This window comes from Heterocephalus glaber, unplaced genomic scaffold (assembly GCF_053883595.1).
Source record: "Heterocephalus glaber isolate CG9 unplaced genomic scaffold, H.glaber_assembly_v1.0 deba00000594, whole genome shotgun sequence".
NCBI lineage: Eukaryota > Metazoa > Chordata > Mammalia > Rodentia > Bathyergidae > Heterocephalus > Heterocephalus glaber.
The window spans coordinates 6,300,180-6,444,358 of NW_028258151.1; the positions used below are offsets into that span (position 1 = coordinate 6,300,180).

Here is a 144,179-nt window from a genome sequence, read left to right on the forward strand (position 1 = left end):
CTGTGCCTGCCTCGCAAGCACAAGGTCCTGAGTTCTGTCCCAGGTACCAAAAAAAAAAAAAAAAGATATGACCCTCAAAGCCACTCCCCCAGTGACTTGTTCCGTCCAATTAGGCCCACTCCATAGAAGCCCTTTCAGCCAATCAGCTCCTCAATGGATTAATCCACCTGAGGAAGTTTCGGCTCCCATCATCCAGCAGCTTTCCAAATGTCCCACCTCTGAGCGCATGGGACTTCTGGAAGACAGTTTAGATCAAAGCATAAGAAAGGTGACCATCGTAGGAGGTTGCCTTCTAGAGATGACTAGCTCATGAGGATGGATTATTCATAAATTTATTAATGCTTGGTATGGTTTAGATTTAAAATGTCTCCCAAAATTCTTATGTGCTTGGAAGATGATTGGATCATGGAAATGCTATATTCATCAGTGGATTCCTCAAGTGACTAGGTCAGTAGCTAATACATCTATTGGCACTAGAAGTAGAAGTGTACCTGACCATATGGTTTAAAAGTCCTTGGAATTGGTTCATTGGTGGAGTTTGGAAAGCTTTGGAGATGTTAGCTAGAGAAGTCCCAGAATGCTGTAGGTAGAGTAAGAAGAGATTTACGGGAGATTATAATCACACAGAAGACCAGAATGGTGATAAGGAAGGAGGTTGTAAAGACAAGACACTGAAGCTTTCAGATGGGACGAGGAATCTATTGCCAGTTGCCTAGAGGCCATGCATGTTACACCAATGGCAGAAATTTGTCTCCATTTTTCCCATGTCCTCAGAAAGTGGAAGACTGAGGTAAAGGGTGATAGAATAATTACTCTGCTGGAAAAATTTCAAAGCAGAACTAATATTCAGGAGGTAGCATGGGTACTGCTGCCTACTTTTGGTCAAATATATCATGGAAATCAAGAGAAAAATGTAGATATAAAAAGTTAGCAATTTTGTCAGAAAGGAAGTACCTGCAAAGTTGATGGTGAGGAAAGCATGACTGCTGAAAAGATCAGGATTAAAAAAAAAAGATTAGGATTAAAAAAGAGTAAAGTATTTTGCATCAGGACAAAAGGAAATATGGGCTGAAGGCATGACAGGATTTAGCTAGACTCCATGAATCACAGACTCAAAGGTACAAAACTGGAAACCTTTCATTTGAGAAGGGATTCCCTGGGACCCTAGCTCAAGAATGTGTTGCTCAAGAAATCAAAATACATTTCACCAGGCTCAGCCATTCAGCCACTCAGAGATTACAACAAACACAGTCCAGGGTGGCAGAGAGATATGGCAGGGGAAAGATGCAACCCATGGCAACCAGGATGAGAGAGGAGGGAGAAGCTGAGGTCCAGAATGCATCCTTCAAGGTCTTGACCCTGTATTTATGTTTATGGGAAATATTTCAATATAACCATTAATTATACTAGCTGACTTCTTTTTGGCAGACATTTCTCTGACAAAGGGTTAAAAAATCAAAATATTTAATGTAGAAGAGTAAAAACTACTGCAAAATTTTTATATGAAACAGTAGAGACCATATGAAAGTGGAATGCCTTTCAAGTATCCCAATAAAATGATTTCAAATTGGAATTCTATAATCAGGGAAAATATCATTCAAGAAAAACCATGAAATAAAGATATTTTCTGAATTAATCAGAAGTGTATATACTTTAGAGGAAATTTTATAATATGGTCATTTAGTAAGGTGAAGATAATTTTATGTTGAAACATTTGAATATTTGCAAAGTAGAAGAAAGAAAGGAGTAAAAAAGAAAAGAAAAAATAATAAAGGAAGAAGAAAAAAGAGAAAGAAGGAAAAAGTGATAAATACAGGTAAAGCTGTTAAATAAAATAATAATAATACAACTTGATAACTAAAACATGTATAAAATTAACATTTACCAAAAATATCATCTCTTAAATTACTAGATAGGTAGATGGTGTTAAATGTATTTTATTATTCTTGCATTCACAGTAACAAGGGTAGTAAGTACCAATTGATGTTAGAATTTATATGTCAAATATTTATGTTTTATGGGATTGCAAGACAACTAGAATAGTTACTATTATAATTTGAAATTATTTTCCATCACTAATATGTTATATTCAAGTCTAAAACACTAATACCTCAGAGTCTCTTCTTATTTGGAAAAAAAATCTTCATATCATTAATACAGTTAGTTAGGTCCAGGTGAAATTTAATCCAAACCACTGGTATATTTGAGGAAGAGAAATTTTAAACACAGATACACATATAAGGATAATCCAATGTGAAAATTAAGAAAGAGATTTGGGTGATGCAACTAACTGTCAGGAAATTACAAAAATTGTTAGTAAATCATCCAAAGAAAACACAGAAACATGGAATAGATTTTTCCTTATAACCCTCAGAATTTAATAATCTTGTGTATATCGTGTACACCTTGACATCAGACTTCTAGCTCCCAGAGCTACAAGGCAACATCTCTTGTAAAGACACTCTCCTTGTGATGCTTTATGATGGCAGGCTTAGAAACCACATACAGGCTTGATAAAGTGGAGAAAGGAGAAAAATAAAAGACAAAAATAATAGGCACAAGAAAAAATAATACAAGGAAAAGAAAACATTGGCAAAGGTAAAAATATAGTTACAGACCTCAGCACTCTTCTCCATTTCCTTGGTGATTTACTAACATATCAGGAGTGTCTGCTGCCTGCAACGTGACAAATTTGGACAGGTTCTGCTTAGGCTCAGAGACACCCAGGATAAAGGCTCAGCAAGCCTTGTCCTCAGAATGCCAGATAGTAAGGATTTTAACTCTGAGGCCAATATGGTGTCTGTCACAGCTATTTCAATTTGCCGGCACAGTACAAAAGCAGTCATAGGAAATACATAAACTGTTGAACATGACGAGATTCAAAATATGTTCATTGATGGCCCAGAATATTTGAATTTCTAGTGTTTGTATAGGTCACAAATGCTTTTCTAATTTTTATTTAATATTTTAAAGATGTCAAAATCACTCTTACCATGCAGGATTACAAGAGGGGTCAGGTGAGCTTTGGGCCATGTCCTGACCTGGGCCTGCCTATACCCGAAAGAGAGTGAGAAGGGGATTCCCCACAGCCAGTGGAGAATGCCTTTACACTCCTTTCTTCAGCACCCCAGGGACCAGCCAGGGTTTTCTGCTTTATACTGAGAAAATTATTCCACATTTTGTAATTACAAAAATAAGAAAACCTGAATGTTAACATTTTTCACACAGGAAGCATGTGGGTCATTTGTTTCAGTGTTCAGTTCCATTCTGGGGTCTTTACTCTTATGGTGGGTTGGGGGATGAATGACAATTCAGCTTTACTTTGACTCCCTTTCCTAGTTAAACCACATCAGATTGGTTAAAAATTTGAAAAGAAATTTCTAACTCAATATTCAAAAGAAAAGTTTCTCATCTGTTATGGAAATGAGTTTTAAATACAAAGGAGAGAACAAAAGCAGGAAAAAGTAGCTAAAATACACTAAAAATCAACACTCAAATAATGGAAGACCCAAGAGGTACCAAAGAGATCTTGAAAATCAGATTTGGGATGTGGAAATGAGAACTTTGGAACCAGAAATAACTTCTGCAATAGCACAGACTCTTGACCTCTCAATTTTATCAATTTAGTACTGAAGGGATTGTATTGCTGACAACACAAATATGTTCTGGAAAACCCAGAGAGCATAAAAAATAAAATAAAATATGTGTTTGTTTAGAAACATATATACACATACTCACTGAAGAAAAGACCATATTTCAGTAAGGACAGAAGTGATTGGAGAATTCCAGTGGGTATATCAAAGATGAAAAAGATTGTCCTTAAAATAAAACATTTCCAGGTTCTAGCTTGCCATCAGAAAGACAGGTCTCCTTTAAATTATTAGTTTTGGGTAAGAGTATGTTAACACCAATGTGAGCAATCTAAGGACAGTTACTATTAACTTCCACTTCTTGACAGTAGGGCTACTTAGAACTGGAAATGCAAAAATTGCCAGGGATTTTCCACTACGTCTCTCACATCCCAATGTTTTCTTACATCTTCAGCTCCAGCATTTAACACTGTAGCAATTACTGCCCCTTGTATTTTCTTGCTCTCAGCACCGTTCCCTAGACCATCTTTGTCCCATGCAGACTGGAGAAATGCACAGCACTGGCACAGCCATCTCTATTTGCATGGGAAGACACTGAGATTTAGGACTAAGTGTTGTAATCAAACACAGCTCCTAATTGACTGAGCTTGCTGGGCTCCAGAGTCCATGCTCTTTCCATTATAAAACACTACTTTCTCCCTTTAATTTATGATCCCTTGTATGAATGTTTAATAGTGAACCAGAGATTATAGACTACTTTACTGTTTAATAAAACTTTCCTATACATTACTGGGGGTAACCATAACCTTTGAGATGGTAGGGTGACTATAATATTTCAATTTATACAAAATGGATTCTAGAAAATTTGATTTAATTTTTCTGGCAAGCATGGGCAAAGTTAAAAAATATATAAACTTACAATACAGTAAGTTTCTGTTCTGAGAGAGAGAGGCCTGTACACTGTGATGAGACATCAGAAAGAGTCCCCAAAGCACAGGTTATTCAAGAGAAATCCTCCAGAGTTGAAAGATATTTGGACTGAATTTAAAAATGAATACTAATTATATAACATAAAAAGAAATTTATACTGTGGCAAGAGAAAAATGGAACGATGCATTAAGACAGTAAAATAGTATTTCCAGACTTACATTAACAATGATGTTGGAGAATAATGGGAAACGGCAGAACATTCAGCTGTAGTCAACTGCTTATCACTTATTTAAAAAATAGCAAAAAAGTGTATGCAATAATCTAAAGATTATGAAATATAAATGAAATTTGTGCCAAGCCATAGAAACTATAGAAAGGTTTTATGTATGTTATACATGTGAAGTTTACAGGTTAAGAAAAAATGTTCAGAGTAGAAGTTAGATTAGAAAAGATTGAAGGCAATGGAACAAGAACTAGAGGGAGAAACCAAGACCAGAAATTATGCATCTTCAGATGGTGGCAATTAGGTAATTAGGTACCATGAAGAGGAGGAAATATTCTTGAGGAAAAATAAAAGAGATATAGAAACATTAGCTTGAAATTTCCAGTTATATCTATAGAGATAAAGTATATCAATATATAAATATTCAGCATATCAGAAAAATTCTGGATAGCCCTTTACTTTGCAACATACAGAAAAATAGACAATTGGAAAAATGAAATTAGAGAATGAACCCAAATGCTACACTTTACATGGGAAGAGCCTGAGGCTGAGGAAAGAGCCAGGGATATTTTCACAAATAAAGGTAATCATCAGAGACATCTACAAACAATTTTGGGAAAAGATGGCCAGGAGTGATGATCACAGAATCCTGTGTAATGGTGTTGGCAAATACCTTATGGTCATATAAAATAAAAAGAGAAGCACACCAGCTTTGAAAACTTGAAAGTTATCAGTCCACACATCTAAAATCGTGCAGTTTTGTGGGCTTGGGGGAGTTAACATCTCACATTCTCTAGTTTAAAAATAAGAAATCACTGCTATATTATAGGTTTTATTAAATTAATAAAATCTACAAATTGTCTCAGTCTCAATTTTAGAGATGACACTTAAGAAAATAGTACGACATTCTCTACATCCAAAATATGGCACTGAGATAAAGAGATGAAATGATAAACCACTGTTTACGTGAGCAGATAATAACAATCTTAAGACTCGAACACAGCTCTTAAAATTTTCTTCAGGTTTTACATCAACTCAACCATCTTGAACATTCTTATGTGTTTTGAAAAATTACTATGGCTTTAAAAATATAAAGAGAATATGAAAATAATGGCACAATCAATGAAAAACGCAGTTGGGACAGAAATACCTAAAGTGGTGGGAGGCATTATAGACATTGTCATCATTTCCAATGCCCAATCAAGTACCTTCAAGTTAAAGCTTTTAATTATGCTTCTTAATCTCATCTTAATTGTTCTTTTCAAGATTATGAAGACATTTATACCTTTTCTGTGTCCCCAACTCTCATTCCTAATTGTTTCAGATTTTAAAATTGTGAAGATACTGTTTCTTTATCCTTTCAGGATGAAGAATAAGGGGAAAAAATGCTACTGCCTTTGACAAAACTGGATATGTGCAATACCAAACCACAACCTGAGTAAGTAGAGAGCAGATGGAGGGCTGTAAAGTGAATTATCAGAACTGATAGGTCAGAATTAAGGGCCTATAGAGGCAGATGCCAATGAGAAGTAATTGAATTTCCCTGGAAATAGATTTGAAAGGTGTTCAAAAATATTTGCATTCCATGGGCCACCTGGGTTGGCTTAGTCTAAAGCATGTTCTACTCCCACTGGTTAAAAAATACAAGACACACACAAATCAACCCTATGTCATTGGCCTATCCATAGCAAATAAAAAGAAATGAATCAGGAACTAGCTGGTGTGGCATAGCTAGAACTCTCTCTCTTAAGCCATGTCTACGATGTCCATAACCAGCTCACCAGATAATGCCTATATGAAGGAGTTGAGAGGGTTTAGAAAGAGGCCCCTAGATTTGGACAGAAGAAATTAACAAAAAAAATTCAGATTTTTTTCAAAATAGATATATTTAAAAATACACATGAGGATACAATGTTTCATGAATTTATTCTAATATAGAGTAGTTTAGGAAAGACAATATTTCTTTTATTTAAAAGTATAACCTAAGTTGTTGAAAATTCTTATGATAACAATAAGATATCTTCTCCATTTGTATAAACATTGTGAAATTTTGCTTATAAAAATATGTTTTTGGGCTGGGGATTTAGCTCAGTGGTTCTGGTGCCTGCCTTGCAAGTGCAAGGTCTTGAGTTTGATCCCCGGTACCAAAAAACAAAAAACAAAAAGCAAAGCAGAAATACGTTTTTATGCTTGTACTTGGATTTCTATGACAAAGTAATAATATATTATAATATCCAATAACTAGGAGAAATCTAGAGATCAGAATAATGATATTTATTGCTATAGAAGTCTGAATTTGATGACATATAGTAAGACAAAAATATCAATGGTTGGTCAATATTTTATAGTTTAGTCCACTGTATCATTTAAGTCAATATTTTAAATACAGTGGACCCTCAAGTTACGATTGGCCTGACATACAAACAACTTGGGTTATTGTTAATGGAAGATTCATCTGCCTCTTATCTATAGCATGTATCCAGTAAACATCCAGATTCCAGCTGTACTGACTTAGAACCAACTTGAGTTACAACCTGCCCTCGGGAACTGATTGAATTTGTAAGTCAAGTGTCTGCTGCATTTCACATCATGAGAGTTTTTCCAGAACTGCTTAGAGATTATATAATTATATTTATCCAATAACTGGGTTCGCAGTTTCCAAGATCATTTGAACATGGGGTGGAAGATATTTCAACACAACAGAGGCTGATAAAGAGTAATAAGAAGCATTCTACAGGAGGCAAAGACATCAAAATATTAAAAAGTAAAGGTAACTAATTAATAGTGTTGGAATAAGAAGGGGAACTTAGTCAAGTACTAGATTTGCCAGTTTATTTTTAGAGGTAGAGTAACTGTAAGCAAACATCGATGCATTTCAACAAATGTTTTTAAGACCCATTTAATCTCCAGACTCTCCCTTTAGAAAATAAATAGCCTAAGAGAAAACTCTACTAATCAATTTGGCATACCCAGCAATGGCAATTTTGTCAGTGTTTTACTTGGTGAAACCTCCTGTTCAATGTCAAGTTTGAAAGCCTTAAAGGAAATAACAGTGTGTCCTGGGTGGCAAAGCTGATGGTATGACCATGACAGCCCTTCCTTTGTCTTCTTTTCATCCAATTCCCTCCGAATCAGTCACCTCTATGTTCACATAGGAGCTTTGATAAAAGAGTTATGTTAAGGCTTGATCTAGATAAAGTGGAAGCAATACTGAACTGTCAGTGGAAACACTGATAGAATGTGTGCTGAAATAAAAAGTCCTGCTCCTTACAAAACATGCTACTTTTCTTTTATTCTGAACATGCAAGATAATTTTAAATTTCTCACCCCATTTGTTTATGTATAATGACTTATATTCTTAGGAAATCTAGCACACCTGTGCTCTCTCCTCTGCATTTCAAGATGTATCATAGGAGTTTATTTTGACATATAAACCCATTTGTCAATTATCTTGTGGCACCTTCATTTTTTCCTGATTAAAATGATATAAAAAACTAATATTGTAATTTTTCATAGTGTGACCAGTTTAATTACTTATGAACTATTAAGTTTGGTTGGGTGATTTGTCTCATTTAAATATGAAAAGAAATAACCTTGAAAATTGCTGTTTTACTGATCAGTAGAATTATATATCATGACTAAAAATCTGAGACCATGCTGTCCAACTTTTGAAAAATTTCAATTGGGTAAAATAATCTGCTCTAGTTATTAAGCATTGGGAATGCTTAATGGAGTAATTAAATAGTACTTACTCAAGGGGTTACTCAAAGATGATCTTAAGATTAAAAGCCCTCCTACTTCTCTCCTCCTTTGCCTGTAAAACTATTATAGTTAGAAAAACAAAGTTTATTCATTATCTAATAGCAGAGGTAAGAGTGTGATCTTTAAAATATTAAACACATCTTTATAAAATTGCTCTTTATCTATTATTGTAGTCATCCAGGAAAGTAATTTCTTCACAGATGACTTGGTTTTAGCAATAATAAACCAATCATTTTATTGTAGAAAATAAAAATATTGACACATTTTCTTACCCTTTTTTCTATTTTTCACCATATCATTCTTTCTTCTTCTTTCACTCCTGTTTTTCTTCCATCTGCTTTTCTTCTGCTCATTTCTATCTTTAAAAAACATTTTAAAGATAGAACCATTTATGCATCATTTTAAAGCATTTGTTCTTATATTCATCTTTGCTTGCATGTTTCTGCTTCCTTTTTAAAACTAAAAATATGTGCTTTAGTATTCTTCACAAATAAATTATCTAGTTATTAGTCATATAATCATATAAGGAAAATATTAATTTATATATATATATTCATAGGGTTTGGCACTGTGAGGTTTCAAAGAAATATGTTGTTTTAGCCCTGTTTCCCCTGTGTTCATACTATTGCAGAGAAGTTAAGACATGTAAATAAAGAGGTGCACCCTTTGATGCTGAGTGTCACAAAATGCAGTTTGTGTTGATAGAGATTTCTTTAAGCAATCATTCTGAAGATCTAGTGCAAGTACTTTGGTCTGTAATGATAATAATATGCTTTGTAGTGATATAAGGGTCACTTTTGGACTGAAAAGAAGGCAATGATGTTCCTATCTATTTAAAAGTCAGAGACTACAACAAGTCCTATCACTGACACTCTGAAGAATTTTTATAGGAATTCACTATGCTTAAAAATCCACAGATATGTATCTCAACTGCTTATTGAATTGTATACAAAATCCCACAGAAGATCACCTCATCATAGTGAGCACAGGGGTACAGACATTTGGTATTAAAGATCAAAATGATGCCATTTATAAAAAACCAAAGGAGCAGTGAGCTTAGCTTCGATCAAGAAAATACATTTTCTTTAAAATACAGAAAAGAATCCGTCTTCCAGGAGCCAGTGTGGATACAGCTAAAAATAGGTAGTTAAAATAACAAACAATCCCATATGTTATTTGAGGAGAGGCATTGTTTTTGTTCTTTATTGCTGCATAACAATAGCAGCACACACTCTGTGCTTTGAAACAACATCACATACTGTCTCAGAGTTTGTGTGTGTAAGAAGCCAAGAACAGTTTCTGTGTGAGTCTTACCTGGATTGAAATATTGACTGGGACTGTGAGAACATTTGAGGTAAGAGCTTCCTCAGGCTGTTGGCAGCTTTCAATTCCTTACATGCTGCCAAGCTGAGGGACTGAATTCTTGCCCGGTTGTTGGCTGAAGGTCACCCTAGGCTCCTTTCTGTATGACTGTCTCCATCTGGTGGTTCACAACATGGCACCTTGCTTCTTCAAAGGAGGCAGAGAAGAAAGTCATTTAAGAAGGTGAATGTTTACACTCCTATATCATGCAATAATACACTCATACTAGCATATATCTTGTTATCTTTGCCATATTCCATTTGTTAGAAGCAGTAAGAGTTCCGGCCCACACTTGAGGTGAATCAGGAAGCAAAGAGGTTAGAGACCACCTTAGAGTTTGACTACCACAGACTTTAAGTTAATTAGTTACAAGGAAATTAAAAGCCAAAGAATAATTTTATATGAGTCTTAATTCAACATCTCAGAATTATCAGAAGCTACACTAAATATTAGTTCTGTTAATTGACTGATTTTTTTCTACCAGAAGGGCTTTAGAATTATTTAAGAATGATCCTCATATGTACTTCTAACATAAGAGCAACAAAAAGGTAGTAAAAACACTCCACCTAGAGAATATATAGAGCTGATAGCTTTTCAGTTCAATTCATAAGGATATGTGACTAATTAGTACAGCAGGTGTTCTTAAAATAATTCTTAAAATTGTTCTATTTCTACATTTATACAATTTTCAAATACTAGTTTTTTCAGTGAAGTAGTGCTATCAATTACTTATTTCCATTTTCTCCTACTAGTTCCAATTTCTAACATAATGTTCTAAGTGAAAGATAAACATAGGAAAAAGATGAAAAGAAGGATGGGAATCATAGTTAGAAGATGATGATAAGAGACTTTCAAAATAACATGGATATTTTCTACTTTGTTTTGTTTTGAGGCAAAATGAAATCAGTTAGCAAATGATATTATAATTTATATTATATTTTTTGAAAGATGTACAAACTTTTTAAATAAATATCAAGTTCTTTGAGAAAGGATAGAATATTTTATAACTGAATGAGTTAAAGAAAATTAATAGTAAGATGACTTAAATCGTTTACTTTTTTAAGAAATCCTGAAGAAATGATCAACCAGCATTATGTCCAACAGTTTTTTGATGTGTGACGTGGAGCTTATGAGTTGTTCTTGGAAGATTGCATAGTTGAGAGAACAGCAAACATTCCTTTAAATCTCATTTTCATATATATCGTTTACAAGTTACTTATTCTTCGGTCATTTAACACTACTTCTACATTCATTACATTTCCCTAAATTCTGTCTAGGTTTATATAGTCACATGTAAACTTATAAGCAAGCACTAGAAACTATATTCATTGGACATGATGTTAGACTAGCTCCCACTATCACTTTATTTCTTATAAATCTAGCCTAAAAATAGATATACTTTGGGGCTGTCAAGTTATAATCAATTTCATATTTGTTTTCAATAAAAACGTCCTTTTATTTTCCACAAAACTGTTATGATTCTACTTATTTTCCATTCTATATAATCAGTCATTTAATACTTCCAAGATAAATTTATTATTTACTTTTAATAAACATCAGGTTTTTGCTTCAATAACTTGCCTTAGATTTTTCAACTCTGCTGTTATTTAGTACCAGAAATCCTCCGAAATAATAACAAACTCTGTCTTGCCTTCTAAGTCAGATATATTTCAGAGAATTTCCAATTATCTTCTATTGAAAAAATAACAATTATTTGACACTGAAGATGCATTTCTGGTTGGTGATATATGAGAAGTTTGGCAAAGACAGCTGCTTCCCCATCACAGTTATGCTACTGAACCTTCAAGTGTGAGGTAACTTCCTGTTTCCGAAAGGTGTCGTGTTTCTTTCGATTTCTGTCACTTGGCAAAGAGTTTTCAGGGTTTCTCCCAGCTAGAAGGATCCTTACGTTACATCAGTAGCGTGCACCGAGTGCAGTAACATCTATAGGTCATCTCAGGCTGTGGTGAGGAAAGCAGCGCCTTTATTTCAGGTGACTGTGAGAAGCTCCAGCTCCCCAGGTACGGGCCGCTTCCAGCCCGTAGGGCCTGAGCCCGACACCTGCGCTAGAGCTCGGCAGGCCTCTCCTGGATGGACAGAGGCGGGTCCTCTGTGGGCGTCCGGACCCCAGCTCACCCACGCCTGCCTTCCGCTCATCGCCGCCCACTCCCGGGCGTTTCTCCGGGAGGCCTGGGGTCCCGGGCCTCGGCGGCCTGCGGGTGAGCTGCCCTTCCTCTGGGATCCCGGCGCAGGTAGGGCCGCCACCAGTACCTCCAACTTCTTCTTTGGAAGCTCTCTTCTCGCCTCCTGGGCTTAATTCTCGCTTCGGCTCCTTCCTGGGTTCCGGGGACCCCTTCCTTCCTTCTGCTTACGTTGCCTTACTCCAGGGCCTGGAACCCTAACTGGAGAGGCACTCCGGCTGCGCCCCACTCCGCCATCTTCCCGGAAGTCTTGTGAAGAGGCCTGCACAGCGTGCCACTGAGGTAGTATCAGTTTCTGTTCCCGCGTGACGATTGCCATGTGTTTGTGGCTTACAACAACACAAGCACACCCTAGTTCCTGTGATTCAGAAGCCTTGTCTTGAGTTACTGGCTTCTCTGCTCAGGCTCCCCCCCAGCCCGTGGTGTCCTCTGGGGATCCAGGGGATCTTCAGAGCTCACTCCAGAGGGCAGAATTTCAGGTTATCACAGTTGTAGGTCCGAGGTCCACATCATCGTGCTAATCGCTCCTCAGGAGGTAGCTCAGCTCTGAGAGGCTAGCCTTCCGACTTAGCATCAGGCCTCCTCCATGGTGTCTCCATAAGCTGCCTCCTCCTCAATAGATAGTTTATGGCATCAAGAAGAATAATCCTTCTTTTTAAGATCAATAACTATTTTAAATGTAAATAGGTTAAACTCTCCAATCAGAAGTCATATAATAACTGAATTAATTTTTCAAAAATATCCAACTACTGTATATTCTCTTTGCAGAAGTCTCAACTTAGAATCAAGGACATGTGCAGAATAAGTGAAGGGATAGAAAAATGTCATTTCATGCAAACAGTATGCAAGGGAGAGCATGGTAGCTGCACTTATATTTGACAAAATGGACTTTAAGTCAGAAACTACCATGTGAGACAAAGAAGTTTATGGTATACTCATAGCTCATGGTAAAGGTACAACAGCTTTAGAACATTTAAATGCAGAAAGCAAACTTTGTCAGATGAAGGGAGAAATAGCCAATAATAGTACTGAGAAAAACTCACTAATAAGAGATGTAAATATCCCACTTTTCAATGACACTATAGATTAAGTGAACCTAACTGACACTTATGAAACATACTCTGGGATAGATCACATGTAGGTCACAAAGAAGTCTCAACAAATTTAAGAATGAAAAGAGGCCAAATATGCTTATCATCAACATGTAATAAAACTAAAATCATCAGCAAAAGGAAAATTCACAAATATATTGAAATCAAACAATATACTTCTAAAGAACTAGTAGGTCGAAAAAGAAAATTAGAAAATATTTTGGAAAATAATGAGTGAAACAAAAATTAGAAAATATCTCAAGCAAAAATGGAGACACAACATACTAAAATGTATGGGTAATGGCAAAAGCAGTACTAAATATTTGGAAGTTCAGATGCCTATATTATAAAAGAAAAAATATAGTAGATAATCTAACTTTCAGAGAAAAGGACAGACTAAGGTCAAAACAACAACAACAAAAACAAACTAAAGCCAAAGTAAGTAGAAGGCAGAGAATAGCAAAGATTTGGATAGTATTAAAAATTTCCCCATGAAATCAGAGAAGGCAAGGATGGCCAACCTTACCACTTCCATTCAACATGGTACTGGAACTTTTAGCCATAGCAATTAGCCATAAAAAATAAATAAGGCAGCAAAATCAGGAAGAAGTGAATTTATCTTTGTTTTGATGTGATGTGATGTTATACATTGAAAATTCTGAAGACAAAATAATATTTAAACCAACAAATGAATAAATAAGAAATATTGTAGGACACAAAGTTAATACATAAAAATCAGTTATTTCTATATATTAAGAAAAACTTTTAAATGAAATGAAGAAAATCCCATTTACATTAGCAGAAAAAAAATAAAATAATGATAAGCTAAACAAACTATGGAGTTTAAAGACTTGTAAACTAAAAAATAAAAATACTTGATTAAATAAATCACAAATAAATGAAAAGACAACTCATGTCTATGGGTTAGAACAGTGAAATGATTAATATTCTTCTAGTATGGTAAAGAATGGGCTTTTTTATTGACGTTTTCAGCATAAACTATTTCCTTCTTTGGCAATTTTTGTATAAAGTAAGATTACTAATACTTGCCAGCACAGAGGCAGAGCTTAAAAGTTCATTTTCTTTAATGGTGAATTTGCTGAATATCCCAGTTTGGGTGGTTTGAAAAATAGAGATTGGTTTTCTCATAATCAGAGAGGAGGTGAGTCCAGATCTAGATGTCAGCAAGTGTGTCTTCTTTGATGCCTGCCTCCTAGGCTCACAGATCTTCATGTTCCAGCTGCCTCTTTAAATGGTGAGCACTCTGTCATGTGGCCCTGGTCTGTATTTGCATAAATTTATTTTTATATATAAAGGCAGTAGTTGGATTGGATTAGGCCACTCGTAAGATTTCACGCTAATTACTTTTTAAAGGCCCTATTTTCAAGTGTAATCATATATTGAGATATTGGGTTTTTGAACATTAACATTGGATTAAGGAAAGGCTGTGGTTCTTTCCACAACATTAAGGTGTGAAAAGTATGTAACAAGTATACGCAGTTCTTACCTAGTGTAACTTAGACTTGATAAAATTATGTAAGGAAAGAAAGCAAATGCAATTTCAATTCTTAGCAACGCACTTTATTTTTGTCTAGACTCCTGGAGAGATCTATGACAATAGCAGGCCCATGAGGTAAGGGCTAACCAAGAACAAAAGCACTATTGTGTTTTGTGACCTACTGCAAGTACTAAAAATATCATTATGTGTTTTATTGGTTAATTAATATGCATTAAAACTGATACATCCCAAAATGATCCTTCTTCAAAATTTTTCTTTCTTTTTTTTTTGGTCCCAGGGGGATCAAACTCAGGCCCTTGTGCTTTCGAGGCAGCCGGTGGCACCACTGAGCTAAATCCCTGGCCCAAAATTTTTCTTTTTTTAATAAATGAAGTAATTAAAAAATATCTGTATATCTCACAAGTTATCTTTTTAGTGAAGGATTAGAATCAAAAGAAGACTATAATATACATATAAAATAACAGCAAAGTAAATGGTTCATATCATAACCAATAATGTAAACATTTTTCAGTTAACTTTAGGAATCTTTTCCAGAAAAAATTAGATGTTATATAATAGATGAATAACTATGTGCCAATGTGTTAAATATAAAAATATATTTTGGTTTACAACAACTAATCTAAAATGTAACTAAAACATAATGAAATGTGTATAAATGTAACAAAAGAGCATGTTAAAATAAAATATTCTTAAAACATTACTGTCTAATCAACGAGTTATTGTCATTTCTGCTGGACCAAGAGCTCACTCTGATGCTCTTAGTTACCAGAAGAAATGCTGGTAAAGATACCTCCACAGCCAAATCTCTTCAGAAAGCACCTTGTCAGAGGATCTTACGTTTCTTCCCTGAGGCAGCAAAAATCTAATCATGGATCTCCCCACTTCCTTCCTTTGGATGACTCTCAAAAGAATTTTAATTTTAGAGCTCTCCACATGGTGCGTTGATGACTGTACCAGAGCTGAAATTGTCCCTCTTACCAGTCCTCTTTCCTTTCCTTCCCTCCTTTCAACAGTAGATGACCCTAAGAGCATTCTCTAATACTTTCCCAATGTATTCTTCTCTGCTGCAGAATTTTCCAGACAGTTACAAAGTCATTGGCTTTTGTTCATCCTTGAAGTATTATTTAAAAAATCATGTGATGCTGCTATCATGCTGACTTTTCCCAGACACCGTTTTTGAGTATCACCAAGTAACTAAGCCATAAACATATTCTCCCTCAATAACCATTTCCCAAGAACATATTGAGAAATACTACCTTCTATGTTTTTGAGGATCATCAGGCAGTGCTTTTACTAAGGATTGTTTTGTTTCACCTTGTCATTTTGTAGTGCTTCACCTCTGTCAAAGCTGTCCTTAGACAAAGAGCTTATAGCACTGAATAATTGATATATTATATAAGAAAGAATGAAAATAAACAGTATTTAATGAACAAATAAAAAAAAGACCAGGAAAATATTCAGTGAAGCCAAAGCATAGCTTTGGTAATTATGAACAGAAATATTATAAACTATAACGTAACAAGATTGAGGAACAAAATATTTAGTATTGATTCATACCCTACTTGCTTTTTTCTCATTTTCCCTTTTGTAGCATTCAGGAATTTTATTATTTCTAAATGTAAGAGAATTAACGTTAATGGGACCATTATTATTGTTTTTGTTTTTATATTTTCTATGTGAATAATTGGCTCTCATAGTAAGATAATTTTGCTCTTGCCTTGAAAAAATATTTTTTCTTATTAATAATTCAAACATTGCTTTTAGATTTTTCTTTCAAAGAAATTTCCAAACATACTTTTCTTTCAAAGAATAACTTTTGTTGCATTCTTAACACCCCCATTTGCATGTGTATCTACTTAAGAATATCCCTCAAAAAAGGAAGCTTATATAATCAATAGTTTTCATTCCATTGATATTTTAGATATATCAAATTAGAAAGTATTATAAAAATTTGAACTTGAATTTAAAATTATGTTATAAACACAAATACATATGAAAAATAAATTGAAATCAAATTATTCTTAATATCAAAGAGTAACCAAAATGGAAATACTTCTTAAGCCAATTAATATGTGAATTAAATTATGTATTCTTTATGTGCTCCTATTATGTTGACTATAAATTGCTAATTTGAGAAATCAGAGATGCTTTCTTGCAGAGCATAATTCCCATTAGGTAAATTCAGAAAACTGGGTGAAAAAATGTAAGCAATGCTGAATATCTCTTGATCAAGCTATGTATTATTGCATGCTGAGGGTGCAAACCTTCAGGGAATTAGAATTCATTTAATTCTTAAATTTTAATTTCTAGCAGCTTGAATATATTGCTATGATATATTGATTATGAAATCTCCCTTTAAGCGTCATTCAATCCTGGAATTGTTACTTACATTAATTAAACATTTGTTTCCTTCACATTTTTCTCCTTTTAGACAGTCTTTGAGTCCCTTATTAAAATATATCAGTGCTTTAATCATTCTGTCACTTAATATTTTTCAGCCACAAGTGTCTAGAGGTATAGGCATCCATTAAGCCACTTTACTGGACTGATTTATTAAGTTTCAATTTTAATTCCACTAGACAGTTTACAGATAATACATATAATTTCCACACAGTAGTGACACAAATAAAGAAATAATATATTTATAAGAGATATTTTTAAAAATGCAAAATCACATATCCCCTTTCCATTTTTATTTCAGTTATAATGTCTATAATGTCTATAATGTCTTTTGGATTGCAAGTAGCAATTTAATATATATGGGAATTTAATATATATGGGAAATTCCCAAAGGTGTTACCTTTCCAGTGATTATAAAAAAGGTTATTCAAACTTGCTTAGGCAAAGAATAGTCTACGTGTACCTGTGAGTCTCAAAACATGAGTAAAATAATGGCGAAAGAAATTTGTTCTTTCATGATCATGAACAGACATTGGGTTAAGTACTTTCATGTTTAGACTACTACAAAGCATATAAGGGTTGATCTTAAGTAAATGCATAATTAACAAGGTGGCTGAAAGAGAAAAATGTAAGAATGATAAGAGGAGTTTGCTTTATAGATCTGAATTAAGTCTGTAAGCAAGGATCCATTCTGGTAAATGCTTTGGGATCAAGTACCAAGCTATTAGACAATATTAGACATTCATAGTTGGATACTTGTTTAAATCATGAACAACTAGTTTATGGGTCTCTCTACTCAAACATTTTTACCCACAGATATGTAACTATATTTTTCAAAATTTCCAAGTTGAAGAAATAAATATTGCTCTTTGAGCTTATTTAATGCACAGTATAAGCACGTTCTAATGCAGTAGCTTTCACTCCTGTTTATTTTGCCTGCAACATTTTGTAGCAAAGATTACAAACTGGCCTTCTTTGGCCAGAACCTAGAACTGAGTTGTAATATATATGACCTAGATATTTAGCTAATGAGTAAAGTTGTGCCTGAACTTAGGAAAAGACTGAAAACTGCTCTTCTCTTTAAAAAGAAAAACTTGAATCTCTGACTTCATATTCCTAGCAGACATACAGGGCCAAATGACTTACTTTAGATATGACTCAGGGTTTTCAGTTTAGTACATATTAAAAGCCTTTTGGCTGAGCCTGTTTGACTCATTTTTATTAACTGGATGATAAGGACATTTTAATTTGTGAGCCCCAATTTAAGCCAGCACTGAAGAACTCACTGTTGTACAATAGTAGAAAAGGATGGGGAATTTTTTCACTTAATCATTCATGATTGTGAATTGCTATTCTGATCCTTTACTGACTGCTAGTTATAGGCAAATTCTGTGCCAGGCATTGGCAATGAGTCTAAAGATAAATGAGGCACAGTCTCTGGCCTGAAGGAGTTTGTAGTGTAGTAATAGAGATGGCTATATTAAAAGGAAATACCATGGTAGATGAATCCACAGGAAGCCACAGGAACACAAAGGCGAAATCTCCGGTGATGTTAGCAGGGGAGAGATTTTGGGAGAAGCTGTTTTGGAGGGTAACATACCCATAACTGGAGAAAATGAAATGAAGGAATCTTTAAATTGATCTCAGCTTGTTTTTCATCATTTTATTTTCTTTAAATCCCTGCTGCTATAGCGTTTGTATGAATATTGCAACCATGTGTTTTAAATTGCATAAATTAATATTTTTATCATTTAAATAGTAACCTTGAGCCAGATGTGGTGGCCCATGCCTGTAGTATCAGGACTGTGGACCGTGAGGCAGGAAAATTATGAGGCAGAGGCCAGGCAAGGTACAAACTGAGATCTGTGGTCTCAAGAAACAAGAGAACATAGGTCACAAGGAAAAAATATAAGCAGAAATTTTTATTAGTTTCTTTAGTATGTGGAATATTATTGGATCATGATGGATTCACATTCCTATGCAAAATCCTACATGGATGTAGTATATTGCAGATATACCAGAAGAATTTCCTTTTCTCTCTTTACATTAGAATTTCTTACACATGCCCAGTGAGCTATTATATATTAAATATGTTTGTTTTACGATTTCAAATAAATGCAACAGGACACTTTATTATACTAAATATCCTACAGTAAGTACTGTGGTGTTGTATGTCTAAAAAATCATTCATTTTTACTGCCATAGAATATTTCATTGTATGGAAATATAACAATATGCCACTCATTCTTCTACTAATGTATCTTTGAACTTTTTTGTTCTGTTATTAAAATGTTACTGTGAACATTTCTGGGAAAATCCTTTTGTAAACCCATGTTTTCTCCATGTGGATAAATAGGTATAAATAGAATTTCTGGTTAAGTATACGTTTAATTTTATAAGGTATCACATGATTTTCAAAAATGGTGGCTGACAAAAGACTCATTACTTTCTTTCATGTGAAAATGTCTTTATTTGGTTCATTCATAAAGGATAATTTGGCCAAATTCAAAACCCAGCATTGACATGTTTTGTTTTTAAAGTGTTTTGACACCTAGAATAATCTGCTAGCTTCTAGCCTTCACAGTTTTGGAAGAGAAGTCAGGAAAAGTGCCATACAGCTTGGCAACATTCAGAAATATTCAGCACATCACAGGGTTTGCTCCTACAGCAAGTCAGAGCTCCCTCCTGTGCCCTGGTAACCTTTGTAATGAGGGACAATTATGCCATGACAGGAATATGCAGTCATTCCAAGATCATTCCCTTTACTCATCACCCAGTTTTCCCCAGTGGTTAAATTCAAGCATAATATAACAAAATCAGGCAATTGAATGGAAACAGTGTGCATTTATAGATCTGTCCCATTTATCATGGGTAGATTCCCATAACCTCTCCCCAGAGGCAAGTAGAACCTGTTCCATCATTGCAGAGATCTATGGAAGCATTTCACGATTTTGAATGATGTGTAGAAACCTTCCATGTCTGGAAGTCACTCTGATACTTGTCTTACATATCATGCATACATTGAGAGTGTCATTAGATAATCTTTTAGGTTTTAGGTTCAAACATAATTAAAGAGAAAGAAAGTATATTTACCTATACTTTTTGTTCCTTCTACCCTATTGTCTTCCTTGTTGTTTCAAGATATTTTCTTTTATCACTTCTTTTCTGTTTCAAGAACTTTTTAAAGATACAATTTTAGAGGAGATCTTTTTTTTTTTTTTTTTTTGGTACCGGAGATTGAACTCAGAACCTTGTACTTATGAGGCAGGCGCAGTGCCACTGAGCTAAATCCCTGGCCCTAGAGGAGATCTTATGATTACAAATTCTCTTAGTTTTTCTTTCCCTCCAACTATCATTTTCTTTTATTCTTGAAAGATGGATGCTTTGTTTGATTATGTCCTCCTACAGTTCATGTGTTTGAAACTTAATCCACAAATTATTTGTTAATGATGTTTCAAAATGGGGATCCAGAAAGGTTACTATAATTATAGAAGGTCTTGTGAGTGGGGCTACAAGGGTAATCTTAGTGGTTCTGTAAAAAGATGCGGAGGGACCCAAGCTCTCACTTGCGTTGTCTCTCACCAGGTGCTGCCCTCCACGGTGTTACGGTGCATCAAGAAGTTCCTGACCAGATGTTGAGCAGATGCCTCTAGGGGCCCTCAAGCTTCTCAGCCTCCAGAATTGTGAGCCAAAAATATTTATATTCTTTATAAATTACCCGGTTTCAGGTATTTTCTCAGGTATTTTACCTGGTCTCAAGTACCCCTAATCATAGGATTTAGGGTTGACAGTTACTATGTGTCAGCACTTGAATATGAGCCACTTCATTCTGGCCTCTGATAGGAAACCTACTGGTACTATTTTAATTACGTCAATTACGTTTTACTGATGTTTTGACGAGTACTTAAATAATATAAAACTCAAAACCTATGGCTTGTTTTGGCAAACATGATGCACTAAAATAATTTTTTTTATCCCTGCTTCTCTTCCAACTCTCACATGCCACCCAATTCACCGTGCATTCTATTTTACTTATCTTGAAATATCTATTTCTGGATTTTACCAACCTCTTTCCTAGTCTTTCCACTTTCATATTTCAAGCACCTGTGATCACTCACCTGTACTAACTTAGTAACTTCCTGTTTTTCTTTTTACACAGAAGGCAGAATTTTCCAAAACACAAACCTGTTCACTGATACTCTACTCCATCCCTACCTTGAACACAAATGTTTTCCCATGGCCTTAATATTAAGTAGCTAACTTGACCATGTCTCCTCTGAGCATAGTCTGACTTCTCCACCTAACCTCAGGTAGCTACTGACTCTTCCTTTCTCCACTGGGCTGAGTACTTAGAGCCTTTGCCACTCAGCTCCTGACTGGATAGTCTTCCTGACCCATGATTGGACTGGGCTTAATTGATGTGCTGTAATGTATCACAAGTGAAGGTTTATTTCATCTTTGAAATACACTGCAGTTAATTCCTCTAGTATAACTTCTAATGGAAATATATATCTATTCTTTATTTTAACCACATGTTTTTACTCATGTGTTTAGGTGACTATTGGTTAATTTTTATCTTCTTACTTGGACTTACTTCTGTAAGCACCGCAATTAGAAAACTTCTACATACACCACAGTATTCCAAATGTCTACACTATTTGTGGCATGTGCATATGACATGAATCTTTTTTGATGAATTAACAAAGAAATAAATTATAATTTGTAATTTTTATCTTGTAACAGATTTTTTTCACACTTGATAATGTGTTTTATAAATTTAATCTTCATCATTTATGTTAAAATTTATTCAGCAATTTGCTTTTAATTATGTTTATCATGTTTTCTTTAAAATTAAAAATGGCTCAGCCAGGCATGGTGGTACATGCCTCTAATCCCAGCAATCAGGAGGCTGAGGCAGGTGGATAGCCCGAAGTTCAAGGCCAGCCTGAGCTACATAGTGAGAGCCTGTTTCAATAAAATAACAAAACAAAAAATAGCCCATCTCCTGAGCTCTGGCTCACATATTATAATTATACAATGTTGACATATTGAATCTCTGATGTATCTGCTGAGTAGACTTGGGGCTAGTTTCTCAAATTAGCTCAAATAATGCTATCACAAATAATTAGAAATAAGTGATTTCAATATAGACTAAAATTTTCACTATATTGAACATTAAGTACAAAGATGACATTTACAATGCTCAATTTTAACTGGACAAAGATTTTCAACTCTGATCTGCACCATGATAGTGAGCTAATTCAATTATAAACAGTAGCTACAACTTACTTATTCTTGCTTGAACATTTCTGATTTTAAATAAAGTTTTTTCATACTTAGTTTATATTGCCTAATAACAATATGTATCTAATTTACATGTATCTCCTTATGGCTTATTTATTTTATTCATAAATCATGTATCAGTCAAGTTTTTCTAGTATAACAGGCACAAAATCTTCAATGTATAACAGATTTCACTTAGTGATCAAGACTACTATGTAGACAGGGTATTTTAATTTGTCTTTATTTTCTAATTCTGATAAAAATGCATGAGTGTTTTAGGATATACTACATATTGTATCTATTACATATATGTATTTCTGCCAAGAAAGTCAATACTTTTATTAAATTTAGTTGTGAAAGAAACTTTCACTGCAGAATGTGTATTATGGAATTTTAAAAACAAGTTTGTTAAGCCTGTGTTATTAGTCCACAACTTCTAACTAGGTAATGCCAATTTTAGGGTAACGGAGTAAAATAAGAAAATCTCCATGTACAAAACTGTTTCCTGGAAAACATCCTAGAGAGCTTTGTAAAAGCAAATAAAATCACAGTTAATAGCTAGTGCTAAACTTCCAGATCAAACATATCAAACAAAATCACAAATAACAGCTAGTACCAAAATGCCAAATTAAACAGATGACTGATTCTAGACCTAAGCAAAAAAAATTGTCATTTTATTGTTAAATAAGATTCTATTTAATAGTCTTAGAATTGTTTTACAGAAAATTTTCATACTAAACAATGTGTATATGTATATATTATATATAATATAAATATGTAATATATAAATATAATGCAATATAAATACATATGATATATATATATATATCTACTGAACAAACTACTGAATAAATCTATATTCACACTAGTGTGTTTAGAATAATACAGCATTTAAACCACTGGGATTTTACGCAATTTGCAAACAATTTAGACAAAGAGTATCAAGTATGAGGGAAAATAGGAAAAAAATTTAATTCATTGATATTCATACTTCTAATACAATTTTATAAAATTGATTTGTCTTTTCAAAAGGTAACATTTTGGGTAAAGACATCATAAATGTTTGATTAAATGTTCTAAAAATGCAAAATTATGCTAGGTGATTTAATTTACTGTTCTAGCCTTTAGAAATACTAAAAAAAAACTCATGTGTTTCACTTATAGCTAAAATGTTATTTTCTCTATCATTTCCCAAGAAATCAAATCCATTGTCCCAAATAAAAGATAAGGAAATATGTGTTAAATATGTAATGCAGTGAGATAAATTTAGGCTTCATCTAAATTACTGAGGTTTGACATCACTCAGCTTCCAACTTCTGTAGCCAAGGCAGAGTTTAAACCCAAATCATCTCTGTTTTGAAAAACATCTGTACTGGTTTCCAGACGCACAAATCCATCACCCATATGATCACAGACTTTCTCAACTTTTCATTTTTTCCAAATTTGCATGTTAGTCATGTTGCTCCAGATCTGGTCCATTATTTATTTTTACATACACTGTTCCTGAATATTCTGATCTGTATTCTCTGGCCTATATTCTAAACTGCCATTATTAAAATAGATCTCAATTTTAATATTAAATTGATTTTTTTCTTCAATTTTAAATTGATCTGCTTTCTTTATAATTTTTATTTACTTATCTAGGATCAAGCATATTTATTGTCTCATTCCTAAAAAAAATTAATTTCTCTACATACGCACATATACAGACAACTATGTGAAGCGGCTATGTTAATTAGCTGTGCTATTTCATTGTATATATGTGTATCAAAACATCATGCTGTAAAATTCCAGGGTATGTAATTTTTATAAAATTTTGTTAAGTGGGGCATGGTGGCACACCCCTGTAATCCCAGCGCTTGGGAGGCTTAGACAGGAGGATTGCCACAAATTCCAATCCAACCTTGAATTCATAGGGAACTCAAGTCCAAGTTTTGAGAGAGAAATTTATTTCTAAACATGTGAGGACACAGTCGCATATATATTCTTCTGCATATTCCTCACCTCTGATAACTTAGCCTAGGGACCCATCTGGCTGGGAAATACATATTCTTTGGGAGATCGTATATTTGCAAAATGAAGATGAGGGGATAGCTGGCATTTTGTCATACACTTCATTAAAAGTCTGAACATACCTTCAATGCCAGCCAAAAAACTTATTTTATATATTCACAAGTCATATCATTCAACCTTATTGTTGAATACAAAGCTTTCCCTCTTCTGGCTGAAAAATATAGCTATAATATTTTTTTGCCGGTAACATAGTTTTATAGTTTTTATTATTTCTTTATCAGAATTTGTCTTGTGATTTATTATAGTAAAGTGTGCAGATTTTTTTGGCTTTTCTGTATTTAATTTTTTTCTGTATTTTCATTTATCAATCTCAGAAGTCAGGTTGGTTTATACTGTATGTATATGAATATTTATACATGAATTTTACATGGTTAACATTACACTTGTGGTATTATTTAAAATATGTGTTCTTTCGATGTATTTTGTGTAGACAATTCTTCCTTAGATCTTTTGGGTTTCTGAAAGTCTGATATATTTTCCTGGATGTTTACTAAACTGTCTTAAGAAATAGGAATAGTGTTCCTTTAGGGTAAAGGGTTCATCTGCTTATGGCTTTAATACTTGGGGCTACTTTTCCCTTGCAGAGCATGGGAGCCAAGGGCAGACAGTGTTACTGGCCAGAAAGGAGGATGTCTTTCTGTGGGGGAGTGGGAGGTAGGCTTAGTGGCCATTATGAAGTTTCAGTTTCGCTTGTTTGGACTTCCTCTATTAGAATACAGGCACTCGTTATTCTGCCTTTATATAAAATTTACATAATTCAGTTTTGAAAATTATACTTTAACATTTAGTCTTCTCTAATTAACTTGACCTTATTTTTCACATGATAATTGAAAGTGTTTGTGAACATATAAAATACTCCATAATGCAACACAGAATATACATGGAAGGACAGACATACTGGAATTCTGAACAGAAAAATATATTCTCCTCATTTTTCTAAGGTCATTATTTCCTTGGAATAGGCAACCTGGTTATTTATATGTGATTCTACAGGGTTCACAGAGTAAGCGATGTAAACTTTATGTATTGATAGAAGTTTTACTTCACTAATAATTTGGAGTTTAAAAATGGGCTGCTTAATTTATAAGTAATTACACAAGACATACCATTAATCATGTTAATATATAGTTAGTACCAACTGTGCATATTTTCAGATGGAAAATGCTAAAACCACTTAGTGTCTTCAATTGATGGCTAGATTGAAAACATTGCAAATGTTTACTATATTGATTATCTGCTCTATTCTGTTGTTTACCAGTTGTATTTTCTTAGTTTTATTGAAAATGTAACAGTTGCTTTTGGTATTAGTTTTCTTTTTTCTAAAAGTGTCCAATGGGAATTTTATATTGATTGTTTTAATTTTTATTATATGTATAATTATTTTTATTATTATTATATTACAGTTTATATTTTTCACACGTATTATATACTTAAGTATTATTTTTAGCAGTTCAAATATTCTTCAGTACCTACTGTGCTATTTGTATACTTCTATAGTCCCAGTGGTATTTTGTAAAACTATTCTAGGTTACTCAGAATGTTTTCCCATAGCAGAGCTTATATAGAATGGTGTTGAGTATATTTTTCACATTTTCTTACACAACTGAGCATACTTATATTTTGATGATTCTACAGTTAAAAATGTTGGTTTGAAGTATAATCCAGGGGACAGTTTCCATGCATCGAACCTCCCCTGTTACACTGATCCCTTTTCTAGTAGCTGCCAAACCCAGGTCCATCAACATCCCCAGCTCTGGGATCTCCAGGGTGAGGGATCACGATTCATAGCTGTAACCCCGAAGAGCCTCAGAATGGCAGTGCCCTGCTTGCTGAGTGCTGAGTTGAGAGAACTCTTGGCCCCCAGCAAGGGCTGTCTGGAAACGATGTCCCGGGCTCTTGGAAATAGTAGTACTTTTTCATCAGTTGCCAAGCTGAACTACACCAGTAGCAAAGAAAACTTGGCTTAGTAACTGGCAGCTTCCTGCTCTAAACTATTCAGAGGCTTGGGAATGTGTCCACTAGTAGCATTTCCATACTGGAAAAACTGATGGTATCAGAATCTTGTGCTCCTTAAAAATCATCATCCATATGCCCTACACTACAATTGTCTGTATTTTTTTAGTCTGTATTTTTTTAGTCTGTATTTCAACAGCACCATTTTCCTCTTTGTGTTGCTGTGGTCATCAGCCCGGTAGCTTTCTGTTAACTTGTACTTTGAGACTGCTCACAAAAAATACTTAGATGTAATGGGAAATTTAACTTGCTTATGGGGACCCATGTTTATTTCTGGCTAAAAACCAGAAGTTTGTGTAAGCTAGTATGCATGGACATTAGAGACTATGATGGCAATTTTATTATTATAACCGATACATCCCAAGCTTTACTTCATTACTTTCAACATGTCAGCAAATAGAGCACATTCCTGGGCAGAAGTGTTCTTGCTAATGAAGACAGAAAGCTTGCTTCCATAGAGAAAAGTAAGAGAATACTTCATAAGGTAAACCAAACCTTTAGTTGAAAAAGTAAAGACATTTACTAAGAGTGTATTGTTTCTCAAAATCTGGTGTAAATAGCAGAGCTTGTAAAGAAAGATTGATATCTCAATGTCTCACTAGATGGTCCCAGTTCACAGACGTGAGGCAAGTCTGGAGTGGCCTTTATCCTTCCACCAGTTACTCCTTGTGCTCACTTACATTACATGTCCATGGGAGACTTATGCAGAGTGGGACTCCCTGCAGAGTCGCTCCTGATGTAGCCATAAGTACTAAGAAGGTATAAAAAGTTTATTAGTTACATAATGGAATTTTCTAAGAAAAAGCAAAGAAAGGAGATTGGCAGGGTGTGTGTTGTCCTGAGAGTATTGGGCCAGAATGTAGAATCCGATGTATGGAAAAGGGCTGTGTTGTTTGATGTTCACAGCCAAAGTAAGGAAAACCTAGAATTTCTCATTAGCAGTGGAATACGTTGGAGGCCAGGAGAGCAGAGAGGAGTGTAGCTGAAAATATCGGCAGTGAATTTTCCGAAACTTGAGTCAGAATCTTTATGACAAAACTATCTCTTTATAATATTACACAATGCAAAATGGAAATAATAAACACGTTTTGAAAATATCTTTGTGACAATGAAATGGAACTGCATATTTAATGTTCCTATCATCAGCTCAACTCTAATGCTCATCATTCTGCTGTGCAACAGAAACAAAATTCTATAAAACTAAAAACTTGTGGGCAGAATCAAGGAGGGGCAGTATTTAGTCGCATTAATGGGTGGCCTTAAGTAACTCATTTGAAATAGCCACGTTAGCACATGTTTGCATAGAGACTACTTAGATAAATCATCTAGCCTGAACAACTCTAATGCTGTTGGTTTTGCCTCTGGTTTGCACATACATTGCATCATTCTATTTCAGATGAGTAAAGGAGAAGCCTTTGAAATAAGCTGCAAACAAAATGTGTAAATCATGAACTTTGTGAAACATTCTCCATTATTTTAAAATCAAGATTAATGTATTGCAAAAAATACTATGGCCTTTCTGTCCCTTAAGTTTTGCTACAATTTAGACAAATGACCTTACACAGTTGTTCAAAGTATAGAGCTTTTCTGCTACTAGCAGCACAGGAGGATGGATTCCCTGAGATTTTAACAGATTGACATGTTATCTTGCTGGTGCACACTGCTTCATGAAGATACAGAAGGCAATTTACCCTCCTCTGAGACTATTTATTTGCTTTTTAATTGACTTGGACTAGTTTTGTACCAGGAACCATCAAATCATAGTTGAATACAAAGGAGGTATGTGATGGGCCAGAGCATCTGTGTTGGTAATTTCCAAGTAAATAAATTACACCTATTCAAACAGTACACAGATCATTTACAGGAACAATTAAGTTCTTGGTCAGAGCTGTTTTCTGAAGATGTGCAAGGTTTGTGTGATTCTGATTTACAAAGCATCATTCCTTTTACTAAGACAGCCTTTGCATTTAACTATTCATGTAGTTATCACAATGTTTTAATGCAGATTGATATGGTCAAGAGAAGTAATGTATATATCATTCATTACACCTGTAGATATTTAAGTGCAAACATAAGTGCAAATTTCACTTTATCTTTGTTTCAATTGCATAGATCAAATGAATATATATATATATATATATATATATATATATATATATATGCACACTTTTTTTTTTTTGGTACCAGGGATCGAACTTGGGACCTGGTGCTTGTGAGGCAAGTGGCGGAACCACTGAGCTAAATCCCCGGGCCAAATGTATATTTTTATAATTTGTGAATTATAAAAGTAAACCTAGTATGAGTAATTATACAGTTCTTTACAAATTTCTGAAACCACTGATCCAAATCACATTCTTTCTTTAATAAGTCATGAACTTTCAATGTATCAAATCCATCCATTTGGAAATAATGATTTGTAAATTGTCTAAATGTGATAGAGGACAAACACTAGTTCAATTATAAATGTTTATCTCCATACATAGATCAACTAAGTGGTCCACTTTGCTTCCAATGTTAAATTTCATGTTATAAACATGTTTCTGATAAAGTGAAGGTTCACACAGTTTCAGAATTTAGGGATATCCTTAACCAAATATGAGAAATTTTCTTCTCCTTGCAAGATTAAAATGAGTGTGTGTGTGTGTGTGTGTGTGTGTGTGTGTGTGTGTTACAAGCTGGCTAGAGAAAGGTCAAGAAGCCAAAAGATATTCATCAATTGTAAGTTTTTACAAGCCATAACATCATAACATTAAGCAATGAACATATATCACCCTACTCTGATTTGTCAGACCCCCAGTCTTGTATTGTTACCCCAACTCCTATTATTTTGTAGGATTCTTCAGTTAATCTGTATCTCAGCCTGTCTTAGAATATCAAGTACTGTGAAAAGGACTTTTCAGCTCCTTGCTTTCTGGATGTAAAAGGAAATTTTGTTACGTATCTATATGCCTAATTTAATACAATTAATTGCATTTAACTGCACCTTTCTCATTTTGGCATTGTAAAATTTTACTTTCTCTATTTTCTAACAGGACATGTTAAATTTAGCAAAACCCAAATTTAAGAAAACAAAGCACAACATAATTATTTAACAGAATAAAATTACAGAAAAATGCTTTCATTCTTTTTGTAATTTAATTTGAAAAATCTCTTTAGGAAAAATACCTCAATATTTCTATACAGTTGCAAATTTAGAAAGAGAAATCTTTCTTATATTTGTATATTCATTTCAGTGGAAAAAAAGATGTTTTTGTGGCAATCGGCCAAGGTGTGATTTTAAATTTCAAAGCACAACTTAGGTTTGATTTATCCAGCTATTTTACTGAACTGAAATACACATAGTATTGTAGTAAGTACTCTTAAAATAATAATTTCTGTCTGTGTGTCATATTTTAGGAATCTCAGTTAATTAATTATAGTCTCTTTCTTTTCCTAGTCAGCCATGATGCCTGTAATATGGTACACATGCTAATTTTGTTGGGATGGGTGAATTTCTGTGTCAGGTACTGAACTCAATACTTTATTGTATTATTGCTCACTTAAGGCCAGGTCAGTGTTATTATTCACAATTTATTACTCCTAGAACTTATGCTTAAAGACTTTAGATGATTTGTTTAAGGTTAAAGAATAAAATAGGGAAAATAATTTTAATTTGTGAAAACCTGACTCAAAAATAATTTTATTGTTTTCTTTATTGCAGTCTAATAAACTATATGCATTCACTCTAAATTTTATATCTTCGTATTACAGAATAAAAAATGATTCACCAGTATGGGCAAACTACATAAAAAATTATTTCCTACTACTTTGTTAAGCAACACTGGGCCCAAAAACATTTTTGTTTCCGGGTGATAAAAAGTAACGATGTCATGTAAAAACAAAGTAGTTACGTGTGTCAGTGAGCTACATCTACACATTAACTAATAATATAGGTCATTTATCAAATGCGATTCATCAGATTTTCTCATACACATTATGTTAAATCTGTCACTTTATGTCTGCCAGTCCTAAGCTAGTGAGTCCTACGTGTTAGCCATGGTTGCTCAGTCCTTGTCTTGTAGACCTGTCTGTAAGTGCAGATGTAATAATTAGGCTAAGGAAAAGGTATGTGGTGAATCCTGCTCATTTACTTTGTGAAAGCTAAGTTACCACTATGCACTGAATTTGAACACAATTTTTCCATTAGATGCATCCTTTTTCACTTTATACCATGTTATTTACTATTTTACTCATTAAATAACTCTCTCCCTGTATTCTAATACTTTAATATCTGTATCAGTTGAACTTTGAAAAGGAGATATCTTAAAAACCTCCATTTAGGGCCGGGGATTTAGCTCAGTGGTTTCACCCCATGCTGCACAAGCGCAAGGACCCGAGTTTGGTCCCCAGTACAAAAAAAAAAAGAAAACACCATTTAACTTCATATGAAAGCCTACAAATTATTTAAAACTGAGCTAAAGATGGCTATTTTTCTTCTAAGGATATTTGCAGTGGATTACATCATTTTAAGTGTATTGCAAAAGGAATGGTTTAAGAATTCTCTTTTTAAATTGGGCTTTTTGTTATTATTGCTATTTCTGAGGTTGCAAACAAAAATACATTAGCTGCATAGAATAACCAGAAAGACTAATAACTAGAAATCAGAAAAGGTGAAAGTGAATAGAAAGTGAAAAATAAAAATAAATTGCATTCTGCTTTTAATCTTTAGCTAGGGGTTTTGAGACAATTAACAGTCTAAATCACTATAACACTGCAGATCGTGACAGAAATTTATAACTCATTTAGACAGGCAGAGATGTAGAATATAGTGGTCAGAAAACACCTTAGAACCACACAAGTTGGATAGGTTATGTTCTAATGACCTACAGAGCTGGCCATGTAAGTACACAGACACTCATCCTCATCTCCTAAAAGTGTACAAGATTATTTTCTAAACTTCTACCTTAAAATTATATCTTGCTAGCATTGAAATACTTTTTCCTAAAATGTCTAATAAGACACTCATTAAATATGAGAAATGGTAAAAACACACAGCTCATGAAAATTTAGTAATAAGGTAACAAACATCAGAATGAGATTTTAAGGAACAAGTCTGGAAATTTAAATAATAAATTTCTTAATTCCATTTCAGTAAAAAGAGCCCCAAATATCCCATTGTTTTCTCTGCTGCCCCTTATTTAAGAAGCAAGTTGCATCCCTGCCTCCTGACAGAGCCCATTGTTCTTTCACTGGGTGCTGTGAGCACTTGGGGTTCATTAGAATCAATGCACGCAGACGTCTTGGCACTGACAGGAATCACACAGAACAAAGCAGTGGTTCCAGGGCTAGCAGCCCATGGGATACCAGATGGTATAGCATTTACCTTGCCTCAGCTCTTCACTAACAGTGAGGGGAAAGAGAAACAGCCCTTCTGAGAACTCAGGAGAGTCAAAGTGCTCTGTTTCTTAATGAATCCACAGAATTAGGGCAGTGAACATAGAGGAAAATCAAGAGAACTGTAAGGGGTACAGGGTGATGTAGAAGATGGGAAAAATAAACAGTAAATATTTTTTTAAAGAGATATCAAAATTTTAAAAATTTAGTCTTTTTCTTCCAGACCAGATGCAAATATTGAAGTGAAGGAGAGGAGAGATCATACACTTTAGATGTTAGTATCACTGAGACTGATAAAGAAGATGCCAAGGAAAGTCTGTGGTCCAGAATATAAATTCGAGCAAAAGCACTGGACAGTGAGCAGGCGAGCCTGAGGAAGAGGGATAAACAGTATTGATGTGTGCTTCTCAGGTGGGTCCTGAGCCCTGGGCTTTGCGTGTGGCTTGTGCAGCCTGTCCCAGACCTGCTGGCTGGAAACCTGCAATGCATTTCCACACATGATCCCAGTCCCGGTCCCAATTACATTTGAGGTACGAGGGCACAGAGACAGTGTGTTCCTCAGAGAGCCTTTTCTCCTTTCAAAGGAGAGAGGGGTGGTGTCTGGAGGCGTTAAAAATGAGTCACGCGGGCATGGCTCAGCCTCTGGGCCCTGACACCCATGATGTGCAGGGAAGGGTTTCGAGGACCTTAGAAAGCTTCAGAGGAAGCTTGTTCTCTGAAGAAAATTAGTTCTTTTTTTCTTTTTCTTTCTAGTTTTTTTGTACACCAATTTGTACAGTAACTTCATTTACAAAAATAAAGCCCCAAATGGGGCTGCATGGTAAAATATCTCCAAACTGGAAGCAACCATATATTTTTAAATAGTAAATGTACAAACAAAGTAATACACAAAATTATACGGATGAATCTGATAATAATTATGTAATATGAAAGAAAATAGCCCAAAAGTCCTTATTGTATGATTGCATTGGCAAGAAAGGAAACATCTCACAAACATTCCTATTGACAGAGCGGGTATCAGTGATTTCCTGGGAATATACCTGTAAAGTTGTGTTTTTCTGGAAACAGCTATTCATCTGAGGAAGTTTTAAAAAAGCTATGTTTCATTCCCAAAGTTTCTGATTTCAAGTGGCCTGAGTACAGGGCAGAGTTAGATTGCTGTTTGTTTTTATTGTCTAAAAGCGTTTATAATGTGAATATAGAGTTGAGAACAACTGATTTGTGCCAAAGAGGAAAATACCCAAGGTTAGAATTTTCAGAAATTGAGATGAGTGTAATCTTGGCAGAGTGAAGGAGAGCACAAGGGAGCATGCTAGTTTTGAAGAATGAAAGATGCACTGGGGCAGAGCTAGGGGACAATGGGGTGAATGTCTGCATAAAACATGACCTTCATGGCTTGGACTTCGGGAAAGGCTGCAAGTGTAATTCCATTCAGCTGCAGTGTGATTGATTCTGCTGTCTTCTGAAAACAGGGCAGGTTCCGGTGCTGTTCTTGTCCCTCTCTGTGTTAACGTTTCAGATCGGAAGCTCCTTGTGTTTCCATACATGACAATGACTTTTACTAGCAGTAACTCACAAGAGTTTAGCACAGATACTAATATTTTCAAGCATGGTACACTTCCCTGATCTCTTCATGGTAATATAGAGGTCACTGGTGGTAGAGCAGCAAGTCTTAGAAAAGGAATTTATTAACTAAACAGTTTACATTTAAAATGTATATATATATAGATATATATTTCATATGTATTCATATATATCTATATATATGCTGGCTTTTCTACAAATAGTTATTTTAAGAATACAAAATTAGGGCTGGGGATTTAGCTCAGTGGTTTCGCTGCCTGCTGTGCAAGCACAGGGACCCGAGTTCAATCCCCGGTACCAAAAAAAAAAAAATACAAATTAACTAATGATATTTTATCTAATATATTTGATATGTTTTCTTCCCTTCATCCTCATTTTTCCTTGTTTTACTGTGAAACTTTTTTTTTTTGGTACCGGAGATAGAACTCGGGACCTTGTGCTTGCGAGGCAGGCGGTGGAACCACTGAGCTAAATCCCTGGCCCCATGAAACTTTATTTTTAACAATACATTTTTATTCGACAGTTTTACATTTTCATTTGACTTAAATACTTCATATCTTAGCATATTCATCTGTTAACTTTATCTCCATGACAATTTGGTAGGGCATAAACTTATCAGTTCTTTCCTTATTCTTTAAAGTACCTATGAACCTTAAATTGTTTCTAATCTGTGCAGCTAGGTTCCAACTGGTCATTTTATTACAAGTTTTGCTTTCTATTAATCCAATTATTCAGAGCATCCAGAGTAGTCCTATTAAAATATGCATTATTCCTATAAAAATGTAGATTATCCCATAAAAATATAGATTATCCCTAGCTCAAAGCTCCAATGGTTTTACAAATGTCAACATAAAATAAAACTACCAGATTTAGCCCAACTGATTTATATATAACTGGTGATTGAACATTGAACATGCAGATGACGCAAGTCATAGACATCATAAGTGTAGAGACAGAACTAAAAGGATGAAGATCTAGGGAGCCCTCAGAGGGGCAAAACTGCAGTCATGATACTGAAGGGCCTCAAACTCTTCCTCCAAGTTGACATGCTACTTAATAAACCATTGTGTGCATGCCTGTGTGTGTTAACATGAAAAAAATGTTCTGTACCTGGGCAACAAGACATATAAATATTCTGAATTACAAAATACATATTTACCTTCCCAAAATACACTTAAATATTTTACATGCATTTGGATCAATAGACAGTGGTAGTGTGTATGTTTTCTGGCTGAATCTTCATGAAAGAATACTCTTGCTGTTTGGATGACCGCTGTCGTGGGTCACAGAGGCCCCAGTGCCTGTCTCCAAGGTGTTTTACATGGTTTCTTCATGTGTGTGCAGGGGATGTTCCTATACAGCTAATCCAGCCCCCCATCTCCCCACGGAGGGTGACACTTCAGCACCCCAATGCTTCACATGGCCTGAGTCTTAGTTCTGAGTCTTTCCTAACCTAGACAGTCTACAGCACCAACCAGGGTTTCGTCCTGTGCTTCTTATTGTCACTTTTACTTCTTCCTTGTAGTTATCAGTGTTTGCAATCATCTGGTTTGTGTTTTCTTTTCTTTTTGATGTCATTATTTTACCTCCTTCTAACTCCATAGGTGAAATAATCTACTTCATTTCTCCCCTAAGAAACACCTTTTTTCCCCATAGAAGTAAAAAGGTCTAGTTTTGGTTATTCAGTGCCTGGAACGTTAATGACATAATATCTCTGTTAGACTCTGCCTTGGAAATCCTCTCAATTGTTGCTTCATTTTTTGCTTTGCTTTTCCTATCTTTTAATTAAACTCTCAATATAGATTCTTTTCTTAGAAACATGAAAGAAGATAATATAATGCTCTTATTGAACTCTCTCACATATTAATTGGATGTTACTTTGCTGCTCAAATAACCTGACCAGATTCCTCTTAGTGCTTTTTATTTCCTCCTGTTATTCATATGTGCAGGGATTCATCTGTGGAAATTCCTGTGCAGTTGCCTGGGCAGAGGGGCAGGTATTTTGGGAAATCTAAAGCAGTCTGGAACTTGTTCTCTTCACAGAACTGCAGAGTGAAAAGCCATGGCACTCAGCATTTGCTGATCCCATTACCCTTCAATGCCTCTGCCCTGAATATTGACCTCTCTAAATGGCACCATCTCCATACTTTCTCCCTGTACCTGTTCTAATTAATGGAGTTCCAGAGTAGCTTCAGAGAGCAGATTCGATAATTTGGAATGGGGTTGGAAAGAGCCTCAGAGGTAAAGAAGGCAAGTTTTTTGAAAACACTTTGGGATGTGGATCAGCTGTGTTTTGCTGAGTATGGCACAGAAACACTTCCCGACATCAGGAAAGTGTAGCAGCCTCAGAGCTGAAGACAGGAAGGCCCCAAAGTCTCAATATACTGTTGAATGTTTCTGCCTGAAAGTGATTTGTGTCCTTATATTTGTGAAGGACTGGCCACAGCATGTCTAAATGGCTGCAGGTAACTTCAAGGGAACAGGAAAATGACATATTTTTCTTTTACTGGAGAGAAGAGGAAAACTGGATTTTGGTGAAAGCTTGAAATGTCCACAGAAGCTCCAAAATCACTGAGTGAAAGAGGATACAGACAGGGAGACAGGAAATAGTCTCCCATGTATTTCAGAATCACACTTGTAAAGGTATAGATTATATTTTTGTGTAACGACTTGAGTCGTAGCCCCCATTCTGCTTAAATCAGACATAAAATATACTCTCTCAACCATCTCTGATTTCCTTTCATAAAATTTTCATTTAAAGCTAAAGGTATTCACATTCTTGGTCATTTTCCTGTCTTCTTCCCTTCCTCCTCAAGGACTTTGGTCAAGAATACTCTTGGTGGAGAAAAGCAGCAGGGCCAGTTCCTCCTCAGCCCCAGTGGGCCAGCGTTGTGCTCCTCCTCCGGCGTGCCTACCGGAGACAGCCCTCACCCTTGGGGAATCCCCTCATTGAACTCCGATTGCCTTCTCTCAAGAGGTATTGAAGGACTGAAATCATTCTCCTTTCCTAAGCCATGCGTGCATGCTCATTGCAGGATGCTGTCCTCATGGGAGACTTGGTGTGTAGAAAGCAAGACTGTTGTCCTTCTGAGTTCACTGTAACTGGGCAGAAGATGATGGCCTTTAGGGTTAGTGATAGAATCAAACTGACTTTATTAATATTCAACACATTGTAGAATATCAGTCTCAGTATCTACTTTGTTTTATAGAATATATTAATTTTTTGTATTCTTATGCATTTTAATTTGAGTTTGGTGTGAGAATAAATTATCCTAAGTATATTTTCACATGATTATTCTTTAATATTCTCTATTTACTTTTCTACCTGTGAGGCCAGTATGCAAAGATTTAAAGGAAAAATGGTGCATGGATAGACAGACAGACAGACATAGTTATTCTGTTGAGAGACCGTGCAACTCAGTGATATCCAGTAATCTTGGAAGTCACAAACACATAGGTTCCAGTCCTAAATCCAGCACATTACTACATTGATGCCCTCCAAGGGACCTAAGTTTATACATTTCAATTTTGCCTTTTAAGGAAACATCATGGGAAAATATGTCTTTTTATCAAAGACCACATCAAATATGGCTTTCAGTGAATAACAGTTGTGTTACTATCATTGTCTTTTGTGAGATTAAAGGTACAACATACGTAAAGTGCTGACCATGGTGCGTGAGCATTCTGGTGTGCCACTGCACAGTAGAGTGACTACAGATAATAATAAAGTACTCTATACCACAAAAAGCTATAAAGAATAATTTAGAATATTTCATCAAAGATATAGATATTTGATGAGGTAGATATGCATAACCTAATTTAAATATTGCACAGTTTATATATGCATTGAAATATCATGATACCCCCTTAATATGGAAATATTTATGTTACAGTTACATTTAATAATTAAACCATACAAATATACAAGGTGCTTAACAAATTATATCTAATTAGTATGTATAAACTGTGCAGTATTTAATTAGGTTACACATATTTAACTCATTGAAGACCTATTTTTTTGATGAAACATTCTAAATCATTTTTGCTTTTTATTTGATGGAAATTCATTTCATAATTTAAAGAATGAGAATTATATAGTTATATTTCTTGGTATTTTAGTCTGATTGTATTAAGTGTATGAACTTATGGAAGATTTTAGGCAAAGGTGCTAAAAGTTAGGCACACAAATAAAGTGTTTCATGTAGTAGATAATGAAGGTTCAAGTTGCAGTGGTAGACCAGTAGGCTAAAATATAGGAAGAAGTGAGAGTCATTTATCATGTGAAATGGCTCTACCCATTGACTAAACTGGAGAAGATAGGAGGTAAGATTAAAAATGAACTCCAGAGGTACTGGAGAAAGGTTGACAGGGCCATGAGAATGATTAGAGGAATAACCAAAACTAGGGGGAAAGATGTTGAATCATAGGAGTGAGATAGAAAGAGGAGAATATTGATAAAATCTAAAGTATAGAAGAGCAGTCAGGGCTGGAGATCTGGTTTCAGGAGGCATCAACTTATAGTTGGTTGTTAACCTATTATTTAAATTAAAATCAGTGGTATTAAATCAGTTGGATAAGTGCATACAGAATGGAAAATAGTGTGTCCAAACTGGAAGTGGACAGCAGTTTTTAAATGAGAGCAACAAAGAAGATAGAGGACAAATCTAAGATAATCTTTTCTTTATTAATATTAATGTCTATGGAAAAATATAATATACGAACCCTACATTTGGTGAAGCTTACTATATGACAGGTCATTCCAGAGGCTTTTTCATAAACTCCTCTCAGCCATCCTGAAAATATCACTTGAGAGATGGTAAATAGATTATATATTCCATAGAATATATAATATATATAATATATATATATATATATATAGAAAGAGTAACCAAATGTATTAACTAAATTTCAAGGGCAAGATGCTTGAATTTCAGTTCAAGTCTTCCTGGAATTCAAGACCATGCTTCTTTCTGTCTGGTACTGATATTTAAGAAGAAAATAAAGGAATATTTGTGATTATAACAATGCCTCAAAAAAAAGAAAACCCAAGAAATAGATATAGCTTGTTTTGGTTTCATAAATGTCATGTATATTTAGCCATTCTTTATTTTTTATTTATGTTTGGGTTTTATACAAAAACTTTTTTAGGTAAATGGGGAAAACAAAATATGCTGAAATGTTTATCTTGATAGCAGTAAATGCATTGTTTGTTAAATGTTTCCAGTTTTCTTATGTCTTCCATATATTATAGTTGCACAATTGTGATCCTCATATTTCTTTCCCAATCCCCATTTTGTGGCTGGAGTTGCTACAAATGAAGATGCTTCTGTATGGTGGAGCAAGGGTTTTCACAGATTCTTTAGTCTCCTCCTTTCTACTGAAGAGTAAGAGTAGCTTGCTCAGCTCCCTTTGACAGTATCTGCTCAGTTACTGTCTGAATGAGTGTGACTTCAGAAGAGATTAACTAAGTATGTTTTCTCTGTTAGAAATCATACAGCATAGATGCTGCTTCCTTCAACTGCCTCCAGGAATAAACTTGTCACAGGAGAATATGAAAAAAAAAAAAACAAGCAAAAAAACCCAGTGCATTGTTTTGTCTCCCCACGGTTCTCAGCAGGGCAAAGAGCTCAAAGATGGCTTATTTGTTTCATGCAGCAATACAAAGGCTTGAGGAAGAGTTAAAATAGTATATGGTATAGGAAAAAAGTTAAAGACTCATTCTATGCCAAAAATGTCTTGTCCAAATATAAAATTCTGCTGCCAAGGCATTAGGAAAGATGCTACTATTCAGAATTCCATGGCTTCTATTTTTGTGCAGTTTTAATGACCTGGTTCCTGTGTGGTTCCAAATGTTCTTTAATAGGACAGCTAGAACATGCTACAGGGGAAACTAGTACATAGACACTATGGAAAAATGAGTTTAGGTTTTGTCTCTGAAAAGCTCTAAAAATGACAAACGATGAAGGTGAACCCCACTTTTGATCAAAAGCATTACTATGTGACTTCATTCTGTTAGTATTTTCCCAGTAGCAAATGTGTGCAATTTTCTTTTCTTTTCTTTTTCTTTTTTTAGAAAGAACTCTAAGAACTCAGTACACTTTATAAAATTGAAAGAGAAACATAGCATTGCACACCAAATAGTTAGCTTGCCACTTTACTATTCACAAGGAGAATCATGTCCTTTTCATCAGTTTTAATTACTGTGAAGCAATAGATTTAGATTTTTAACTGAGATTAGTATTTTGTTCTTTGATTCCAGAAATACTGTTTAGCCAAGGAGTTTTACCATTCTGGTCCCTAGAGAGAAGACTGGTTTTCAGAAGAGATAAAACACTTAGTACATCATATTTCTTCTTATGTGCACAAGTAAGAGGAAATTTGCATCAAAAACATGAAATTTTCACATTTCCTAATGTGAAAAATGCACTATGTGAGCAGTTTTCCCACCATTTCATATAAATGTTACATGTTATCACAATTCATTTCATCAATTTAGAAGGTATAGAAACATGATGAACACTTCAATAAAGGGATATGATGATTATTTTTGCATACCATATGAACAAACGCTAAATTTGTATAGCAAACACTAAAAATATACAGCTAAAAACCAGTACTTTATGAAGGACAAGTTTAAAGTAATCCTAATAATACTTAATGTTAAATACTTGCTCTCTTACATAGGGGAATATCCCACTTACAATAAAAAGAAAAATGGAGAATTTGAATGTTGTGTTTTCATTTGGTAAAGTATCAACTCCTTTAAATATGCATTGACATTTAATATGGATTTGATCCATGGTCACAAATTGAAATATGCAGGACAAAAATTTTAAGTAGTGGACATTTTATAGGCATGATATGTGAAAAATTAGTAAGGTAGGTTAGAATTACCGTAAATCAGGTGATGTTTCTCCTTCCTAGGTAACACTGAAAATACATCACAAAGAGACTCTCAAAGATTATATTTGACTTATGTTATTTAAAGCAATAAATATGGCAACATATTTCATATAAATTGTCATTTTATATACTCAGGGAGCTTCCTGGTTATTATTACCTAACAATTAAGAAAAATAAAAACTATCACACACAATCAAGTCTTTGATTTTAACAAAAACGAGATACACTGGAGAGCAAGTTAATGTGATCATCAGAAAACCTGTTGTTCTGGGCTTGCCTGTGACAGTTGCTAAAATGATGAATCCCAGGAATTTCCTAAATGAAGTAGCAGTTAAATGTCCTCACATTGATACTGTAATGAACAAGCTTAAATTTAAAGTGATTAATGCTTTCCAGCTTAAGCAAACCTAGTGGCTGTTGGACCACAGAGTGGTTTCAGGAATCAGAGTGAATGAGGAAACAATTTTATCTGTCAGTCCAAAAGGGAGTTGTGAAACATGTCCAGATTATGTAGAACTTTTATGGATAATAATTGGTGAATCAAAAAAATAACAAGACATAATAAATATATATTTTCTATTCCATTCAGTTTTTCTCAATTATTTTTAGGGAGCAAAAGCCTTATCTAACAAATTAAGAAACACCTGAAAAATTGAGGCAAGATTGAAAGATAGAATGTGAGATTAATACAATTTGAAGAAGCAAGTTATTGTTCCTTATTTAGTCCCAGTTGATATAAAAAGTAATAATAATGTACAGCTCATAAAACAAACTCAACAATGACCAAGCAAACCCATCATTTCTCCATTCTATGAATTTCTCTCTTTTCTTGATCTAAAGTAAATAATAAAATTTGAGATGTTATTTGGCTGATATCTAGCTACTCCTAACTAGCCCAATGAATTTCCCGTCCCTTCTGAAATTTCAGAATCACTGAGGGGATCCAGGTGCCTATCATTCTTCGAGAGCAATCGATGGTGTTTGTTAACAGTTTTCCCTGCTCAGATTCATTCTTCACCTTGTGACCAGAATTCTGTTTACCCTTTCCTAATGTATGTGTTTTACCATGGCATTATTCAGTGAGTTTTGCAATGATTCTTCACACTGTGCAGTCTATGGTGGGGGATGAGAGGTGGTTATTTAGCTTCACAAGTCTTGACACAACTTTACAACCCTGCATGTATCATACGAGGAACATGGGAATATATCCATTTTACAAGAAGGATAAATAATTTTAAATCTGAATGTTAAAATATTGACTACTTGCCTTTTTAACTTAAAAAAAGAATAAAGCCTCATTTAAATGCCATTGCCCTGTATAAAACTTTGCCTCAGACCCCACCTCAAAGCAGAGGTGATAATTCTCTCTGCTTCTCTAACCTTATTGATATTTGTGTGATAGTAGTTTTGAAATGGTTGCAGAACTTATTTTCTTATGTATCTTTTCCCAAATCAAATTTAAACATTATTAAGGGATTACCTCTTAGCTCATCCTTTTTTTCTGGAATTTTGCAATTACTTGAACACAGTTAGCAATTATTAAATGATGCTGAACAAGACAACAGTGCTCATGGAAGGAAAAGAGAACAGAACTTTTCAGTTGCCAAGAGAAGGCAGAGACAGAATAAAATATAGTTTTCAAGGAGAATTTTTCAGGTGAGATCTTCTTCAAAAAAGAGAAGAAAGATTTTGGAAAGTTTTGTGTAATGTAGATGCTGGGAATTTTAAAATACATTAGATTAAATACCAGCGACATAGTTTTAATTAGTTTCTACCCTGCAGATAAGAAGAAAGCCTGAGTTTATTTGGGAAGATGTCAATGTGTTGCTCCATATTTGCGAACAAGCACTGAATAACAGAAGCCCATTGGGCCGGGGATTTAGCTCAGTGGTTTCGCCCCTGCTGCTCAAGCGCAAGGACTCGAGTTCAATCCCCGGTACCAAAAAAACAGAAGCCCATCATAAAACATGTGCATCATATAAACACCCACCCACCTGAAAGGTCCTGGAGGCTGGGTAGAAGTAGGCAGCCTCTACTGCACAGTCTCTCTTTTTGGAGAAGAATAGATAGAGCTGTGAATGAGACGCTCACTGTCTGTAGGTTTTGGATTCCATCTCAGTACAACACACTCAATGCACATGGTCACGACAGGGCACATAGGAGAACCCACAGTGTTTTTGACAAAAAGGATAAGAAAAGTGAACCCAGGTAACTAGCATAGGTGAAAAGAATGGGGAGATTAAAGGGGAAAAAGCTGAAGAGGGGATCTCAAAACTCCATCTATATCAACATAGCTTAATAACCACATACATGCAGGCGATGATTAAAGTCATTCAAGTAATAAATAAGATGATGTAGGAGATACCACCCAGGGAAAAAAAAAAGGTTTGCAGCTGAATTCCCCCCCAAAAAATAAAATTTTACTATAATAAAAGAAACAATGCCAGCAAGATGCCCCACACTTGTAATCCCAGATAGAGTACTGAGGAGGGTGAGGCAGGAAGATTGCAAATTCAAGTTAGCTAGATTCCATTTCAAAATAAAATAAAAAAGGCTTGGGATATAGCTCAGTGGTAGAGTACCCTTGAGTGTCTTCACCAGTACTGAAATAAAAGCAAAGAAAACAATATTTAAAGAAAAATACAAAATTTAGAATCTCTGCTATCTGACATTGATAATGACCACAATGTAATCCAAAATTATCTGACATACAAACAAGTAACATACACTCAAGAAAAAAAAAATCAACAGAATTTTCGTCCTGAAATAAATCACTTGAAACAATGTGTTAAAAATTACTATTAAAACTATACTCAAAGAAAAAATATATGCACTCACATTCTTTTACATGTTTTACAAAAATACAGAAAATATTGTTTTAGTACATACAATTCTCATTGGAGCAATAGGAGTTCTCAGTAGCAAAAGGAGAATGGATATAAATCATAGAACTAAAAATACAATTTCTGGAATTAAAAGAAATACTGCATGGACTTAACAGAGGAACAGACATAACAGAGTAAAGAGAAACAATGAACTTTAAAGTATAATAGTACATACTACCCAGGGTGTTGAAAAGGGAATATGTATTGAAAGAAATTAAGAAAGAATGAAACAAGCACAATCCACTGTTCTGTTACCCAGTATTCAACAAATATGTAATTTTAACTACAGAAAGGAGTATAAATGTAGGGCAGGAAAAGAAAATAAATAAATAAATAATGATTTTGTCACCTTTGAGTGAACATTTGTGCATTTTGTTTTTTAGCTAGGATAGAAAAATCACTCTTCCCTTGTACATAGCAGAGATTTAAATTTATCCATCTCTCCAGAGCTCCCCTTGTTCCTGCTCTGTGGCTGTCACTTCCCTGCCAGCAGTGGGCTTGCATGTCTTTCTGCAGATCACCAAGGGCCCGTGACTCCCCTGAGGTCACAGATCCCAAAGCACGGAGCTAGGCTCAGACTTCACTCTCAGGGTGGGGAGGCGCCAGGCCCCTGGCTTTGGCCTGGATACAGTGTTCCAGAGTTGCTTCATACAGAAGCTGACATCAAGTTTCAAAACAAGAATTTATAGGAACTGGCATCCTACACACACAATAATATGAAATGTAGTGTAATTTTTTTTTATTTGTGGGGACTGACCCTGGGCCTCCCCACTGAGCTACATTCCCAGCACTTTGTGATGTTTTTATGAGACTGAGTCTCACTAAGTTGCTAAATTGCTCAGGGTGAGGATGGCCTTGGAGTGTGTTGGGATTATAGGCATGTGCCACCAAGCCCAGCTATATATTCTTACCTTGTGTTCTTATAGTGTATAGACTCCTAAATTTCCTATAAAACATATGACCAAAGAAATGTTTAAAAAAGAAAAAATTTGAAAATCAAAATACTTTTTAAAAAGAAAGGATAAAGTAATCAGTATTGTATACTAACAGACTATTTTATATAATTGGAAATTTCACTTAACATAATCATTACTTAAAAATGCTTTCTGAAGTTTAAATAACTGAAATATTGCATCATAAAAAGGAGATGAATAGACGGTGTGAGCAAATTATTCTAAAGCAGAAAGAGTCAATACTCTTTATTTGAATGTGGCATAATGATTTAGTGCTTCCTGGGAATACTGGATTACTTTAAAGTTGTCTTATAGTGTGTCCTTCAGTCTTTAGAATCTACAATATTTCTTCTTTACTATATTCATTTCACGTCATATCATACAAATTGCATGCTTTATAGAAATATAATTCATAAATTAAATAATGCTTAAATTATATTCTAATAAAACTTTAATGTATCTCACTAGTAATGTTCTAAAATAAAATATATTTAATAATCTAGCAGAAGATTTTAGTTATTACAATCTTATTAAAAGTGATGCCTTATGATAAAATCTGTCAGTTTGCAGGGAATTGCCATTTTTAAATTCAGATACTAACTCAATTTTTCATTCATCTGTATGAAATTAATTAAGCTGAAAGTAAAATTTATTCCTGTTAAACTTTCTCTAACAGTCTGGTTTGAAAGTTTCAAAATTACTTTATTATCATATTTTATATACAAATTAGGACCTTGCAGTGAATTTAAAGGAAATGAAATATGCATATAAATATTTGTAGTTTTTATGACTACATTGAAAGTAGAAAAAGCAGTGTTATTCTCAAACTTCTTTGGTTTGTAGAAAATGGAAAGGAATACTCTTTTGACTATTGTTTTCTCAATATATTTAATGTGCTAATAGATTTTGGAATATGTATTGTCACGTAGAAAATCAGCATTGACTAAATATGATCATAATCCATAAAATGCATTGAGAAAGAACAATATGCTTTGATACAAATTAATTAGTCATTTTTCTTTAAAATTGTTCAAGTGCAAGCTACATGTATTTTCTATCATTTAAAATATAGCTAAGAAACTGAATATCTTAAAAACCTACCAGTGCTATTAACATATTTCTAATTATAATACAATGATTTAAAGATTTTTTTTTCTGTCCATCATGTCATTTACTTTTTTTGTAAACACAATAAAATATAATTGATTTTCTTTTCCCTTTGGAAAGAAAACATTTTATTTCAATGAGAAAGAAGTGTGTATTAAAATACCATTTTGTCATATAATTTTACATGACACAATTACTTCTCTAGTAAAGTGCTTCAAGTTCATTAGAGTTTCACAGTGTAGTATGTCTGGGAGACCTGAATGATTTATGCTGGACCACAGTTTTAAAAAGAGAACACTGAGGCTAATGACTAACACAGTGCATGGTCTGGGGACTATGTCAGCACCAGGCTGTCAATGGATTATTAACCATATATGCCAAATGGATAAGCAAGATTGCAATATATCAACAAATAAAGTCATTACCCAACTCAACAAGTACCCAAACAGCAAGGTCAACATGAATTGTGACTTCAGGCTAGAAAGCTGCAGAGGTTTTCAGATGTTAGTCATCAACTTACCAACAAAGAAATTTTTCTTCAGTAAGTACTTCAAGGTCAAATAGAACACTATGAAAAATCACTACTTATTATTTGTAGTGATTTATTGCTTTAGATTTAGCTGTCCCAAACTTCCTTTACATTGTATACTAAATTCTCAGGTTATAAGTGAAGTAATGAAAATGAAAGCAGATGATAAATAAATTGCATGGCCTTTTTGAAAACTTGAGTAACTTTAGGAGGACTAAATCCTTAATCCTTGTTCCTTAATCTTTTCTGTAAAAGTTACTTTTTTCTGCCGTCAATTTGCTTCACATTCACTTCGTAGGTAAAAATGATATTATCAGCCACACGATGATCATAGCTCCACAACTCTTTGAAAAGAAGTAAAAATGTTTTTAACATATGTGGCCTCCTTGTCAGCTTTCATACGAAGACTTATTTTAAAAGTTCCCAAAGTCGTGGAAGAACTTGGCTATTAAGGCAACCAGATAAATGTATACTTGACATTTTCCCAAAAGTGATTCCTTTGAGTATGTGGTTTTAGTTATACATTTCAAAAATTATTTTATTGTTATTTGTCAAATGTGTACACACATACTCATAAACATATATATACATATATATAAATTTTCAATCAGTATAGCTGGCATTTTCATTTGTTTATAGTTTTTTTAAATTTTGGATTGAAATATAATAATTATCCATATTTTTCAATACCCATATAAAATGTTTAGTGACCAAATCAAGCTAATTAGCATTTCTTCCTTCTCATCAATACTTGATCTTTGGATATTTTCAATGTCTCACTTCAAGTTATTCATAAATATATAATAATTTATTGTGAAATATATTCATCCCATTATAGAGGAAAACACTGGAATTTGTTACTTCTAAGAATTTAAAAAATGAGATTTTTGCAATGTACCTAATCACCCCAGTGATTTTTGAATCCTAATTTTGAGCACTCTGATTATTGTTCAGCACTCTTAAGAATGATCATTTCCAGTGAGGATTAATTCAGTACTTTCCAAAGGTATCTTGTGTTGTCTTTGAATAGTCACTTTGAAAATCTACTCATGTTTGGAATAAATATCGGTCCCCTCCTAATTTCATCTTTTTATTCTACTTCTCTTATTGCATTCTTTGATTGATTAAAAGCAAAATAAATCAATACTTCTTGTGTCAGTCTTCAAATATTTTAAACTTTCTGTGATTTTATAGAATAGACAAAGTGAGAAATTAACTTCCAACTCTTTCCTGAACAACCATGGTACTCTCAGGAAGTCATTTGGCAAAGTTTCCTTATTATCTTAAAGAAAAAAATAAGACAAAAATATTTTCAAGTATTGTACTATACCACACTTCTTTCAAGTTTTGAGATAAATGTAATTTTGTTTCTCTTTTGTCTCCTTCAGTTTTTGAAAGCCTCCTTCTATTTAATACCTAATTTAAGAAAACTTTGAAATCATATTGTTTGGTGCAACCCACTTAATGGAACTTTTCCTATACTTCATGTTCATTCAACATATTTAAAATACTTCAAGACATATAATCTCATGTTTTATTTGAGTATTTTTCATTGTCCTGTAACTTCCCTCTTAGCTATGTCAGCTAAATATTTTTTAAACTAAAATTTTTATTTGATGGTGAAATATTTCAGTCTCTTAACCCATGACTATACCACTCAGGTATTTTATATTTCCTATTAGTAATGTTTATCATCTCAGCATGTTTAGCATACTAGCACATTCTTATTAATTATACTTTTCTCCATACTGTATTTGAAATAGACATACAAGTGCTTCTTAGGTATTATACAGCATGATTTCCTAGTTCATGCTATTTATCTAAGTATTCAATGAATGGTAATATATTTCTTTTCCTTTTTCCTTTTGGTCCTCTGAATTGAATCCAGGGTCTTAAAAATGCAAGATATGCCCTCTACCACTGAGCTATATCTGAACTTGGTGACAATTTCTTTCTCATCCAGAAATGCAAATGGCAAGCAACCCCTTACTATTATAATACCTTTCAAGAGAATTACATTTTCTATATTATGAAGATAGTGCCTTACTGGGGACCCCTACAGAGGACACTGATCTCCTGCTTGTTACTACAATACAAAGCAAGAAGAAAGACTCAGAGACAGAATCAAAGTGAAACGGGGAACTGGGATGGTCAGAGCTGAGCAAGCAAAGACCCTGAACAGCCAGAACCACAGATATTTATTGATGACACAATCATTGTTAGGTTGGGGTGAGGGGGCTACATGTGGTTGCTAGACATAAGCTGCTGACACAACTAAGGCCTGTAAGAGAAGAGACAAAGCATTCTTGTATTAGGAACAGAATAAACCAGATATAGGTTGTATCTAATGATTAACCTGTCTTTTCAGTTAAGAAGTTTTCATTTCTGGAAACAGAATTTCAGTCACACTGACCTGACCTCGGCTATTGTATTATCCCATTTAGAGCCCCACAGCTTCATGGGCTGTTTCTCTAGCCTCTGCTATGGGTGTTGGTGGAGGGATAGTTTTTTAATCCACACACCACTGCAGTGCCCCTATGAGTCATAGGCTTCCATCAGACTCATTTTTTAAAACATGCCAATTGTGGGGTTAACTATTTATAGCTTGTACTGCTTTCAGCCTGCTTTGGGTATAAGTAAACCGTCTCCCACAGTGCCTGACTTAGAATATTTCATCTTAATGATTATTTGACTTTATGGTGGTGTAAAAGTGATAAGCATCCAGTAGAAACCACACTTTCTATTTTGATTTTTTGATATTTTTTGAGGATACATATACATGTTTCAACACTCTCTCTTTATATATGGCAATGTTTAGCAAGCCACAGCCCCTAATTAGATTAACTAACCCTGCAGTGTAGTGTTGTTAATCAGTGATGCCCAGTTTAATAGGTTTAAGTGCACTTTTTACTTTTTAAATGTACCATAGACTTAATTGTGAGTCAAGTAGAATGTATTTGTCAGCATTTGGTCAGTTCAAAGCATTTGTTGCATATTCATATTATACTGTATCACACAAACTTTATTCCCATAGAGTTTTATAAGTGTTCTTGAATTCAGTAAATGCAAATTTTGTCTCACATCTAATTATAAGTATATGTATTTTTAACTGGTATTTCATTTAATTTCTTATTTTTGATTTATTATTGAGTCTGCACTGTATCAACTTGATTTTACTGCAAATATCAAGAAATAATTATGACCTCTCCTATTAACTTTTTATGACTACCTTGATAATATTTTAAACTTTATTATGATTTAATTACAAATTTCAATTTTAAGTCAGGCATGATGACACACACCTGTAATCCCAGCACTTGGGAGGCTGAGGCAGCAGGATCCCCATGAATTTGAGGCCAGTGTAGACTTCAGAGCAAGCTCAAGGCCAATCTAAACTACATAGCAAGACCCTGTCTCAAAAAACCAAAAAAAAAAAAAATCAGTTTTATCTTCTTTTTGTTTATAGAATGTGTTTTTGGTTCTTCCTCCATTTAAAAAGCAGTAAGGAAAAGTGGTATAAGAGTAAATGATATTGCATAATTTTTTACCTGAAAGAATGAAATAAGTTATGAACAAATCGAAAGAAATCTTTCTATATATTGTTGCTTATAAATATCATTTAATGGATATTCTATGATAGTCTACTACATAATACAAAGACATTTTGAATCATAAAAAAGTGCATGATTTCTTGGGCATGACATTTATTTTACAGGTTTACAAAGCTAGAATTCAGCTTCCATTTATAGAGTTCTTTCTATTCTAAATGATAAGCCAATTTTCTCCTGGTACATATTGTCATTTATCCTCCAAAACCAGAACTCATTCTGGCAGTGAGATCTTTACTAGGCAGAAAGGTAGTTTAGTTTCAGCTTGACTAGTTCAAAGCTTACTCAACTACTAAATCTACATTTGTAAGTCATTCTTTCATGTATTAAGGGAGGCAGAATCCCAGCTGGCTTCATCTCAAAGTGCAAAAATTTCTTCTAAAACCCCAGGGCTATAGCAGTGACATCTCTAAAGTTACAAATCACTGTGTGATAACCCTTTTACTCAGAAGAAATGCATTTACTGACTGCAATATATTCCTTTTATTTCTCTAAACAGAGGCAATTCTATCCAGTTATATATCCCTGACTGCTACACTGGAAGAGAAAGTATTCTCATATTGTTCTTTTTTTTTAGAACCAGTTTTCATCTTCTTTTATTTGCATCTTACAAAAGAGTACTGTGTCACAGAGCCAATACACAAGACATATTGAAATTTGGCACAACATAAGCTGGGAATTGTGAAGAACCAATTTAAAAGTAGAGCTCTAGAAACAAAAGGAAAAAAAAATATTTGCTTGTGTTACCCTCACACAGACATATATATTATATATAGTGAAGCTTAATTGTCAACATGATTGGCTTGGTAGATCTCCAGGGGATTAGTAAAGATACTGAGTGTGTTTGGGGGGATCATGGAGGGCTCTATATCTGATCCCTCACCACTTCATCACTGTGATTGTTTCCCCTACTCTGCTTGTGGACCAGCATAAACTGAGCAGTTTTGCTCTGCGCTGCCTTTCTGCCATAAGATTTTTTCACTTGAACTAGCTGATCATGAACTGAATCCCTTGAAATCTTGAGCCAAATTAAACCTCTCCTCCTTTAAGTTGTGACTGTTGTGTATTTTGACTGATCAGTGGGACAGCTGGCCAATAGAGAAGTGGAGTTAATGTTGTAGCTATACTTGACTGTGTGGTTCAGAAGCCTTTAGAACTGATTTGAAGGAGATTTGGACATGTTTGTGTTAGGTATTTCAGAGCCCCCACAGAACAAGCCCCCTCCTCTCCTTTCCCTTTGCCCCACTCCAGCCACAAGGAACAGGGAACTTCCACATAGCTAAAGCATGACCTCCCTTTGTTAGTGACTTTCTGCCTAGTTAAGGTCTTTCTTCCCCACCGGGTTTCTTAGTCAGATATTCCAGTGAGATAGGGGCTTCCCAAGAAAGCAGTTACTCCATCCCCCCACAAAGAAACCTATTGTTACATACCCCAGCCCTAATTACCCACCCCCCACCAGTGGACTAGTGCTCTCTCTCCTGCAAAACCCCATCCCAGTTCAGCCCATACCGTGGCTGATCTCCCTCCTGTGAGTCAGTCCCGGCAGGCTGCAGACTGCTGCCCCAATAAAGCTTGCTTGAACATCCATGTGTGCCCCCCTTCTTCGGCGACCTTTCATTCTGGTGCTGAAAACCCAGGAGGCGGCATTATTGGGACCTGCGGGCTTGCCCCACCGGGGTCCAGAACTGCACTCCTGATCGCCCCTTCCCTGACCTGCAGTTGCCAAACCAAGGCACACACCTCTGGGGGTTTCAGTCCTTTGCTATTGCTGACGCCACATCCAACACCGGCCTGATTCTCTCAACAGGTGAGTCAAGGGTCTCCCTGTCAGGTCTCCTGTCTGTTGGACTCCAGGAGCTCCAAGGAAAATCCTAGCACTAGTTTGGGAGCACCCTCTGGCCTTCCAGGAAGGCCAAACCCTCGGCACCTCAGAGACGTCTGACTGGTGAATGGTTCACCCCTGGGCTGGGCTAGCCCTCAGTAGTAGAAAGGGATTAAGGAACGAGGATGCTCCTTCCCTGCCCCCTTTCTTGGGAATCCTTATCCTCACCCTTTTAATTTGTAGACACCTAAATGGGCACCACTCAGTCTCACCCACCTCGGGACACCCCTCTGAGATGTCTCTTAAAACACATTAAAACTCTCGGCCTTGGGGACTCAGGCCAAAGCAGCTAATTTTTTACTGTAATACTGCCTGACCTCAATACCGTTTAGACAATGGGTCCCAATGGCCTGAGAATGGCACTTTCAATCTCAATATGATCCGCAATCTGGACAATTTCTGACAGTGCAGTGGCAAATGGTCTGAAATCTCTTATCTTCAAGCCTTCTTCGCTCTTCGCTCTCATCCCTCCCTGTGCTCCTCCTGTCCCGTCTCTCAGATTCTCTTAGTCCATTCCAAAACCCTTCCCTGTCCAGATCCCGAACCCCTTTTTGATCCTGCCGATAATTCCTTCCCACCAACAACTCCTCCTAATCCACCTCCTTATGCTCCTTCACCCCAACCAGCCCCTGAACCCCCCACTCCACCCTCTCCTACTTCTCCCTCCAGCTTCCTATTCGAGTAGGATACTGGCCCCCATACCCCCATACCCCAAGCTTCCCTCCTCTCCACACACGCAGTCCCGGGGCAGCTGTCTCCCTCCCCCCAGCCCCCATCCTGCCTTTCTGTGAAGTGGCGGGAGCTGAGGGCATTGTTAGGGTCCATGTCCCTTTCTCCTTCACAGACCTGTCACAACTTGAAAAACATTTAGGCTCTTTCTCTACAGACCCTGATACTTACCTTAAGGAGTTCAGGTATCTGACCCAATCCTATGATCTCATCTGGCATGACCTTTATGTTATTCTCTCCTCCACTCTCCTCCCAGAAGAAGAAGAGAGGATCTGGCTGGGGGCCCAGGAACACACAGATGAGGTTCACTGGGCAGATAATACCAAGCCCGTAGGCGCTACTGCCATCCCCTGGGAGGACCCCAATTGGAATTATCAGGCGGGCCACGCTGACTGAAGCCTCTGCAGTGCAATGGTTATTCACCTCCTGGAGGGTCTCCAATGGGCTGCCCTGAAGGCAGTCAACTACAATAAGCTCAGGGAAATTTCTCAAAGGGAAGATGAAAATCCAGGCCAATTTCTAGCCCGCTTAACTGAGGCTCTCCAAAAATTCACCAAAGTTGATCCTGTGTCAGCCGAGGGAGCTTTGATTCTTAATACCCATTTTATATCTCAGTCAGCTCCTGATATCTGGAAAAAAACTTGAAAAAACAGAGGAGGGTCCCCAGACCCCCAAGAGAGATCTCCTGAGTATGGCCCTTAAAATTTTCCATGGTCGTGAGGATCAGGCAAGAGCAGAAAGGGCTCAACGTGATCAGGCTAAATACCAGCTACTGGCCTCTGCCCTAGAAGGCTCCCAGACCAGTCAACGGGGACCAACTGGGGCCGCTTCTGGTCTCTGCTTTAACTGTGGCAAAGCTGGCCACTGGGATAAAGACTGTCAGTCCCCAAAACCACCATCAGGACCCTGCCCTCTGTGCAAACAAAAGGGACATTGGAAGGTAGACTGTCCTCTCTCCTCCCAGCGAGGGAGGCCAGTCCCTTCCTCCCTTCCTGCGAGGGAACCTGGTCCATCTCTGCCTGACCTATTGGGCCTAGCTGTGGAAGACTGATGGTGCCTTGGGACACTGGCCCCTTCACCCATCACATCAAAAGAGCCCAGGAAAAAGATCCACGTGTCAGGTAAGCCGACTTCATTCATTATCGATACAGGGGCCACTTATTCTGCTCTGCCTGAATATCCCAGACCTACACATCCCTCAGGGGTCTCAATTGTGGGAGTTGACAGACTCATTTACCCCCCCCACCAAACCCCTACTATGCCATATACAGGGCCTCCCTTTCTCCCACTCGTTTCTCCTCTTACCCCATTGCCCCACCCCCATCTTAGGACAAGACCTGCTCTCCAAATTCAAAGCAGCCATTTCTTTCCATTTACCCATGGCCGAGTCTGCCTTCATCCTCATGCTCACCCAGCCAGACTCCGCTAGTCATGATTTCCCACTGCCGCCCGATGTAGTAAACCTGATAGTCTGGGATACCTCCTCCCCTTCAGTTGCCACTCACCACACCCCCGTCCGTGTAACCCTCTGAGACCCTCTCAATTCCCAAACCAACCCCAATATCCTATATTACAAGCCCATCAAAAGGGTCTAAAGCCTATTATCACCCACCTCTTAGCATGTGGGCTCCTCAGGCCCATGCACTCCCCCTAAAATACCCCCATCTTACCCGTAAAAAAGACAGATGGTTCCTACAGATTAGTCCTAGACCTCCGCATTATCAATGCAGCAGTCTTGCCCATTCACCTGGTAGTCCCTAATCCCTACACTCTGCTGTCCCAGATCCCCCCAGGAACCACCCATTTCACTGTCTTAGATTTAAAAGATGCCTTCTTTACCATCCCCTTACACCCTGAGAGCCAAAACCTCTTTGCCTTAACCTGGACCGACCCGGACACCAGTCACTCCCAACAGCTAACCTGGACTGTTTTACCTCAGGGGTTCCGAGATAGTCCCCATTTTTTTGGACAGGCCCTCACGTCTGATCTAACGTCCCTCTCCCTGACCCCCAGTTCTGTCTTGCAGTATGTTGATGATCTCCTCCTCTGTAGCCCTTCCCTCCAAACCTCTCATCAACATACAGCAGCTCTTCTCAACTTCCTGGCCAGACAGGGATATTGGGTCTCCCCTGCCAAGGCTCAGCTCTCCACCCCTAGAGTCATTTACCTGGGAATTTCCCTCACCCACACTGAGCGAAAAATAACCACGGACCGACACAGCCTTATTTATTCTCTTACCCCCCTACCTCCAAGCCCGATATTCTCTCCTTTCTGGGATTGGTGGGCTGTTTACATGTTTGGATCCCCAACTTTGATGTTCTAGCCAAACCCCTTTATGAGGCTGCCAAGGGGGACCTCCAGGAACCCCTAGACCCCTCTATTAACATCACCCCCGCCTTCAGAGCCCTACAGTCAGCTCTCTTGTCAGCCCCTGCCCTTGCCCTTCCTGATCTTACCCAGCCTTTCCTCCTATAGGTAACCGAGAAAAGGGCATAGGGGTCAGTGTCCTGGGACAACAAAAGGAACCCACATTCGTGCCAGTTGCTTACCTCTCCAAACAGACCACACAGTCAGAGGATGGCCAACCTGCCTTCTGGCACTGGCCATGGCAGCTCTCCTGGCCCAGGAGAGTGGCAAGCTCACCTTCAGTCAACCCACAACCATCCTATCCCCCCACCACCTTAGAGACCTCCTCTCACACAGGGCCACCCAACATCTCTCGCCCTCCAGACTCCAACTCTCCCACTTCACATTCATTGAATCCCCCTAGTTCTCAATAGATAGCTGCCCCTCCCTCAACCCTGCCACCCTCACACCCATTCCCAACACACCACTCTCCCACTCCTGTACAGAGGCCCTGGATATCTTAGCCCCCCACTTCCTACACATTCTACCAGAGCCCCTTCCTGGGGTACAGGAGACCTAGTTCATAGATGGCAGTTCCTCTCTCACCCCCGAGGGAAACCTAGTCACAGGCTATGCCATGGTCTCCCCGAGCTCGGTCGTAGAATCCAGGCCTCTCCCCCAGACACCTCCTCCCAAAAGACAGAACTTATTGCCCTTACCCGTGCCCTCACTTTGGCGCAGGGAAAAACCATCAATATTTACACTGATTCCAAGTATGCATACCACATCCTTCACTCTCATGAAACCATCTGGAAAGAGCGAGGCTTTCTGTCCACTAAGGGGTCCCCCATAGCCAATGGCCCCCTTATCCTCCACCTACTTGAGGCAGCCCAGCTGCCTGCTAAAGCCGCTGTCATCCACTACAAGGGACATCAGGCCAGCGGAGATCCCATTTCATGGGGTAACAACAAAGCTGATCTGGAAGCCAAGCGGGCTGCCCACAGACCACCTCCAGCCCCCCCCAGCTTTTAGCTATTCCCCACTTCCTCCCAAAGTATTCCTCAGAGGAAAGACAGGCCCTTCTCCAAGCTGGTCCCATCCCTCAGGGCAATTGGCTCCTCGCTCAGGGCAAGTACATTCTCCCACAAGACCAGGCCCATGACATACTTTCCACAATACATCAAGCCCTACACATAGGGACTAAGCCATTACATTGCCTACTTAGGCCCCTCCTGACCTGTCCAAACCTTCTCTCTCTCTTACACAAGATCACCAGATTATGCCCTATTTGCTCCATTGTCTCTCCTCAGGGGGGACTCCATCCCCCTACCATCCCAACTCACCAGGTCAGGGGACATGTCCCAGGAGAAGATTGGCAAATTGACTTCACCCACATGCCACCTCATAAACAGACCACGTATCTTCTCACCCTAGTAGACACCTTTTCAGGTTGGGTGGAAGCCTTCCCCACCACCTCTGAAACCACTGCAGAGGTAGCTAAGGCCCTTCTCTCAGACATCATTCCTCACTTTGGGCTTCCCAGGTCCCTACAGTGAGATAATGGCCCAGTCTTTATTTCAAAAATCACTCAACAGGTGGCTAAGGGCCTCAGAATCTCCTGGAAGCTCCATCTCCCCTACCAGCCCCAATCGTCAGGAAAAGTAGAAAAGGCTAACAGCATCATCAAAGCTCATCTCACTAAATTAACCCTAGAGCTCCAACAGCCCTGAACTGCCTTTCTCCCTATTGCTCTTGCCCACATTCATATTAGCCCCCATAGTCCCACTTTTCTCAGCCCATTTGAACTTATGTATGGCAGGCTGTTTCTCCTGGGCAGTCTTCCCATCACAGCTTCCCCTCTGGGTGACTAAGTACCTGCTCTAAACCTGGTTTGCAGTCTCCTTAGGAAAGATGCAGACTCCTACCTTCCAAAACCCCTACCCATTCCTTCCTCCTCAGTCCCCATTACCCTTGGTGACTGGGTCCTCCTAAAAACTTTATGCCCCACTGACCTCTCCCCCCACTGGACAGGTCCTTTCCAAGTCCTTTTGACCACTCCCACAGCAGTTAAACTCTGGGAAAAAGTCCCCTGGTTCCACATCTCCAAGCTCAAGAAGACCAACCCCCTACTCCCACCTGATCCACCCCCTACCCCTCCTGCCTTTTCTTGTTCTCCTCTAGGACCTACCTGGCTTAAGCTGACCAGGATTACAGAACACCCTCCTTTCACAGCCGAATCCTCACAATAGACTGTTACACATGAGGCTGAGTACCTGTGCCCCTTTACTAACCTTCCCTGCCTTGATCACTTTGATATTAATTCTGTGTGTCCTTTTGATACTTGGTATTGGTCTAGTAGCTGTTACACCTAGTCATTGGGATAGAACAGATAAATTCTGTCTCTTTGTATGTTACCTGGGGGCACAAGGCATCCTGTTCCTCTTATCCTGCTTGGAATAGGTTTCCTCATGGATACTGGAGTTTTTGCAGGGCACTGGGTCTTTGAGTTGAGTATTTATAAGCCAAAGGATGACAAGTTTGAGGCCCCAAAATGCTTGATTAGAACGGTAAAATGGGAACCTAAAGGGCACCCCCTCTCAATTACCATCGATGCCTGCCCCTGCCAACACTATGGCTGGCCAGGGATCGTAGATTGTGGGGGAGTGTCATGTGAATGGAACTGGTGTTCCCAAAGAAATCTAAATTCTTTGCCTGTTAGTGGGTCAGTCTTTATGTTTGCTCTCCACCCTGTGGCCCAAATGCCTAAGATAAAGAGCAGAGCGAGTCAGTCACCTCTCCCAATTGTCAGTTGTGTCCTCAAGGACAGTGCTATCCTTTAAAATTCACTATTCCAGATCCATGGGCCCCAAAATGGCTACAGGGTCAAACTGTTTCAGTGCAACTATTAAGTTTAAAAAACAATCTTTCTCCTCTGAGGGCCTCCTGACCCCCATTCCAAACAGTCCTCATTGGGTGCTCTACATCCAAAAGACTTGGACCCCCCCCCAAACTGGGTGATAGCCCCTAGATTAAGGAAATTGAACAGATCAGACATAACAAAACCTCCTATATGGGAATTGATATGGTTCAAATTATAAATAACACCCATAGGGTGCTCTTGGAGGTCAACCCCACAGTAGCCTCTAACTTAGATTTGCACTCCCCTCAGCCAACTCTCTTATCAAGCACTAGGACTGACAGTCAATGGGACCCTTAACTCCACCTCTGAACCGGCCCTGCACCTGTGGCCAGAACCCCGAATAGTTATGGGAAATGGCTCTTGTGTTTTAGGCTCCCCCACTTAAAACATTTCTGACTCCTGCTCCTCTATCTCGACCCCAACTTCACACCTCAGTTCCCCCGTAGTCACCTTCTTTGTCTGCACAGATGGGATATATCATGTCTTTTCCACCAGGACCCACACCTTCTGTGCCCTGGGTATCTAGATCCCAGATCTCAATGTCTACCTGCCCCGGAGTCTCACCCGAGACCCCCTCATAATAACAAAAACCAGATTCCACAGGGACCCCATCATCCTTCCGATCTTGACAGGGCTTGCCATCGCAGGCAGCCCAACCCTAGGTGGGGTAGCCCTAGGACTAGGACAACAACAGTACCTGTCCCTGGGCCAGGACATTCAGAGAGGCCTTGACAAGGTGAGGATGTCAATCCTTACCCTTCAGGGCCAAATTGACTTCCTGGCTGATGTCGTCCTACAAAATAGGTGTGCTCTTGACCTTTTAACAACAAAGTATGTGGGGACCTGCCTCTTCCTGGGGGAGGAATGCTGTTATTATGCCAACCCGTCAGGAGTGGTCAGAGAGTTCATGGACAGACTAAAAGATTGCCTCAAGGTGATGGAATCAAAATATGGGACACAGGAACCAGAGCCCTGGTGGAGTTGGACCACCACAGGCTGGAGACCCTGGTTGGGAGCACTTATGGGAGCATTGATAACTCTCTGCCTAATCCTGGCCTTTGACCCATGTTTATTCCATTGTTTTCAAAATTTCCTCCAGAAAAGACTCAGGGCTTTCACTAATCGGACGGTCAATGAGCTTCTTCTAGCCGACTATATAAGAATCCCCACCAGCCCCAACCTGGCCACTCCATCAGCCAGAGGACTGACTCAACGGATTGCTGGCAAGGAACACATGACTCAGGCTCAGTTGCACTTGGGATTTCTTTACTTTGTTTCCCACCTGCAACAAGATCTACACTGGTTTCCTCCTGAGGACTGGTCAGTAGAGAGGATCTTACAGTGGGTAACCGACCATTTCTATCAGGGAACTCTTCAGGACTTCTCCCCAGAGGAGATTTCCCTCCATACTTTCCTCCTTATTTGCTGGATATCTCTACCTGCTTTGCTTTCCCCATGTCTGGGAGACCCCTCTGCCCCCAAACCCTGGGGACCAGATTCTTCTCCCATATCGCCCAACAGTTCCTCTCAGAGGAGGTCTGAGATCACATCTGCCACCTCACATACCCGAAAAAGACCTGCCCCTTCTGTGACCCCTATGAGAGGTCCTCCCCCGACTCCACCTGGCACCTAAGAGGAGACCTAGTCTTCCTCCCTGGACATTGCGACCGCCACCACCAACCCACCAGACCCACTCACTGACACTACGGGGTCCTTAACCACTTCTGGTTCCCCCCTGAGTTCCAAACCGTATTCTTAGATCCACCTTTTCTGCCACCTTCCAACCTTCCCCCAACCCCCTAAGCCAGAGTTGTCTCCCGATTACTATGTTGGAAGGATTTTACAAATAATAATTTTCTTTGATTTCCACAAAGGAATGCCAGTTCTCCCATTTGCCGCTGACACCTTTCAGGTGGAACTTACCGAATTCTTCCCTCAAAAACTCCAACCGCCCCCACGGTGGTCCTGTTGTCCACAGACATCTTATCCTCCTCTCACCACTCCTCTTTCCCTGCTAGATTTGGCTGCCATGGCAATCATTGCTGCTCCTAAAGAACTGGTGCTCTGGGAGTTCCATGTCCACCAAGAATGGTAGCGTCGACAAAGGCGTGGTCGACTGGGGCATCACAGAGGCTCCTGTGCTGTGCCAACTTCCCAGCCAGCCCCCACTCCCCCCCAAAAACTTCATCCCGGATCAGCAGGAAGTAGATATGGAAGAAGAAACCACTGGCCCAATTCCATAACAAAATAAAGGCTGGGATGTTAGGTATTTCAGAGCCCCCACAGAACAAGCCCCTCCTCTCCTTTCCCTTTTCCCCACTCTGGCCACAAGGAACAGGGAACTTCCACATAGCTAAAGCATGACCTCCCTTTGTTAGTGACTTTCTGCCTAGTTAAGGTCTTTCTGCCCCACTGGTTTCTTAGATATTCCAGTGAGATAGGGGCTTCCCTAAAGCAGTTACTCCATCCCCCCCCCCAAAACGAAACCTATATACATACCCCAGCCCCAATTACCCACCCCCCACCAGTGGACTAGTGCTCTCTCTCCTGCAAAACCCCATATAAACCCCCAGTTCAGCCCATACTGTGGCTGATCTCCCTCTTGTGAGTCAGTCCCGGCAGGCTGCAGACTGCTGCCCCAATAAAGCTTGCTTGAACTTCTGTGTGTGCCCCTCTTTGGTGACCTTTCAGTTTGGAGATGCAAGCTAGAGACTCTCTAGAATATTATCAGTAAAGCCAGATAGGCAATTCTGTCAAAGGTCAGAGGACCAGATAAAAATGATAAAAATAAAATGATAAAAATGTAGAGAGTAATTCCAGGATCATAAAGTTTCAGATGGGGATTCTATTGGAAATTGGATTACAAGTTCTGCATGTTACATTTGGCAAAGAACTTGTCTGTATTTGCCCATTTCCTAAGACTTTGCAAAAGGCTGAATTTAAGGCTATGGACTACTAGATCTGGCTAGGAAAATTTCAAGGCAGTTCCACATTGAGGGTGTGCATACTTCCTTCTGGCTACATTTAGTCAGATTTATATTGAGAATATGGAACAAAGATCAGAACACAAAAATTGAAAACTCTTAAACTTTGGCTCAAAGGAAACTTATGTAAGGTCAAAGGGGGTGTGGTTGCTCAAGGGATTAGTGCCATTAAAAAGAAAAAAGTACTTTGTACAAGGATAAGAAAAAAGATGCCTTGAGGGCATCTCAGAAATCAGCAAGACTCCACCCACCACAGCCTTTCAAATCCCAAAGTGCAAACCTTTCATTTCAAAGGATAGATTCTTGGACCTTTCTCAAAAAAGGCCATTACCAAATTGATTCCATAGGATTCATTTCACCATGCTCTCCCAGCCAGCCACTCGGGCTATCGCAGCCATTGTCCATAACAATGATGATACTGTTCATACATGGTGATAGTTTGTTCAGGCACCCAGAAAGGAAGAGTTGTGTGATAATAGAGGCTTCCACCTGGATTTCAGAAGAAAGTATGGAATGTCAAGCAATGTGCTTCTAAGAGGGGCGTTACACAAAACCATGGTAAGGGAGCCAAAGGTGCAGTAGAGACTCCAGGAAAGCAGGGATGTGAGAAACATGGAATGTGTGGGAGGGAAAGCCATAGGCTAAGAGTAGAGCTAGTCCAGGAGAGGTCATGTAGGCTCCAGCAAGCAAGAGCAGGGCTGCCCAAGCCCTGTGGACCTCACAGCTCACCATCATATACTCTGGATCCCATACACAAAGCTATAGAACTGAATGTTTCCTCTGCAAGTTTTAGTCTTTCTTTGGTTCAATTCTCTTCTAAGATGCCTGTCTTTCCCTTTTGGAATGGGGATGTTTACCCTGTGTGATTTTGACCTTCAGATATATAAAGATATATATGCTTTTTGTTTTTATTTTCATAGACATTCACAGCTAAGAGTTTGCCTTGAGTCTCAGAGGAGCTTTTAATTTGGCCTTTTGAGCAATGCTGAAACTGTTTAAACCATGGAGAAGGGATTATTATATTTCAGATTGTACATGGGATAGTTGTATCTTTAGACAAAAATTACTATTATTGAAAATTATTATTATTTGGGGATTTAAAAAGATGTATTTGGGTGTCCAGTTAACCAAGAATGGGATGTGATAGATAAACTTAATTGTCAACTTGAAAGGCTTGTGAGCTGCCAAGGGAATTAATAAAACATATTCTTGGTGTATTGTGGGGGAGCTCCTGGAGGCATGACCTTGGAGTTTATATCTTGTCTCTCATCTGTTCCTCTCTGGTTCTGTTCCCTGATGTATTACTGAGCTACCATGAACTGAGCAGCTTTACACTATAACACCCTTCCACCATGTTTCTGCCTTGGAACAAGGTGACCATAGATGAACCCCTAGACACCAAGAGATTATTTAAACCTCTTCTTTAACATGTGGGTGTCTGGTATCATGTCTCACAAATGGGATGGCTGAGTAATACAGTATATTATAGAAAAATTTTATTTGGAAATTTATGGGTTATTTGGTGTAGATGATGGTTTTCCCTTACTCATTAAAATAAATTTATTTTTAAATCCAGAATTATTTTACAAATTCTTGATAAAATACAATTAAAGTACTTTAAGTTGACAATAGACTTAAAATCTTGGGACTGTAGCAATTATGTATGATAGGTCTCCCACCACCTCAGCAGCTATTATGTATAGTAGCTGCCCTCTTCCTATGGTGTCTTGCCCCCTCGCCTGTGTGACATCATGCCAAGATGGTTGCTCCCACCAAAGAATAAGCCCTTCTTCCCAGCATGCCCCTGTTCCTGCCTAGAAAGTAACCTAATACTGGCTTACCTCTTACCACCTAGTGACATCACCGGCTCTTCCATTCCCTAGTCACTACCTCACTCAACCCCACCTCAGCCCCTACAAACCCCACCCCAGTCTCTACAAAAGACTCTCCCTGCCCTGGCCATATTGCTTTTGTCTCTCCTTTGTTCAGAGACAGCCAGGCAGATCTATTCCCCTAATAAAGGCTTGTTGTGGCCTGGTCTGGTCTTGGTCTTCCGCCCTTTTACCTTACAATGTATATCCTTTTTATGTGTTTATCCTTAGCATTTGGCTAGCTAAGTAAATGTTTGCCTGACTGCAATAAGTAGTGGGTGTTAAATAACCACTTGAGGAATAAATTAATCAATGAATGAATTAACCACTGCTGGATTTTATATGTGGTGAAAAGGAAACATGAACTATATTAGTGAAAATAACTAAAACATACACATTTTAGCTCTTTTAACTTATCTAGCATAACACGGAAATTTGTAATTAATTACTTCCAATGGACATATGTGATAGAGTTTTCAGAGAAAAAATTTTAATACTTGCTTCATAGATAAACTACTACAAAGAGACAATTCTGGAATAATTGAACTTGTTTCTGGTTTCTATTTTTCAAATGCAGTTAAATTCTCAAACTTTTCTGAAAACATCAATTTGACCAAACCTATCTATCATATTTCATTTGTCTATGGTATGGTTCATTTACAGAAATTACCTTGTATTAATACCTATGTTATCAATAGATGCCATAGGTATTTGTGACTGTAGATTTTATACAAACATGGCACATTTATGAGGTTATATTCCCCCAAATTGGCTCTGTAAAATTTATAATGAATAAAATATTCAAAAAAGGGGAGTTATTTTCTAAATTTATTTAAATTAATCATCAAACTTGTGAACATGTAGAAGTAAATAACTTGCAGAGGAAACTTTATTCATCTACTTAAATATGTGTCTGGTCCCTTTGTCTATTTTATCAATTGTTTTCAAAAGAATTTATTAGTGAGGCATTTATCTTTGAGCACATCCTGTGCTTTAATTATGAATTTGCAGTAACCACAATTCCATTACTAATAGTGCTGATTAAACATTCTGAGAACTGTATGTAGAATCTATTGTCATCATCCTATATGCTAGAAATAATTAGCTTTGTCTCTATTTTTTCATATGAAGCAAGCAATACCCATACTTACGCAAATTTCAGAAATCAACAGTCTGGAATTTAACTCACATAATCTTTGAGGCTTTTAGGCATTGAAATATAACCCTTTCAATAAGTTTAAAGTGTGTGACTATTAAATGGTATATTTAATATATGTGCAATACAGTACACTGACAAAGACAGATAGGAAGACAAAGGGGAATAAACTTCCTCTAGGGAATGCTTTCACAGCTACCCTGAAAGTTTATGTATGAGGTGATGCTGGACAGGTGAGTAGGAATTTTCTGCTAAGAAAATGTGAATGGCAGATACAAGGTGTATTGGACAGGGGATGAAGAAATAGCAAAGATATTCAGCAGCAGAGAAAATATCACTCCTGCAAGGTCAGAATAATGGTGTGGAAAATGGTTTGATGAGCTTGGGAAATCATAATCAATGTGCTAAGATGGAAACAGGGTTTAATTAGGCAATTCAAAAGATGGGTTTGACTAAATTTTTCAGTGCCTCATATGACAAAGTCAATAGTTTAAAATTTACCACATGGGCATTGCCTCGTGGCTAGTGGTTAATTTTAACTTTCTTTCTTTTTCTTTGTTTGTTCCTTCCTTCCTTTCTTCCTCTCTTTCTTTTCATTTTGTCCCTTCCTATAGCTATCCTTTTGTAAAAAACTGATCTTAGATCATACTTTTTATAAGTTTTAATTGCACAGTACAATATTGTTAATTACAGGAACAATGTAGTGTCACAAATCTCTACATGTTCTTCATCAAGCACAGTATTATACCTTTTCTGTTTTTTGTATGTTGTTTACTTTTTATTTATTATTATTAATTAAATTTATTTGTACAATTTAGATACACATAATACCACAGCTCTCCCTTCCACTTCTCCCCACTGTCTGGCAACCAACATTCTACTCCGTATTTCTATTTAGTTTTTCCAAAATAAACTATAAAGCAGGGTCACATGGTATTTGTCCTTTACAGTAATGTCCTCAAGGTATGAGTGTTCATGTTGATTTCAAGACTTCTTTCCTTAATGTCGAGTAATAGTCTATTTTATGTAATATCATCTTCACACCATACAATTGCAAGGTAAAGTAGCAACTGCTGAAGGGGAATCTGCCATAAGTTACACAGAAGAGCTAGGTAAGATGATGAGTGTGGTGTCAATAAACAGCTGATTTTTAATATAGAAGAGAAACAGACTTATATTGGAAGAAGATTATATCAAGGACTTCCAGTGAAAAGAATAGTCAATGCCTGGCTTTAATCCTCATAGGACAGGTCAACTGTCTTGTTAGGAGCTGAAGCAGCTGATGAGTTTATGTGGAAGCCAATCCTTACTTACTACTCCAAAAATCCTGAGGCCTTTAAGAATTCTACTACATCTACTGGGCTGGTGCTCAATAATGAAACAACAGAGTCTGGATATGATGTGGTTCAGTGGATATTTAAACAAATAGTTGAGACTTAATGTTTAGATAAATAAAATTTCATTCAAAATATTCATTGACAGTGCACCTAATCACTGAAGCTTCTGATAGAGGCATAGAATGACAGTAATGTTGTTCTATTCCGATCAAGGAATAATTTCAACTTTGATGTATTATTATTTAATAAATACACTGCACAGAGCTGTAGCTGTCACACATAGTGATTCCTGTGTGGATCTGTGGCAAGTCAGTGGGAAACCTTGAAAACTGATTCATCGTTCTAGATGCTGTTAATATTTGTAATGCCTGAGAGGAGATAATATGTCAGTTTGAATCTACTTAACTTGAGTATGAAGAAATAGATTCAAACATTCACAGATGAGTTTGAGTGTTTCAAGCCTTCACTGGTACCACAGGTATAGTAGAAATGATAAAAGAAGTAGAATTAGAGGTACAGCCTGAAGATTTCACTCAATTGTTGCAATCACAAGATGAAACTAACAAGTTGTTTCTTATAGAGCATCAAGGAAAGTGGTTTTTTGAAATGGAACCTACTGGCAAAAATGTCGGGCCATTGTTGAAATGACACCAGACAATTTATATGATTCATAAACTCTGACAAAGCAGAATTTGAGAGAGTTGACTCCAATTTTGTAAAAAACTTCTATGGGTTAAATGCTATCAAACAGTATCACATACCACAGAAAATTATTTCCCTCTTTTCTATTCTTTTTCCTTTCTGATTACAGATAATTTCAAATGATCTTACAGTTCGAACTTTCTTCCTTCTACTTTTTAAATTTTGTTTGTTTTTCAGTCCCTCGAGTGTTTTCATTCTTGAGTCTCAGAATTTCTGTATTCTTTCATAATTTCTATCCCTTTATCAATATTTCTGATTTGTATAGTTACAATTTTCATAATCTCATTGTCTTATTCATATTGTCTTCTAACTCACTGAGCTTATTTGTTTTTTGGTTTTTGGTTTTTTTGGTACTGGGAATTGAACTCACGACCTTGCCCTTGCCAGGCAGGCAGCAGAACCACTGAGCTAAATCTCCAGCCCTGAGCTTATTTAAAATATTTGTTTTTAAAATGTTATCATAAATTATTTCTTATGTAGTTAATCATTCTTTAAGGGTAGGAATTGGAGGTTTGGTTTGTGGTTGTAACTCTGGTATCTCCCTCTGATTTCCCAGGATCCTTGGGGCTCAGCAATGCTGACTGTGCATTTGGGGAAATAGTCTTCTCTCTGTCTTTTGTTCTGGCTTCAACAGTAAAATATTCTTACTAGTCTTTCTAGCTTCAGATTTTGAGGTTTACTTGAACAGCAAGCCCCCATCCCTTTCCATTTTTCTTACCTGGTCCCCAGAATTTAGTCCAATTCTCTCAGAGATCTGAGTGAAGCAAGTAAGAAACTGGTCCTGTGGTCAGCACAGTAAATGGGTGGACATTTCAGGTAGGCTTCACTTCTTTTTCATTCTCCTGGGGGAGAAGTATTAGGTTCTGTGCATTCTGCCAATCTTGTACAGACTTGAAGGGCTATAGCAAAATGCTCGCACTTTATCCTTGGTTCTAATCTTCTCGCACCAAATTATTTCAATTTTGTCAGCATTCTAGGTTAACTGAGACAAACTGGCCCCTTGAGTAAAATACAGAAAGGATGAATGCTCTGGGCTGTATATGAGGGTTAGAGATCAAACATTCCAACAGAGTGACTAGGGAATAGTGGAACTCAGCTATTTATGAGGAATGAGAGTGAGGATCCCCATGAGGGCATCTGAAGAAAGGTGCATACAATCCATAACCAACAAAGTTTTAATACATGTGCCTTGGGAGATGGATTAAAGTCAAGTGTGGATGTGCATGTAAAAAATAATTTAAAGATAATTAATTTAATTTGAGTTCTTGGAACTATGTATGATTAGCTGTAGGCAGAGGAAAGAGAGTCACATTTTCTTAATTATTCATCTGTTGATGAACATCTAGGCTCTTTCCATATCGTAGCTACTGTGAGTAGTGCTGCAAAACACATGGATGTGAAGGTGTCTTTTTGTTACTCCCATTACTCCATAATGGCTGTGCTCATTTACATTTCTATGAACATTTTATAAGGGTTCCTTTTGATGTCATCATAGCCAGGATTTTTTATTGTTGTTGTTTATTCTTTGTTTGGATAATTGTCATTCTAACTGGAGATAATATCTCATTGTAGTTTTGATTTGCATTTCCCTGACAGCTAATTATAATGAGCTGAGTTTCTTTTTCTGTATATTTTTGATCATTTGTATTTTTTTCTGATAAGCATTTACTCAGATTCCTTTTGTTTTGTTTTGTTTTTTTGTTTTTTTGGTACCTAGGATCAAACTTGGAACCTTGCACTTGAGAGGCAGGCTGCAGCACCACTGAGCTAAATCTCTGGGCCTCAGGTCACTTTTTAATTGGATGACATATTGTTGTGAGTTTTCCTGAGTTTCTTACATATTGTAGATAAATACTCTGTCACGCTTTGTCACATGAGTAATTAATTGGTAAATATGTTCTCTCATCTCATAGATTTTCTTTTCATTTTGCTGACTGTTTCTCTTCCTGTGGAAAAGTTTTTCAGTTTGATATATCCCATTTTCAAATTTTTCTTTTGATTTTTGTGATTTTGGAAGTCTTGTCCAGAAAATTTTTGCTTATACCAATGTCTTGAAATATTTTTCTATGTTTTCTTCTAGTAATTTCATGTTTTTAGATCTTTTAGTTAGGCCTTTGATTCATTTTGAGTTGATTTTTGTACAGGGTGAGAGACAAGGATCTAGTTTCAATTGTGTACATTTACTGTTTTTTGTAGCACTATTTACTAATGAGAAGATTTTCCTTTCTCCGAAGTATGTTTTTGGTGGCTTTTTGAAGAATTAGTTCATTTTAGATGGGTGAATTTATTTCTAGGATCTATATTTTGTTTTGTTGGTCTGTGTGTCTGTTTTCACACCAATGCAAAAGTATTTTGGTTACTGTGGTTCTGTAGGATTCTACAATGTTTTTCAATAAAATGATGGTTTCAGCTATGTGTTTGTGTGTGTGTGTGAGACTAAGAATTAAACCCTTTGCAGTGAGCTACACCCACAGCCTGCCATTTTTTTTTTTTGCTTAAATTCTTTTATTGGTGCATTTTAGGTATACAATACGTTTACATTTATCATTGGGTGTTTGTACATGTACATGATGTATCTTGGTTCTTATTTTTTCCCCATTACCTGTGCTCCTTTCACCCCTTCCACCCTTCCCTATTTACAAAGACTTTGTTTCCATTTTTTCCTTTTCTCATAATTTTTCCTTTCCCCTTCCCCTCCCACTTCCCCTACCCCTTTGGAACTTTTCTTCCTATTTCAAATTATCAATTATTCATTTTAATCATTTTCATCCTTATTTACACTTTCAGTTTCTCACACTAGAGAAACTATTTGGTATTTACACAAGTGTCCTATTTCTTTCACTTAAGAGTATGGCCTCAAGATGCATCCATTTAGCTATAAATGTCTCTAGTTTCTCATTCTTTATGGCTGAGTAGTACTCCATTTTATAAAAAAAAACGACATCTTCTTTATCCAGTTTCCAGTTGATGGGCACTTGGGTGTTTCCAAGCTTTAGCTATTGTAAAGTGTGCCGCTATAAACATGGATGCACATATATCATTGTGGTATCATTCTTTTAATTCTTTTGGGAAGATACCCAGCAGGGGAATAGCTGGGTCAAATGGGCTTCTAGTCCTAGTTCTTTGAGGTATCTTCATACTGATTTCCACAGTTGTTGCACCAGTCTGTACTCCCACCAACAATGGAGAAGGGTTCCTTTCTCCCCACACCCCCACCAGCATTTGTTATTGGTTGATTTCTCAAATTCAGAGACCCAATTCAAAAATGGGCATCTGAAATGAACAGACATTTCTCAGACAAAGAAGTAAAAGCAGCAATAAACATATGACAAAATGTTCAACATCACTGGTCATTTGAGAGATACAGATGAAAACAACAGAGATTCCACCTCACCCCAGAAAGAATGGCTGCTATCAAGAAATCAGCCATTTCCTTTTACAATTTTTTAATATTGATACAATGTCAGTAAGTTGCCCAGGTTGTGCTCAAACCTGTCATTAAAGCTTGCATTGGCTATTTGGAGTCTTTTGTGCTTTCATATGAATTTTTCTAGTTATATAAAGAATGTCATTGGTATTTTGTTGGAAATTACATTGAATCTTCAAATAACTTTAGTTAGTATGGATACATTTTGCAATATTAATTGTTCCAATATACAAGCATAGGTCTTTCATCATTGTTTAGCAATTTTAATTGTTGAGGTCTTTTATTTTTTTGTTAACCATAGGGTTTCGTTGTTTTGTTTTGTTTTGTGGTTACTGTAAATGGAATTCTTTTTGTGGTTTCTTTCTCAGCAATTTCATAATTGTATGGAAAAGCTGCTGATTATTTGTATAATATTTAATTTCAATGTTTTTAGAATCCTAAAATTCAATAGCAGATTGTACACCATGCCCAAGAAATATAGCCTGACTGTTAGATACCATAACCAGACCTTCCCTAACCATGGCAACACTTGCTTTTACACTTCCCAAATTATGTCTGTGCCACTGCAGACTTCTTGTTTAACTCAGTCTCCTTTATTTTTAGTTCATTGCATGTTATATTTTTTTTCTTCTAAAACACTAACTTGGAGAATTCTTTTTAGACTTTCACAATACCCATTGACTCAGGAATTTGCTTCATTTCAGTCCCATGGAAATGCAACCCAATTGGAAGCAGAAAATTTTCTCTTTAAATTATACATGACTGTAAGGGTGGGTTGATCCACATTATGATTTCCCAACAATGACATTTAAATTAGAAAGGACATAGGACATTTACACTAAATTAAGATAAGAAAAAAACTTTGTGTACTGATTCTAAGCAAAGGAAGAATTAGTATTTAAAACTGCATATCAGAAAATAGATCAGACAACTTTGAAGAAAGTGTTTTGGCAAAATAGTTTCCTGCTATTTCAGTCATCCTTTTCATTATTGGGTCAAACACTTGCTATTTTCCCTGCAGCTCCATGGAAGATGGGTTTATTTTGGCTTATGGTTTCTGATGTCAAAACACAAACATCATGGCAGAGGGGATGGTGGCTAGGACAGGTGTTCACCTCATGAGTGCTTGGTGACAGAAAGAGCAAGTGAGACTCAGAGTGAGGGATACATCCCTGAAGGCACACCCCTAATGACTCACCTCCAAACAGGCCCCACCTCCTAACAGCATCTTCAGCTATGAAATTGCTAGTGGATTAATCCACTTTTGAATGTAGCAACCCCATGATCCAGTCAACTTCGGGATATCCCATCTTTGAACACATAAGTCTTTTGTGGGACATTTTCGATTTAAAAGGTAACACTTTTTTTTTAATTAAAAAAGTGACCTCAGTGAAAGCTCATGCTGATTTGCTTTACTACACTAGCATCAATAGTTTGGAAAATAACACATACTTCCCCTGGTGATCTAAGTGAAGGAAGCTTGAGTAGATTCAAAGTTCAGCTTTCATCAAATAATTGCTGCTTATTTCTCCCTAACATGTGTGCAAAACTCAATGTCAACAGTTATATTCTTTTATATAAGTTTAATTAAAATTGTCACGACCAAGGGGCTTGCTTTGAAGTGAGAAAGAACCTATTTCAGAGGTTAACATGAATTGCCATGCCATCTTAGAGAGTCTTTTGAGCTATTCTCAGGGAGAAGACTGGCATCAAATCGGATAACCATTTCATTTGCTTCTATACAGAGTTTAAAAGTCATGTGGTCAAACCCTAGATTAAATGTAAGATTTTGACTAATCCTAAAGACAAACCAAGATTCGAAGTAAAAGATATTCTACTGATGGGTATCTTTTTCTAAAAAGCAGGAACAACAGAAATAAAATAAGTAGAATTTTGTAAAAAAAAAAAAATTATAGTTAATATCAATGTTATTCCTTTGGGGAGTATAGTACCTTTTAGGTGCTGGCTTAGGATAATATATACATTTAGCAAGCATTTAATTATGAAGTCATATGCATCAGACTGATAGCAGAAATATCAAATACACTAGCACATATTATACAAATATGCAGAGGTATTTTGATACTATTAATATTTACTTAAAATTTATACTATTTAAATTTAAAGTTCTAAAAGTAAGTAGTAAGTAGGTAGAGATAAGGCTGAAGTTAATGAATAGTTTTTTGAGTACATGTGAATGTATCTCAGTAAAGAATTTTGAGTGGACAGAAGAAAAGAAAATTAGTAAGATTAAATAAAATAGTCTTAGCTTGAGGAAATAAAGTAAATTAATGATTAGAAGAGTACAAAATATTAGTTATTAGAAAATTTGTGGTGTCAGATATTTATTGTACTTAATCTGTTCTCATTGCATCATTGAATAGAAGTTACTATATCTAGGAAACAAAATACATTCATATTATCAAGTGAAACTTTTGTTAATAATGATTCCAAATGTATCACAATTTCCACACAGTCCTATAGAGTTGTATTATTGAGCACTACCTATAGAGTTCTCTGCTATCAATTTAGCTAGAGGAAATGTCAATTTTGTATTATCTAGCCAAGATAGAGTCAATCAATTGAAAGAAAAATAAATACACTTGGTTTTTAGATTTTTGATCTATTCATAATGATTGTATTTACATTGATGAAGGAATGAATTAGGAAATAGTGAGTATTTGTTCAACAGCTATGGAAAAAGTCTACACACCCAGAAAAAAAACTCGTGAGTATGCGACCATCATTTGAGCTGTTTAATGCAACTATCATGGTAGTATCAGAACCTTACTTTCTGCTTGGAAAGAAAGCTACTTTTTTATTAAGGCAGATGGTATATAAAAATTGGCAGGAGAAACATTCTCATTAGCAGTATTGAAGATAGTCTAGTATTTCTCCTATCAGTATGCTATTTCTGAAGTCTCATCTGCATTTGTTTATCTTTTATCTATTTATCTGTTTACCTCTATCAGTCCTCTCAAAGCAAATAAATTTCACTCTTGTATGTACATTCTTAAGTTGATAAATGTTTGTGTAATTAGTTATTTAATGTGTTACTTTTCGAAAAATGTGAGAATTCACATATACATAGGAGAAAATCATGTATTTTTAAATGAGAGTATCTTAGAAATTTTACATCAAGAATAACTAAATAGCCAGATATGGTAGTGGCGTAGGCACTTTTTCATTGATAGGACAAAATGCCCAATACTCACAACTTAAAGGAGGAGAGGTTTATTTTGGCTCACATTTGCAGTTTGGTTGACAAGCTCCCACACAGAAGGGCATGGCAGAAGGGCCTGTGCAGAGGAGAAGAGAGAGAAGGAGGGAGCCTGGGGAACGGGAGGCTCACACTTCCAGGGAACATTCTGGGTGACCGCCTTTTCCACCGGATCCCATTTTCCAGAGCGCCCCTGGGATCGACTCACCTTCCGAAAGGCCCATGTGTGACCACAGGAGAGTTGGGGTCATTCTTAATCTACACTGTAGCAGGTGGTAAACACCTGTGGTCCCAGGTACTCAGGAGGCCAGGGCAGGAGGACACCAGAGTTTGAATCCAGCCTGGTAACTCGGCATAACTCGGTCTGAAAAAATAAATACATAAAATGGAGGAAATCATAAGTATACAGTAAAAGTACAATAAGAAGACAGCTTGAAGAACTCAGAAACTTCATTTTATATATATATATATATATATCTATCTCCTTAATTATTCAAATGAATGAACAACCATACCCAAAATGTATACACACACAACATAGAAGCCAGGCTGTATTTTCTAGGGCAATAACCATTTTAAAGAGCATCTTAAGATAATTTTGTATTTATTTTGAAGTACTCTGAGATTTTTCTTTTTACTTCAAGCATCAACATCTTTTGAGTTCAGTAAAGACAATAGCCAGAGGCATTTGCAACTAAAATTACTGTCTTTCTGTATTTTTCTTAATATTTATTTCATTGGCATGCAACAATTTGAACCATTTGATTTCATGCATAATACAAGGAAGTAATAGGCAATATTATATGTATTCATAATTTCATATTTTAATATAAAATGAACGTGACTCATATAAATTAATTTATAGAGAACATAGCCATAACCTCTGCCATTATTGGGGTAGAGATATGAGGCTAAAATGGTATGACAATCGGTGAATGGTATCTCAGAAAGAATGATTTTATTATTAACTATGGTTGACTAGGTTAGATCATTTATGTTAGGAAAATAAATCTTGACATTTATATGGATAATTTTGTGGCTTACTTGTCAACCTTCCTGTGAGACATGGGTCTGATTAAACTCTGATTGAGAATGAGAACTGTAATACATTATTAATGAACTCAGGGTAATTGTAAAGTTTTATGACTTAGGGATCAGTGGAAATTGGTTCCATGGTTAGTTTGAGAAATTATGAGAATACACCTTGCTCCGACAGCACGGATAGCTCAGCATTAGTCATGGTCTTCCCTTGCCCTGGCCTGTGCCAGCACTAATGACAGTCATTTTGCAGCGTGACCATGCATTAGAATACATTTAGAGGAGCATAAAATGTCAAATATTGAAGGAAAGGTTTTTCTACAGTTCTTGGCACAAGAAGCCTTATATTCCCAGAAGGTCAAGTTGCTTGAAATTGTGACCTATCTCCAGGAATCTCAGATAAATAGGAAAATACAGATTAAAAATCAATCAAACTCATTTTTAAAAGAATGATCACTTTGGACACTAAATTAATCCTATTGGCACTCAAAGCTAGAGAAAACAGTATGAAACATTTTCTTTCAGAAATTCTCTTTGACAGTTGTATTAATCAATTTATTTTCCTCATAGATTTTTAGTAAACAAAAGAAAGGATAGGAACAAATATAAGTCTAGTGTTCAATGAGTAATTTCTTAAAGTAGCCAAGAAAAATTCAGAAGTTTCAGTTTAAAAAATAAATATTTTGTATGAGAAAACAAAATAATTGTAGATCTCTAATAAAACTAACAAATAATGACTATTCCAAGAGTCAACATAACATAAAGGGGCAAAAGTTTGGAAGCAATAAGTAGGAGTTTCTAGGCTCCCGAATGTCCCAGTTTTGTGGGCTCGGGGTTAACTATTTATCCTGAGCTTGCTTTTGTCACCTTTGAAGTGGGAAATACAGTGATTCTGCTGAAAAACAAAACAAAACAACAATAAAAACTATTATGAGAGATCACTGAGGTCCATTCAGTGTTCAGTACATGACATACAGAGAGCCCCAGGATTATTTCAGTTATCATTTTAGCAAAATAATGTTGCATAATAAAGTGTATTGACCATTTACAGTTGTTAGTGTGAAACAAATATTGAAATTAGAAAATTATATTTTGCTCTGGAGATGAATGGATTTGAATATCACAACAGTGAGATCTGCTTGAGAAATGACTGGAAAATGGTTTCCTTAGGAGCCTTGCTATTGGCCAAGACCTTGATGCAGACAGGGTTTGTGTTTATCATCCAGGCTTCACTGCTCAGATGGAGTTTTAAAAAGGTTTGTTTGTAAAATTCAAGTAAAATCAGATACTAAAATATCGTCGAATGCAAAATGGTGCAAAATTTAGTAGCTTGAGACACTGGACTCTGTCATTCATCCTCAAACAGGTCTTGACATTTCTAGTCAGTTTAAGAAGGTACTCACCTATTAGTTTTCCTTTTCTTGTTTATTTAGACTCATAAAGCACCAGAAATAAAAGAAAAACACTCCTGTTCATTAAAAATAATCCTATCTTGAGATTTCTTGAGACTTACAGACCCAAACAAATCCATTTTTCAGTTTCAAAATTACATCTTCTGCAGCTCAGATTATTTGTGCTGCCAAGTGACTGTATGTAGGGTTAGGAGAGAAGTCCTGGAAGCCACTATTGCCACCGTGAAAGGAAAATTATACAAGTTATGGACTTTTAGTGAACTTACAGGGAGTTAGCTCTATCTGGTAGGAATAAAACTGAGTGAGAAACCACCACTGATGAAATAAATACAGGATTAAAAATTCAAATTAGGGAGGGACTTAGCCAAAACCCCGAAAGGCTAGGAAGTTAATTATAATTGTCACACTTTCTACCTGTGCTTTTGTCTTTGTAGATCCCCAAGTTGTACTCACACTGGCCAGCTTCATGCAGTAGATGTAACAGTTCTCGGGCAGCTGCTGGGACCCTGGGCCTGGCTGCACCAACTCCTTCAGTGGGGCCCTGCAGGCCCCCAGGCCTCACTCTGGTGACCTCCCCTCGCTCTCTCAGGGACGCTGGAGTTTGCAGAATCTGCTTTATTTTTCAAGGAGGCGACAATATTATTAGTCTATGTTTGCGGTACAGAATCTTTACATTCCTAGTGTGGAGTTGGTACATGTACATAACACATCCTAATTCCATCTTTCTTTTTAAAATTAAGTTTATTGGTAGAATTTAGATATACATATTGACCTCATTTATCCTATGGATTATGTACCCTCTATGATATATCTTGATTCTTATTTTTTGCCCATTTCCCTCCCCTTCTTTCAACCCTTCTTCCCCTCATTTACAAAAGCTTTGTTTCTATTTTATCGTTCTTTTCTCTTTTTTCCCTTTTCTTCTTTCCCCCCTCCCCCTTCTCTAGTGTCCTTCCCATTTGAACATTTTTTTCCTACTTCACATTATCTATTATAAATTTTGCTCCCTTTTTAACTTGCCGTTTCTCACCCCAGAGAAACAATGCAATATTTATACATGTGTGTCTGACTTATTTCATTAAACAGTGTCGTCTCTAGGTGTATCCATTTAGCTATAAATGTCTCAAGTTTATCTTTCTTTGTGTCTGATTAGTACTCCATTATATAAAAAAATACCACATCTCCTTTATCCATTCACCGGGTAATGAGCATTTGGGTTGTTTCCAAGATTTAGCTATTGCAAACTGTGCTGCTATGAACATGGGTGTGCATGTATCTCTGTGGTATAATGGTTTTAATACTTTTGGGAAGATAACAAGAAGGGGAATAGTTGGGTCAAATGGAACCTCTAGTTTTAGTGTTTTTAGGAATCTCCAAACTGATTTCCACAGTTTTTGCACCAGTCTACACTCCCAGTAAAAGTAGAGAAAGATTCCTTTTTCACCACAGCCCCTCCAGCATTTGATATTGGTTGATTTCTTGATAATAACCACTCTTTCTGAAGTAAGATGGAATTTCAACATTGTTTTAGTTTGGCTCTCTCAAATGACAAGAACATTTTTTCATGTATTTATTTAACACTTGTACTTCTTCATCTGAGAAGTGTGTGTTCATCTCAGATGCCCATTTTGTATTGGGTCTTTAAATTTTGGAGGTAATTTTTTCAGTTCTTGATATATTCTAGATATCAGTCTTTCATCTGAAGAACAGCTGGCAAAATTTTTTTCCCAAACTGTAGGTTGTTTCTTTGCTCTTTTGGTGACTTGTTTGCTGTATAAAAACTTTTAAATAAGATGAGATCTCAGTTTTTTATTCCTCATTAATATTTCCTGTGTGATTGGGATTTTGTTCATGAAGTCTTTATCTATACCAATGTCTTCAAGAGTTCTACCTATTCTCTCTTTCAGCAAATTTAGTGTTTCTGTTTTAATACTTAGATTTTAGATTTTTTTTTTTTTTTTGGTATGGGGATCAAACTGAGGACATTGCTCTTGCAAGGCAGGTGGTGGCACCACTGAGCTAAATCCCCAGTCCCCTAATCCATTTTGATTTTAGTGTATCATGAGATGGTTCAACACATGCAAATCAAACAAATACAATACACCATATCAACAGACCCAAAGAAAAAAAATCACACGATCATCTCAATAGATGCAAAAAAAAGCATTTGACAAAGTCCAGTACCCATTCATGACTAAAATAAAATCTACAGAAAATGGAAATAGATGGTCTATATCTCAATCTGAAAAAAGCCATCTATGACAAACCAACACCAAACATCACACTAAATGGTGAAAAATTCTAAATTCTGTAACAGGATAAGGATGTTCACTGTCAGCACTCCTATTCAATATACTTCTGGAAACATTAGCCAGAGCAATTAGACAAGAGAAAGAAATAAGGGGACTAAAAATAGGAAAGGAGGAAGTTAAATTATCATTATTTGCAGATGGGATGATACTCTACTTAGAAGACCCCAAAAACTCCACCACAAGACTTGTAGATTTAATAACCAAATTCAGTCATTTAGAAGGATACAAAGTCAACACTCAGGAATCAATAGCATTCTGTACACAAATAGCAGTCTTACCAAGAAAGCAATTAGGGAAACCATGCCTTTCGCAATAGCATCAAAAAATGAAATACTTAGGAATCAATCTAACAAAGGAAGTAAAAGATCTTTACATGGAAAACTACAGTACTCTGAAAAAGGAGATCAAAGAGGATATCAGAAAATGGAAAGACAGCATAGTAAAAATGGCCATATTCCCAAAATTGCTATGCAGATTTAAATCAATCTCAATCAAAATACCAGTAGCATATCACAGAACTAGAGAAAACATTCCTGAAATTCATTTGGAACCAGAATAGGCCCAGGACAGCAAAAACAATTCTGAGCAACAAAGGTAAGGCAGGGGGCATCACAATCCCTGACTTGAAATTATACTACAGAGGTACTGTGATAAAAACAGAGTGGTAGTGGAAAAAAATAAAATAAAATAAAACAGATCCAAGGATCAGTGAAACAGATTAGAAGATACAGAAACAACTCCAAACACAATCAGCCACCTTATCTTTGACAAAGGAGCCAAACACCTTCACTGGAAGAATGCCAGCCTCTTTAATAAATGGTGCTGGGAAACTGGCTGCCGACATGCCCAAGACTAAAACTAGACCCGTGACTCTCTCCTTGCACTAAACTAAAATATCTCTGCTTGAATAAGAGTCATGCCCTGACCTGAGTTCTCACAGATCATCTTTTCTTTCCATCTCCATTATTTCCATTTGAAAAACAAAGAAGCAAACTTTTCTCTTTGTGATTCTCAGTTAATCAGTGATAGGAATTAAAATACATCCCTGTGCCTTGACAAAAGAAAACTCTAAGACATAGCCACCTCCTCTTTCTGCCTTTCCTCATCCAACGAAACATTGCCATAGGGAACACTAATTCTATTTTGTGGAGTGAAGGGCTGCCCTAGATTCTAGAATTGACAATAAAGCCAATTATTGAGATAGTTTGAAAAATAGAAACTCTGTAGTTTACATGAACTGAATTCCCATTTGTTTGTTTGTTTTTTTTTGAATTAAATTCTTTTATTGGTACATTGTAGGTATACAACACAATTACATTTCTCATTGGGAATTGTACCTTTATATAATGCATCTTGGTTCTTATTTTTTCCCCATTCCTAGCCCTCCCTTCACAGCCTCCACCCTTCCCTATTTACAAAGACTTTATTTCCATTTCTTCCATTTCTCATCATTTTTTCCTTTCCTTTCTTTCCTTTCCCCTGTGCCTCCCACTACCCCTAGCCCTTTGGACCTTTTCTTCCTATTTTACATTATCGATTATTCATTCTAATCATTGGTACATTTTAGGTATACAATATAATGACATTCATCATTGGAAATTTGCACCTTTACATAGTCTCTCTTGGTTCTTGTTTCTCATCCTTGCCCAGCCCTCCCTTCAAACCCTCCAGCCCTCCCTATTTACAAAAATTTTGTTCCTATTTTTCCATTTTCTCATATTAATCCCATTCCCTTCTATCCTTTCCCCTAGCCCTTCCACTTCCTTCCCCTTTGCCCCTGTTCTTCCTATTTCACATTACCTATTATACATTTAGTCCTTATTTACACTTTCAGTTTCTCACACAGAGAAACTATTCCATATTTACATATCTGTGTCCTATTTATTTCACTTAAGAGTATCGCCTCAATGTGCATCCACTTAGCTGTAAATCCTCTAATTTCTCATTTTTTATGGCTGAGTAGTACTCCATTTTATTAAAAAAACCAGATTTTCTTTATCCAGTCTCCAGTTGATGGGCATTTGGGCTATTTCCAAGTTTTAGCTATTACAAACTGTGCTGCTATGAACGTGGGTGCACATATATCACTGTGGTATGATTCTTTTAATTCTTTGGGGAAGATCCCCAGCAGTAGAATAGCGGGGTCAAATAGGATTTCCAGTCCTAGTTCTTTGAGGTATCTCCATACTGATTTCCACAGTGCTTGAACCAGTCTACACTCCCACCAGCAGTGGAGCAGGGTTCCTCTTTCTTCACAGCCCCGCCAGCATTTGTTATTGGTTGATTTCATGATAGCAGCCATTCTTTCTGGAGTGAAGTGGAATCTCAGCATTGTTTTCATTTGCATCTCTCGAATGAGCAGTGATGTTGAACATTTTTTCATGTATTTATTTGCTATTTCTACTTCTTTGTCTGAGAAATGTCTGTTCATTTCAGACATCCATTTTTGGATTGGGTCTTTAAATTTGGGAGGTCTGATCTTTTTAAGTCCTTTATAGATTCGAGATAGTAGACCTTTGTCTGAGGAAGAGCAGGTGAAGATTTTTTCCCACATTGTGGATTGTCTCTTCACACTGCTGGTGGTTTCTCTTACTATGCAGAAGCTTTTTAATAAGAAGAGATCCCATTTGTTGGTTGTTTCTGCTAGTTCATGGGCAACTGAGGTTTTGTTCATAAAATCTTTTCCTACACCGATGTCTTCAAGGGTTCCACCTAACCTCTGTTCCACCTGGTTCAGAGTTTCTATTTTAATATTTATATGTTTAATCCATTTTGATTTTAGTTTAGTGCATGGTGAGAGATACAGGTCTAGTTTTAATCTTTGGCAAGTTGAATCCCAATTTTTCCAGCACCATTTATTAAAGAGGCTATCTTTCCTCCAGTGAGGGTGTTTGGCTCCTTTATGGAAGATGAGATGGCTGAGTGTATCTGGTGTTGTTTCTGCATCTTCTAATCTGTTCCACTGGTCCTCAAGTCTGTTTCTTTGCCAGTACCATGCTGTTTTTATCACAGTAGCTTTGTAGTATAGTTGCAGGTTGGGGATTGTGATACCCCCTACCATGTCTCTATTACCTAGAATTGCTTTTGCTCTTCTGGGTCTCTTCTTGCTCCAAATGAATTTTTGGATTTTTTTCTCGAGGTCTATGAAGTATGCTGCTGGGATCTCAATTGGAATTACATTAAATCTATATAGCAGTTTTGGAAGTATGGCCATTTTCACTCTATTAATCCTTCCTACCCAGGAGCAGGGGATGTCTGTCCATTTTCTGATATCATCTTCAATCTCTCTTTTCAGAGTGCCATAGTTTTCAGAGAAGAGGTCTTTGATTTCTTTCTTTAGGATGATTCCTAGGTATTTCAGGTTTTTGGTTGCTATTGTGAAAGGAATTATTTGCCCTATTTCTCTCTCAGTGAGTCTGTCATTCGTGTAGAGGAAAGCTATTGATTTTTGTGTGTTGACCTTGTAACCAGGTACTTGACTGAATTTGGTTATTAAGTCTAGAAGACTTTTGGTGGAGTTCTTGGGGTCTTCTATATAGAGTATCATGTCATCTGCAAATAATGACAATTTGACTTCTTCATTTCCTATCTTTATTCCTTTTATTTCTTTCTCTTGTCTAATTGCCGTGGCTAATGTTTCCAGAACTATATTGAACAAGAGTGGTGATAGTGGACATCCTTGTCTTGTTCCTGATTTTAGTGTGAAGAATTTCAGTTTTTGACCATTGAGTATGATATTGGCTGTTGTTTTTTCATAGATGGCTTCTATCAGTTTGAGGTAGAGACCATCTGTTCCAATTTTTGTAGGATTTTTATCATAGAAGCATGTTGGGTTTTGTCAAATGCTTTTTCTGTGTCTATGGAGATCATCATATGGTTTTTGTCCTTGACTTTATTGCTATAGTATATTACATTGATTGATTTGCATATGTTGAACCATCCCTGCATCCCTGGGATGAATTCCACTTGATCAGGGTGTATGATCTTCTTGATGATCTTCTGCATTTCATTTGCCAGTATCTTATTAAGGATTTTTGCATCTATGTTCATTAGTGAAATTGGCCTATAGTTCTCCTTTTTGGTTGGGTCTTTCTCTGCTTTGGGGATCAAGGTGATGCTTGCTTCCAGGAATGAATTTGGGAGTCTTGCTTCCCTTTCAATTTCATTGAAGAGTTTAAACAGTAGTGGCAGCAGTTCCTCTCTGTCTTGTAGAATTCAGCAGTGAAGCCATCAGGGCCCAGGCTTTTCTTAGTTGATAAGTTTTTAATACATTTTCAATTTCATTGGTTGATATTGGGTTGTTCAGAATGTTTAGGTGGTCTTCATTCAACTTTGGTAATTCATGTGTATCTAGGAATCTGTCCATTTCTTCTGTGTTGTCCATCTTATTGGCATATAGGTTCTGGGGGTAGGTATTGATGATCCTCTGGAATTCTGCTGGGTCTGTTGTAATTTCACCCTTTTGATTCCTAATTGCATGGATTTGGGCCTTTTCTTTCCTTTTTCTGACAAGCTTGACTAAAGATTTATCAATTTTGTTGATTCTTTCAAACAACCAACTCTTGGCTTCATTGATTTTTTGTATCGTTCTCTTAGTCTCCATTGCATTGATTTCTCCTCTGATCTTTATAATTTCTTCCCTTGTATGAGCTTCGGGGTTGTCCTGCTCTTCTTTTTCTAGAAGCATGAGGTTCAGCATCAGGTTGTTTAATTGGGCTCGTTCTGTTTTCCTAATATGCGTATTCACTGCTATGAATTTCCCTCATAAGACTGCTTTCATTGTGTCCCATAGATTCCGATATGTTGTATTGTCATTGTCATTTAATTGAAGCACCTGTCTGATTTCTTCTTTAATTTCCTCTGTGACCCATTGGATATTCAGAAGTGTGTTGTTCAATTTCCATGTGTTTATGAAATTTTTCCAGTTTCTTTTGGTATGGATCTCCAATTTCATTGCACTGTGGTCTGATAATATACAGGGGATAACTTCAATTCCTTTGCACTTACTTAAACATGTTCTATGTGTGAGTATGTGGTCTATTTTGGAGAATGACCCATGTACAGCTGAGAAGAATGTGTATTCTGATTTTGTGGGGTGGAAGACTCTGTAAACGTCTGTTAAGTTCATTTGTTCAAGAGTTTGATTGAGTTCTAGTATTTCATTACTTGTTTTTAGTCTAGTTGATCTATCTATTTGTGACAGTGGGGTGTTGAGGTCCCCCACTACAATTGTATTAGTGCATATATGGCTTTTCATGTCCGTTAGTATTTGTTTTACATAGTTGGGTGCACTAGTGTTTGGTGCATAGATATTTATGATTGTCATCTCTTCCTCTTGGATTCTTCCCTTTACAAGGATGCAGTGTCCTTCTTCATCTCTCTTAATTAGTGTTGGTTTGAAATCTACTTGATCTGCAAAGAGGATAGCTACTCCTGCTTTTTTTCGGATTCCTGTTGCATGCAGTATTGTTTTCCACTCTTTAACTTTCAGTCTATGAGTTTCCTTTTGAATGAAGTGTGTTTCTTGTATGCAGCATATTGTTGGATTTTGCTCTTGACCCATTCTGCCAGTCTATTTCTTTTGATTGGTGAATTGAGATCATTAACATTGATGGTTATAACTGAAATGTATTGACTTATCATGGCCATGTCTTTTTCTTTTTGTTGGGTTCTCCCCCTTTCCATTTAATTTCTTGTCATGCCAGATGGGTTCATTCTGCTTTGCTTCCTGGGGTTGTGATCCTCAATGTCTGTTCCTACGCTATTGTGTAAAATTCTTTGGAGTGCTGGTTTGGTATTCACAAAGTTCCTAAGGTGCTCTTTGTCATGAAAGTATCTTATTTCTCCATCCATTTTGAAAGATAGTTTTGCAGTGTACATCAATCTGGGTTGGAGTCTGTTTTCTTTTAGGGCTTGCAATATGTCACTCCAAGCTCTTCTTGCCTTGATGGTTTGTGTTGAGAAGTCTGCTGTGATTCTGATGGGCTTTCCTTTGTACGTGATTTGTTTCTTTTCTCTGACTGCTTGGAGAACTTTGTTGTTCTGTTGTGTTTCTGGAATCTTAACAATTATATGCCTATGGGTAGATTTTTTTTGATCAAGTCTATTTGGAGTCCTATATGCCTCACTTATCTGTATGTCGAGCTCTTTTCCCCTGCTTGGGAAGTTTTCTGCCATTATTTCTGTGAAGAGATTTTTTTTATGTCATCTGCACTCTCTCCTGTTTCTTCATTGCGCCCAATCAGTCTTATGTTATTCTTTTTTGCATCATCTAGCAGCTGCTGGATTGATTTCTCATGATCCCTTATAATTTTGAAGCAATTTTTCTTTTCTTGGTCACTAATTGCAATCTTATCTTCTATATCTGAAATTCTGTCCTCACACTGGCTCATTCTGCTGTGTAGACTTTCAATGGAGTTTTTCATGTCCTGGAAATTTATTTGCATCTGTTTTATGGATTCCATTTGTTTCTTATGTTGGGATTCCATCATGTTCCTCAGCTCCTCTCTAGAGTTATTAATCATGTCTTGCACTAGTGGCACAATTTCTCCTGTTATCTGAGAAATTATTTCTGATTTCATTTTTTCCAGATCCCCTTTTGTTGCCAGTTCAGTGGGTCCAGGTGGTTGAGTATCAGAATGTTTCATCTCATTTCCCTTTGGGGTTGCTGTAGGTTATCCGGAAGTCTGGTTTTGAGACTTATTTATGTGTTTTCTCATTTCGACTGGGGCGGGAGGCTGTTAGAGCCTGCACGGATTACCTCCTCTGAGCTGGGTGAGGTGGGACAGTGGCCGGGAGCAGCGGTCGGGATGGTGACCCAAAAGTCCTTTCCTGTGGGCTGGGAGCAGCCGGAGGGATGGTGGCCGGGAAACCCCTTCCTCTGGACCAGGATCAGTGGGATGGTGGCTCAGAAGCCCCTCCCTCTGGGCCGGGACCAGTGGAAGGGATGGTGGCCTGGAAGCCCCTTCTTGTGGGCCAGGAGCAGCGGGACAGAAGGTGGCCCAAAAGCCCTTTCCTCTGGGCTGGGAGCAGCGGGAAGGATGGTGACTGGGAAGCCCCTTCCCCTGGACCAGGAGCAGTGGGATGATGGCTCAGAAGCCCCTACCTCTGGGCTGGAAACAGTGGGACTCAGTACCTTGGTCTGGTGGTCTGGTGTCCTCTGCACCTTGGTAATGTGGAATCAGGTGGCTGCCTGTCTGCAGTGGGATGATTCAATGTCTTCCGCGTGACTCAGGATCTCGGTAGGGCATGCACAGACCTTCCTGTCTGCAGCGGGCTGATTCGGTGTGTGTTCCACGTTACTGGGGACCTAGACAGGGTGTGGGCAGACCTGCCTGTCTGTAGCAGGGTGATTCGACATCTTCTGCATGACTCAGGACCTCGGTAGGGCGTGCACAGACCTGCCTCTCCCATTTGTTGATGTATGAGGGGAGCAGGGGTGGGTTGGGAATGAGTGTGGAAATAAGAGAAAAAATAAATTAGCATATACTGTCCTAGAATACAGTCCTAATAATATATTTAAATTCAGTAATCAGTAGTCTGTTTCAGTCAGTATTATCCAATGGAAAAATATATGATCCACACATGGAATTCTAATCGTCTCAGCAGCTACATTAAAAATAAATGATTAAAATTACTTTAACCCAGTATATAGATACTATATGTAATCAGAATTATAATTTCTTTCAAATAATTTATCACTTTAACTTGGTTTTGAAACTGGTTATGTATTTTTCATTTCTGGGCATCTTAACCTGGAGGTTAGTTCTTCATTAGAATTATTTGATCTATATTTACATCCCATAAAATTTAAGGTTGAAAATATAACATATACATCATATTGTCTAAACACATTTAAAAATGTTGAAATAATTTCATTTTTAAATTTATATTTATGTAAATTAAACAAAATTAAAAATTCATTTTCTCATTCACCAAACACACTTCAAATGTTCAGCAATCACATGTGTATTGGACGTTGGTTTTTTGTATGTGTTTATTATAAAAATTGAAATTTCTTAAAGGAAACCAAACTGCAGATATCAGACATATTTAGTAAATGGCACTGTGTCCACTTTATCATCAAAGTCACTAAGCCTCTTTGCAATTTGTTTTAAATTACAATGCCAAAACAATTTAAAAAATAAATCACAATAAAAATAAATTACAGTACCTCAGTTTTCCTCTTTAATTATGTTTCAACAATATCAATACCCTACTTTATATGTATTGTACAACCAACATGATTATTGGTTTGGAATTTTTACAAAGTCTACATTTGGAATTTCATCCATATACATGTAGCCTTTCAGTAGCTTAGATCATTTTAAATATCAGGTATTAGTCACACTCCCTTGAGCCCTAATTTGTTGCAAGGCATAATTTAAGAGTATCTTTCTTTTTGGCAACCTTGATTTGTTTCTACCTTTTCCATTTTGTCACTGTGTTCTATAACTTTCTTCAGCAACAATTGAGCTTCAGGGAAAATCAATTTTAAAAGATAGCTGACAAATAAATCTTTGCATAATTTCTACTGTATTATTTCTGATCAGACTTACTCTCTTTTCTTAAAGCCTGAGATTAAAAAAACATCAAGTTCATGCTAGTAAATAAATATTTGGGACTGCTAAAACACAATAAGCTCTTCAGCTTCTACAAATTAAATTAAGGAATCACTTTATAGTAGCAAACCACACAAAAAACCACTGGGCTGCACAAAATAGAAGAGAGAAAAATCAATTATAGTGCAATGATGCCACTCTCCCAATCAATTAGAAATTAACAAAAGTGCCTTGTTTATAGGAGGCCTGATGGCATAATTTTTCATCTATGAATATTAAACATTGTTTGTTTAATGTTTGTTTAATTAGAAGAGAAAAAGCAACAATCATAATCATTTGGGGAGAAACAGATTCATTTTTTCAGTAACCTTAAAATTATCTCAAAGTATTTTTATAATTTTAAGTTTCTCTCTTAAATAAATACTAACACATTTTTTAATTTTATAGGCATCTTAAATTTAAAGTGATATCTAGTAAGTGAAATTAATTGTTATGATTATTGTGAATTTTAGTAAAATGTGGTTAAAAGAAATTTGTTACATAACACGACCTTACAAAAGAATAAATGTCATCAAATAAGAAAACTTTTGTCCATGCTCAATATAAAACTGATATTAATTTTAGATTTAATGAATTTGAAAGAAACTTAGAAACTTAAAACATTATAATTCTAGGTGAATTTTTCTGATAGTATTCCTTTCTCATATCTAATTTAATTAGCAATGCATGTATTTGTGTTTTTATTTTAGTCAGTATTACGTTTTTCTTTAAGACCTTGAAATTTCCTTATAAACCAAGAGCCTTTCCTTTTGTGCCTTGCTAGTTTAGCTTGTTAAGTGAAAACATTAGTGTAACCAGCAGCATAGATTTGAATATTTTATTTCCAATTTTTTGCTTTAGTTTACCAGCTGCTACCTGGTAGATGCACACCCTGACTGGAAAGGTGGTCCTTATGTGAACACAATTGTCTGTGGAGAGGACAACTGCATGCACAGGCCTGTGATAATTATTGATCACCTATAGGTTTTGCACTCAGACTTCTGTAAGAGGTCCTGGTGCAGTGCATGAGGAGAGCTCGCGCACACAGCATCGTGTTCACAGGAGAACACAGCCCAACAATGCCCTCACTGCCCACTGTGCCGCCCCTCTCCCATCAGCTGCACTAAATGTGGACTCCCCCATTTGTCCTTCTGTGCTCCCTTGGGCGTTGATGCCTAACCATTCAGTTTCCTCCCTGGTCAGAGAACACCAGCTCATTCACATGTCCTGAGCTCTGCCTCTGTGTGTCTCTTCTTGCTTCCCAGTCCCTGCTACTGGAAGATTTCATCACACCCCTTAACCGGATCACCATGAGAGGGAGACAGGGAGAATAAACAGAACAGCAATTCCCTCTAACGATCATTTCTACAAACTGAGGACTCAGACAGAACAAATGTTGAAACATAATATTGTTTTCTAGAAATATAACCTTGAAAACATATTTTCAACACTGTAACTCCCAAGGTTTTCATCTTTAAAACTGTGATAACAGCTGTTCCAAAATCTGCATTAAAGGACAAAGAGATAATGTAAATGGAGAAATGAAAGTGATGTGTCACATGTTATAATGGTTCAGGATAATTATTTACATATTTATTGCTAAAGAACATTGTAATTGTTATCATGCATAAAAATTATTTTCTATGAAGTAATATTGATTGGCTTCTATTCTTCTGAAGTTTTATGTATGATTTTATATAAGAAGTTCTAAATATTTTATATGAGATAGAGTTCTTTCATTCCATCTTAGTTCATTGTTATTTTATTTATAGTACATTAGAAAATACACATACATATTTTTAAGCTTTAAATTTGATGATTAAAAAATACAAAAAGCTAATCATAAATTATCAGAGTTATACCATCTATATTTATTATAGTTTTGGAATATTACATGAAGCATGGCATAGTGTAATAAGTGTAAATTAACATAGATGAGACATATAATTTCGTCTCAGACTATCCATGTTGTTTCTCACTCCATTGATCTATCTGTATGAGACACATTACAATTTGATAATTCCAAAAGATAACATAAATATCATACAAACTTATTTGAATTCAATAATTTTTCCTAATGTTAAATACTAAGAAAATGTGAGATTTTTTAAATGTCACTCCAAAATTCATAAATGGTATTTCTAAATTTACTTCATATTTTGTAGTCATTTTTTTTACAGGATTTAATTTATATAAATAACAGTTATGACCTACCATTCATACCTTTAAAACTGTCCAGCAAAAATTAAATGTGGTGTAACAAACCTCTCACAGTTAAATTTTGTAGTTGTCATCTGGACTATAAAGTAACTTTCTGTTTTCTCAAATTCAAATTGATTTATTATTTTAATGTTTGGCTGTCTTTTCTGTCAGATAAAAATTGCAGCAGACATTGATAAATGTATTTTCAAGCCTTGTAAAAATTTAGGAGTCAGGTTTCACTATAGTTGCCTGCCAGGTAAATAATCAGACATTTATATATTTTAGGCCTATCAAATGAATTTTCATCTCAAATGAAATTTTTCAGTTCATGAGAAGTTATAACTGATGTTTGAAAATTCTCCAAGAGTTGATAGCATTTTCCTTAGAAATATTGGCATTGAAATACTCAAATTTCATCTTACAATGTATTTTTAGAAACATGTATCAAAGATATGTATAGCTACCACCACTCTGTACATGTGGCGTTGTAGGAACCTTTTGAATTAAGCCAAATACTGACACACTGTTTTGGAAATTCACTATAAATACTACATGGTATTAACTTCGCAGTTTATGCTCATAAACATTTATCTTTTTCTATTAAAAAGTGTTTGGTAATATAAAGTTTTAAAACACATTAGCCAGTAATTTGTTAGCCTGCATTTGTTGTCTTGAATTATGTAAGAAGTGGTTAAAATATTTAAGTAGAGTTCTTAGATGTTTATATTCTTCTTCTGACCTCCAAACAATATTTACTGGATTCCAAATGTCAAAAAAATTGTGTTGAATTGTTGCTGGTACTAAAAGCATTTAGTATATGAGAATGCACATAGACAGTGGTTTGGTGAACCTTAAAACCCACTGAACTATATAGAGGTAAGCCCTTGGTTGTCAATATAAGCTCCCAAACTCCTGGTGGGATATACTAAAAAGTTTTAGAAGATTCAAAACAGTGACCAAAACTCATGTTCTCAGCTTCTAATTCCTCCTACCACTATTCTTAATATAACAAGGAGATTGTGTGAGAATCACAATTTGAAATGAAAATTATATACATTAGGCAGTGATTTGTATGATAATTATACACAGTGACTATGTTATACATCATGTGATTTTAATATCTCTTCAACTTGTTCATCTATAGGAAATTACAGAATTGCTTAATGTGCCTTAGTTACTTTTGTGTAAATTTCTCTGAACATTTCTTTTTTCTTTATGCATTGAAGCCCCACCTGTCATTTGTGTTGAAGCACTTGTCAGTTAAACAATTTCTCTCTTAAAACAGAGGCCTGAATTTACTTTGCTCGGTATTTAACTTTATTTCTCCAAATTTTTTTCATGTAAAACCTTCTTTACATCACCCCTCAGTCCCATGAAGTGAGCTGTTTCTCTTGTCTGACTTGATGCTCTGTGTTTGCAGTTGTTGTGCTCCAGACCTTTCTGCCCCCACTCCTCACACCAGGAAGGCTGTGACCACTCCTCTGCTGCTACTGCTATGGGGAAAGTAGACATCCCTGATTGAAATGCAACCTGAAAACAGGTTACATCAAACTTACTTGATAATTGTAAAATTATTAAATATTCCTTTGGTAACCTTCACTCAGCAGTTTGTATTTAGTAACACTCTGCCTCCTGGTATCTCCAGGCTCCCACCAGGACCTAGACTAGAGGCAGATGTGATCACACAGCACCAAAATCCACACAGGAAAATCATGTAGGGGCTGGAGTATAATGAGTGAAAACACAATTTAGAGTTATACTTCCTGTGGGCCTTAGGCTTCTATGCTGGCTGAGCCATAGACACCAAGGAAAGGAATGATTAGTGTTCAGAAACGATGCGACAGGGTCAGGGAATTGCAATAGCAAAAGAAATTGTATGTCTCCACTTTGTGTCCACTTTCAGTTTGAAAAAATGTGTAACACTTTCTTTTCATTTTTCATTGATAAAATACTTGAATTCACATAAAAGATATACATATATTAAGATATTCTGAGATGAACAAGGTCATAGCACACCTTTAAAACTAGCACTCGGGTGAAGACAAGAACTTTATCGTAGCCTGAAGACGCTGCACTTGCACGTCAGAAGTGTGAATCTCTACATTGCCTGAAGTAACCACCTTTTGACTTTCATGGACTTCTTACACTTTCATTAGTCTAGTGTAGATTCCTAGACACTAGGATCTGGCTGTGCCTAGTTTCAAAATGGGTTTTTACGTGGATGGCAAAGATCCATCTCTTCAGTACCTCATTCTGGAACTGCCGAATTGCAGCTGGTGTCTGAGTAAGTGTGTCTGACTTCTGAGTTTTCGGCTCTAAAATAGTGCAGAAGTAATGCATATTTGGAAGAAAATTTGCTTTGGACTTTGAATTTTTCTCTTTTGTGGGTCTAGTGATAGGCAGTTGTGTTACAGCTGAATGGACCAAAAATAGTCCAAGTCTTGCGTACAATAAGGAAAGAGCTGCCAAGTGTACACTTTAGAGTAAGTAGAGTAAGTATTAAGTAGCTACTCTGTTTATTGAAGGTCATGGCATGGCAGTAGCAGGAACATGCAGAAGAAAGAGGAACTCTCCAGGAGCTTCACCACAACTCAGGCCTGCAGTGTTTAGCAGGTCACAGACCTGTATCTCCAGGTGCCTCCTGTGCTGCCTCTCACTGGCGTTGGCCTAATGGTCTACCTCTTGGGCATCCAACCTCCTCAGCTTAAGCAGGGATAATCACCAGGTGGTGCTGTGTCCACTGCTGAATGAAGGAAAAGGGGTGGCCCTTTCAGTTTCCCTGTTTCTGACTGTAGCAGCTAGATATGCTCATGCTGAACACCAGCAGTGACCCCGACACCCGCTGACCACCATGACCATGAAGGTCAGCAACTAATGCTCTATATGACCAGGTGGTCGAGTCTGAAGATGCTGCCACTATGCCATCTGTCATAAGATACTCAGCACTGCATTGTAAAACAGCTTTGTCTCAGAAGGACTTTGCCAAACTGTAGGCTAATGTGAGAATTCTGCGCATGTTTAAAATAGGTTAATCTATAATGTTTAATGGACTGGATGTGTTAATGTGCTTTCAATTTAGAATATTTTCAACTTATGAGGATTTATTGATTTTGGTCATTTTCGTTCATTATATTAGAAACTTCATTGTCAGGAAAATATTTTTTTCTGGTTGTTTTTCTTTTAATAATTTTGTATTTGACTTGATACTATTTACTTTTTGATATTTTGAGTTTTTTTGGATATTTAGAAATGCACATGATTTGGGGTAACTTTCCTAGAATTGTGTATTCTGCTGTTGGCTTTTGTTGTTAATGTTTTATTTTGTTGTTTGGTTATTGTTCTACAAAATGGTTATGACTGGCCCACAGCGACCTCCCAGTTCTGTTCCCAACCTCACTTTTGTCTCTTCTCTTCTTAAATGTTTTCCTTATCCTGTTCAAACTCTACTCCATTTCTAAAAGTTTCTCTCCTTCTGGGTCCTGTTGGGAGGAGAATGGTGGCAGCTCAGTGGTGAGAGCTTGTGGTGACGTTGTACTTAGGAGGCATTTTCATCTTTTGATGAATCATTTTTTTATTATTTTAAGTTGACACATGAAGTGTAATGTACATGCTAATGGGGTGTTCTAGGATGTCTTGAGGTGTGCATATCTCCTGTAATATTTAACAGAGGCTAAACACGCCCGTCTCCTCAATCATCTATCATTTCTTTATGGTGAAACATCATATTGTTTCTTCTGGCTTTTACAAATATATAGGACATCATTGTTTTCAATAGTAAGCCTAATGTACAGGACTGAACCAGTGATTCTTATTCATATCTAATTATAAATTATCAATTGATTCATCTCTTTTCATTGCTCATTACTTTCTACCCTCCCAAACCTCTGGCAGCTATCATTACATAGCACCAGTATTTATTAAATTTTCCACATGTGTGTGAGGTTATGTAGCAGTTGACTCTGTGTTCTTGACTTACTACACCTAACATGATCTTTCCTATGCACATAGTCACAAGTGACCAGATTTTATTCTTTTTGGGCTGAATGATATTCCATCGTATGTGAGATGTGAACAAACATGTGGAATGTTTAAATTTTTAAAAAAATTATTACTGTAAAAGACACATTTCCATCAACCTCCCTCAAAACACTCCACCTCACTTTGAATACACTTATCCCCTTATTCTTGGCACTTTCTGAAACAGTTCTCAGGTCCTCATTTGTGTGTCTTTCTAGTTATGCTGTTCTGCCTACCTCAGTGTCCTGAACCAATTAAAAACATGTACTTTCATGATAATTTTGACTTTAGAGAAGAGCCAGAAATTGAACCATGCCAGATCTGGTGGATGAGGTGGATGAGGACACTCCTTAGTGTTTTTATTTGACAGAGATTACCATATATATAAAATGCAAACTGCTTCAGAATGTGGCAAGAAAGATGAGATAAGTGTTCAAAGCAAGGAATAGTCTTTTGAGGGGATTTACAGCAATGTATCTTTCACTGTAATTTTAAAAAATTTGAACCTTCAACCTATTTTTATCATATCTATTGTATCTACCTTGTTTTCTTTAATCATTCCTTAGTTGATGGACACTGGTTGTTTTCAATGGATCCTCTGAACACAATTGTAGTAAATATATGACTGGGATGTAGCTTCCCTTTTGCTAAACACCAAGTAGTGGGACTGCTGTATCACTTTATAGTTCTATTTTTAATGTTTGAGGTTCCTCAATATTACTTTCCATAGTGGCTGAACTAGTTTACATTTCCACCAAGAAGGGCTGTACAAGAATTCTCTGTTCTCCACACTCACACCAACACTTGCTATCAAAAGCCTTTTTCGTAATAACCACTCTTGGGGTGAAGTGATATTTTGTTGTCATTTTAATTTTCATTTCCCTGATGATTGCTGATGCTGAGCAGCCTTGTATGTATTTGTTTGCCATTTTTATGTCACCTTATCAAAAATGTCTACTTTATTCTATCGCCCATTATTAATTTTTTTGTTTTGTTTAATTCTGTTTTACTTTGTATTTTGGTTATTCGGTTTTGGTTTTTGTTCTTGAGTTTTTGGAGTTTCTTGTATATTCTTTGTCAGAAATACAGTTTGCAAATACTTTCTCCTAATTGTAAGTTGTCTCTTCACTTTGCAGATTACTTGCTTTCCTGTGCAGAAACATTTTAGTTTGCTAGAATTCCATTTGTCAATGCTTATGTTTCCTGTGCTTTGAGGGACTCGTACCCAAAATTGTCCTCTGAAGCATTTCCCCTATTTTTTTTTGAGTGGTTTCATACTTTTGGGTTTTATGTTAAGTCTTTAATACAACTTGGCTGTTTGTAATTGAGACGATTTTTGTATTTGGTGAGAGAGAAGAAGATAGTTTAGTTTTATCCTTCTACTTGTGGATGCCAGATTTCCCCCTGACTTTCCTGGAAAACACTGTCCTCTCCCCAGCACATTGCTCCCAGCACCTTTGTTGAAAATCTGTTCTTCCCTTGCACTCCTGCATTATAGAAGTACAAAACATCCTTCCTGGGTTGCGATTCTTTGTGAGTTGCCTCTCTGTGCTCTCCAGAAACTTGAAAACTATGACTGTCCTCTCAGCCTGGGTCCATCAGATTCCCTGTTGCTTCTTTTGGGCATCACTTGAATAAATGCATGTAACCTATTGTTCTAAGTTCTTGAGGAGATTTTCGGAGTTGTTGTTTTTGCATGTGTGTTAGTGTTTACGTTGTTTTAGCTTCCCTTGTGTCTGTGTGTTCATTGAGAATCCATGTCATCGAGTTTTGTTGCAAATATCCTTATTGGTTTTCCAGTTTGATTACCTAACTGATCTGTGTGTTCTTAGGTGTGGATTAAAGGAAATATATGAACTGTTCCACTGCAACCAGTATTTTCTCAGACTTTGATTCTTAATAAAATTAGGAATTCTTATATTTTTCTTATCAAAATGAGAAACAAAATATTTCCATTTTAATTGCATAGAAATATGTTTATAGATAGTTTAAACTTTGAGTGCATATTTAAAACAAATGTTTTGATATTATATAGAATGAAATTCAAAATTCCTATTCAACAGTATATATATTCATCATTCTTTTGCTCCCTGGACTGGACTTTACATTTTTCAAAAGCAATTTAAGTAAATAGGTTTTTGTAAGTTATGTTATTTTATACAATTTTAGTCATAGCAACTACTTTCTATATCTGGCCATAAATCACTCTGAAATTCCTCTTTAAGAAGTGTATGCTTTATGAAAGTCTGATTAAATTATTACTTGGCACTATACTAATTATATTACATGTAAATAAGACACAATATAGCCCAAGAAAAATGAAATTTTAAAAAACATGGACGGTTGTGCAGGGGAGGATCTTCTCTCTTCCACAGTGCACTAACCTTAGCTTGTTGATATACGGAAAAGCTTTTGCTATGGCTGATGTTATCTGGCATAGAAATGCTCTAAGGCTGCTATTTTTCAGAGGTCACTTTGCTCCTTAGTAGATAATCATTTTTGATAGTTAATATTTCTTATATTACATTTTCCTAATTTAAATTGCTAACACAATGTTGTAGTTTCTGTCCCCTGTCTACATCCTGATTAATACATTCACTAATTTCTGACTATAATAGGATTTCATACATTTTAGAGCATACTTTTTCTTTTTTTCATATTCTATCATTTCTAAATACAGAGATCCAACAATTAATGGTATGTTTATAAAATTTGCAGTGCATCCAGAAACCCGAGGCATTTTAGGCTTCATTAAACATGATAGATTTATCTGCCCTTAATCGTCTCCAATTTTCAAACACCAAAGAAATACAATAATTTAACTGTGTCCAGCTATTCTCAAATCCTGTCCTTCAGTCTAGAAATATATTTTAATGATGATTTTAAAAATGACTTTCTGGGGGACTTTATATTGATCTGGTAATTGAAATTTCCAACTGAATTCTCCACATATTTCTTTACTCCTTTTTAAGTATTCTTAACTTTCTCACATTGACTACTTTTCTTCCTTTATTCATTCTGCTCTAACACAGATCATTAGGATTAGTGTAATAAAAGTAGATATCTTAATTTGGGGAAGTATATTCCCATTTTTATCTTTTAAAGGCCATTTTCATAAACTGTTTAAGGTAGAAGTAGGGGAGAGTGGATAAAGTTTCTGTACTCTGTCTTTAAAGAATTACAATTTGTACATGCTAAATATGATGTATCACACTTGAATGATCAGTGCCATTGATATTTTTCCACAGTTAAGAGGGTATTCTCTAACCCAGCTTCCAACTGTTGCCTGCATAGTATCTCATTAGTACCCTTACAGTACAATATGTAACTATTTGTGAATGAATAAATACTTTCATTGCAGTGAGATTAGTGTGTGATTAGCAAGTGTCTTCCAAGAACAGAACTGATTTGAAAGCATAAAATCTAACCAATTTAGATAGCTCTCCCTGATGAATTCAAGCTTGAATCCATTTGTACTCAGTCTTTTGAATGTGTGGTAATTTTGACTGAAAACTAAAATAAGATTACTTCTGTAAATCTGATATCTCCTTCTGAAGAGCTCTGTGATGTAAAGTCTACTGTACCATGAAATAGGTCTGTTGTACTTTTCCTTTCAACTCTGACGGCATGCCTAATAAACTCCTGTTTCATTATACAGATAAATGTATTCATTTTGGAGACTAAATATTATAGGAAAATGGATTTCCATATTGTTATTCCACCTGATAGGCTATTAGGAAATCTGCAAGTGTATAATTACCAAGAGTAATCTTGGTATTATCAATTGTTCATTATCTGGAAATAGATTCAAAATTGTTAAAGATACAATCAGACATAATTTCTAACATTTAAGTAGCTCACAGTTTTAAGAAACTTACATAATTTCTTTAATTTCATTTTAAGAATTCTAAAAACTGCTTGTATTTGGACAGTGGCTAAAGAAACACTTAATTAGGAAACTGGATTGTTTTATTAACTACGTATTAAAATGAGAATCCTGTTCAGGAAAAATAATATGGCTTGGTACATACTCAAACTTAAATCTGTTAAAAATATTTTGCCATCAGTGAACAGCAAAGTCTTTAGTCTCTATTTTCATGTTATCATTGAAGTAATTAAACTGAGTCATCTGAACAAAAGCTAAGGAAAGCTAGTGTGGTTATTTTGTGTCAAAGACATGAAATCATTTGTATCTGTAAACAGCTGTAAATAGTCAATGTGATTGGCAATATTTCATAGGTCTTTACAATGAGAACCATAGAAAAAGATAAAGGTAAAAAAAGAATAGCAAACTAAAACACGCAATGTATTCCTCTTTGCATTGTCAAAAATAGAGGTTGGCAGGGCTGAGCACCTGTTCCAATAGTTTAGTGGACCTGTGTGTTAATACGAAGAGGAATTGCTACGTGTCTGATTTTGTGTTTTTCTCATTTGAAAAGTTCTTGCTTTCCCAGAAAAATTACTTTTAAGTACGTAGATCTTGTGATCTGATTTTTAAGACTGGAAAAGCTTAATCAGCATAAACTCATCAACAGTTTATAATCTGTTTATAAACAGTTTATGATCTGTGAGAGAAATATTTTCAGTCAACAAAATGAATCATAGTGTTGAGAAAAAATTTCACCTCATCCTAGAGTGGGGGTGACAAGTGTATTGTGTGATGGTTTCCACTTGTCCTGTAAACTTATGCTCCCATTCTGTTGTTAGACACCTGCCGACTCGACTCTGCATGCCCAGGCTGTTGGTCAAGGAGAAGCAGGGCCAAGGGCTTCCTGGTGACACATTTGTGCAGTCAAGTCTCACGGCTGCCTGCTGCTTCCAGACCTGGTTCTGGTAGGTGGGTCCTCCTGCCTTTTCTGCTCCTCCGCTAAGCTATGAGGTGCTGACCTCTTGGCTTCTAGTACCAGGTCTGAACACACTTTCTGCAGTCACCTCCATAGAATCCAATCCTCTTCCAAACTCTACCTGTCAGATTCTGGAGGGGTGGAGGGAAATCAACTTCTAGAAGAGGTTAGCAAAACACAGATAACTCTCAGACCTGTTGAGTCTGTGAGTGAACCAAAAGGAACTCTATCTGATTTTGAATCAAAGCCTAAATGGTGTTCCATCTACCTAATAGAGAACTGAAATAGTTAATTGAATTACTTAATGATAATGTCTAGGAGGATATAAACTAGGGTGAGATTCAACTATATATATCCCAGCTGGGCATGGTGGCATACATCTGTTATAACAGCATTCTAGAAAGTTGAGTCAGGAGGGTTGTAAGTTTGTGATATACCTGGAATATTTAGTGCATAGTGAGACTGCAACTCAAAATAAAAGTAAAGGAGGAGATGGGATGTTTGAAGCTGCTGGGTTCAGTCCTTAGTACAGAAGGGGGCAGAAAGGAGGGGAAGGGAAGGGAGGGGAGGAAACAGGAGGGGAGAGGAGAGAGCTCCAGGCTTCAAAGCAGACTACTTAGTTTTATGTCTCCTACAAATATCAATGGGGAAGCCAAAACCTGAGGATGGACTCTCCTTCCATTCCTACTTTTGGAAGAATAAATTCAACTGTAAGCCAGGAACTTTGAAACAATAACTATTCAAACCACATAGATAACTCATTGCACCATTTGTGGAAAACAGTAATGATAGTGGAAAAAGAAGTCAAGAATTTTAAATCTGCTGGCTTTCCTGGGGTTGTGATCCTCAGGATTGTCTAAATTGTCTAAAATTTTTTGGAGTGCTGGTTTGGTATTCATGAAGTTCCTTAGGTGCTCTTTATCATGAAAGTATCTTATTTCACCATCAATTGTGAAAGATAGTTTTGCAGAGTACATCAATCTGGATTGGAGTCTGTTTTCTTTTAGGGCTTGCAATATGTCACTCCAAGCTCTTCTTGCCTTGATGGTTTGTGTTGAGAAGTCTGCTGTGATTCTGATGGGCTTTCCTTTGTACGTGATTTGTTTCTTTTCTCTGACTGCTTGGAGAACTTTGTTCTTCTGTTGTGTTTCTGGAATCTTAACAATTATATGCCTATGGGTAGACTTTTTTTGATCAAGGCTATTTGGAGTCCTATATGCCTCACTTATCTGTATGTCGAGCTCTTTTCCCCTGCTTTGGAAGTTTTCTGCCATCACTTCTGTGAACAGTTTTTTTATGTCATCTGCACTCTCTCTCCTGTTTCTTCATTGACTCCAGTCAGTCTTATGTTATTCTTCTTTGCATCATCTAGCAGCTGCTGGATTGATTTCTCGTGTTCCCTTACAATTTTAAAGCAATTTTTCTTTTCCTCCTCACTAATTCCACATTCTTCTGCAATTACTTTTGATGGAGTTTTTAATTTCCTGGAAATCTGTTTCTATCTGTTTTATGGATTCCATTTGTTTCCTATGTTGGGATTCTATCATGTTCCTCAGCTCCTCTATTTTTTTATCTGTGTCCTCTCTAGATTTATTAATCATGTCTTGCACCATGAGCAAAATCTTTGCTGTTATCTGAGTAATTATTTTTATATATACCTTGTGTTTTCTAATCCTGCTAAATTCAAGTACAAGTTCTAGGGGCTTCTAGAGATTTCTTAGTATTTTCTCTGTAGATGATCATTTCATCTACATATAAAGATTTTGCTTCTGTCATGCCAATCCTATCCTAGTTGTGTCATTTTATTGCCAGACTATTTTAGTGGGGCCTAGGTTTCAAAGTTTAATGGACAGATTAAAGAGTAAGCATATCTGCCCTTGTTCCCCACCTTAGGGAGAAAGCATTGTATCTCCATTCATATAAGGTGTTCTCGCTGGAAGTATGGAATACATGTCTTTAATCTGTTGAGAAGGTTCTGTTCTACTTCTAGTCTCCTGATAGCTTTTATCATGAACAGCTGTAGAATTTAGTCCAATACTTTTTCTCCAACTAGTGACAGGATCATATGGCTTTTTCCTTTCCTCTGTTAAAATGATGACTTTTGGGGGTGGATCTTCCAATGCTGAACCAACACTGCCATCCCTATAACAAAACCACTTTCTACATCCTGCCAGATCTGACTTCTAATTGTTTTGTTAAACAAATTTCTATCTATGTTCATACTTTTTTCTTCTATTATCTTTATCCAGTTTTAGGATTAGCACAATGTTGAGTTCCTAAAATGTGGGGAGAAGTGTTCCTTCTTTTTTCTGCTCTAATTGTTTGATAGAATTTACCAGTTAAAATGTTTATGAGCCTGCTGTTGTCATATAGGTAGGTTTTCAAGCTAGGAATATACTTTCTTTAATAGGTGCTATTCAAATTTTATATTTCCCCCAGAGTTAGTTTCATTAATTTGTCTTCCAAGGTACTTCTTAGAAGTTGTCAAATTTATTTCAAAACAGATTTTTGAAATATGCTTTCTATATCCTTTTAAATTCTGTAAAATCTTGGTAATGTCTCCTACATCTTAACATTGTAATTTAAAAAATGTATAACTTATATTGTGTAACAGGAAGAAAAGGTCTAAAAGAGTAGTGGAATTGGGAAGGGTAGGGGAAAGGAAAAAATGGAAAAGAAAAATATGAGAAAAGGAAACAAAATGGAAACAAAATCTTTGCAAATAGGGAAGGGTGGAGGGGGTGAAGGGAGGGCAAGGGAAAGGAAAAAAAATAAGAGCCAAGATACTCATGTAATGGTACAAGATCCCAATGATGAATGTAACTGTATTTTATACCTAAAATGTACCAATAAAGTTAATGGGGGGGGAAGAATTTTAAGGAATACTTACTCTAAATAAAAATTAAACAGGGGAGAGCAGAGGTACTTTCCACAATTCTAAGTTTCTATCTTATTTTAGGGGATCACTTGTAGCAGTATTAACTTCCACCAATATTGGTGAAAATATTGATTTTTTTTCTCCCAGACTGTTTGTATCATTTTCCTAGGCTGTTAATAATGGTCCAGTCTGTGCGGGAAAGACCTAATATTCTGCCTTGATTTGAATTGAGAGACCCATTTTCCTACTTTTGTGGCTAGATCTGCAATCCCATTTCCCTGTATGTACAGTCTGCATGGTCATGTTTGTTTCTGGACAAACTCTCATACACCTGCCACAGTGAGATCTTTGCTTGAAATACATGTAGATCCATTTCTAAAAATATCACTGACTACTCATAAAAGCAAATATGCTAAGAGATTTGATATTAAAGAAAAAAAATTCACCAGGAAAAACAGCAGCTTTAGCCTTCAGATTAATGATTAGATGAATAATGCTGTCATTAACAGGCACTGCAGAGTTGAAAGCCACTTATATGTAATTTCAGAAAAAATAATTCTTTTTTTTTCTTTCAATAGGTTTAATGGATGGATAAAGACAGAAAGACCTTAGATGTCTAGTTTAAATGTGAATATCATTTTTCAGAATTTCCCAAACATATCACAGCCAACTGAAAGCAGATCAAGGCCTAGAAGCCAACTTTCATGACTGCTTCCAGATGAATGAATTCCACTCTTTTCAATTGCTGGATTTTGTCTCTGGAAAACACTATACCCTGTCCAGGTGGTATCCTTCAGTTTGGCAAAGTCAACATTCAGAGTCTTATATATGCTTATCCCATACCATTTTGCTCTTCCAAAGCCAGCCCAGTGACAAATGATAGATAAAATGGTGAGTCCTTAATTTTTTTCTGATTGATTTTGATTAGGTGAATAATCCTACAGGCAAGATAGATGATTGCTACTAACCCAGTGTTTTGGGAAACTGGACTGTGAAGTGGAAATAGTTATTCACAGCAATAAAATGTCTCCTATTGCATTATAAATGCAATATAGGCTCTTCAAAGCTGGATATTTGGAATAGTAGGGAGAAAAACTATAGTCGTGTTACCCAAAGATGGACACTATTCATGCTTTTGGAAATTTATTTCAGGCCTGTGGACTTGCAGTTCTTATAATACAAAGTTATAACGTATATATTGTTTTCCTTAACATCACATTATAAACACTGCCTCTGTTATTGCATAGTTTTAGTAAATACAATTTTAATAACTACATAATATGTCACCACATTAATGTGTGAGTTGAGCATCCCTCTTATGATACTTGATCTTTATTGTCAACCTAATTAGCTTGAGAGACACATTGGAGATTAGTAAAGGACACTTCTGGCTGTGTCTGGGTGAGTCATGGGGGGTGTGACATTGGGGACTATATCTGGTCCCTGGGCCCTTTCTCTCTGGAACTCTTCCCCTGATCTCTGCTTTTGGGCACCATTAAATGAGTAGCTTTCCTTCCCCACACTCTCCTGCCGTGATGTTTCTGCTCTGGAGCCAGCTGACCAGGGACTGAAACCTCTGAAACCATGAGCCAAAACTAAACCTTCTGCCTTTAAGTTTTGTATGTCAAATATTTTGTCCCAGTGATAGAAACCTGACTAACACAGAAAATATTATTGACTACATGACTGCTTCTGCTTGTTTGTTGTAGAACAGCCTTTTAATATGGAACACTTCCTACATGTAAAAGCTGTGAGGGAAAGTTTCAGCTGATTATGTTCAATGTTTACTGGAGCCCTTGGCTCCCCTGACATAAAGATAAGGAAAGAGGAAAGTTCACCACAAGTACCCATAGGATGGAAATTCTGGAAATGGTAATTTCAAGGTCAACATATACTGTTACATCTAGGCTGCCCTTCAATTTAATAGCTAATAGCCAGAAATAAGATAATCAGGATAATTCTAATCTGACAACATTCTTAAAAGTCTTAAATACTCTTTGAAGGAGGGACTTTTGTCAATGTCATTTAATTGAAGAAACTGTCTGATATCTTCTTTAATTTCCTCTGTGACCCATTGGTTATTCAGAAGTGTGTTGTTCAATTTCCATGTGTTTATGAAATTTTTGCAGTTTATTTCACTATTGATCTCCAATTTCATCGCACTATGGTCTGATAATATACAGAGGATAACTTCAATTCCTTTGCACTTAAATATGTTCTATGAGAGAGTATGTGGTCTATTTTGGAAAACAACCCATGTACAGATGAAAGGAATGAGTATTCTGATTTTGTGGGGTGGAACACTCTGTAAACATCTGTTAAATTCATTTGTTCAAGAGTTTGATTGAGTTCTAGTATTTAATTGCTTTTTTTTGTCTAGTTGATCCATCTATTTGTGACAGTGGGGTACTGAGGTCCCTTACTACTATTGTATTTGTGCTTATATGATTTTTCATATCCTTTAGTATTTGTTTTATATAGTTGGGCACACTAGTGTTTGGTGCATAGATATTTATGATTGTTATCTCTTCCTCTTGGATTGTTACCTTTATAAGGATGTAGTGTCCTTCTTTGTCTCTCTTAATCAGTGTGGGTTTGAAATTCACTTGGTCTGCAAAGAGGATAGCTACTCCTGCTTATTTGGGGGTTCCTGTCGCATAGAGTATTGCTTTCCACCCTTTAACTTTTAGTCTATGCGTTTCTTTTTGAATTAAGTGTGTTTCTTGTATGCAGCATATTGTTGGATCTGTGTTCTTGACCCATTCTGCAGGTCTCTTTCTTTTGACTGGTGAATTGAGACCATTAACATTGATAGTTATAACTGATACGTATGGACTTATCACTGTCATGATTTTTTCTTTTTGTTGGATTCTCCCATTTGTGTTTAATTTCTTGTCATGCCCAATGGATTCATTCTGCTGGGCTACCGCGGGTTGTGATCCTCAATGTCTGTTCCTAGGATATTGTCTAAAATTTTTTAGAGTGCTAGTTTGGTATTCATGAAGTTCCTAAGGTGTTCTTTGTCATGAAAGTATCTTATTTCACCATCAATTTTGAAAGATAGTTTTGCAGGGTACATCAATCTGGGTTGGAGGCTGTTTTCCTTTAGGGCTTAAATATGTCACTCCAAGCTCTTCTTGCCTTGAGGGTTTGCATTGAGAAGTCTGCTGTGATTCTGATGGGCTTTCCTTTGTATGTGATTTGTTTCTTTTCTCTAACTGCTTGTAGAACTTTGTTCTTCTGTTGAGTTTCTGTAACCTAAACAATTATATGCCTATGTGTAGATTTTTTTTGATCAAGGCTAGTTGGAGTCCTATATTCCTCACTTATCTGTATATCAAGTTCTTTTCCCCTGCTTTGGAAGTTTTCTGAAATTACTTCTGTGAACAGTTTTTTATGTCATCTCCACTCTCTCCTGTTTCTTCATTGACTCTGATCAGTCTTGTTATTCTTCTTTCCATTGTGTAGCAGCTGCTGGATTGATTTCTCATTGTCCCTTACAATTTTAAAGCAATTTTTCTTTTCCTGGTCACTAATCACATTCTTATCTTCTATATCTGAAATTCTATCCTCACATTGGTTTATTCTGCTCCGCAGACTTTTGATGGAGTTTTTAATTTCCTGGAAATCTGTTTGTATCTGTTTTATGGATTCCATTTGTTTCCTATGTTGGGATTGGATCATGTTCCTCAGCTCCTCTCTAGATTTATTAATCATGTCTTGCACTATGGGCACAAACTCTGCTGTTATCTGAGAATTTATTTCTGTTTTCATTTTTTCCAGATCCTCTTTTGTTTCCAGTTCAGAGAGTCCAGGTGGTTGAGTATCAGTGTTCCATCTCATTTTCTTTTAGGGTTGCTCTAGGTGATCTGGAAGTCTGGTTTTGAGGCAGGTTTATGAAGTCTTCTCATTTCAATGGGGAGTAGGGTGAGGGTGTACTGCTGGCACCCACATGGCTCATGGCTTCTGCGCTGGGGGTGGTGGTACATTGGCCCAGAAACCTCTTCCTGGGCACTGCAAGCAGCTCACCTCAGCTGCGCTGAGGGCGATGGTACAGTGGCCCGGAAGCCTCCTCCTCTGCACTGGGAGAGGTTGTATGTTGGTCTGGAAGCCTCCTCCTCTGCTCTGGGAGCAGTGGCATGTCAACCCCGAAGCCTCCTCCTCTGTGCTGGGAGCAGTGGCCCATTGACCCTGAAGCCTCCTACTCTGTGCTGGGAGCAGTGGCACATCGACCCAGAAGACTCCTGCTCTGTGCTTGGAGCCCAGAAAAAATAAATGTTATCAGTTCTTATAATTTAAAAGGTTTTGTTCGCTATAATATATTTTCTATGTAATTTTTATATACTAATACTGGACTCTGTCTTTGAAAATATCATTAATTATCTTAGAATATGATTCAACTTTTTACCAGATACTGTTTCATTGATAGATATTAACAGGACTGACAAGGTGCCTTCTTTCTTCTGTTATTAAATATTTTTAATTTTTTCAATGTGAGAAAAACTAATTGAATAAAGGTAAGAGGCACTCAGGTATTCGTGAATAACAAATTCTATAAATGAGAATACAGTATGCTGAGATGAGAGAAGTGATGAGGTAATAAAGACAAACCTCTTTAAAGAACTTCTACTTACATCAAAATTTGAGTAAGAAGAAAATATCCAGTGAAGAGCTTTCTAGGGACAGAAATGCCTCCAGGTAAGGGCTGTAGATAAAAGTTAGTTTGGTTTATTAGGACTCCATGGAAGTCCAGTGTTCCTGGAAATGAAGTGAGCAAGGGTGGAGTGTGATCGGTGGTGACTTCAAAGTTTCTCCTGCACAGTGTCAGTTGAGTAGAAGGCGTTGAACTGTATCAGAGATAGTCAGGAGGCCTAATAGTGGATTTACACAGCCAGCCCTGCGTCATTACCTGAGGACCTGCTGTGGACGATGGTAGAATGTGGTTTATAACAGAGGAGTCATGTTAAACAATTACTGTTCTAATTTGGGGGTGGAAGAACAATGACAGACTTGAATATGAATAATGGAGATACACATGTGAGGACCAGGATATTTTTAGAGATAAAACTGCTGAAAACACAACTTGCTGAAAGCTTTGGAGAGAATAAGGAAGGATGAAGAGAAACTCAGGTTATGAAATTTACCTTCGTATAACCATCAACTCAGGTGTGTCAATGTCATTTGGTGCCTCATTCATGCTTTTGGGTGTGTCTGGGTGGGTCATGGCCTTAGGTACCATATGTGGTGCCTCAGGGTCCTCTCTGGTGCCGCTTCTCTGCTCTGCTCCTGGGCAACTGTGCTCCATCACATCCCTCTGCCTTTGAATTTCTGAACTGAATCCTCCCAAAGCATGATGTACAGAAAGCCTATCTTCCTCTAAGTTGTGTCTGTCACTGTATCCAGCCCCAGGAATGGTAACTCATATACCAGAGTTAAAAACGAAGAATGGAGGTAGATTGCTTAAAGAGAGTTGACCTGTGGTGAATTTGCAATGCTGAATAGATACCCAAGGTGTGCTGATCTCTATTTAATTAGTTGTTTTACCTTGATGTCTTGTCAGGACTGGAGACTGAGATGTGGAGCCATTGTTATCTAGTGGTCATAATGTGGTTGATGCCTTAGTAAATCAATTGATGATTACAAATGTGTGAACAAGCAGTATGCGGTAGTAAATACACATTTGAATGAAACAGTACATAAACTGTGAAGAAGCAAAGGAAGGACAAGAGAAAATAGGATTTAAGAAAGTCCCAAAAGAATATGGGTAAGAAGAGATTGAAGAGACAGAATAAAGATAGCAGAGAATATTTGGGTTACTGTGTATGAAGCAGCTATCCTTATCTGGACTTTTTTGTCAGTGGGTATTCCCATATCATGATTCCTCTCAAGAGAAACTAACCACAGGGTTAGACTTAGATTGTGCAAATAATTGATAGCCTATCAGTGAAGAGATGAAGAAACTGATTAGAAACTAACTAAATATGAGAATGAAAGCTAATTTCAATGTATGTATATTTCAGTCAGGATGGAAATATAGATCTAGAAACATTATGAAGAAATATTGAAAACATTTAAAAATTATCATCCAAACTAGTTTAAAATAAGATGTATGCTATGGAAATGTGTGGGACTTTGGGTAGCAGTGCAGTCCTCTGATGAAGGAAGTTTGTGATAGCATAGACTATGAGGCTGGGAGTGTATGGAAAATCTGAACTGTTAATTAGTGTGCTTAAACTAAAAATAAAGCAATAGTACGATGTAAAATCCTTAACTGTTTTATTTGTCTACTCAGAAAATAAGAGAATACATGAACATCATATTATTGGATATATTAAAACTAGTTATGCTTAATAATGTGTTTGTCAAACTATTAGAGACTTTACGGCTCACTGAAGAAAAATGAAATTTCATTTAAACTCCAGCTACATTTTTGACAATGAAAGCTATAAAGCCAAATATAGGTACAACCTAAATACAATTTATTGTTGTGAAATCAAGTGTAACATAATAAAAAATTAAAAAGTATCAATCACAAATTCTGTTTCTGACAGTCTTTATGATATTTATTATTATATCATTTGGAATTTTAGCATTTTGTTAATGATGCATCCTAAAGTGGACTGAAAATGATTACCTGTTTTTACAGACAAAAAATATTGCCATTTGTTTGCATTCTGTCTGAGTCCCAGGAATACTAGAATGGGACATTTTTTCTTTTTATATATATTGATAATGGAAAAATATATATAAGCAATTGAACACATGGAAGGTATAAACGGTTTAGAAAGTTGAAGTGAGCCCCTACACCTGAAAGAATAGCCAGACATCCCCAACATAACCTTTGATCTAAGATTGAAGAGCCTAGTGGAGGTATGCAGAATTCTGTGAGCTTTTCATTTTCCTTCATTTTTTTTTTAAGTTAGTCAAAATTTAATAATTAGTTAAATTTACATGAAGATGTACAAATCTTACATCTTGTGTAACGATCAGTCAGGACAGTTAGCGTACACACTACCTGAAGTATTTATCATTTTTTGTGGCATAACAATAAAAATCTTCACCTACTGTGAAATGTACGAAGGAGGAAGAAGAGCAGTGGGGAGAGGCATAGGGAGACACTGGCCTTTGGATGCACAGTGGCAGTCAGATGGGAGGACTGCATTCCTGAATTTGCAGCACAGTACAGGCTTGGTCAGTAAGCGGTGAGCATTTACATTTCCTTGGAAAGGGAGAGTCCTTTTCTAAGAGGCTGCAGTAGGGCTTAATAAAAGTTACAGGAGTGAGGAAGCACAGTCTTGGGCTATCAGTTTTCTCTAAAGTTTTTTAGGCATTTTGATGTAGGAGGAAATATACATTAGCACGGATAACATATGGTATAAATTTCAAGGTTTGCATGCATTTTAAAACTGAAATGTCAGATTTGAAAAACAAAACAATGCAGAAATGCCTTACTTATAATGTTGGCAAACCCTGCTGATGTCTGAGATCATAAATTTCCTGTCTCATTACCTAGGACAGTTTCAGTAGGGAAGCCTGAGGAATACAGATGAAGTGTAGGGAGTAAGTGAAGGCTGAAAAGTTTTAGGGATTTCTTAAGACTTCTCTTAGGAGTATAAGCTGGAGCAGTGTCAAGTTAGATTGATTAGGAAACCAGAATCAGGGAGCTCAGAGACATATTTAAGAATACTAGATGGGGTGCAGTGATCAAGTTCACAAAGTACAGTAGGGTAAATCATACTTCTCCCACTTCACCGGAAAGTCGGGAGAGTATATCTAGTGAATAAACAAATATTTCATTATTTCTTCTACTATTTGGAAACTCAGTTATTGTAGAAATCTTCAGAAAGTGTCTTATCTATCACAAGGAAGCCTTAGTTTTCCCCCAGTTTGACTTCAGAGTGCTTTCTTCCCGACACTGGGTCTCTGAGCATTTCACCCGGCCCTGTAGAGTTGGTTTAAGCTCAGCTATCTATCCATCTGAATCCAGCACCTTTAAAATGAGGATCACTATACTACTACTTGTGCCATAAAGTTGTTAGGAAGCTGCAGAAGACAGTAGAGGTAAAGACAGTAAAAACTGTGTAGATGTGACCCATCTGTTTTGACCTGGAGATACACAAGCCTTACACAAATAGACAATTTCACAGAACTTGACATTGTTTCTCACTGAAAATTTCTTGTATCTATAATAATAATAAAAGAGATGTGCAGAAATGCAAGAAAATGTTTTTATAGTTAAAGGAAGCACTGAGATGGAAATCATGCTCTGCCTTTTTTGTCAGTCGACGACTGCATTCATATTTCAGTTCAATAAAAAGAGCACCTTCAGGCTCCCCAGCACTTAGCCAACACTAAAAAAATTTGTCAGAGATTGATAAAGCTATTTTACAATTAATCAGCTTTTAAATTTTCTCTAAAAAGTTCATTTTCCCCCATTTATTTATTGATCTTATAATAAATCCATATATTGTTGCTAAATGATTCATTTTTTGTAGTAAACAACTGTTATAGAAAAATGTCTTATTCAAGGAGTGGTACAGATCATAAATTAACCCCAGAGTATAATGAAGTGGGTTTATTAGAATTAATTATAAACCTCTTTTGCATAACATAGTTCCAGGAAATGTTGTAAGAATCAAGTATGGGTGACTATATTAAAGGAAGTTGCATTTATATGTAAATGTGAATATATATAGCAGTGGACAGTTGAAGTTGAAAGTAATTTTAAGTTCTTTGTGTTTTTCTTTATAAAATTAAGGACCATTAATCTTATTTTACTTAATGATATCTAAAGAACTAATAATTTTTCTGAATTTCAAACTAACTTGTAATCATCTATGTAAAATATTTTATGACATTTTCATAAAATGTTGTTAAAATTATTAAAATGTCTTAAAATAAATAATGAATATGGTAAGTAAAAATCTGAAAAACTTTTTAAAAAATTCAGATTCCCAGAGTACTTTTTCCTACCTCATCTCAAATAAGAGACAACTATTTGAAAGTGCTTCCTTATTTCACTTCTCTATTTACAGCTGTAATTTGCCCATACGTCTGGAATTTTGTGATAAAATTATATGTTACTTATTGGTTCTCCATAAAGATGGATGAATCTTTGGCTCACTGATTACTTAATCCACCTTTCTTCTTCAGTGTTCTTTCCTTGGCTGATGTTATTAAATTTAATTCTTTTGTTGACACATTAATTTAATATAGTAAATATCATTTCTTAATCAAATTCACATAATCTATATTGCTCTTCATTACAATTAAGAATATCAATTACTTTTCCATTTTCTACCCCTTTCCCAATTATTCTTTTGTACATACCAAATTCTTTCACCTTTATTTTCCATTAGCATTTCTCATTATTGACTCCATCATATTCAAATATGTTAATATAAGTGTTATTAATTCTTCCTTGTTCTGTCTAGGAATTGAAAACCAGTCATTAATATTTATACTATTATGACTATATAACTATTATTTGCTACAGAACTAAAGCTGGAAATATGTGTCTTTTCTAGTTTCCTGTTTTGCATCCCAGATCTATTTGTAGATCAATATTTCTAATTTTGAGAAGAAATAATTTATTTCACATTCAATCAGCTGTTCAAGTCTTAGTCTTTTTTATATTTGGACTATATTCTTTGTACTTTTAAAAACTTGTCTCAAATTTCTCAATCATTTAAAAATAATAAAGTATTAATTCACTAAATTATTAATAATGTGTTATTTCATATGGTTTTCCTCTTTAACTACAAATACATTACTGTTTTACGCCCATTAGGTGTGGAATATTTCTACAAAAATTTCCTTAATAAAGAACATTTTCATTGTTCCCTGGGTTCAGTTTATATGTTGGACAAGGATTTTCTCTTGGCATTGGGTGGCTTGTCATTGAATTTTTAAGTTAAATGGTTTTTTTAAACTGTGTCTCTTTTTTATTTATCTGGTTGGTCTTTCCAGAGTATATTTTAAAGTAATTTCCTGAGAATATTTGAAAGGATGCTATATTTAAATTTTTTTTCATTATTTTGTCTGATTTTTCCTCTCAAGAAACCTTACATTTTCTCTGCATCCCAGAAGTTCTGAAATTTTATATTAACAAAACTGAATTTAGATCTTTTATTCAGCCACATTTTAGACTTCCACCTAACACAATCTCAGAAGCTTAGTATTCATAAGTAGTAAGATTCTTTATAATTTTTTATCTTCCTCAACTTCCTATCTGTAATTCTTTTGAATAGACAGAGTAATGGAATTAATTTTACATGTGACTTCGTTTTTCTTTCAAGTTTTTTCATTACAATATAGGGGAGAGTATTTTTACTGTATTTCCTTGTTCTTACAGTTGATTTATTTACACCAATATATTGCTAATAGTTTTCATTCTTTAAACAAATAAGCTTTAAGGCATGAAGTATTCTTGGAAACAGAAGAGGATATTTCATAATGATGAAATATCAATACAATGGAAAGATATGACAAACATAAATGCATACCCATCTGTCAAACCCACAAAATTCATGAAAAATTTGACTATTTACATATTTATAATATTGTATAGCTATGTAATTTTCCAGTTACATTTGGAAATTTCAGTAGCCTTATGACAATGAGTACTAAAATAATTCAATGAGAAATTAGTAAGGATATAGAAGAAGTGCACAACCAATTTGTCCACCTGACATTTAGAGAAAATCTCACAAATCAAGAGCAGAACGAATATTTCCTGTAAGTTCACATAGAATATTTATTTTCCATGTGGAGAATATTTAGGTTCAAAACAAAGCCAGCATGGAATTAATTAACAGTCAATATGAAAACAGTGTGGGAAATATGCCAATATTTGAAATTAGTCAACACACTTTCAAATAACTCAGGAATAAAAAAGATACCACAGAAGATTATAGAAAATTTCAAGAGGATGAAAATGTTATGACATATTAAAATATAGACTGAACTAATAAGGTGCCTGCCTGTTTATTTTTGAAAGATGATATGCCTAAAATCAGTAATCTATGCTTGCATCTAAGGGATCTTGGAAATCAAAAGCAAATCAAACGTCAGGTAAACAAAAGAGGGAACAATAAAGACTAGGAATCTAAAACAGAAAACAAAAATAATTCTTTTAAAAGACCAATAAAATTCATAAGAAGAAAAGAGAAAGGACACACATTGTCAAAAATAGGAAGAAAAGCAGGAATATCTTGCAAGACTATAGTATTTTTTAAAGAACATAAAGTGTATTATGAACACCTTAATAAAAACTTTTGACAAGTTAGAAGGATCATAAAAAGTCCTAGAAAGGCAAAGTTTACAAAAATTTAAGAACACATACTAAAAAATTGATATATAACAGTAGAGAAATTGAATTATCATTAAACAGTTGGCCATGATTAAAATCAAGAGTTCATATTACCCTAGTAAATTCTCGTTAGTATTTAAAGAAGAAATAATACAAATAACACATTATTCTTTCCATAGGAAAGGGAGATAAAACACTTTGCAGCTAATTCTGTGAGGACAACACTATTCAGAGAACAAAGCAAGGTAAACGTATCACAAGAAAATTAGCCAATGTTCAGAATTTTAGAGGATGGTGGATATAACACTCTATCCCAGAAAGTAGAAGCAAAAGGAATACAGCTTAACATTAGTGATTTATTAACTCTAATCATGTTTGCCACAAGTATGTGATATTTTTATTTTTCCCTTTGCTTCATTTGTAAAACTGAAATATAAATATTTAATAACAAAAATAAACTGTTATATGCATAAGTACTCTAATAGAGTTAATTATTGTGGGTGATAGAAATATTCTCAGGCTAATTTAACCACAATGAAAGGTTAATTTAGAGATTAAAAAAAAAAAAATAGTGCCTGCAGGACCATGCAGAGGTTTCCAAGATGAGATTTGGAAAATTGACATAAACTGGAGGTTAGGTACCAGTGGAAGACACAAAAGAAGTGAGGTCACAAATCAGTACAGGCAGGCAGCCTCAGATGCCAGACCACACTGTGGGGTACTGTACCTGAGCCCCCAAAGCTGCATGGTTGCCCCAATGTTGTCACCTGCAGCAAAACCATGAATTCTCCATTCTTTTTCTTCACCATGATGATAAGTGATGCAACTAAAGACAGAGCCTACTGCATGTGCTTTCCTTAAGGAATTTTGCTAAAAGTATATCATTTTTCTTAATTTGTAAAATAATTTGATTGAGAATTAATTTGTAATATTTTAATCAAATTAGATCTCTAGAGTTGTTTTTAATAGTTGTAGGTAATATGCAAACGTGTATATCTGTTTTTGAAGGAAAAGTCATCAAATAAAGTTAATTTAACACTGTATATTATGTTTCGATTTAAAGGACTAATGGAAATTTTCAACTCTCCTTGATTCCCTGAGGTGATAGGAAAGAATAGCTGCAGTCATCAAATCAAAAATTTTAAAAAGAGAATAACTATATCTTTATACAATCTGTAGAATTTTGAAGAGAAGTTAAAAATCTCATTCTGAACATAATCTTAGATTTAGTTACATGTTGCATCAGGGACACATTTAGAATGAAGTGAGACCTTGGCGTGGTCTAAGAGGTAACCCTAAGCTGGAGATGTCCAGAGTCCAGTGAGGCCTGGAGCCTCAGTAGTCCTTACAAGGTTCAATGAAACAGTTGGTGGATGTTTGAATTTCAAATGCCACGCTGCATTAATAATGCATTAAATGACATGTTAATCACCCTGAATGTACTCCCCTAGCTTCAAACAGCCTTGTCCTAACTTTGACTCTACTGTCTGAAGCAGTTCTGGAAGACTTTTTTGTGTCTACTGTTATGTTGTGGCTGTCTCAATGTCCTGAATCAATCAAAATATTTACCTTTGATAATCATTTCTATTTTAGGGAAAAGTCAGAGGTAACAAGGTGTCAGATACTGTGAATAAGGTGGATGAGGACACCCACTCCATAACAATTTTAGGAGCCTGATTTTCTGAATGATGGCACACAGCTGCAGCATTTTATATACATATATATATATATATATTCTATATATAAATATATATATATTCTATATATAATTCTATATATTCTATTTTTTTTTCTTAATCACATATCACAAAGACACCAAAGGGAAATTCCAGAAGTGCCTGACAAAGTGGCAAGAATTATGGGATAAATTCAAGTGAAAAGTATACTGACGGGCATTGATGGTCATGTACCTTTTGGTGTAATAAGTTTTTTTTTTTAATTTACACATTCTCTGTGTGATTCGATTGTCACCATACCTCCAGCTGTCTGTTTCAGAGTGGATTTCAAGGCAGAGGTGTATGCTGACTGGAAATATAATCACTGACGGTCAATGTGAGATGAATTTATATCTTTACTTTTAGAAGATGCAGTTACTATCATAGACATGGATAATTTTCTCTGGGAGTGTATTTGAATATATAATGTCTGTTTGGGGTATTTTACTACATTTTAAATAGCCACAGAAATATATTCAATTTTTAGTATCTACTATTATTTTGGAAATGAACTTGGTTTATAATTATGGTATTTTTTCACAAATTGTTCCAGAATAAAAATGACCAGTAAACACATTTAAAGTTTAAAAAAATATTCATTCACTCACATAATAATTTTTCATTTTTATTTTCTTGTTCAACTTAATGTTCTAAAGTCAGATTTTCAACTATTGATTTTATTGATTATAGAAGTAACATTTCTTATATCTTTAAGTATATTTATTCCTATTTATTTGATTATTAAATGTTTTTCCTCCTGTCCAAATTCGTTTGACTATGTTAGAGATTTTTTGAGAATAGGATCTATTTGTTCATGTCATGTGAATGATTTGCATTATACATCAATGTAACATTTTCTATTCTTGTTATAAATTAGTAAGACAGTTAGCTATAAGAATTAATTTAATGTCACTTTAGACTGTTGTCTTTAACTCTGAAAATTAATAATTTAAGTGATATAATCAAAAGGTCAACTTTATCAACCCACGTTGAAAGTGAAGTTTGAATGGGAAACCAGAACTAGAAAAATATTTAAAAGAAAACGCAAAGATTTTACAGCTAATAGACATTCCTATTTTTCCTTTTTCTGTTTAGGCTTAATTTGTAAAATTAATAGAAAAAATAATTGCTCACTCTAGCTCTGTAACAGGCCGAGCCTCCCGGTGGATGTCAGTGGGTCTGCGACCTGGGATTCACTGGTAACCGCGTTTAATAGCCGCGCCTTGAACAGAACCCAGCCCCAGGGACATCCATTAGCATGCTGTTCATTCACCAGTATGTCTTTCTTTGCTAACTGTTATTTTCCTTAGCCTAACATTTGATTTGCTTCCCAGTAACACAAAACCTCTACTCCTTCCCTAGATTCCCAAGCAGAAGACAGATTAGTTCACAACCAAGCAGATTCTGAACATGTACAAATTTGCAGGACATGAACCTGCATATTGATTTCAAGAGAAGTTACAGTCCATAGCCAGGCAAGACGAATGGCTTCTGACAGTAATGCATATGGCATTCTTTTCTCACTGATTTAGCCTCAGGTGTCATGCTAAGTGGATTATAATGCCTGAGCACATTTTAGGATTATACCTGGTACCTGCTTGCCTCATTAAAACTGAACTTTTAATTTCCAATGGTACAAAGTATGAAACAGATACAGCTTTGGGTGCCTCCCCTCCCTGCAAAAAGGCAGCCACCTGCACTGAAAACCTGGTAATTATTTCTGCCCTGTGCGGCTCCATTCCAAGGTAATGAACACCAAGGGAGAGTAAAAAGCAAACATAATTAACTTTAAAAAGCATTTCTGTCTCTTGTCTGAGCTCATTTCAGTCTTCCAAAAACATTAGTTCTTCATTTTCTCAGAGTCATTTTCTAAAGTGACCAACCAATTATGCCATAGGCAGAATCCAGAATCCAGAGCACTCTTTATCCATCTGTGAAAACACTGGGCTTCTTATTTTTCCATTAGGAAGGCCACCAATGAAGCCACAGATACAGCACCGAGTAGGTGAAGACTTTATGACACCTTTCCCTGTTTTGTTTGAAATACCCCTATTAGTAAGTTATGAAATTCGGACAGTTTTCTCTTTTGTCTTTTCTTTCTAAACTCATAATTTATTTAATTTCCGAATGTCAGTGTGCTCCTTCGGACAGACTGGGTCATCATCAGCTTCCCGTAGCTGTGACAAGTATTCAGGCTGATCAGATCGTACAGAATGGTTTATCTAGGCCACAGTCCCCACGCTTCCCATGCAGATCCGGCTGCTGTCCCCCAACCCAGGGCCGCACGGGGGACACGGGCCAGTTTGTCCTCATCCTTTCTCATCCGTCCTCTGGCCGCCCCGGCCTGGCTCCCGGGGCCCTGCCTGGGCCCCAGGCCAGGCTTCAGTACACAGAGACACTTGCTGTTGCATCCCGTGGCCTCTGTGGGCCTAGGGGTCCCTGAGACGATCTGCTCCCCCCGGGTCCCTCACCCTGAATGGGAGAAGAGGAGTTGGGAGCTGGGCCCAAAGTCCAGGCCTCCCGCAGAGGTGAGGGACCCGGGAGGGACGTGAGGCCAGGCGACGTTCATGGGGCAAGAGCGCAGGCAGATGCTGCTCAGCAGCAGTGGGCTGCAAGATCCGGCCCCCAGAGGGCTTCCCGCTGGGATTTGGGGTGTACTCCTACTAATAGGGTTAGAACTAACCTTTTCACTGGGGCCTCCGAGGCCTTAGCCTTTACTCCTGGGGTTTCTCAAGCACGCAGTGAGTCCGGCGACCTCAGCTCTCAGCCCCGGTCCTGCCCTGCATCTGCCCAGGCACGGACCTGCCCGCGCACCACTCATCCGCCGGCTGTGCAAGAAGCAGAGCTGTGGGCAGATTCCGGGGGAGGCGCCCAGGTCCAGGCAGATGGGCCCTCTGCAGGTCTGCGGAGGACTGGCTGCAGGCCCAGCTGCCTCCCTGCTCCCTCGGAGCGGCCCGGCCCTACTCCAGCCCTGCCTGGGCCTCCGCTGTCCAGACCTCATCAAACCATTGCACACACACGCCACACCGTGATAGGGCCTTTCTGCTTGAGCTCAGCTTTGATGATCATTCAGCGGCAGTATCATATTTATTTTCCAAAACAATACATTTGTATTTTGTTCATAAACTGCTGTAATAAAGTAACTCATTTGATACTTCTCTAATTTGAATGCCTTTTTTTTTTTTTTGGTACCGGCGATCGAATTGGGACCTTGAACTTGCAAGGCAGGTGGCAGAACCACTGAGCCAAATCCTGGTCCTTTAGTGGCTTTTTTTAAAGCCATGAAATTTGAAGACTTCAAATAAAAATAATTGATTTAGGTATTTTTAAATGATGAAGAGATTTATCTTAGAAAATACCCTTAAAATTGCTCCTCAAGACATTAAGATTGCATGTCCCAGTTCAAGTATTAAGCTAAGGTATAGTTTTTCTGTCTGTGAAATGGCAGTAAGTATAACTGCTGGGCATGCTGGTGTATACCTATCATCCTAGCACTCGGCAGGATGAGGCAGGAAGATTCAGAGTTTGACTCCTGTTTGGCAAATGCAGTCACATAGCAATATCCTATCTCCAAATAAAGATTAAAAAGAGCTAGGGATGTAGCTCAGTGTGAGGGTTCTGAGTGCAATTTCCAGTAAAAAACAGAAAAAAAGGGTAGGTTACATGAGATGTATTATAAAAATGCCTCATTGCCAGTTATAGTTAATAATCATATGTCTAACTGTAATTTAAAAATTTCAACATATATATATTTATAAAATGTCCATGTAAAGGAAACATTTTTTCATTTTGTGTATATAGGATGCAAATATACATTTATTAATCCTACATCTTTAAAATACATAGGGAATGGTCTAAATAGTTCAAGTAACAAAAATTTTATTTTATTTTAAACATAAAATGTTTAGAACTGAAACTTTGGTTTCTCATACCATTCACCACTGAAAAGAACTAAGGGTCCCTAAAGCTGGAGGTAATTCTACAATTAGGGGAAAAAACTTTACTGATGAACAGGAATAACCTTGTGAAGCAAGAAAACTTGGGAGTGTTTAAAAAACAAAACCATGAGAGCATGTCAGGGACACAGGAGCTGACAGAAGGCCCGTGACTGATGCTGTAATAATTCGAACAATAATGTATGGAAGTATTGATCATTGCCAAAATACAAAATGCTATGAGTTCATATTGATAAAAATAAAGGATTGAATAAACATGGAAAACAATAGAAACTGTTTTATGCAGAATATGCTGTAATTCATTCAGATACTTTGCATTTAGTAAGATAGAACATAACTCTGCACCCTTTACATTTGTTTTTTGGGTTTTTTTCTTTGGTACTGGGGATCGAACTCCAGTCCTTGCACTTGCACAGAAGGCGGCGAAACCACTGAGCTAAGTCCCCACCCCACATTTGTTTTTTGGTTTTTTTAAAATTAATTTTACTGGTACACTTTTGATATACATAAGGATCATATGAATCATAGGGAATTTGTAGCCATTCATAATATATCTTGATACTTCTTTTTTCCCTCATTCCCTTCCCCTCCCTTCAATCCTTCTTCCCCTCCCTAATTACAAAAGCTTTGTTTCCATTTTTTTCCTTCTTTCTCTATTTTTTCATTTTCCCTTCCTTCCCTTTCCCCTCCCTTTTTCCCCTTCCCATTTGAACATTTTCTTCCTACTTCCCAATAGCTATCATCCATTTTGGTCCTTCTTTATTCTTTCAATTTTTCATACAAGAGAAACAATGCAATATTTAAACATTTATTTCACTGAAAAGTATTGTTTCAAGGTGTATCTATTTACCTAAAAAGTCTCAAGTTTATCCTTCTTCATGGGAGAGTAGTACCCTATTGTATATAAAAACCACATTTTCTTTATCCATTCATCTGTTGATGGGCATCTGTGCTGTTTCCAAGATTTAGCTATTATGAATTGTGCTGACATAAATAAGGGTGTACATATGTGTCTTTTTTTATGATGCCTTAAACTCTTTTAGGAAGGTACCAAGCAAAGGGATAGCTGAGTCAAATGGAAACTCTAGTTTTAGCCTTTTGAGGACTCTCCACACTGATTTCTATATAATTTGGAGAGCACATGGTGACCACCTTCCAAAGTGTATGGTATGGAAAGTGCAGATATAGAGTGGGGAATAATTTTATAGTGGAGAGGCCTGACACTAGATACCTCAAACAAATGAGCAAGGCTGATATCAAGACTGTAATTCATTTTACTAACACGTATGAGTTGATGAAGATCATATTTTTTGTTCTGTAGTCTTTCTCCTTAAAATGCAGCACCCTAGTTTTGTCAAAATAAAATTCTCAATTGTGTGGAATTCTAGAAAGCACATGACTAGGATTCCTCAATCTTTCAAGGTCATCAAGTACAAAGGCAGTCTGGGACCCTTCAGAGATTAAAAGACCATATGGAAACATAACTGCTAAAAGTAATGGTTTTGGAAAACAAAATTTTTTCTTCAAATAGAAAAATCACATTAGCCTGAGACTAAATAAATACAAATAAAATATGAACTTCTGTTTATAATAATGAATCAGTACAGGATCTCTAGTTGTGACAGATGTACCACAATAGCATAAGGTACAAGCAGTGGAAGGAGCTGGCTTTAACATAGAGAACATCCACATACTGTCTTCTCAACTGTTCTGTAAATCCCAAAACTATTACAGAATGAAAAGTTCAGTAAGAATAAGTGACCACAAATGAATATTTTTACTCAAAATTATTTACATTTAAAGAAAAACAAATGTATAAGATAAATATTAATTCTACATAAGCATAAATGTTTTAAATTCATATACTGAATATTATAATTACAATTATAATAAAAAGAAAAAACTTTCAGTTGTTGATGGTGCCTTAATTTAAGAAACATTTCTTAAAAGAATTGCAAATAAGTAAAACAAAAGAAAAATAAGCTATTATAAAATGCATATGTCTAATAATATATAATTTTGGTAACTGTCATGTAGTAAAATTTATACTGTGCATACACTGGACCATACTATATAGAAACACATTCTTGACAGTTTCTAATTTAACTTATATTTTTATATATTTTTCAGCTAGGAAACCTGACTTATTACAGAGATGGCTAATTGTTCATCTTCTTATTTTGTTCCTGGAAACAAGCTTAATTACCTTGCCCAGAGAAAGGACCATGAGCATGTGCACAAAGCAAAGGAAAGAGGATGGGGTTGGAATCTAGCTGTCTCACCCGTAAACACTCACACAGCATGACCACCTCTTTCTCTGCCATTCTGCATGTGTGGGGAGACACCTAGAAAACTAGAGGAGAAGTTGAAGACAGGACGACACAGATTCCCGTGTGCTTATGTAGGAAGTATCTGTGGACCAGGAGCATCTTCTTTGTATCGAGTGAAAGCACAAATAAATGAAAAATGTATGGAATGAAATGGCAAATAACGGAACAAAATATTGTATTACACTGCTATGACTTAACAGGATTTGGTCTTTATAGGCAGTTCACATTATTTACTAAAGAATTCCTCTTTGAATGGTAGTAGGGAAGACTGCCAAAAGTGTTTCATTGGAACTGCTTTAAATCCAACATACAAATATACTTTTGAAAGTGTGTACAAATAGTCCAGTTATGAATTTACTTTCTATATGAAGACACAATTTCTTTTTGTCTCATTTAATAATTCTTTCTTTTCTGATTATATTTGTTCTGAGCAGGCTAGCAGTTTTATAATCCATTTCCAAAAGAAATAAAAAGCATATACATAAAATGTAAATTCAGAACACACATTAACGTCATTGGATTTAATTTAGTGAACATTTATTTGATTTTTATACTTATTTGGAATGGAATAAATTAAATATGGACTAGCAGACTGCATTCCATAGGAGAGCTTCCATGACCTGTGCTTTCACAAGTCTGACACATTTGCTCACTGGCCACAGACAGCGAGCATATATCCTGTTCCCTTGCAAAGCCAAAATTATTACTAACCTTTTCGGGAAAGCATGTACCTCCTCCTTAGTATGAATATAAACATCATGCACTAATAAAAAAAATCAAGCAACAAAAGAAGGAAAACATTTGTTGACCACTACTGTAGAAAATCCTGAAGAAATCTAAACTTTTAAGCTAGATTTTGTGGCATTCTGTTGGCATTTGTGTTTTAGCCATGGGCTTTTTATTTGCATTAACATATATTATGTTAAAGGAATTCATCTCATCTTCTTTGTATGAGAATTAGATGACTCTACACAGTACCAAATTATATTATTTTCCACTTTGAATGAAATGTGTACAAGAATACATGCGTTTGTGAATTTATTTTGAAAATGTAAAGAATTTGTGTTCTCTGTTCATTTGTGAGGCATAGTGCCGTGCCTGGTAGTCTTAGCTATCCATTGGACTGGACTAGCCCTGGGACATTGCTGGCGGGAGGGCTGTGCTCACCAGTGCAGCAGTGTGCTCAGCCCTGGTGGAGTGGGGAATTCAGGTGGCCGGAATGGGGCTCCCCTCTGAGCTTTCTGCTGTGAAGCCAGCTGAGCGTGTCCTGAGAACGCTGAGCCCAGGCCGCTGGCAGGAGTGTGAGCTAGTACAACCACAGTGGAAATCAGTATGGAGACCCCAAAAAGACTAAATGTAGAAATAACATTTGACTGAGCATGTGCACATGCTATTGGGATACATGCATAGAGTGTTAATGGTGACACGATTTTCAATAGCTAAGCTGTGGAAACAGCCTAGAGGCTGACAGCAGATGGATGCACAGGGAAGCTGTGGCGCACATACTCAGCTACAGGGGAAAATGCCTTCCACAGGAAATGACGACCTGGCAACCGTCCAGATATGTAAAATTAGCCAGATCTCAAAGTTAAATATCACCTGTTTTCTCCTATGTGAGAAAAATTTAAAAGATACCTAAATGGATAAATAATTAAAATTTAGAAGAGAGACTAGGAAACGGAGAGTTAAAGTTCTGGAGAAAGGGAAAGTGCAGGTAGGCTGGAGAAGGACAAGAAGAGCTGGGTGCTGGGTGTGAATGCGCATACCAACTCTGCCCCAGACCTTTCTTCCTGCAATTTAACATTCACTAATAATAATACAAGAAATAATTTTTTGAAATAATGACTTTTATAGAGTTGAAGCATGGAAATAAACCTAAAACATGTATTTCTTTCAAAAGGAAAGGATTTTTTTTACTATGAACTAAATTTGACTTCAGCACTGAACATAAAAATTTACTATGTTTATCTACTAAGTATATACTATGCATATTTACTGTGATACAATCAATTATTATTATTATTATCATTAATGTGAAGGAAACCTCAGGATTGTTTTCTAGGAAAGTAAGATATGGAGCACATACATGTTCTCCATGTTGGATCCCACAATTTTCCATTGTGTTTAAAACAAGAATACAAAGTAATCCTACCCAGTTATATTGTTGTTATTAATTCACATATTCCATAACTGGTCAGTATTTATTTAGCACCCTTTATTAAATACTTCCATGCTCTACACTTCCTACACTAAATTGTGACACTGATTCATCTCTCTAAGCAAAACAAACTAAGGGTTTTAATGTGATATATTAATACACAATGCTTCAAAGTATATATTTTCTTTCCACATATGGTCTAAAAAGAAAATTACTAAACATATACACATACTCATGATTATGTATATGTATTTACTTATCCTCTGCCCAGTATTAAAGAGAATTATGTATGTTAACATATTTTACAAGTATTAGATATCACTATAAATTGTGTTATGTACATGTCCCAATTTCCGACAGTCAATGTAAGCATTATGTACTGCAAACAAATACTAATAACACTCAGAAAATAAAAATAGAAACAAAAATAAATATAAGCAGTGCTCACTAGTAATGCAGTCCTTAACCAAAGAAAAATTTTAACTTCTAGAATTAATGTCCTTGAAATATAATGTAAGTATAGATTTAAACAACAACCTGTAATGTAGATATTGCTCCTGATTAAATTAACCAGTAGCCTCTTTACCAGTGAAGGTCTTACAATAGCTATCTATCACCTATTTCAAAGATTGAAGAGTTTCTTTAGTGGGAGGAAAAAGATCACGAGATTACAAGACAACTCTCAAACTTCCTATTATGTCAGTGATATTTTGATCTATATAAAGTTATTGCTGTTAATTGTAGAAAAGTATGATTCAATACTATTTATTTATCTATTTATCTATTATTTTTTCAGTACTGGGGATTGAATCCAGGGCTTCACATGGAACTACAACCCTAGCCTATTTTTATTTTGAAACAGAATCTCCCTACGTTTCTATGTTGCCCAGGCTCAGGTCTAACTTGTGATCCTCCTTCCTCAGCCTTCCTGAATGCTGAGATTCATCTTTTTCATATTCCACATGTAAAGTGAAATCATGCTATATTTGTCTTTGGTTTATTTCACTTAAAGTAATGTTTGCCTGGTTTGTAAAAAAGTAGATATTAATCAAAGGAGACAAAATTTCAGTTACATAGGAAGAATAACTTCAATATTCATTCTACAGTATGATGACTATACTTAGTAATATATGCTTGAAAATCGCTAAGAGTAGATGTTGTGTTCTCACCACAAAAAGTTGTAAATATGTAAGATAATGAATACATTAACTTTATTCCACAATGCATACATATGTATACTGAGACATTTTACAATATAAATATAATTTTTATGTCAAAGTATGACTCATAAATTGAAGAATATAAGCACACTTATTAGTAAGCAAACTGTTGTTGACTTTATAGTTTATAATAAAAAACTCTATTCAACTCAGTTCATTAGCCTAAGGAGTAGTAGGGGGAAATAATGTTGCATATATCATTGTTAGAGTAATAATCTTTGTGTTTCTATTATGTTTTAGTGCTGAGAAATAGGTGTTACTATTTTCTTGTAAAATATAAGTTTTCAATTCTTAATGCAAAATGATAGGGCTTTAATGTAAATTATTGTTCAGTAATGGAAGAGCTTGAATTAATAAGAATGTCAGTTTTATAAATCTATGTATGAGCAAGTAAAATGGAAATATTGTTTGAGTGGATGTCTTATCTGCTAAAGCTTTAATGGCACATGTCTGTAAATGTGTAGCAATTAAGATTTTAAAAAAGCTGAAATGGTAATTAGCCATTAAACATGTTTGCAAAAGAAAGTAAACAGAGAAAAAAGAAAACTCAGCAAAATGAAAATGCTCGAGTGTTGAAAGCCAGGATAATAACGCTGCTTCTGGTTAGGACCCTCTGTTATGGGCACTTGTAAGTAGGTAGCAGATTTAAGTATATATTTTTAAGTGCTTGTGTGAAGTGAGAAAGACTAGAGCACATGTAATGCAGCAGTTGGTTTCTCAGCCTTGCCAGCTATACCTCCATCATTCTGGTGTTGAGCTACAATCGAGATCTCCAGATGCTCTGACTGGGTGTTCCGCGTTAGACAGTCTGCAGCTGTCCAAAACATTCTTGGAGGAGAATGTATTTTGCTGGCACTATACATGTGACTGGTTTTTGAAAATTATATTCGATATTTGAAAATATCTTCATGTCAACTGTACATCAATTCGGTATAGTAACAAAAAGTCAACTCAATGAACTAGTTTTAATTGAACTAATGCCATGACTCTGTTTCTGGAAGACTGGTCAAGTAACTGAATGAATTATAAAACACTTAGACCATAGGAAGTTATTAATCCAATAGAAAAATATTCATTTAATATTGGTTGTCAGTGATTTTATCTCCCATGCAGCAGTTAAAACAGTGCACGTGAGAATACAATGGCTCAGCCAGTGCCATGTTCTTCCCTTTTGGTCCAAATCATTACATTTGTTTCACCTTAAACTCTTACTGGCTAAAGCATACAGAAACAGTGTGAGTGGGAAATAGCTATATATCTTTATACCGTTCTTAAGTAGAATTCTTTGTTTTTTGTGTGTTCTTTTCACTATTTCTTTTAATCAGAGTTAATATCATAGTCAAATAATTGTTTAATTCTATGATTTCTATTATTTTTTTCTCTCTCTCTCTTTTTTTGAGACAGAGTCTCACTATGTAGTTCAGGCTGGCCTTGAACTCACTATGTAATGCAGGCTGGCCTTGAATTTGCAGCAATCCTCCTGCCTCAGCCTTCTGAGCGCTGGTATTGCAGGCTTGTGCCACCACACTCGGCTCATTTTTCCCTTTTAATGGATCAAACTTATTTATCAATTTGACATCCCTTTCCTTATTTCTTTATAACCTATTGACTACTCCATTTCCATGAGAAATTGTGTTTGAGTACATTTTCTGTAAAAGTAGCATATCAAGTGAAAATGAAATTGGCAATTGGCACTGGCCATGGGGTGAATGTATCCTATCAGCATGTTATGCAGTTTAATCCACAAGTCCTTCTACAGCCAGTCCCTCCTAGGGAGCCACTATGTTCAGTGATAGGGTGTCAGGCCAGGCAGATTTCCAGATGTGCCGTGGACAGCTTGTATTTTATACTAATCACTTTTGATTTGCATTACTGATAGGAAATAAAGTACTCTTGACACTCTAACAATGAAGGAAGATTATAATTAAGTTGAAAATTATGAGAAGAACTTCTTTGCAATAAATTCAAATAAACTGAACTCTGAAAATTTGCAAAGTAATAAATGCTATTTTCTAAATTCTTACCTTTCTTAAATTTCCAGGGTATTCTTCACTCTGAAATTTAATTACTATTCAGCATCGTGTCTTATACATATTTTTTTTCTTTCTTTCTCTTTCTTTCTTTCTTTCTTTCTTTTTTTTTCTTGTACTGGGGATCGAATTCAGCACCTTGCGCTTTTGAGGCAGGAGCAATGCTGCTGAGCTAAATCCCAGGCCTTCTTCTACATGTTTTTATTTTCTCACCACAGTTACTTTTCGGGTTGATCAAATCTATTCAAATGTATAGACTACCTATTTATAGCATGTGAAAAATGAACTTTTCCTTTCAATTTGAAATGTTTACATTGATGATTCCTAAAATGTCATGCATACCTTAGAACTGTGACTTTTTAGAAGTAAATTGAAAATAAATTTAAAAAATAAAATACGGAGCAAAGGTAAAATAAGCCGTAGGAATTTTTTAAAATGTGCTCAGTGTGAACATGAGGCTGGAGTGGTACACAGAGTACAAACCAGAAATGTCATCTGAAGAAAACTAGAGGTAATAGGTAGTCATGGATCCGGGAAAAGCATAATTAAATGTAGAATTTGCTTTCCTTTTAATTTTTTACAGGACCCAATCATGCTGTTCCCAGCATGAGAACATTTGCTTTCTTTTTATTTGTTTCTCTTAGAGAAGGTTGCATACTGGGAATAGAGAAGCATTTGAGTGCTTTCAGTGATCAGTCTGTGATCTAGAGTGGAGATATGCAAAGTGGGGTGATGTGGATAACTAGGATGTTGTGATACTCAGATAATCAAGATAAAAAAACCTGTCTTCCGATTCCCAGGATGAATAGATAAATGTTGTTCCATGGATACAGGAGGAGAAAAGCAAGTTCGGTGAAGAGGGAGATCAGCAGAGAGCCAGCGGACAGGACTGGGTTTGTCAGATTGGCCAAAGCCACACCTTCCCCAAGAAATTGTGATGTTTGCATCTTTAGTGCAGGAGTGCTCTGGAAGGGTGCAACTTTATAATGAATCAGAAAGAAATACAGAGAGTGACCAGAGTCTTCCCTTAGGATAGACACCGAGGAACACTAAAATCCTCTAGCTAGGATTATGTAGAGAAAGGCATGTGCAGTGGGATGATGTGCTGAATGTAAGGGAGGAGAGTTCCAATTCAGAAGAAATGGTAAGACAGTGTAAGGCTATGTCTGGCAGTTCAGTATGATTTGATGTGGAGATGTTTTAGAAAATCTATAAAAGAGTCCAAGAAAAGTTCAGCAGGATGTAGTTGCTGATGACTGTGTCTAGGGAAGAGTATATGGTTGAAACATGAAATTGCAACTAGCAAGAGTAGATGATATAATTGGCTTGGAAGGGGATAGAAGGCATGGGGCTAAATGAAAAGAAAGTGACACAAAAACCATTTTATTTGAAATTTTATTTTATTTTTTAACTTTTTTAGTACATGTTTGCTGTACATAATGATTATAATAAATTCACTGTTGGGAATTGCCGCATGTATATATATATATATATTATTTTGGTACCAGGGATTGAACTCAGGTCCTTGCGCTTGCCAGACAGGCAGCAAAACCACTGAGCTAAATCCCTGGCCTCTCCACATGTATATTTTTAAATGTTTTATGGAGTGTGGGGCTGTTTTCCATTTGGCCTTTCAGATCCATTCCATGCCTGGGAAGGTAAACTACATGAACCGCATTTCTCATGTGAGTTTGACAAATAAGATTTGTTGTATGAGATAAAAGAAGATGAGAAGGACACCAAAGCATTCATTGGTTTGCTTCCCCTTGTGGACTTCTACACGGTGGCTGTGTCCCTCCATAGCCACCTCCTCCCCCTGAATCAGGGTTGCACAGTGCCTCCTCTTGGGTTCCAGGACTGTGTCCCTCCAGTCAGTCTCTTCAAACTGGAGAAAAGACCCTATCCTAATCTCAGGGCCTTGGAAGATCCTGCCACATTTTGCTAATACTTGCATGTTGAGTTCTCAAGTTTCTGTGAGATTCTGCCAACTCTACTAATCTCAACGTGTTCATGTGATAATAACAGGAGGAAACAGAAAGAACAATGAACACAAGGAGGACAATACAGTGATGAAGATGGAAGTTCAGGAACCTGGTGGTAACATTAGCATTAGACAACAAGAGGGATGTTTCTATCACTATTTAAAAGGATATCAAAGAAGTAGAAAGATCAGTGGAAAGGCAGGTAAAACTACAGGTTTTTAGCAGAAATTTGGAGGAGTTATGTGATGCAATCTATTTTCTCTGGATTCCAAGAGTATGGCTGTTTTCTATGAATGACAGAAAATAGGGTTAATAGTTCAAGAACAGTGTAAAATGTTTTACATTTAAATGAAATCACATTTTTCTGTATGTTGATGATATTTTTTACCAACCTTGCAAATGATTCTTCTAATCAACTTGTTCTATAGAAGTACGGAATCAAAGCACCCACACTGAACTAGAATTAGTAATCATTCAAAGAGTAATTTTAGAAAGTGATGCCTAAACCTGTTTGATACTGCAAGTGTGAAACTTAGGTCTGTAACTATTGGCAAAAGTCTTCAAGTAAGGGGGGACTGTTTGTTGAAGGATGGGAGAATGAGAAAGTTAACAAGGAGATGTATAAAGAAACAGACATGGCAGAGCTGGCACCTAATGTACCTGGGCCAGCAGCACTTTTGCTAATCCCATGGTTTCCTCCTTGAGCCAGTGCTTTACTCACAGCACAATCAGTGATTCTTTTGGGGTTCCCTCATTTCTTCCTTGAAGGCATCAGTTAGGTTGAAGTCTAGTTGAAAGTAGCACTCATGAATTTCTTAACAAACTCATGGAGTTTCTTCAAATTTGTGGATTGCTCTTGCTTAGTAGCTGTTATGTTTGAGATCTAAACTGTGCCCACAAATGTTCTTGTACGTAGAAAGTGACTGCAGCCTGGGTGTGCTGTCCTCAGCAGTGGAACAAGCTGATGAGCTCCCAGTTGAATGTGGTGCTAGGATGTGATGCCCAATCAGAAGCAGTGGCAAAGGGGCAGGACTAGAAGCCAGCTCTCTCCCCCTTGCCTGTCCTTTCCCCCACTAACCCCACTGCTGTGAGATGAGCAGGTGCCTTCTGCCCAGGTCCTGGCACCATGCCCTTTCTGCCTTGGGGCCTGGCAAACATGGAACATAGAGTGAATCCATGGCAATCGTGAGCCAGCAAACATTCCTCCTCTTAAACTGTGGATGTTGGGTGTTGTGTCCCAGGAATGAAAAAAATAACCAAGACTATCCTAAGAGGAGCACAGAGAATAAGAGAGGTAAAGTAGCTGGAATTGAAGAAATAAATAGAAAACAATAAGTTCTTTCTGTCATTAACTAATATAGGAATGTAGTTCTACCCACTGTCCCTGAAGTTTCAGTGATTTAGAAAAACTTTCCACCTAAGGAAGCTAAATGAATTAGATGAAATCTCAGAGGAGTGATTTTTTTTAATGAAGCTAAAGATAGAAGATATGTTCAATAAGTAAATGTACTGAGAGTTGTTAATTGTGAAAAGAGTATATATTAGTACTTATGGGCTGATGTAACAAAAATAGCTTGGATTGCAGCAATGAGCAATGGTAAGTTTTGGGGAGAGAAATGAGAAGGAAGTTTGTTGAATAGAGATCGAATTAAATCACAAATTTAAACAAGAGGCCTAAGAAATTTTGCACAGTTATATGTTGGCATGAGTCAGAGTTTTCAAAAATCTGAGATGTGAGATGTTATGAATTTAAGAGGGCACACCGCCCAAACACACACACATAGACACACACACACACATCAATGGCAAAAATTATTTCCTGGAGATTTCTGGTAAGGGTGGAATCTCATAAACAAGTCATTATTCAGATGATAATAGTAAACTGAACAAATTATAAAAGCAATTCCTTAAACACAGCAAAGCCTGACCGGGAGCAGGCAGAAGTTACAGAAAAGTGAGCATTTGGAAAGAATAGCACTATTAGATAAAATCTGTGTGTTTATGCCTTTTCACTTGAGGACCCTTTAGTCAGCACTGCTTGGCAGTGAAAACAATAGAAGAAAGCTGCAGTCTTAGGCATGAAGACTCAGAGGATACTTAGCAGCTACTATGGTGGCAGAGAAATAAAGCAGAGGAGTTTCCAGGGAAGGAGAAACCTCCATGGAAGAGTGCTGGCATCTCACAGAAATTGCACAAATCATTGGTTAATTCCCTAAAAAACACATGTGGGAATCACAAGGTGTCCAATAAAATAACAAGTGAAAACACAGACAGAGTTTGGCATTTGAGTTTAATCCTGTTAATATCTTACTACAATGAAACATAACTATTTAGATGGAGAAAGCCAAGTCCTAGCATATCAGGCATGATGTTAAGAATGTAATTGACTATTATGACAAGATTTGTCTTCAGAATGCTTTTACAATGTTACACCAACCAGAAGGAAACAGGGAAATGTCCACAGTATTGTTCTAGACAGCACATTTTTTGGAAATAATGAAGCACAAGCAACAAAAGCAAAATTAGACACAAAATGGGCTGAAACTGAAAGCCTTCTGCACAATAAAGGAAACAACCAGAGTGAACAGACAGTCCACAGAATGGACTACAATACTTGGAAGCCGTACGTCTGGCAAGAGATTAATATCCAGATCATACAGGGAGCTCAAACACAGTAACAAGAAAACATCCCAATTTAAAAATGTACAAATGACTTGAACAGTCATCTCAAGTCATACAAATTGTGAACAAGTACATGAAAACATGCTCAACATCAGTAGATACCAAGGAAATTCCAATAAAAATTACAATGAGATACCTCCTTCATTCAGCAAGAATGGGTACTATCAAAAAGACTAAAGATAACACATGCTGAAGATATATAGAAAAGAGAATTAATTAGCATAGCCAATACAGAAAATACTATGAAGGTTATTTTAAAAATGAAAATATTATGAGATACAGTAGCTCTATTACTGAATATATATCCAAGATAAATCAATATGTCAAAGACATGTTTGCACATTTATACAGGTTCACTGCAGTACTATTAACAAGAGCCACAAAAGAAAAACAACCTGAGTTTCCATCAGTTGGGGAATGGCTGAAGAAAATGTGCATAGTCAGTTGGATACAACTGAGACATAAAAAGAATGAAACACTGTCGTTTACATCTACACAGATGAAGATGAAAAGAAATAAGCATGGGAGAGAAAGAAAAGTGGTATACGGTCTCCCTTATACGTATAGTCTAAGAAGTTAATTTCACAGAGGTTGAGAATAGAGTTGTGGTTATCAAGGTCTGAGGAGAGTGGGGTGAGAGGCACCAGAAAGGGTGGATTAAAGGACACAAAGTTACAGTGACAGCCAAGTAAGAAATTCTGTGTGCAGCTGTGCAGTAGTTCCAGTAGTTCTATACATAACAAAAATATACTGGACACTTCAAAAATCTAGAAAAGGAAATGACAGATTTTTCACCACCAAGAAATATTGAATGTTTGAGGTGATATGTATGTTTATCTTGATCAGTTTGAACAATCCATAATGTATACATATATCAAACACTACATGATACCCAATTAATATGTATAGTTTCTATGTATCAGTTAAAAACTATTTTTTTAAAAGCACAACAAAGAACAAAATCTTTTCATTTGTTTTAGGTATGAATGTGCTGGACATTATGATAGGTAAAATAAGCCTGGTTCAGGCTTATGTGAGAAATCCAAGACAATGTGACTTACAGGAGTAGAGATGAGAATGATAGTTATTAGAGGCTGGAGTGGTGGGGAGGGAAAAAAAGAATTATTAATCAAAGGATACATAATTTTAGTCAGGCAGGAAGCATTAGTTTTGAGATGTATAGCCTAGCACAGTAACTACAGTCAGCAATGAACTATCATATATTACAAAGTAACTAGGACAGTATATTTCAAAAGTCATACAATAAAAAATGATACATGGGTGACCTGGAAGATATGTTGTATGGATCAATTTAATCACTCCATGCTGTCCACATACATCAAAACATCAAATTGTACATTATGGTAGAAGCTCAGCCAGTCCCAGCACCCGGAAGGAAGCTCCCCCTCTGCCATCCCAGGCTCCTAGCGCAGAGAAGGATCCCAGGGCAGAGATGCTCAGCTGGTCCCAGAACCCAGAAGGAAGGTCCCCACCTCCATCCCAGGCTCCTAGGGCAGAGAAGCTCAGCCAGTCCCAGCACCCAGAAGGAAGCACCCTAGGTAAGGTGAGCCGTGTGGGTGCCAGAAGTACCCCCCACCCGTGGAAATGAGAAAACACATAAGCAAGCCTCAAAAACAGAGTTCCAGATCACCTACAGCAACCCCAAAGGGAAACCAGATGGAACAATCTGGTACTCAACCACCTGGACTCTCTGAACTGGCAACAAAAGAGGACCTGGAAAAAATGAAATCAGAAATAATTAATCAGATAACAGCAAAGATTTTGCTCATGGTACAAGACATGATTAATAAATCTAGAGAGGACACAGATAAAAAAATAGAGGATCTGAGGAACGTGATGGAATCCCAACATAGGAAACAAATGGAATCCATAAAACAGATACAAACAGATTTCCAAGAGATTAAAAACTTGATCAAAAGTCTGCACAGCAGAATGAACCAATGTGAGGATAGAATTTCACATATAGAAGATAAGATTGTAATTAGTGAGGAGGAAAAGAAAAATTGCTTTAAAATTGTAAGGGAACACGAGAAATCAATCCAGCGGCTGCTAGACGATGCAAAGAAGAATAACATAAGACTGATTGGAGTCAATGAAGAAAGAGGAGAGAGTGCAGATGACATAAAAAAAACTCTTCACAGAAGTGATGGCAGAAAACTTCCCAAGGAGGGGAAAAGAACTTGACATACAGATAAGTGAGGCATATAGGACTCCAGCTAGCCTTAAACAAAAATAATCCACACATAGGCATATAATAGTTAGGATTCCAGAAATCCAACAGAAGAACAAAATTCTACAAGCAGTGAGAGAAAAGAAACAAATCACATACAAAGGAAAGCCCATCAGAATCACAGCAGACTTCTCAATGCAAACCCTCAAGGCAAGAAGAGCTTGGAGTGATGTATTTCAAGCCGTAAAAGAAAACAGCCTCCAACCCAGATTGATGTACCCTGCAAAACTGTCCTTCAAAATTGGTGGAGAAATAAGATACTTTCATAATAAAGAGCACCTCAGGAACTTCATGAATACCAAACCGGCACTCCAAAAAATTTTAGACAATACTCTAGGAAAAGACAATGAGGATCACAACCCCAGGAAACCCAGCAGAATGAATCCATTGGGCGTGACAAATTAAATGCAAAGGGGGAGAATCCAACAAAAAGAACAAGACATGACAAGGCTTTTAAAACTCTTAACTTCATCTCCCTAATGAGAGCATAATTCAATCTTATTATTGTACCGATTAGTATTTTTCTGATTCTAAAGTTGCACATCATTTCTTGTGCTATATTGGCTATTTATCATCTTCTTGTGTCTACTTTTTAATTGGGTTGTCTATTAATGAGCTCTAAGAACTCTTTATATATTCTGGTTATAGGCTATATGCATTGTAAATATGGTCTGTTTAAGGACTACTTTTCATTTTATGATGTCATTTAAAGTTCTAAATTTTGATGGAATCTCATTTATCAATTTTTTTTTATACATCATGTTTTTTGTATCTTAGGTAGTTCTTGCCTACCCTGAATTCATAAATATTTTCCCTTATAATTTCTTCTTAAAGTTTTATACTTTTAGGCTTTCTTATTTAGGTTCATAGATCCCTTCAAGTTATTTTCATGTATGGTAAAAAAAGGTTGAGGTTAATTTTTTAAATATGGATACCAGGTGATCTAGTGCCATTTGCTGAAAACACTGTCTCTTCCTCGACTCTTGAATTGAGTTTATATTCTATAAAATGCTAATGTTAAATAATCTTTCAAAACTCAAAAAAAATTATACATTATGTGTCTGTAATTATGACATAAATAAATATGAGAATATGAAATAAATAAATCCTGATATTCAGAAGCAGCCAGCCCTGATACCAAGATCCAAGAATAAAATTGAATACACCTTAAATTTTGAGATATCATTTTCAAGGCCATTTCTTTACAGTAGAAATATAATGGGAGACAGACCTGTAATTTTAAAGTTTTTGCAAACATATATAAACATAACTTTAATAAAATGTGTTTTGAAATGATATCTTCAAGTTAGTTCTTCAGTCTGAAGAGGAGTAATACTGAATTGAAGCTTGTGTTTAGAGGAAGACATGAATGTGTAAATGGAAATATACTGATGGAATATTCTTATGTCTTGGATGAAAGAGAACAAATTAACCTAGACTGTTTAAGTGTCAACCTAAAGAACAAGTAAAAAAGCAATGTAAAGAGGTTTGGCTATGTTAAAAATCAATAGAATAATAAAATCATTGAACTAACAAAAAATAAATCACAAAGAATAGATAGAACAACCAAATAAACAAAACAACAGGACAAATTAAAAGCAAACACAAAATTATGGAAAGTCCAATAATAGAAATAAGTACATTAAATATCATTGACCTGAAAGTATCCAGTTAAGATACAAATTGTCCAACCAGTCTATGAGAAATGCAGACAAATACAGAGACATAAATTACTTTAAAAATAAAAATACTGTTTTCAAAGAGAAAGCATGAAAATTTGATGAATCTACTTTAATATCAGAACAAACAGATCACGACCAGAAATACACTGTGAATCTCATGATAATAATGGGAGTAGGCAGTTCATCAGTGAATCCAGTCTAAAAAATGTGGACCAGCCCAACCACTCACCTGCACAGATTCATGAAAAACAATAACACCTTAGTGCTTCAAATCTGTATGTGACTCAGTTTGTTCCTCAGAGAGAGATTGCTGAAACAAAAATGAGTACCTAGAACTGAAAGGTTTTTGTGATGGAAACTTAATGTATATGTTATTGGGCCTTGTTTAGGGGCAGACTTTGGAAATGTTGAGGAAATGTTAATGCTATCTTGAAAAACAGTAGGAAAACTGTGACTGGAGTCTTGAGAATTGGGCAGCAAGTTACGTTTCAACCACATACCAGTAAAACAAATCCTTGTTTCAGTGTGGAAGATAGAAAAAGTACATAATGACATTATTATGTAGCCCTAGAAAATTTCAGAGCAAAATGTTAAAACTACTAAATAGCTTTATTTCCTGTCTATAATAAATGAGGGAAGAGATGAGCTAATGACAAGATAGTTTTCAGGAAGAATTCAGAGAAAGATATTTTAAACTCAGTATTAGTGTGTTGCAAAATAAATGTAATTCTTTAGACATCCAGCTGGTAAAAGATTTTCAAAATAGCCTTACAGCCATGATCAAATCCAGGACATGACCAGGAAAACTGGGCTTCAGGGCCTGATCAAGGCTGTGTGGCTTTTAAATCCTTGGCTAAGACTATGGACTGATTTGTGGAAGAGGCATGTTGACCCCTCAGGTAGACAGAAATGATTCTAAACTCTTGAAGGCATAGCCTAACTCTTACTTCCAAAGCTCTGAGGACCTAGTTCCAAGAGGTCTGGGGTTCGACAGGAAGGAAGCTGGGAAAATTACTGGGTCATAAAGTGAGCTGTCACTTGTGGCTCACAGAAGGGTTTGTAAAAGGGTGTGGGGCCCTGCCATGTGCCCCCTCCTCTTCCCCTCTTTTCAGTGTTCTTGTCTCAGCTTTGTGTATTAAAATGTGAGTGAGCAGATAAATTATGTTTCAAATTTATATGCCTCTTACCCAAGACACTTGTAATTAAAAGCTAAAACAGAAATGATAGTCAACTGGCCTCATCTACTTCTGGGTTTAACTTATAATTTTAAGCTAATTCCAAGGTGATCAGACATTTGTGGGTGAAAACAGTGTAACTTGAGGATATGACTTAGAGTACTGTGTCATTTAATATCTAAAAATAGCCACCATGATCATGTGGCTTTGGCTGAGCTCCCTTCTCTCCATGTTGTTCTCCGTATGAGTAACTCAGCCTCAGAGTAATCTGAATGTTTTAGAGCAGTGATTGATTCTAAACTGGAGATGATTTTACCCTCTGGAGTACACTTGGCAAAGCCTGGACATATTTTCAGCTTACTTAAATTTTTACCTTACTCTTGGGTTCCTGTCATGTTCTCTGCTTCCTGAATGCCACGACCTGAGCAGTTTTCCTCTCCCGTGATCTTCCTCTAGCCATTTCTGCTAAATGTTCAATGAAACCTCTGAAATTGTGAGCCAAATTAAACCTCTTGTTCTTTAAACTGGGAGTGACAACTATTTTCTCCCAACAATGCAAAAGCTGGATCAATACAGAAAATTGGTACTAGAGAAGTGGAGTCATTGCTATGACTATAACTGAACATGTGGTTCCCAAGCTTTTGAAACTGGTTTGTGGGAGGAATGAGGCAAGATTTGGAGATGCAAGCTGGAGAAACTCTAGAATGCTATCAGCAGAGATTGATGTCTGATTCTGGTCAGAGCTCAGAAGACCAGAATGCTGAGAAATACGGAGAGTAACTACACTGATCATAAGGTTTCAGATGGGAGCTAGGACTCTATTTGAAAATGGACTGAATGCCAGGTGTATTCTCATCTAGCAAAAGAGTCTAAATTTGTCCATGTTTTAAAACTTTGTTTGAGCCTGAGTTTAAAGGAGACATGTTTACTGATCTAGTGGAGGAAATTTCAAGACTGCTCAGTGTTCAGGCTGTGATATGGGTACTTCTGGTTCTTTTGAGCCAAATGTGTACTGAGAATTGAGACACAAAACAGGCATAAATATTGGAAAAACTTATGTTTTGGCTTGAAAAGGACAGTGTATAAAGGTGGGGCTGAAAAGAGGTGTGGCTGTTAAAAGAGCACCATTAAAAAGAAACCAAATAGTTTAAACTGGAACAAGAAAACATCTTGATATCATCTCAGATATCAGCAAGACCCTCCCAATCACAAGCTTAAATATGTAAAAATATAAACTCCTTTTCGAACGAATTTCCTGTTAGAAGAAAGTGTCAGAACAGCGCTGATAACTCAGGGCCAACTAGGGGAGTCCTCCCGTGTCCAGCCATGGAGGTACTTAGAGGAGATGGCAGCCATTACCTAAGAGGCTGCCACCTGAGCTGGTGGCAGACCTTAGTGTTGTCCACATGATGCTAGTGTTACAGGTAAGGAAGATGCAAACTACAGGATCACTGAGGATTCCACTCAGATTTTAGTGTTAGATCTGAGAGCCCAGGGAGTGTGTCACCCTTTCAGAATTTTTACTGGCAGCCCCTGAGAGGGCTATGTAGGAAGATTGAGAGTAGTACCAAAGCTCTGATGGAAACCCCAGGAATTTGAAGATGCCAGGAGTGCGAACGAATGCCAAGGGAAGCCACGTGCAGCAAGAAGAGCCAGCTAAACAGCAAAGCCACTTGGGGGTGTCCAAGCCTACCCTGAGCCTCAGATGCTTGATGTGGAGCTACAGGGGTTGATGTTTGCCCTGTTTGGTTCTGGTCTCATTTTGGTCCTCTGCATTTCCATCCCCATATTTCTCCCTTTTGAAATGTGAATATTTACTCTGTACCATTCTATCTTGAGAGCATGTAACTTGTTTTTGAATTTTACAGAGGATTTTACAGTTAAGAGTTTGCCTTGAGTCCCAGAGGAGAATGGATTTGAATTTTTGAGTAATGTTGGCAATTGTGAGAATTTGGGGAAGGACTTAGTATGTTTTCAGTTTTATGCAGCATAGTTACATCATATTGGTGTAGAATTGTCATTACTGGTATTTGGAGTTTAAATGTGGGTTAAAGGAGAGAGGTGTTTGGATGTCAGGTTGACAAGGCATGAAATATGATGGGTAATGATGATTGTTAATTTGACAGGAATAAGAGACTCCTGGAGAGGCGATTAGATCATTTGTCTTTTAACATCATCAGTGCGTTATTCCATTGGTGAATGGGCCATTGGGTAGTAGGAAGGGGTTTCATGAGGATGTGACCTTACAGTACATATCTACTGCCTAGACCTTTACTGTTGGGCTTTTCCCCTGTCCTCTGCATACTGTGTGCCAGGAGTTGAGCAGTGTTCCTCCACTAGACCCTTTTGGCAGTAGCTTCTCTGTCTGGAAGCTTGTCAGATATGGGTGGAAACCTCTGAAATTGTGAGCCAAAATACATTTTCCCTCCTATAATTTGCTGGTGTCATGTATGTGGTCTCAGCAGTGGAAAGCCAGCCAACACAATTACTTAGTGTTAAGAAAGATCAAAAACCTAAACCTCAAGAATTTCTCAGATACTACGGTGTACAAAATGTTGACCAACAGTACACTTGTTTTTCTATTTATATTATTTCATTTATATTACTTCAGAAATTAAAAAAAAAAAACAGAAAACTTGTTAAATCCAGAAATATACACTTGAGATTCAGATGCAGGACTGGACCCATCTGACAGCACCATCGGTCTGTGTTCCTGAATGCTACGTACATTAGGCTTGTGAATTGCTCCTGTGTGCTCTCAACCTGAAAGGCAATTCTGTGCCACCTTTGTACCTCTTATGGACTCCACAGCTCCTTTTACTTTTTTATCTTTCTTGGAGAATGCCTGCAGTGGAGTTTTAGTCCACAGCTTTTAAGAGTACCTGGATTAAATCACACGTCCTTGCTCCATTTATTAAACTAACAATATTAAGCCATGTGTTAACAATGTTAAGAGTTCAGTTATAAATCAGATCCTATTAGAAAATCCATGCAAAGACTATATGAAGTGAATGAAGTTATTTTTTAATCTCCATAAAATGACTGAAGTATTACTTGATCCTCAAGAAGTATGAGAGACGCTGACCCAGGACTGAGTAGCAAAACAGCATGTGCTGGTTCAGTCTGCGCTCCTGACCATTGACCTGGCTGGAAAGTTTTGTTTAGGGACTGATGTCAAACGTAAATCCAGTGTATAACACCATGGGCTAACGTTCAGATTTGTGTCAGAGGATCACTTCCCCGGGTACTATTTTACAATGACCTTGCCTTTGTAGCCTTGTTTACTCTATATAAAGTATCATAAAGGATATACTACAAGCTGAGGTATATCTGCTCGCTTATCTATAATGCAAGATCCATGAATAGTTATTTATTTTTCTTTCCATCTTTTTTGAATATTTACCTCTATTGGCCTTCTAATTTTCATCATGAATATTCCCTGTATGTCTTATGAATGAAAGAATTCTTTAAAAGTAAGTTTCATATTTCAATAACATATTCCATATATTTATACATGTAAACTAAATAGATAACAAAAGCAGAATTAAATATCTTGCATCCTGCAATGTGGAAATGATCTAGACTTACGCATTCATAAATTCGTTTGTTGAAAGCCAATGCATTTTCTTTGTGGCAGAGATTGTAGTAGGTATAATATGTGCTCTTCTTATACATTGCTTTAGGGGTATGTAATTTTTGGCATTTGATGTTTTAAATGCTTAATGTGATGTATTTAAAGGCTCTTAGAACTGTTACAACTTGCAATAGGTGAATATGTTTTGCACCATGTACTTTTTTGTTGCCAATACACAAGGATTTTCAGTTTTATTATAGGCTCAAAGTATTCTGTAAAGTCGATTAAATATAAATTATTCAAAAGAGCATTTTCTTGAAAATTTAAATGTGAAATAACATTTCTCAAAATACAGTAGTGTTCTATACCTTTTATTATATAGAGTAAGATAAGAATGTAGCAATTTCTATTTGACTCAGTTTTAGTTTTTATAATAAATTCTCCAGTCTTGGTCACTCTACTTGAAAATTTCCCTCATGAAATTGCTGAATTGGTCATTTGACTGGTTATCTTCAATAAGCTTAGAAGTATAACTAGCTGTTTTAAGATTATGTTAAAAATCATTGTGGACCATCATCAAACAATAGCACCTGTTAGTTCTTAGAACTTAATACTTGGAATATTTTTTAAGAGTCCTGCTAGTATGTTTCTGGCATAGACTCAAAAATTAAAATAGCAGTTTTCATGAAAACCACCAGTTTTTAAATTTTGGGCAATTCAGTGGTAAAATACAGAGTAAGTTTACTTACACAAAATACCTACAGTGTCTCCTAGTTAAATAATGCAATTTGGGATCCCTGAAGAGCTGGGGAATATCCCTGCCCTGGGATATAATCACAGGCCCCCGGGCTGGCCTGGATGGAGCACAAGTCCCCTCTGGTAGTGCCCTGCCCCAGCTTCCTCAGCTAAATAGAAAGCTAAAGTACCCACAGGTAAATTATTTGTAGGGACACAATGAGTGACAGGGCAGTCATTGAAAACAGTGCCCGGCATGTTTATGGGCTTTGGGATTTGTTACCACTGTGAGTAAACACCACCTCAATGAGTCATGTGTCCAACCTGCTTAGTATTGGCTTAACTCCCTACATCTGTGGACACCAGAAGTATTTTCCTGCATTGCTATTTCTATATTCTTTTCTCCCATTGAAGATTATGGGAAGCTACAGTTTAAATGTGTTACTAGTTTTAAAAACGGTATTAGTTTTGTAAAATGTGAAAAAAGAACGTGACCACTTGGGCACCTACATTATGTTTAGGCTTTGTAGAAGAATGCTGTGACATGTGACAACAGGGTGCTCTTGCGGTCCTTTAATCTGGATTTGGAGGTGAAATCTTTCTCTTAGGAGGAACACTCCTGTATACCTCCACCATGCCCATGGCAATAGGACAGGACCCTGAGCATACGACCGGGTCAGGATTTAGGCTCACCTCCTAGAATCTGCTCCCAGATAAGTGTTCCCTGATCTACTATGAAGCCTTTTTAACCGACCCGCATGTCACCCCAATATTGTGCAGGTGAGTAACCAGTGGGAAGTACAGGAGGCTGTGCTACAAGCTTGCTGGACTTTCTGCAGAAGGAAATTCATGTCAAGGTGTATACTGATACCAAGGTGTGCAGTACAAAGAACTGTACATTACAGCCTAGCATCTTTCTTACAGTGGATCTTGATGTACTGTGGAGCCCTATTACTGATGAAGATATAAATCTAATTTTGATTCTTTGTGATACAGTCCTCATTATTGTATAATCATTAATGTATAGTCAGTTAATATGGTTGATATAAAATTGTTGGTCATTTTCAGCTAAATGCCTACCGTTTGGTGTTTATATTCTGTATGTTTCTCTCTTCCTTTGATTTTTTTTCTCATTTTGGAATCTGGACTTGAAAATAGTTAACATAATATCATAACTTAAAACTCTTTTTGTGTTGTAACTGAGTTTTCACCATTTCCTGTTAAAATTCCTCATAGTCTTGTTCAGTTTGCCTCTTGGGCTGTTGAGACCAAGATTGAAATGAACTGTGCTGTATTCGCTCATCTCTCTCTCTCTAGATCACTGACGGCGAACCTTTTAGAGACAGGTCCCCATGCTGCAACACAAAATCTATTTACTATAGCAAAGTGCCAACACTGCAATGAAACCTGAATACTGAGGTTTTAGTTTAGGAAAAAAACAATTCATACATTACTATGTTTTTTATTAAAATAAAAAACAACTAACATTCGTACCATAGGTTTGCCACCAGTGCTGTAGATAATTTTCCCATTTTCTGTCTTACCTCATCTACCTCATCCATCTACTTAGCTTTCATGGCTGCTAAATTTCTCCTTCACCTCGCCTTTTTTATGCACATGACAACTTCACCTCTTCTGTTCTCTGCTAGAGACTTATTCAGTCCTTCCCTGAAAAAATCTCCTTAAGAAACTTCTCAGTAGGCAAATGCACTCCAAAATGTTTAGGAATCATCGCTCTCTGCTAATGATATTTCAGCCAAAAAAAGTCTCTTAATTTTTTAATGTATATTTTAGAACCAAAATTTGTTCAGTTGTTGTAAACCTAAGAAAAGCTATGAAAACAATAAAAGAACAATAACAGCTTGGGAAAGATGCCTGCTTCACTCCTGGCTCTCCTCTTGGTTAAAACCCATCCTTGCAGGATGTGGTGGTGTATGTCTGTAGTCCCAGCACTTGGTAGGCTGAGGCAGGAGGATCGCTGTGAGTTTGAGGCCAGCCTAGGCTACATAGTGAGTTCAAGGCCAGCCCAAATTGCATAGTGAGACCCTGTCTCAAAAGAAAAACACCCTTGACTACTGCTCCTGCAGTATTTCAATAAGCTTAGATTCCCAAGCTTCCCTCTGTCTTTTTGACTCAAGTGTTAAAGGTCAGGCATAAAGAAGCTAGTTAGATAAATTGACATTGCACACTTCCTGGTCTATGCCAGAAAGCACGTGGAGGAAGCATCTAGTCTCCTGAGCATCTACAGCAGATTGTAAGCTGTGAGATAAGGAAGGTTAAATTATCTTTTAGCTGAGACTGCACACCAGAAGAAAACTAAATGCTCCATCAAAATATGGGTGTTATTGGTCAGACACGAGGCAGCCAAAAGCTATGAAACTCCATTTTAGAAACTGAAGCTACACTAAACTATTGCTAAGGGTTGAGTGCCCAGCTGGAGTTACAAATTCTGACTTTGAGGAGTTTTTATTGCCTAAAAACCTCATTATCAATCTAGTAAATGGGCAGAGAAGATGGGAAAATAATGCATACATCTAATATAGGGCTTAGACACTTTTCAAAGTACTTGTCATTATTTATTTTCCACTGCAAATATATGAGGTTTTTGGTGGTTTGCTAGGCACAGTAAATTAAAAAACCAATATTACATATCTACTTTGAGTCAAAACTACTTGGCAATCAGTGTTCATGGTGATAACTACACATTACACAGTGTGGTTGAAAAATATGGTGAATGCTCATTTTGAAACTTACTGCGATAAAAGACACATCGGCATTAACCGCCCTCAAAGCTCCCCCACCCCATTTCAAGCATTCATGCTCCGCCCTTCTTGCCACTTTTTGCAGCAGGTCTGGATGTCCTCTTACGTGAGAGTCTTTAGCTGTGCTGTTTTGGCTGCCTGTATGTCCTGAATCGATTCAAAATATTTAGCTTTTATGGACATTTTTACTTTGAAGAAGAGATAGAAGTCCTTTGGTGCCAGGACCTGTGAGTAAGAGGATGAAGACGCGCTGTGATGTTCTTGTTGACAGCAGTTGTCCTACCGGAAGTGATGTGCAGCGTAGGGCTTTATCATGGAAGAGGAGGAAAATGTTTGTCCATTCCCGGGCTGCTTTTTTTTTTTTAATCAACATCATTTCTTAAAAACTCAAATACGCCCATATAACTTTCATAGTTCACTGTGATGTTCCTGGGTACAGGGTGAGCTCACACAGCTCCATCTAGGTAAAAAAGAAAACTCCAAAAACCAAACACACCAGCAGTCAGCATCCCCCTGACGTTGGGCCTAGATGATGCGCTTTCCCCTGAGGAGAACTGGGTGATCTCCTTTGAGAACTGAGGACTCTAAGGATCATCACCATAGACCCAGTTTCATCTGTGTTGACATTTCTAAAAAGTGGAAGTCTGACCCAGGAGCTATGCACCTATGAACACACCTTCCCTCACCACTCCTTAGGACTGAGTGACCACACCAAGGTGAGCCTGGTCACACCTTTACTAAGGCTCAAATTGCTGCTTCCTGTATTGACGACCCCTCCATACCCTTGGATGGTGCTGGGAGCCAGCACTCACTGTACTGTGTGATCATACTTTGTTCATTATGTAGGTAACTGATTTTAAAAATAAAAGTATGGCAGAAAAGAGAAGAATACAGAATGTAGCAGTGAATGTGTTTTAAGAGATACAGCATGAAAATTTTCCTGTTTTACCTACACCCTTATCAATGCATTTATCTCAGTCTAACATTTTGCACTATTATAAAATGAAATGTTAATGTAAAAGTCACTAGATTAAAAATATTTAGGCTATCCATTATTCTTCGTTTTAGTCTCACAGTATTTTGCTTCTGTGCCACTTATGTTATTGCCCATTTTGTTTGTTCTGAGCTAATCTCATAATATTTATTTTCATTTTCAGAATTCAGAATAATACAGAAAGGAAAATTTCATTTGTTGATTATTTAATGAAAATATTAAGACACCTCTAATTCTACTTTTGTGAGGTATCTCCATATTGATTTCCACAGTGGTTCCACCAGTCTACACTCCCACCAACAGTGGAGAAGGGTTCCTTTTCCCTCACAATGCCACCAGCATTATTATTGGTTGATTTCTTGATAGTAGCCATTCTTTCTGGGGTGAGGTGGAATCTCAGTCTTTTTTCATTTGCATCTCTCAAATGCCCAGTGATGTTGAATGTTTTTTCATATGTTTATTTGCTATTTCTACTTCTTTGTCTGAGAAGTGTCTGTTTATTTCAGATGCCCATTTTTGGATTGGGTCTTTAAATTTGGGAGGTCTGATTTTTTAAAAGTTCTTTGTAGATTTTAGATAGTAGACCTTTGTTTGAGGAACAGCTGGTAAAAATTTTTTCCCACATTGTGGGTTGTCTCTTCACTCTATTGGTGGTTTCTCTCACTGTGCAGAAGCATTTTAGTAAGATGAGGTCCCAGTTGTTGATTCTTTGTGCTAGTTCACATGTAACTGAGGTTTTATTCAAGAAATCTTTTCCTATACCAAAGTATTCAAGAGTTCTCCCTAACCTCTCTTCCAGCTGGTTTAGTGTTTCTGTTTTAATATTTAGATCTTTGATCCATTTTGATTAGAGGTCCCATTTGACCCCTCTATTCCCCTCCTGGGTATCTTCCCAAAAGAATTAAAAGAATCATACCACAGTGATATATGTGCACCCATATTCACAGCAGCACAGTTTGTAATAGCTAAAACTTGGAAACAGCCCAATTGCCCATCAACTGGAGACTGGATAAAGAAAATATATATTTTTTTTATAAAATGGAGTACTACTCAGCCATAAAGAATGAGAAACTAGAGACATTTATAGCTAAATGGATGCACATTGAGGCGATACTCTTAAGTGAAATAAATAGGACACACATGTATAAATACCGAATGGTTTGTCTAGTGTGAGAAACTGAAAGTGGAAATGAGGATCAAAATGTATAATAGATAATGTGAAACTGAAAGAAAAGGTCCAAAGGAGAAGGGGAAGTGGAAGAGGTAGGGGAAAAGAAAGAAAGGAAAGGAGAAAATATGAGAAAAGGAAAAAACAGAAACAAAGTCTTTGTAAATAGGGAGGGGTGGAGGGGTTGAAGGGAGGGCATGGGAATGGGAAAGAATAAGAACCAAGATATATCATGTACAGGTACAAATTCCCAATAATGAATGTCATCATATTGTACACCTAAAATGTACCAATAAACTTAATGAATAAAAACATATTATGAGACAAAAAGTAAAATTTAGCAATAATTTTGTTTTAGGTAGAAAACAATAGAATTTCAAAGCTACTGAACAAGTAACAAGCATAATCATGCAAGGTGAAAGAAAACTCATTGTCAGGACAAGTCTGATCAAAATGAGTCCCGAATGCAGAGAGCTTGACAGGCTTTGAAGGACACATCCCAAGGGAATCTTCTCCATGACAGTTTGAATATAGAATTATCAGAGCCTGGTCTTTTCAAAAGCTTATAAAAACAAACAAGAGTGAGTGTGCTTCATTCATCAAGGAATATTGTTATTGATTGCATTGGGTCCCCCCAAGTCATGTTACCTCCCGACTCCCTAGTAAATCAGTCCATGAACCTATTTGGAAACAGGAATCATTTCAGATGTATCTGTGAAGCTAAATATTGTTTATAATATTGGAGCAAATAGGCCCCTGATTCAATATGATTTGGGTCCTTATCAAAGGGGGAAATTGAGACACAAATACACATCAGCACAGACCTGCATGTGAAGAAGAAGGTAGGAATTGGGATCCCTCAGCTAAAGGAGAAAAGCGTTCAGTGTTTTGGCTCCGTACCATGAGGAAGTAGCCTACTGTGGGGGCTCGGGGGGTATTTTAGCATGAGAGTTTTGACAGAATTTTGAGGAAGGTTTGGGGGTTGTGTTAATGACTTCTGGACACAGTTTCAGGAAATTTGGTTTTGGATTGAGGTGGAGAGGGGGTGATGTTAGCATCCGTTTTGTCAGGTAGCGTTCCTGGATTTATTGATGCTGCGACATGTGCGTGCAGGGATCTTACTTTATGTTAGTCTTTCATGGAAACAGGAGACTTTATTTGATGTGAATGTTCAAGGGAAACACCTTG

The 144,179-nt window shown here is 36.5% G+C and overlaps 2 long non-coding RNA genes across 8 annotated transcripts; one reads left to right on the forward strand and one right to left on the reverse strand.

Annotated features, from left to right (window-relative positions):
* Nucleotides 1–1,785: 1,785 nt before the first annotated feature.
* LOC110349521 (uncharacterized) lies at nucleotides 1,786–115,330 on the reverse strand. Of its 7 annotated transcripts, XR_015448895.1 has the most exons (7): nucleotides 114,976–115,329; nucleotides 113,427–113,514; nucleotides 83,861–84,125; nucleotides 74,867–75,023; nucleotides 72,172–72,327; nucleotides 9,820–10,014; nucleotides 1,787–8,864 (listed from the first exon to the last, which is right to left on the reverse strand). It is a non-coding gene; the product is annotated as an uncharacterized LOC110349521 (long non-coding RNA). The 7 variants fall into 7 exon arrangements; XR_015448894.1 differs by having other exon boundaries at nucleotides 1,786–8,864; nucleotides 74,867–75,026; nucleotides 113,427–115,330; XR_015448898.1 differs by having other exon boundaries at nucleotides 1,786–8,860; nucleotides 113,427–115,329.
* Nucleotides 11,705–37,394, forward strand: LOC110349522 (uncharacterized). Its single transcript, XR_002395544.2, has 3 exons — nucleotides 11,705–12,119; nucleotides 20,664–20,761; nucleotides 36,221–37,394. It is a non-coding gene; the product is annotated as an uncharacterized LOC110349522 (long non-coding RNA).
* Nucleotides 115,331–144,179: the final 28,849 nt, after the last annotated feature.